Source organism: Engraulis encrasicolus, chromosome 16, assembly GCF_034702125.1.
Source record: "Engraulis encrasicolus isolate BLACKSEA-1 chromosome 16, IST_EnEncr_1.0, whole genome shotgun sequence".
Classification (NCBI taxonomy): domain Eukaryota; kingdom Metazoa; phylum Chordata; class Actinopteri; order Clupeiformes; family Engraulidae; genus Engraulis; species Engraulis encrasicolus.
In genome coordinates this window covers 2,727,833-2,860,332 of record NC_085872.1, presented here as the reverse complement: position 1 = coordinate 2,860,332, position 132,500 = coordinate 2,727,833, and the positions used below count along the sequence as shown (strand labels likewise).

Here is a 132,500-nt window from a genome sequence, read left to right as displayed (position 1 = left end):
AATACATAGCGTGTACTTTGATAACTGCTGCAATCCCTAAAGATGGGAGTGATGATTATAAGAAAAATCACAAGCAATTATTCATGAGGTATAGTTGTAACATTGTCAGACAACATCTCCAATCCAACCATTCAGAACACTGCCTGAAGCCTGAAGAAGAATTTAATTCCTGACTCTTCCTTTCTTATTTGAATCTTCAGCGCAGTACTTTGCCAGCACCATGGTGATTGTCGGGCTCTCTGTGGTTGTCACTGTGTTGGTGCTTCAATTTCACCATCATGACCCGCAGGCAGGAAAGATGCCAAAATGGGTATGTCCTAAACTTTGACTTCAGTGATTTTATGTTGACAGCTGCCTTGTTTGTGCCAGTGAATTTGTTGATTGTGTGTTGGGGTGTGTGACAGACTATTCATTTTCAAGTGAAGATTTTCTGTGCAAAATGACGTATCAACCACTTTTGACTTTTGCATTTTGTTTTTGGAAATCTTATCATCTATGTGTGAATTATTGCCATTCAAATATTTTGAGAACATACTTTATGATAATTTGTGTGTGTTGTTGTTTGTGTGTGTGTGTGTGTGTGTGTGTGTGTGTGTGTGTGTGTGTGTGTGTGTGTGTGTGTGCGTGTGCGTGTGCGCGCATGTGTGTGCTTGTGTGTGCATGTGTGTGCATGTGTGTGCATGTGTGTATGTCTTTTCAGGTACGAGTATTGTTATTGAATTGGTGTGCCTGGTTCCTGCGAATGAAGAAGCCTGGTGCCCCGCGTGGTGTTGCGGGTAGAGGAGGTGTGTTGAAGTGCACCCCCACTTCCCCTCCTCTACCCAGCGCCAGCAGCATCCCCATGGGGGCTGTCCCAGGTCAGCCAGCAGGCACAAACGGCCACATGCACCTCTACTTTGGGTACCATGCCATGGACGAGGCGGGCTGCCCGGCCAGCAGTGACTCAGGGGTCGTGTGTGGACCTGCTGGTGGATCCCCGCAAGAGGAACAGGAGACCCCCGACAACCTGGGCCAAAAATCTCATGAACTTCAGCGCATCCTTGAGGAGGTATATTTGGTTTGTAGTAGACATGTTTGATCCAAGATGAGAGTCAAGATGAGATCCAAGATGACATAAATAACATGAATTAAAACCATGAAAGTTAAAACCATTACTGCTTAACTTACAATGTAACACTCCACATATAATATGAATATCTTGGGGGTGCTGTGGAGCAGCCGCTGATGTCACCTTGGGGCTCAAACTCCCCCTTCACCTCATCATAAGCATCCCAACACCTCCTTGACCTCCTCATAAGCCTGCCAACAACCACCTTAGCATTAAAAAATGAAATGAACTAATGCACCCCATTTGCAATCATACAATTGAAATAATTATATGGTAACTTCTCAGTCTGTGAGGCCACCACAGTTCTCAATTTTCAAAACATTTCTTTCATAATTTGTTTAAGAATTTGACCAGCTTACCCACTATTTCTGTATTCATGTAAATCAGGGGTGCCTGGAGGGCTGTTTGCGGCCCTTGAGGCCGTTATATATATTATAATATATTATACACCTTCACATGAAATATAACATATTTTGAAAAAGAATCTTAGAAATTACATTTGCAATACAATTAAGTTATATTCAGGGGACGTACAGAAGGTGGGGTCTGTTTTAAAGGTGGAATATAGGCCCAAAGTGCAGGGGGAAATTCAGGTTTGTCTTCACAGTACGGCCCTCTGAGGACGTTTACGGCCCTCTGAGTAATTTGAAGTGGCCCCTCGAATGAAAAAAGTTCCCCACCCCTGCTGTAAATGAATTACACAAATTATACCCATTATAATAATAATAATAATAATAATAATAATAATAGTAGTATTTGTATAGCACTGTATCATACAAGGCATGCAACTCAAAGTGCTTAACAAATGGGAAAAAAAAACATCACACCTATAATGACTTTATCACTTAGTAGATCTCAATTATGTTTAAACTTCTATTATTTAGAATAAACTGTACAATTATTTAGTAAATCATTTGACCTGCCCACCATTTACAGTTGCCGTGGAATATTCAGACGTGAGACAGGCTTTCACTGAGTACAAAGAGTACTCTTCTTTTGTCAAAGTTGTTATGAAGGATTAGACATATGGTCAGAAAAGCAAGAAAAGAAAAGCATGGCACTTGTGCCCCCTCACTGGGGTCTCAATACGTTCACATATCAGTGGGGTGGCCTGCAGATGAGGTTGCCGGCAGGCCTATTCACTATTTGCTGAAAATACTCAACTACATCATAACAACATTGCTATGACTTTACTAAGAGCCTTAAGTAACAGACATAGCCATTACAATTTTGGTGACACTAACATTACAACATACGGTAGGCTCTGCGCTAAGGGGTTAACAACCTTGTATGTATGTGTTTACTTTTGCTGTGGTGTGTGGTGTACTAGGTGTCTTACATTGCCCACCGGTTCCGAGAGCAGGATGAGGGTGAGGTGGTGTGCAGTGAGTGGAAGTTTGCAGCCGCTGTGGTGGACCGCCTGTGCTTGGTGGCCTTCTCCCTCTTCTCCATCATCTGCACCTTCTCCATCCTCATGTCTGCACCAAACTTCATGGAGGCCGTCTCCAAGGACTTCACTTAACTCGGCCACATCCTATTTGTGCTCTGCATAATGTTTTTTTCTCATGTCTCACTGTGTGTGTGTGTATGTGCGTGTGTGTGTGTGTGTGTGTGTGTGTGTGTGTGTGTGTGTGTGTGTGTGTGTATGTGTGTGAGTGTGAGTGTGAGAGTTTGTGTTTGTGTTTCTCTCTCTCTCTCTCTCTCTCTCTCTCTCTCTCTCTCTCTCTCTCTCTCTCTCTCTCTCTCTCTCTCTCTCTCTCTCTGTGTTTGTGTGTGTGTACATGTGTCACAGGTAGAACAAACTACTGCTGCCTTTGAATGTGTGTCTGTTTTTTTGTCACACTGCCTCTTTCCTTATATGATGAAGTCAGTTTCGACATGTTTAGGTAAAACAGTGGAAGTGTTTTGAAGAGTAAGGGATTTTTGTTTAAATGGGTGTTTGGTTCTTAGTGCTTGAGTGAGCATGGTTGTCTTTGTTTCCTATACACAGTGGCTCTCTCCAGCACTCAGTGGACCATTGTTTATGTTCTTTTAAATGACTTATCATAACATTAACACATTAACATTAGAATAAGAGCCCACCTATAATGACTTTATCACTTAGATCTCAATTATGTTTAAACTTCTATTAATTAGAATAAACTGTACAATAATTTAGTAAATCATTTGACCTGCCCACCATTTACAGTTGGCGTGAGTTCTATTGGAGGAATTTTCAGACATTATACAGGCTTTCACTGACTACGAGTTAAGCAGGAAAGGACACACATTATGGAACTCATACTCCTATGAGATCCATTGTGAGCAGTTCTGTGAGACCTTTTTGCCCCAGCTGCTCACTCACTTTTAAGTCCAGGTTCTTTTACGACTGTTTCAGGGCAAGATGAAAAACAAATTCCTGATAATGGAGGCTTCAGTGTTCATCTTATATGGAGATATGTGCTGATGCATATATCAAATTGATGGAACTGTAACACACACACATTTTAAACATTACAAAAATTAACTATTTGTATACAAACATATGGTATAGATTTTATTCAAACATGATTTATTTTGATACAATGTATTTGGCCTTTCAAGGCACTAACATTTGTTTTGTTCAATTCAGCCAAGTAAAAAGTACCTTGTGTGGAAGGGCAGTGTAATTTTGTTTGCTATTATTAATGTTATCCAGCTCTTCTGCCTCTGCTTGTCCTCAGCTACACCGTAGGCTGAGTCAGTCACCACATCAGATATTTTAGTAGAAAAAATAAACTTCTACATGTATCCTACATTTAATCTCTGAAATGTCTGTTTAAAGGTCAATATATATGTGGTATTTCTAGTTTATTATTTCTAACCACCTGCAGTGTATGGAATTGAACAATTTTAAACAAATGCTGCAACAGAACTTTTGAAAGCTGAAACAAAACATTTGAAACCTGAAACTGCTGTAATCACAAACTCCAAGCATTTGTTTTTGCGAAAGTGAACTACAGTATTGCTTCTTAGTTAAGCTGTTGGTAAATGGAATAATCAAAATACATTTTTAAAATAAACATTTTCTTCTTTTGAAATGAAGTATCTGTTCTCTGTATGTATATTTACTGTACATCGAATCAAATACAGTACATGATGGAGGCTGTGATCACGTCGCCCAACACCAACAATGATTGGTTGATGTTGCAACTCAAAGGACGGCTGAACCTACAGTATGTATATAAAACATCCTATATGCTACTGGTCAAAGCTACAATCAATAAGACGTTATCTTCTGACTTATGTAGGTCTAATAACGATAAAACATCTTCGTCTTAAACCTGTTACATTGTGCAGATGGAACTGCTTGATTCTAATAGATTTCACACACTACTGTAGGTGGGCATGATTATACGCTCTGTAGTCAGAAGCATAACGTATGGATGCATGATATGAATGTATCAATAAAAAAGGGGTTCCACACGCTTCTGTTTTTACATCTGGTGCATCAACGGGAGGGAGGCAGGTAATCTTGAACGAAGAGAAGACACCGGAGCAGCTCAGATGGGATGCTTTTTCTTTTTAATTCAAGTGCACAACATGTTAGGGACTCTGATGAAGATGGCTTGCCATCGAGACGTTAGTCCCTAACATGTTGTGCACTTGAATTTAAAAAAAAGCATCCCATCTGAGCTGCTCCGGTGTCTTCTCTTTGTTCATGAATGTATCAATGTTTGAGTGTGTTTTGTGGACCTCTTCAGACCTGTTCAGAGGCTGAGGGGCGTGTGAGTGGGGCCCAGTAGAGCCTGGGAGGCTGGGAGCAGCGGAGGAGCTGATCTCTCCGGCACAGAAGACCACTCTTGACTTCAGCCAGACTGTTGAGGAGTCATGAGGCCACTGTTGCTCCATCCAGACTGCCAACTCCAGCCTGGACAACAGCACCCCCCAGAGGTGTGCCAGTGTAAAGCAGGAGCTGGAGGCAGTCCAGGGGTGTCAAACACATTTCGGTTCAGGGGCCACATTCATTCAATTTGATCTGAAGTATGCCGGACCAATAATTTAATTGAAAAATGTTGCAAATTGTTGCTTCATATTGAAATCTCATTGATAGTCAAACGACACAATTTATTTAATTAGTTACTTTGTTTTGGTATAGGCCTACTTTTTCTGCCAACCTGCCACGGCCCCTAGCATCCCCTCGCAGTCCCCGGCCCTAACTTTGAATACCACTGGGCTAGAGACTTACCAGAACATCTTTTGATTATTTTTCTTTACAAGTATTAAACCATTTGGCAGACCGCACCTGCCCCCTGGGCCTTAAGTTTGAAACCCCTGGCTATAGGCCCTTGTAAGTAAATGTAAATGTAAACATTTCAGTTCTAGGATCTATGGAACTAAAATCACATAGAATGTTATGGTAGTTTTCTGGTATGTTTTAACCTTGGGACAGTTCTTGGAGTGGCCGCAAACACATGGGTTATCTTCAAGTCTTTCACAAACACGCCACAGTTAATAACAAGAGCATAACTGGAAATATCCCACATATCCCAATTTCAACATAATAAAGAATTACTGGGTGAATAAGGTACATGACATGTTTTCTGAAGTGGCGAAAATCCTGAAATCTTGTAATAGCATTTGTAGGCCTATGCCTAAACAAATTCCTTACTGTCATCCTCTTTTCCTTTACCTACTTCAGTCAGTGGCACAAGTTTACAACGAATGAACCAGTCGCGTCACACTGTTACAGACAAGTCCTAGGCTTTCTTTCACGTTTTATTTTGTTTTACAAAGTATTTTGTTTTGTTTTATTTTATTCCATAAAAAAAACTAATGTATAGAGCAGAATGTTGTTTGGGAAATGGAAAAATGTGTTCATGGAATTACACAAAACCCTGCATTCAGATTTTGCAAACTGACCCCCTCCACCCATTGACCCTCGACCTTGGGTAGAATGGGTAGGGACTTGGGAGATGTAATATTAATGGCATTCATTGGCTGGTTTCCCATATCAACGCACATGGCCAAAGAGGACTAATAATAATATATTTTCTCGTGAAAGAGTTTATTGTTTTTCGACGTATGTTTCTTTCTACGACTTTAAGGACATTAACATCAGTAACAAATCATACAAATAGTTCGTAAATACACTGGTAAGTGACGTTATGGTACATGCAATTTAGCATCGCATCGGAGGCATCATACATTTGAGCTGATGTAGCATGGTAGCAGAGACTCTTCACTTGGTAGCAGTTCACTTGGACTTGTGTAAAATTCGTCAAGTCTCATCAGAAATCAAGCCAACCCTATAGATCTGTGTAGCAGTTAAGCATAGCTGCTAGTGCGTAATTCTGTAAGTTAAATACTTGCACACGTTTCCCCGAGTGTAAGAAAAAGTCAAACTGTAAACGCATGCTAGGAAAGACGACATAATCGACAGGAATAGGGCACTGCATTCTTTTAACATTAATCATTGATACTGTAATTCTGGAGCTGTGTAAACGACTACTATCTGCGACTATTTGGGAATTATTTCATATCAAGTTGCTACTATTTTGATTGAGCAAAAAACAAACTTTCCCAAAGTAAAGCACAGCCCTTGTCACGTAGGCTACTTGTTAGCCAAGGGCCATGTAAACAGTGTATGGAGATGGATAAGGCTTCTACTAACTAGCACGCTAATGTAACCAACCTGGCAAACTAAACATAATGTTCTTCGCTGAGGGGATTTTTCTTATCTTGCTCACTAGCAGACATTTAGATAATGCCTCTGACATACATAAGTGACATACACAAGTGGACAGAGCCATATAAAATATGGTGTTACAGTTGTTTAGAAGTAGGATAGGCTAGGCTACTGTTTGATAGCACAGTGGTAGGCATTGTTATTGCAGTGCACCAGAGATTTTTTTTAGGAATCTAAACTGTCTCTGAGTGCACGTGAATGATTTCTTCTTTGCCGTCCATGGCATGTGAATGGAGGGGGTGGAAGAGAACGGATCCTTCGGGGAAAAAAGTGCGCCAGACAGGGTTTATTATGGTCAGATTCTATAGGCCTACGGCTCTGATTATGGTTATTATAAGGGTGCACTGTGTAGGATGGTGACCAGAGTAGGTATTGCAATTAACTTATGCTTGTCATTGAAACAGTGCTGCCTATTGTCAAAATCTTTTCATGAATATGTACTAAATAATAAAATAATATTTACTAGTAGGACTATGTACAGTATGGTAAGTTGTCAAAATGTCAATTTCTGGAAATCCTAAATGGCAGACAATGGAGAAGATCCCCCTTTTCATGTATGGAAAGTCATTTTTTTCCGGTCATGGTGGTATTCATGAAGAAGGTGAAATTTCTGACTGGGAAGCATGAATTCTGGAAATAAACTACCAAAAATATTACACAGTGCACCTTTAAGTAGCTGCTTGCAGTTTTATGAAACAGAGCTGTTTAGACTGCCAGGGCCGCTGCTACACATAAGGAGAGTATGCAGAGTGCTTAGGGCACCAACCACTTTGCCCCCAAAATTGGGGCCTCTTAGATTGAGATTGACTAAAAAACGTCATGAAAAAATATTGAATTACATTACAAAACATATATTTATTAGTTAGTAGATTATTATTATTATTATTTAATTATGAGTGGGGGCTCCTGACCAGGTATGCTTAGGGCCTCCAAAACCTTAGTAGCGGCCCTGTCTAGCACTTTATTCCGATCTTTCACATAGTATTTCCTACAAGTGCTGAAGAACATGTTGCACTCAGACAGATAATGACGCACAGCCCGAAATGGATAGGATTAGATTTAAAATACAAATCCTAGTTCAAGACTTAAAACAATTTTAAACTGTTCAGTGACTGACTTGAACATGCAAATGATGCTTGATGATCAGTCTAGCTTTTGTTCAGTTTCGCCATCCCTAGTGCTTAACCTTGTGCCCAAAGTCAGACCCTGTAACATGTACAATGTCTGGGAGAGAAAAGTTGTGGTGATTAAAAAAAATGTGTGGTTATTATAAATGAGTTGTAGTGATTGGGTTCAGAAAATTATAATATTGCTCCATAAACATTGAAATACAAGGAACATCTCGTGCTGTTTTGCAGATAAGGTGCTGCACAGTTGTATGTGAGGAAACGTGCAAAATGGCAGAGCTGGTCTCTTATCAGCGTTCGTTTGAAAAACCTACATCTGCAAATCTGCCTGCATCACCGCTCAGGACTTATGGTAAGGATGGTGTTATTCGGATATATTCAGTTTAAGCCTATCGAAGCTGTTGTCTTACACAACTTTAGCTTGCCAGTTTGAGTGGATTCTTAGAATGGAGATACATTGTTTTTGAAAAGATTTAGAGGCGAGCTAGGAATGAACATTAGGGATGGCACAAACCGCACCGAAAACCGAAACCGTACAATTCACACACATACCGAACCGAACCGTGCAATCCGTGGCAAACCGCAATTCATGTACTGACCAGAAAAATATTTAAAACAGAGATTCTAGGAGTATCTTATCCAGTCTCTCTGATTAAAACATTAGCGTATGAGACCAATCAGAGGATGACACAATTAAAATCACACCATTTTCACATTATAAGCCTACACAAACCATATGTAGGATATTTAAGTTAGTGATAAGTCCAATTCTATTAGCCAATTGAAAGAGAGCATTTGGAACGCTCAGACAGCGCTCATCAGCTGACGACAGTTTAAATGCAAGCGCAGGTTAGCACAAGAGGCAGTTCTCAGACACATGCAGAAGGTCAAATTCAACTTTCGCATCATCACTTTATAACTGCAGTTATGTAAATATTGTTTAACATTCCCAGTGCACCATTTATCATGAACTAAAAAAAAGAACCGTAGAGAACCGAAAACCGTGACCTTGACACCGTGATATGAACCGAACCGTGAATTTTGTGAACCGTACCACCCCTAATGAACATTATTTATTAATTCATTAATCATTAGGTGGCTGACATTAGCAGTTGATGTAATGAGTATGGGCAGTGTTTCCCCTCTGAATTTCCCAGTGGGGTCAATGGGGTCTGTAGGAATATAGGGTGAATATGTCTAAATACTTAACCCCTTAAGATACCCCTGTTATAAATTAGCTGTTACCAGAATGGCAATGACAAAGTCGTAATGTAGTACTAAAGTACTAAAATACTATGGTAGTTTTTTCAGTGACTATTATAACGTTTCAGTGGCGAGACGGTGTGTGTTACAGCAGAAAGCTGTTGCCCGGGGGCTGTTTACGGCCTGTGAGGCAGTCTTATCTGGCCCCCGATAAAATTTTAATATTATACAGCAGAGATGTGGACTTGTGACTTGTGACTTGGACTGACTTGTGACTTGAGTCACAAATGACTCGACTTGAGACTTGACTTGCCAATATTAGGAATGACTTGTGACTTGACTCGACTTGTACGCTATTGACTCGAGACTTGACTTGACTTGACAGTTTTAGCTTGCAATGACTTGCAATAGCATTCCAAGTCAGAATTTTTTTTTTTTTGCATTTTTGTGTGAAAAAATACATGAAAGAAAGAAAAACTAAAAGATTTCCCTTAAACAGTACCAGTAGGCCTAGTATTTTTGTTTAGAACTCCTTACAAAAAATGTCCATGGTTTTACTGTAGTAACCATGGTCTTTCTAAGTACTCTGAACCATCCATAGTATCACTATGGCTTATCCATGTTTTTTTTAGTAACCATGAAAACCGTGGTTCCTGACTAACCATGGATCATGGTTATTCATGGTTTTCATGTTTTTTCAGCATGGTTTGTGTCCACGGTGTAACCATAGTCACAAACCATACTCGAAAAACATGGTTCATTGTGGGTTGCATGGTCACCAAAAAACATGAAAACTTGTTTGCAGCCCTGGTGTAATGGTTAGGGAGATGGACTGAAGATCACAAAGTTGCAGGTTTGAATCCCACCATTAAGCCCACCTCTCCCTACACCTCCATCCTTGACTGAAGTGCCCTTGAGCAAGGCACCTAACCCCACATTGCTCCAAGGACTGTCACCAATATGTGCGTTGGATAAAAGAAGCGGCAACTAAGTGTAATTTAATGAATAATTATAAACCGTGGTAAAATCATGGTTAGTTTTATAGTTAAACGTAGTCGAACCAAAAAAAAGGCCGAACCATACTAAAAAAAACCATGAAATCATGGTATACCACAGAGCATGGCAACCCGACCGAGGCCCGACGGGCCGGGTCGGAACCCGACGGGCCGGGCCGGACTCGGACAAAAAAAATAGAATATCTGTCGGACTCGGGTCGGACTCGGACTTGAAGCAAACAGACATTGTGAAAAGTGTAAGCAACCAGAGGAAACGTTTCAGTTCATGCAAACGGCAGTTTTGTGATTAAAAAATAAGTAATTGAATATGCATGAATGAAAATGTTGGTAGGCTACTCGTGCCACTGCCAGTGATTATTATTGGCTGTATGCACGCGCCACTTACCAGTGGCAACATGGACGCTCACTCCCAGTCGGCCGAGCAGGAATGCCGAGTCAACTTGCTTGACAACAAGCGCCAAATCAACAGTCTTTTGTTGTAGGCCTAGTGTAGGCCATGTTTTAGCATGCCTTCGATGCTGTCTTAAATGTTGAACATAAAATGACGAAGTTTGTCACTGCATTGCTCGCCAAGGATTAGCCTACATTTCCAGCATGGGGTACCAAGGAGCATAATATGGATTAAAGAAGACGCACACGCTACGTGGAGTTGCCTAAGGTAGGGGCAGAGAGGTTTCCTGTTACTATTTTGTCCGCTGTGACATTTCATGTCCTTCACGTAGGTTCTTAATTCTTGTCACTTTTACTGTACAGTTGTAACTATGCGCGTGCAACCTTTCCTGATTTTATATCGACCGCATGGACATCAGGGGAAATGACATTATCTTGGAGGGCCGAACAGGCTACTGTTCTTCGGGGTGAACTTATAGCCCATCCTTCTTAACGACAAGGAGTGGCATCTCCACGGGGTTGGCTGGGATTTATTTGCACTAACAGTAACGTAACAAATGCTTCCATAGCCGCGCTGACTGCATCCAAAACGTATTCGTTAGTTTTCGCCTTTCTTATCCTCTCACGCCCCTCCCATGCATTTGATCACCGCACCCAACATCTCTGGTCTAACCGAAAGAAACATAAGGTGCGCTGTCACATGTGTATGTGCGCGCGCATGTGTGTTTATACTTACTATGCGTGCATAACTAAATTAGGCTACTGCTAATTGCCTCATCCTAACGTCTTTGCCTATCCTGGCTATTTATCATGTGCTATGTTGAGTATGGAGGAGCCCACATAGAAAATCTTGCTTGCGCACAGGTTCTGTTGTTATTACAGTGGTCTCGGGCTTCGGACGGGTTCGGACACAAACATTTTAATTAGTCTCGGGCTCGGGTCGGGGTCGATCACTTTTCTGTCGGCTGAGGGCCGGGCTCGGACAGAAAACACCGGCCCGAGCCACACTCTAGTATACCATGGTCGATTTTCGTAAGGGACATGGCTGGCGAAGGGGGACATGCAAAGCAGTGTGGAGAGGTAATGACTTTATGACCAAGAGTAATTGTCAATATTGCACATAGAATTCAAGGTGACTTGTTAAGGACTTGGAAGAAATAAGACTTGGACTTGGACTTGACTTGGCTTTGGCACGACTTGGACTTGGACTTGACTTGGTCAAATGTGTCGTAACTTGTGACTTGACTTGGACTTGATTGGAAGGACTTGAGACTTACTTGCGACTTGCAAATTAGTGACTTGGTCCCATCTCTGTTATGCAGTTCCACATGAAATATGACATGTTTTGTAAAGCAATGTCAGAAACTACATTTGCAATAAAATTAAGTTATATTTCCAGGGGACCTAGTGAAGGTGGGGTAAGTTATGTTGTTGTAGGCCTAAATTGCAGGGATAAATCCTGGTTTGTGTTCTTACGGCCTTGGAGGACTTTCTTGGACATTTGAAGTGGCCCTTCGAATGAAAAAGGTTCCTCACCCATGGGCTACAGGAACAGTCCACCATGTTTCCAGACTGAACTATGCTCTACTCTAAACTGAGACGAGCTGATGTGTACCTCTTTCGTTTTTATGCGTGCCCACAGTCAGCCTGCAGTCAGTAGAGCATTGGAGTTGGAGTCAGTGGAGTTTGTTAGCATTTAGCGCTATATGAAAGGTGCAATAACACTTCTGGAGCACTTTGACAGCACATTGACATCTCAATATAGGGCCCATTTTTATTTGCATAGAAAATTGCCACATTTCTTTTTGTGCAACTACTCTTGGTAACTAGTCATGCAAATTTATTGAAAGAGGGAAAAGATTGGGCTGGCCTTTAGCACAGATCAGAACAAAAAACACTGTCTGGCACGGTGATCGTCTGCCCTGTAGATAAATTGAGATAAATTGTGGATAAATTGCCCTAATTGAGTCTCCTTGTCAAGTCTCTCTCCCGGTCAATGGTGAATGGTGCCCCAATTTTCTTAGGATTGGAAGGTAATCTTTGGCTGGCTGTATCCTGCACAAGTTGTTTTTTTTATTTCACTTGTTAGCTATACATTTTCAAGTGCTTGTATTTTACCATCAGACTTTTTTTTTTTTTGAATAATGTTTATTGAAGGAAATAGACGTTTTACAAGATTTCAATATACCACATATTCCTTCGTATTTTGTTTAAGTTTTATACATAAGGAACAACAAAACAATCCCAGCCAACCCCCCACCCCAAACAAAATGCAACTGGAAGAACACAAGGAGAGAGAGCGAGAGAGAGAGAGAGAGAGAGAGAGAAAGAGAGAGAGAGAGAGAGAGAGAGAGAGAGAGCAAAAAGAGCCAGCTAACTAAAATAAGGTATAGAGGTAGGACAGTGAAAAGACTGTGACAATGAGAAAAAGAGAATAAGGAGAGCTCAGGAGCTAGGAGTCAGTGGCCTGCGTTTCTGACCATTTATCAAGTAGTGGCTGCCAGGTTTTAGAGAATGCTCTTTCCCTGCCTGTGTTGCTGTAGTGCAACCGTTCTAAATGCAACACACTACCCAAATCTCTAAGCCATTGTTGGAACTGAGGTTACCATCAGACTTAGATGTTTCTTTACAGTCATAGGTAAGTGAAGAGTTTTAGAAACAGTTCAATCATGCTTTGTCAACACTCTTCACACCGTTTCAAAGGAAATTCTTCTTTTCACTGATGTTTTAGAGAGCCTTTTCAAGTCGGTTTAATTGTCAATTTCTTTACATGCACTGGTTATACAAAGAATTTGAAATTACGTTTCTTACTTTCCCACGCAGACGATGAGTGCGTTTTAATATGCGACCTTGCCTCCTCCACTTGCGCTTGTCTCCTCGTCCCGCCTCCTGGCCCCTCCTCCGTGGAGAAAATGATAAAGTTTCCCAGCTGTCAGCCTAGCCACAACAACTTTTGAGGGACTGTTTTTCATTCACCATCCCAATTGCAAATGAGATTTTGCAAGATATTGAATAATAATGCTGTTGTCAGTGATGTCATCATGACGAGAAGCAAGTGGAGGAGGCAAGGTTGCATATTGCAACGCACTCATAGACATAACTTACTTTAGGTATGGACATAGACAGTATAGACAGGGTGCGATTTGTAGAGGGGGATGGAGGGGATTGTCCCCCCTTCTGGTTTTTTATAATCACTACTTTTTGTATATAATTTTACAAAACAGTTTAATGAAATTCCATCGATATTGCTTAAAATCTGAAACAACCCCTCCTTCCGGTTTTTCGACAAATCGCACCCAGATTATAGACATCATTGACAGTACACATACAGACTAACTGATGCCAATTTCAATGACACAGATTGATCTCCTTTTTGGAGTGCAGTGTTATGTCCCATACTCTATGTCCATACTTATTATGAAATATCATATTGTAAAGTTAGCAAGCTTTCTGCCCCAGGTCCCACACCACCTCGCGCTGTGCCTGTGGTTGAGGAACTGACGCCTACTCTGATGCAGCACAATCAGCAGCAGCTCAAGCAGCTCCTGTCAAAGTGCAGGAATGGAGTGTGGCTGTCCAAGATTCCTGAGCTTTACCTAAAAGCTTTTAAGGAGGACATGCATCCTGCTGCTGTGAAGGACTTGGTAAATTGGACGGACATCTGCTGTGTAAGATAAATCCTTTTTTGTCTTGTAGAAAAGATGAGAGTGTAACTGATTTGAACAGACATGGAGTCTAATTTCTCAATGGTGTGACTAAACTAAAAACTCAAAGACTCCTTTGCATTGTATATTTTCCATGGACTGAAGGGTAACATAACTTTGAAAGGGTGTGTCGCAGTTTTGCGAAATGGGTTGGGTTTCTTAAATCATCAGGGTGGATGTAAATGTAATTTGCCACAGTCTTGTGTAGCTCGGGGGCCGTATGGGCGGGATAAATGGTTGTCTGTCTGTCAGAATGCCTCTGCACTCAACGCCACACAATAGGATGGTGCAAACAACCAATCACAGTGAATCCCCATACAACAGGGATGGGCAACTTTCATGATTTTCATCGCCACTTTCGGAGGGCCACATAACCACGGACCTGACTGCAATTTGCAGAGTTCGAAATGCAGTTGGTTGCTCACTGACTGCCGATATTGTTGGGAAGGAATAGGAGTGTTTTCTATTGCCCAACAGTGTAATTACAACAGATGAATTTAGTAGTGGTTTAAAATAATCTTGTCATTATCATTTTTTAAGTTATGTTTTATCTAAGGGCCACACTGAGTGAGGAGGAGGGCCACATGTGGCCCCAGGGCCTCCAGCTGCCCATCCCTGCCATACAACCAACTAGGGTGTGGTAGAGATTGAGGCTACCTAGCTGTTACATTTCCAAATTCTCCTGTGTTCATTGCATTGTTGATTTCCAGCATCAGATTCCCAGTCCCTCCAGCCCAGACCCAGCAAGATCGCATACAGACGGCTGTTTGCACACATAACCCACCCAGGCTCAGTCGCACAGATGGCCGCCATATTTCATAGAAAATTTTGTAACTCCTGTCGAAGCAAACCACACGCCCATTTGATTGGTTATCAGACCATCTAATTTGTATGATGTTCTGTCGTCACTAGGTAGCCCGGCCTGGGATCCGCTCCTCACGATTTGATTGCCCAGGTCTTATGTCGATTTTCAGCCTTGCTAAACAACCACAGGTTTCTAGACTGTCCCCGGGAGCAAATTTAATTTGCGGCCACTAGGGGTGTCTAGATTTCTAGGCCGAGAAGGACTTTCTTTCCTCAAGCAATTTGCTTATTAAACTCCTCCTAATGATTTGGACTGAACTGACACACATGCGTACACACACCTTTCTTCTGCACACTTTCTTCGACCGGCCATTTCATCACATGGGTCATGAAAGTGTTTGTACTGTAGGATGTTTATGACAAATATATATCCTTGTATATAATAAAATATAATTATTTATCATCACTATGCAGTATCATCAAAACCATTTGGTTTTTATAACTTGTAACAAACCAAACCGTTTGAAAATTGATTAAGATTTGAGGGAGTTACGGTCGTCTCTACCAACACAATGTAAGGGGTGAAGGCAGCTGTCTGAGGTAAGATCGCCGCCATGTGCGGATGGATGAGACATCTAGTTTTATATGGTATATAGATCTATGGTAGCACATAACATTTGTAAGGCCGATTCCTAATGCAGATATAGTTTATTGTGTATTATTGTACTGGCAGAACACTCTGAGTTGTGGTTAACTTCCTTTGCAATGCATATCATTGACCTCACATGAATTCAATGTTTTCCAAAGGTTGAGAAGCCTGGAACGAGTCAGATAGTGGATCGACTTGTGTACCCCGCCATAAACATGCCTGTAAAGCCAGTTTCTGTGGTCCCTCCACATCCACTCGGCATCAGCCCTCAAAAATCAACACCCGCCTCAACACAAACCAGTCCCATCCCTCCCATAACCAAGCCTTGTGCACCACAAACCAGTCCCATCCCTCCCCTAACCAAGCCTTGTGCACCACAAGCCAGGCCCTGCGCAACACAAACCAGTCCTATGGCTCCCCTAACCAAGTCTTGTGCACCACAAGCCAGTACCCGCCCAACACAAACCAGTCCCATCCCTCCCCTTACCAAGCCTCGTGCACCACAAGCCAGTACCCGCCCAACACAAACCAGTCCCATCCCTCCCCTTACCAAGCCTCGTGCACCACAAACCAGTCCTATGCCTCCCCAAACCAGGCCTCACACACCACCAACCAGTCCCATCCCTCCCCAAACCAGCACACCACAACCCAAGCCCTGTCCACCTCTAAGGAAACCCTTGACCCCTAGTCAAAAGGCTCCACCCCTGCCCACTCCTCCTCATAGCCCGGTGATCATAAGTGCAGATGACAAGCAGAAGCTGCGGGTTTTGCTAGAGAAACATAGTGGTGGATTGTGGGCTGACTCGCTACCTACACTCTTTCAGGTTGGTCATTCTTTGCACAAGTTTTTTTTCAGCCATATGCATTTCGGTTGTTGTAAGTAATGATTGCCACTACTGTAAATAAAAGCCATTAATGAGCTAAACATGCAAGATGGCTTCTAGCTTAATTCACTGCCTAACTTAAGTTGTCTCCACTTTTTAAATTTTCATTCCAGAAAACCTTTGAGAGTACACTACCATCACAAGTGATGGAAGACCTGTCTGTCCTGAGTGACTCCTGCGTCGTTGAGTACCCAACTCCCACTAAGGATAAGGCTATCCTGTACCCCATCGCTATAATGGAAGATGACACTCCCCAGACGCCTGTGGTCCTCCCCCACCAGCGCATTGCAACCCCACTGGCACCCCCTTTGTCCCCTCCTGATGAGGACAACTTGTCAGTGCTGGTTGTAGAGGCCCTCTCTACAAACAGTCTAGTGATCAGGTAATGCCAGCAACACTCATTTATTTCATCCATTCTTCCTCTGCTCCACCGAAGGGATATAGTTATTATAGGAGAAATCCAATGTAAAATGGCTTAAAGTGTTAAAACATGATGCTGAGGGCTAACTCTGGCCACATACTTCAACTCCATACGTGCCCTGCATTCAGAATTCCAAGCGCTAGTCAGAATTTCAAGAGCAAGTTAAAATGTGGCTTCTTTTGCGATGGGTCGGCACCGAACCAGCCATTGTAATAAATCTCTACTTTCCACCCATTTAAGGCGCTCAAAGTTGCTTAAAACTTCATTCTGTAAAGACGCGGGGTTGTTGACATGTAAAACAAGGCATAGAGAACTTTGGTAGTGTACTGTTTAGAAACAAGGTCATTCTTACAGTTGCAACCTGGTAAGGGAGAGAAACGGCAGTAGTCATTGAGGCATGATGGACTTCTCCCTTTTTACAGGTACAATGATGGATTGTTTCAAGCATGATTGCACAATATCCATGACCAATTAGTGCACACACTGGAGCTAGCTGATAGGCAAACTTTTGAAATCATGTGCCCGAGATGTCATCAGGACCTGCAGCTTACCCTAGTACACTTAGCTTTTTTAATAACATTGACATCTTCAGAAACAAAGAAAAGATTATCTTCTGTGTAATCATTCTGTGATGGTGTAGTCTTGAACTCGCATGGAAAGACTTCAACTCATTAATGAGGGTGTTACTCACGCATTCAACTGAAGGGGACTTGAGTATTTAAAAAAATGTCATATTACATATTTGAAAGATTTCTGCAGGTTGTAACCAACAGTTCTTTGACAGGCTTCTTCTCTATTCTACTTTCTCTGGTCCGGTGTCCTAAGGGGGCGCGTCCCTCTCCTTCTTTTTCTGTGGCGTTTAAAGGGGGATTCATACTTGTCGTGACTGGCGCTACCCTCCTTCATACTTCACTCGCGACCTCACTCGCGACCTCACTCGCGCCGTCACGTGACCCAAAATGACGTCACACGCCATGGCGCGAGCTGCCGTGGCGCGACGTCGTGCACCCCACATTTTTTGTAACTTGTCGTGCGCCACCAGCGACCACGCAGGTAGGCAGACAAAGCAGGAGTTGCTACTGTAGGCTACTACAGAATGGATCCTGCATCATTTTGAGGATAATAAAATGTCCTAGAGAGTTATTTTATCTTCTCTCTTAAATGTTGTTCAGTGAAACAATTGTTTAATTTGTTCAGAAGCACGTTGTGTTTGGCGATCTATTTATAAATTCTGCCGCCAGAACAATGCTCTCACATGATCTTAGAATGATCTGGCAATGTAGGCTACAACAAAAAATATATGTTTCAATGTGGTAAGTCACAAGTCAGACGTTCAGTAGCCCTACAGCAGCCGTGTTTGGCTTTCTATTTTATACATCCGTAGAACTCACGCTGCGAGTTGCGAAAGATACTGCCGTTTCTCTCATGAACAGCAGAGGGCACTTCCGACAATGCGAGCGAAAGCCGCTTTTGAAGTATGAATAGTCTGTCGCAAGTGATGACGTCATTAATGGTTCTCGCGCCACACGCGCCAAAGTGCGCACGTGAAGTATGCAGAGCCCTTTAGGGTGGCTTGTTCTGGCGTATAATACTGCCATCTACAGTGCTAAGGGAACTCCATTCAACCTCAGCCTCTGCTGGTCTCCCAGAAAAAACTCACATGGATCCTGGAACAGGAGACTCCTGAGTCGTCCCTACCTTATCAATCGTTTGTGATTGGACATCTGCAATAAGGATGCTGAACAGAAGGGGCCTTTCAGCCCTGCACTTCAATCGTATCAATGCACCATCTTTCCCCACCTCTTCTACTTTTTTTTTCTTTTTCTGGAGGCGCATTCATGCGTCTATGGAAACCTGTTGCGCTGTGAAGTGAAGTCTGTACAGGCCATGTTGGTTCAGTTGATAAAACTCTGTGAGATGACTGATATCCTGTTGAGTACTGTGGGATAAGTAATTAGATCATTACTTGTTTTTTGTATTTTTTACAATTTTTTGTAAGATTGAAAAGCAAATGCAGACTTTAAGCGGAGCAGCCAAGGAGGCAGCCAAACAATTCTGCAGCGCCATGGCAACCAAAAAAACCCCAAAAATGTATAACTGAATGTTCTTTGTGAACATTGCAGGTATGTTGGTCCTGGTTACTCTGAGGCTTTGGCAGACATGGAAGACTCCATGAAGAAGTTCTATGATGACAAGCTACAGAGTGGGGCTCCCTGTGTGCTCCTCCCCAAGAATCTGTATGCTGTGCTAAAAGAGGAAGGTGGGGTGCTGCGGGCCCAGTTGTGTGAGGTTATGGACAAGAATGTAAAGGTAAGACAATAAAAGATCCAGTTTCTTAATCCGTTGCCAATAGTTGTTCTTAATGAGTGTAATGTACTCTATTTGCTTTGCTTATGAATTTGTCTAATGGTGGTTGGTGTCTTTCCCAGGTGTATTTTGTGGATTATGGATTCAGTGGTGTGGTGGGCAAAGCCAAAGTTAAACGACTCGATGAGCAGTTTCTCCGCCTCCCCTTCCAGATCTCCACCTGCAAGCTTGCTGGTAGGTTCCTTCTGTATTTGACAGTACCCTCTTATAGCCCCACATCAATGTTGTAATTCAGTATTTGCTATTTATTTACTGATACTTTTTATAACATGGTCCAACCAAGCCACTTAAGAAAATAACTTTGCATTGTTTCATACAGCGTATAGCCCTCTTTTAGACGGACCACTTAATGCGACTGCAGTTAGGATGACACATGCCAGGTGTTAAACTGGAAGATTAAACCCAAAGAAAACTGTGTATACTAATTGTTGTTCTGTTTGCTGTACTTATGTAATTACCGGTATTACCTCCGCCAAGTACAGTAGGTTATGTTTTCGGTTGCGTTGGTTTGTCTATTTGTTTGTCTGCCTGTCTGCCTGTCTGTCTGTCTGCCTGTCTGTCAGCAGGATAACAAAAAAAAAATGAACGGATTTGGATGAAACTTAGTGGAGTTGTTGGAAATGACTAACGGAACAAGTGATTCAATTTTGGTGGTTATCCGGATCACGATCTGGAACCAGGATTTAAAAAAAAAGATTCCTCTGCATTGCGGGATAGGATGAATTCCAGTTTCTAACTCCACAAAAACATGGCAGAAAGACTTGAAAAAATTAGGGTGTAACATAGTCAAATGTTCTATCACACAGCTTACTTTGCGGAGGTCTGCAGTCTCTGAGTGCATTTCTAGTTGTTTAATGAAAATCACTTGCAGTATAGTCAGATAGATCACATTGGTTTTACCATCTTCATTGACTGCACTAATGTTACTAATAATTCATTGTATGTCTTTCAGGTCTGAGTGACTTCCATACAAAATCAGCTGTTCTGAAGGTCTTGGAGTCAAAGGCCTGTAGCCATATCCTCTCGGCTGAAGTGGTTGAGAGGGGTGAAGTTCCAGTGGTGGTTCTGTACAACACGTCTCAGGCAGGACACGTCAACATCAACGCCATGTGTCTGCAGGCTCTGCAGGACACTTCCCTGTCCAACCCTCTAACGGTTAGATTTTTTTGAGTTCCTTGAAATGGCCCCTAGAATATAGTCCAGTTAGTGGGAAATAAAAGAAAATGTGAAGTAGGTTAGAACATTTTATTGCTAATTTAGGTGGCATAGTTTAAGAATGTGACTGGTGCAGGTGCACCCTTGAGCATTTTTTCATCGCATCACGTTTCAATGACATCATAAGCCATGCTGATGGAAAACCAGCTGAATTTCCTTATATGCAAACACATCATGTTTTGTATCCAATTACACTTGTGTCGTACTCAGCAACAAGTAATATAATGATATATTAATGAAATATGATTTAGTAATTTCATAATAATATAATGTATTACAATATTGTTTAATAATGTGATCTATTTAAAATTATTAGATTAATTTTTCTAATCTAGATTAATCTCACTGTAATTATGAAATTAATCTAGATTAATCTAGATTAATCTATATCAAAATGGCTCATTCAGAATAGGCACGCTAGCGAAATAATGACGGAAAAAAAACCTAGGGGGTTTCTTAAGATGGCGCATTAGACCAGAGCTCATCTCTTTTTTCCAAAATGCATCTCATCATCAAAAAAATGGTTGATATTTGGTGATGAAAAAAATATCACTGCAATATTTGAAAAGTGTTTCGAATATGTTAGGAAGCATTTACCGTTATAATATACTGACATTTCAAAATGAACAGTGCTATAAATTGTAGAGGCAAATACAGATAAATCTATCAAACATTTAGACTATTTAAACAAAATGACCTCAACAATTCAGCATTTCTAATGGGCAGAGAGAGAGAGAGAGAGAGAGAGAGAGAGAGAGAGAGAGAGAATGAATCTGCCACTGACTGTTAAAAAGGGCAGCGGCTCCTTTAGAGAGGGAGGAGCTGCGCAGCAGGTAGGCTACAGCAAAGTCAGAGCCAGGCTACTAGATTTCTAGAGCTAGTTCTAGACCCTAAAGCACTGGCCCACATCGATTTGGCCTAAACCTGACAGTTGTTCTCTGCGTTAGAATGCCAGCGGAGTTACAACTCCAAATGAATTCAGTTTGCAAAAAAAAAAGTCAAGCGCGACAACCGCGAGGTTGGCTATATCAAGCGCAAAACCGCGAGGTGTATTACCGTCTGACATGAGTCGCAAATGCGCGATCATAACACAAACATTCAGCGAGAGTAGATATTGACAGTTTCAGTTTGACAATCTTCAAAATGTATATCACACGGAATGTTTTGCAATTATGGTACAGGCAAGATCTCTGGAACAGGACTGTTGTTTGTGTTCCATGCAATGCGTGAGGAAATGTAGGCTATGTACACAATATGGTACACAATAATGTCTGCTTCACCTCAAACAATAACGTCTCTCTACCACTTATGAAAAAGCACTAAAACAACACCTACCACGGCAGAGAGATTCATGTTTACAGCATGCAAACACTGTTCATATTTAGTAGGTCTGCTGCTGAGCAACAGGTGGAGAGGCGAAGCGACTGGAGGGCAGTCTGAAAGCGTCTGTCAATCGAACGCTATGGTGATGCGCATCCCCAAACCCCAAATCCATATTTTGAGAATAGATTAACGTGCGATATTTTCTTTGTCGCGCGATAAGAGTCTCACATTATCGCAGCAGTTTAACGCCGATAACGGCCCACCACTAAAAATTATATAAATGGCCAGTAAATGACTGCTTTTTTGGGCAGTCATGGGTGAGCGGTTAGGGCGTCAGACTTGCATCCCAGAGGTTGCCGGTTCAACTCCCGACCCGCCAGGTTGGTGGGGGGAGTAATCAACCAGTGCTCTCCCCCATCCTCCTCCATGACTGAGGTACCCTGAGCATGGTACCGTCCCACCGCACTGCTCCCCATGGGGCGCCACTGAGGGCTGCCCCCTTGCACGGGTGAGGCATAAATGCAATTTCGTTGTGTGCAGTGTTCACTTGTGTGCTGTGGAGTGCTGTGTCACAATGACAATGGGAGTTGGAGTTTCCCAATGGGCTTTCACCTTCACTTTTCACTTTTCAGTAAAATACTTCAATGTAATGCATTCTTGAGCTTTCTTAAAAAAAAATGCCCTTTGCTCTTATAATCACCTAATGACATATTTTTGCAGCATCAGTTAGGTTTGGAAAAATACCATGGCATGTTTCAAAGGCAAGAATCAAAGCTCTCAATGGATGAAAACGGCACGTTCCTGTGTGCCTTCTTTGTCGTTTGCTTGATTCTGTGTTGTAGGTATAGCTTCAAATGTAACAGTAACAATAGGTACAGGGCTTAGCTGTTTGACCTACAGCCAAGGCCAATGTTTGCTTTCTTTCACCCCTTTTTACTTGAAGCACTTAAATGATATTACCAATAGACAGTATACTTCTACCCTACTTAACGCTTACGTAGCCCCTTAATGCGCGCCGTACCTCCAGTGGCACGCTGTAATAGTCATTCAAATGTAACTACCATAGCACTACAATACTATGACACAACACAGGCCCTTTAGTAATGCACCACGACTTGGTCATTACCATACTGGTTACAACAAATTTATAGAGCCGCGTCTTAAGGGGTTAAGGCTCCAGTAGACTGATATTTACATTTGTAATTTTGTTGAACAAGAACATGTCTTCATTATTTGTGTGTCACAGGTGAATAGCGTTTACTTGAATGTGGCAGTGACACGAGTGTGCCCAGATGGAACGCTTTTTTGCCAGGTTCCTTGCTGTGGTCTTTCCAGACTTAAATGTCTTTCCGAGAAGATTGAGTCCAAGGTATCCAAGGTAAAACTAAGTTTTTTTCTTCTAATGACCCAGAATCAAATTTACAGTTAAAATTATTTTAGGCCTCCATGAAGTTAGACATCACTCTTGGTTTCTCCATGAAAAATTGCCATCAACAACATGTTTTCGTTATTCTGGACCAAATACAAGGTAATCTTATTCACCCATGACCCGGGTTCGATTCCCGGCCCGGGTCCTTTGCCGACCCCTCCCCGTCTCTCTCACAATTCGCTTCCTGTCCACCTCTCACACTGTCCTATCAAATTAAGTCGATAGAGTGTCCATACTATTTATACCAGCTAGAACTGAAGGAATGGGGCAAAATCTCTCAGGGAACCTGTGTCTACTAGGTAAGTAATTATTACATAGTTTGTCAGTTGTGGCTTAGAAAGGGTAGACTATTGACTGTTGATGACGTGGGGGTAATCATTCTTCAAATGCCATTTTAACCCCTTTTTTGTTTAGACTCAGTGTTATAACAGCCTAATTAAACTCATTGTACATTGACTGTTTTTCTAGAATACCAGAAACTTGTTGGTAAAGGTAATTTCCTCTGAGAAATCAAGAGAAAGGTCTAATCTCACGAGGGGGGCTAATGATTTTGACCTGGACTGTAAGGCATATGAAATGGTCTAGTAGACGTATTGCTGGTTGACTACTGTTTTCAAGTTTCTGTCTGTTGGGGTACCCACAATTATTTATGTGTATTTATGTTTTAGGAAAGCACAGAGTTGCGAGTCACAAAGCCGTTCCAGGGGAAGATCTGTCTGGCATGCTTTGAAGGAAAATGGTCTCGGGTGGAGGTAAAAGAACATGGCTCCTTTGCAATGCTCGGTTTTTTTATTAATCAGAAAATGTACATGCACATTAATAGTGTCACATACCAGTCCTAAATATAAAAAATAGAACTATCGGGTCCATTGACTCAACAAGCTGTGAAGTCACCAGTGATTATCGTTCCACCAATGTTGAAATGCAACTAGAGGCAGTTGAGTTTTCCATTTCAACTCCCCAGCAGCCCATTCTATAGGCTACACAGAGAGCAAGAGGCTAAAAACAGACAAGATATTGGATATCATATGAGTCAAGAAATGAATGAATGAAATGAAATATGATATTCAGCCAATACCGTATATTAATATTATAATGACTGGCTATATAATAACTTAAATCATATGTTCTATTATGAAACAATTGGGTTCTATTAAATTATGTAGTTGTTTCTTACTGGATGAGAGATGTTGTTCAATGAGAATAGGCCAGAACATCCCAACTCATAGAACGATTGGGCTTTTTAGTTTTTACAGCTTGTAATAAATCCTTCCATGATAAAACATTCTTGTGCATTGATACCATTGTTACCATTGACATTGCATTAAGACTATTTAGTACCACGGTAATCAATACACTCCCTCATTCTGAAGAAAAGGGTCTTAAAATCAGCCTGGATTATTGAATTCTGAACATACCACAACCACAAGAAAGTACATTTTACATTTTCTGTCCGAAACTTTTTGGTATGTGCCCATGAGCTGTTGACTGTGTTTTCCTCAAAATAAGACATGAGAAGTCCTCAAAATCACTGTTATAGAAAAACATATTTTTGTTATAGTGCGATCACAGAAGGTGGCTTGACACAGATTGCCTTCAACAATGTTCCGGTGCATTAACTCTAATTCAACTCAATTTTGATTTAGAATTGCACAGTTATATGAATTCAATAAAATCACTGTAAGAGCTTTTTATTCATGGGACACTGACTAAGAATAAAGGTTGAAAATTAACATGAATATCCTTTATACTTAAATTTAGGTTACCAAAACACACAGTGCATGTATGGTGGACATTCGGTTTGTCGATTTGGGTCATGAAGCCTCAGTGAAGGTGACAGAGCTTCGAGAGATCCCTCCTGTGCTCTTGCCCGAGGCCATCGTCATTCCCTTCCAGGTCAGTCAAAAGCATGGGAACTCAATTCATGTGCCATATACTGTAGATGCCTCTCAGACCCCTCCCTGTGGTAGAGACAAGTATTGCACAGAGAAATATTTTCAACTCCATTTACTGGTTCCTGAAATAAGTTCTGTAGAATTGCACTCAGATTTGTAAGCCGTCATAAAATCACAGTAACATGTGGGTGTCAGACTAACATTGTTTCCTTCTCAATGGATTTTCCTGTCAACTCTTGTTTAAAGGCCTTGCGGTGTGCCTTGGAGGAGCTGACTGACCAGCCTGCATGGACTGCTGAATGCTACCTGTGGCTCTGCCATAATGTTGTCAACATGGCTGACTGTAGTATGAAGGTACATGCAGATGACATCATACAGTAGTAATTAATTTGTCCGTTCATGGCGAAAAGCGCATATGGATTTGCACCTGGGAATTTATTTTATTTTTCTCTTCCAGATAACAAAGATGGCCAAAAACAAGCCTGTGCACATCTACTTGTATTCCTCCAAAGGCTGCCATGAGTTGCGTGACAGCATTAACCACCAGCTGCTGAACTTTGCCAGAGGCGACGATATCGCCCTGCAGTTAAAGCGCTCTGCCAGCCGACTGGCTTCTGGAGATGCTACACCTCTCCCTGTTGCCATGGAGAACTCCGCCTTACCCCTGATGCTACCCCTCCCAAACGTGGGCCAGACAGCTGATGTTTTTGTGCCCGTGGCCTGCCACCCTGGACACTTTGTGGTCCAGCTGCGTGAGGACCTCTCCAATTTGACCACAATGATGGGCGAGATGGTTGCGCACTACAAAAGTGTTCAGTCTGATGAGGCAGTCACTGTGGAGAAGAACCTGATATGTGCTGCCATGGTGGAAATGGGGTAAGTTGAGTTCCTCTCACATACACATACTGTACATTTTATACAAAAATACTGCACTCAATTAAACTGTGAGTTTGCAAACCCTGAGACTAATTTGCAAGTCCTATACGTTTTCCAAGACCAGTCTTCTCTTATACTTTTGTGCAAATGTTTGTGCGTATTCTAATTGCATATGTGTAGCTCTATAGAGTTTGAACCATCACAGTTTTCACAGATTTGACTGCCATGGAAATAATGCAACCATTTTGTGCATCCGCAGCTGGTACCGTGTGCTAATCAAGGGTGTGCTAACCCAAGAACTGGTTCGTGTCTATGAGCTGGATTATGGAAGCCACCACCTGGTGTCCAGCAAACATCTCCGACCTCTCGTTGACAAGTTCAGACAGCTTCCTTTCCAGGCCATCATTGCTGAGCTGGCAGGTAGGAGTGTTATGATTTCAGATAAGTGGCTTTGAATTTTGAAATGGGTATTTTGCCTTGTTTTGTTATTTATATATTGTAAAACATTATTGGCCATGGCTGAGGGGTAGGGGTTTGCCAGGGGTTTGGAGTTTTTCAGCTGTTGAGAAAATAAAAACCACCAACCTCTGTGCCTGTGCAAACACATGAACAGAGGGCCATTTGAAAAGTTGGTCTCTACATGGTATCATATGAACATGCTGCATCACATGTGCACACCAGCTAGGACCCACAACCAGAGCCATACAACTCTATAATATATCAATCGTGAACACCGTCAGACATTGACTTCTCTGCACTAAATTAACGTTTAGAATTGTATGAGAATAGCAGTCATAGGCTACATTGGGATTTTATTCTCCAATGTAAAACTTTGCACTGCACACACCCATGCCATCAGGAAGAGGCCCTCTCGCAGTGTCACAGTATGAAAATTTAGGCCTACAGTATAAAGAAATACTATGGAACTTTTTCATACTCATGAAATGGCTTGGAACTCAAGGTTTTGCTTGACTGGCCCGTTATGGCAAAAATTGAAATATTTCCATCTCTATCTGGTGGCCCTAGCCCGAAGCAGCACTTGCAGTTTTGTTTGTTCAGCTCTGGAAGTCTCGCGCGACACAGGAGCAGAATGAGACTCATTCCCTTTTGTTGACTAACTAAAACGGGCAGTTAGCTGATTGTAAAATATCGTACTGGCATAACCAGCGAAAATAACCAATTGGACCGCAGATAAACGATGAGCTAACTGAGATGAAAGGGGGGTTTGGACAGGCAAATAATCACTTGTGTGAACATTGGAGAAGCTCCTTCAACATGGAGAGAGCTGAACGCCAAAAGAGCAAAGATGTGGATTTTATTGTACAAGTCACTGGGATTTATGCATTAGCATTCTCAAAGCCCACGCCATCTATACCTTGTTGAGTTTACAAAGCTACATATAAATGTATACGAATTGAAATCCGATGAAAAAATATGTTGCCGATCAAAAGGAGACAAAACGTGAACTCTAGCCTGCTTATCTTGCTATTGCCTAGGCTTTGGATAAATGTCCACTTTGACTTTCAACACCCCAAGATGAAAGGCGGCTTGTCTCATCGACGTCAAACTCTTTGAACTCTTTATTAGGCTACTGTTACATCAAAATGCGATGTAGGGGGTAGATTACAGACGACATGGAGGAGGTCCCATGCCAGCGCATTGAAGCTAGAGTAGCTGCCCGGCTGCGCAGCAGAAAATCTGTTCCCGTGGACACAATTTGTAACTAGGATACTTCACTATCCCTAAAGCGACCGACTGGGGTCATTTATGACCCCAGGCACATATTTTCATACACCATTCCAGCAATTTTCATCAGAAAAACATGTCCTTCTAGGAGTTTGTCAATACATATGTTGTGCATGTTGTGAATGTGCATTTTTGTGAGATTTGGGCCATCTATGTAGGATTTATAATCAAAACACCTCTGGGGTCATTTATGACCCCGAGAGGATGCATGAGATACTCAACATTATAATGTCCATTGTTGTTGTAATTTTCAAACTCTGTTTTTTATGTTGTGTCTTTGGGCAGGCCATGGTCAGCAGACCTAAAATATTTACAATATAAACATTTATAGTATTAAAATATAATATATTATATAAATAAATAGGGCACCCCTGCGATAGCCAACGAAGCATATTGTGAGGGCACCCAGGTAGCATTTCCTCTGTTATTGCTCCATATTTGTTGATATCATGGCACAGTGGTCCTACACACATGATGAGAATATGAAATGGAAGTCATCCTGATGAACAAAGAGAGAGGAAACAAGTCATCAGTGTAGAAATCAATGGCGTTTTTAGAATTTTCCTTATTTTATGGCTATACAAAGGCTGAAGCATCAGTTGAATCATTTCTTTGCTCTAATATATGTGGAAGACACCTTTTCACAGCTACAATGTCCATAAAACGTTTCAGAGAAATTTTGAGTGTGCATAAGGTTATAGGTTTGAGACATGGTTTTGTCTATGTAAATTACCATATTCTCTGATCTTGTGATTTCATGAACCCAGAAATGTTGAGTACCCTAAAGTTTTCTTGCAGAAATGTCATCTATGGGCCTAATGGATAGAATTTAGCTTGGTTTCTCAAAGTTTCACTATGAGCAATTTCCATAATTAGCATAAATATACTGTATTATTATGGTGAGACTACTACAAGTGAATAGGCTAAAAAAATTAAATGATAGATATCACCATGAAACTTTCTCAGTTGATTACTGATGATGAGAGAAGAAAAAAATGTATTGGATGTTTTTTGTATTTTGATGATTACATATGCAAATGAGGGCATACATTATATTTAGCATATACGTATGTAAGTTTGACTATTTTTAGCAAAACAATAAAATGTTGAAATTCACATTTTTTTGCTTTAGATGAGGGACAAGTATGTGCAAGATGTAAATAAATTTGAATGAACCCCAAAAAATAATTGATATAGTGGTATTTCTATATAAACTCCTTGGGGTCATAAATGACCCCGCTCGGTCAGATTAGTCGCAAGAACAGGCCGGTCGCTTGAGGGCTATATATTCAGCTCCAACTTTATTCTTTGCTTCTATGAATCCATACTCTATAAAACTTTCTTGGTACCACCTCTTTGACTTTTTCTTTTTGACACATTACTCTGCTGTCTCTCCTACCTGTGGCGTAGCCATCTTTCCCTCAGTAAGTAGCTAGGCCGCAGCGCACGCACGAGAGGGAGTCACATGATACACTCTGTTTCCTGTGAAAACTCATTTTAGTTATCATTTTATTCCTCAATTTGTCTACGTTCAAAAAGAGAATAAATGTTAACTTAAATGTTGTTGCTTCTATGCATATATATATTCAATGCTTTGTCATTTAAAGCTTTGTTCACATGAGCTATATATGGTATTAAAATTAAACCCCTTAAAATCAAGAGGGCTTTGCGACCCTCTGTTGATTTTTGGCGACCCATAGGTTGGGAACCATTGGTGTAGAGAATAGAGATTTCACGATTGACTGTCATTATACGTCCCACTTGATAGACAAGCAGACAACATCATCATAATTTATGAACACAAGGAGAAGACAATGTTCAGCAACACTATTCTGATTGGCCAAAAAAATAATAGTAGCCTAATAATAAATAAATAGATGTGGCATCATTTTATGCCTTTGTAATGTCGTCTACCTAGACTGCCTCATCAGTAGCCTAAAATGTCAAATGTCTGGAAGTTAGTGTGCAAAAATATGAGCTCAGTCCAATATTGGGGATAATGCGGCAGATGATGAGGGCAAACAACTCATCTTGTCGAATTGGGCCCATTTAATTGCAAACATGGCTTTTCACCAGGAGAGGGCCCTGTTACTGAAACTTCAAGTACTAACCCAATTTTTGAAACAATGTGCCTAAATGGTTCAGAGCTTCAACAAAACTTAATTTGTCCATCACTACATTATATCATCAAGAAGTGCAAATGTTATGTTAATCTACAGAACTAATGGATAATTGTAATAATTTATCAACATGTATGTTGCTCATTCAGAAAATGTCTTCTTTTTCATAAATGTGTTCTAAGTACATAAACTAATATTTACGGTTTCACCCGTTTGTGTATGGAAAGTAACATTTAAAGTTATAACAAATACTTACATACTGATGGTGATAGTAAATAATGATAGTAATTATTGTAAATAACTGAAGTAATTGTGTGTTCTTTGCTGTTAATAGTTTTGTTTTCCTTTATCCTTCTCTTAATCTTAGATGTGAAGCTGCCCTCGTGGTCCGAGGATGTAGTCATGATGTTCCGTCACCACGTGGAGAGGAGGACACTGACTGCGCTGATGAAGTCAGTACAAGATGCTCCTGTGCCATGGGAGAGGAAGATAACCGTCCACCTGAGGGAGAACTCGGTGGACCGAGGAGATTTTTGGGTGCACAATGTTATGATCGACCTTGTCAGTGAGCTCGGCAAAGCAGAATGAATGTGATCTAATTCACCTCAGGGCAGCTGACAGGAGTACAAAAAGGCCATTTGGCAAAAAAGCAAATTATGTTCATGCTTCTGTTACATTGATATGTTTTTGTTTGTTCCATAATGGTCAATTGAAATGTCAGTACCTCAGTATCGTGACTAAAACTAATGCATGAAGGTTAAAACCATTCTAAGACCTTGCCTTGATGTGGCTGAATTGTTCAGGTTGCTAAGAGCACTAAAAAGCCTTTCCTGAAATGGCAAATTATGTTAATATTTCTGTTGCGTTGATATATTTTTGTTTGTTCTATATGGTCAATTGAAATGTCAATATCGCAGTACTGTGACATGAATAAAATTAATTAATGAAGGTTAAAACAATTGTGTGATCTTTTCATATTTAATATCTTGGACAGAGCACAAGTTGTCACAAGGAATCAAATGGCCTTTTAAAACAAGATCAGATTTATGCATGTTTGAAATGGATGTCACTCCCTGGTGGTACTACAACAAGATTGGTTACAACAGTGGTTGCCCTGTTTTCGTGCTAAGCCAAAAGGACATCAGTGTTCTTTCAGTTTGTGGTTGAAATGTTCTTGTTGCAAAAAAAAAAATCCCAAATATGTTACATGCATGTTTTTGTATTGGCTTCGTGGTTGCATGTTGCCTATGTAGGCCCCTACGTGTGATAGTGACATCACTTGACTGACATGACTTGTAGGGGGAGTAGGCTCCTCCGCTGGTTGGGGGTACTTACCGATGCTGATACAACTTTACCGACTTGTAGAACTGCGTGTCCATGGGAGGGACCTTCGAACTAGAGCAAGTCCTCTTTTGAAGATTGCGTTTGTTAAGTGTTCGTGTTTAGAAGTTTAGTGGAGCTTCTTGAGCAAAACCATCTTAATTCTGTGCCAAGAAAGGTAGTTGTTACATGAAGCGCTACATTTGTGTGGCCTGCCGGCAACGAAAAGGAACCATATCTGGTCAAACTATTCAGCTGTCACTAAGCGGGACCACGCTATAAATAGCTTGGAACAAGCAGCGCTGCTGGTAAGTGACTCCAGTTAAACCTTTGTCCGCAGCTAACAGCGGCATATTGATAGAACTATGGAAATAACAGTCAATGTCACGCGACTGCAAAAGCATCAAAGAAGGTGAAAATGCAACAGCTTAAGTCGGACAAGTGAACAACTGCTTGGCTTTTTGTGCTTAAGTCAGGAAATCACATACCCTCTGTAGTCACCGACAGGGAAACATGCATGTCTTTGATTCTTGTTAATGCATTACATTATGAATCTTTACGAAAGTTAAGTGTAATAGGCCCTACACCTGATATTCTACACTTCAAGTAGGCTTTAAAGAAATGTAGGCCTATATACATTTTCCAGTGGGCCTATCATATGCATAAATAAATAAGAGCGTAATGCCCCTTCTTCGGTCGAGGGGCCGTGAACGTTTTTTTCTCTTTTTTTTTGTCTAACCATTTCCAAAATTAGGCTCTAGGGTCTCAGTAGATCCATGTGATTTACATTTGATACAACAAATAATTATAGGCTATAGCAGAACGTAGAGTTTGGTTTCAGATTTGGAACAGTTGTCCCAGAGCTCATTGTGGGGAACAAGTCCTTGAACTTGGCATAGGGCCTACACAAATGTCTCAAAACACATTTCAAGACATGAGATGCAGACCTCATCTCACCACCACTACCTTCTGCCTATAGGTTTTCCCACTAGGTGGTCTGGGCAGTCTGCTGCTGCCGGTGTTGTGCCAGAGGGGGATTGGTTGCCATTTAGTCCTGACTGGCCCTCCACTAGGCTACTACAGCCATGGCATTGAGGAAACAGATGGAAAAGTATCGGGATGTGGATGAAGATGAGCTGCTGAAAAAACTATCAGAAGAAGAGTTGCAAAGGCTAGAAGATGAGTTGGAGGAGCTTGATCCTGATGTGAGTCTCATGACCTACATGTGTTGTCATTTCTCACACTGGTTTCATATGATATGCATATGATATGCATCGTGGGTAAATGCTCCCTGTTGTTGATGCCATTTTTCTAACAAGATTTGTTTTGGTAAGGGTTGCATATGTTAAGAATATATTTTTCCCCTTTCTGTCTTTTACTTTGAGTTCTTTGTGTGTGCATGGACTGTGTTAATGCCAGGTCATATCTATTGTAAACCTCTATCTGAGTCTGCATTCTAGGCCTACTGGTATTCTTAGGAGCACTTATAGACTCAAATAGTGATGAAGACTTTACAGGAGAACGGTTTTATTTTTAGATTGTTTAACATATACCGTCCTCATGTTTTTGTAATCATACTTGCTTCATTGGTTGTAATGTGCTATCAGGGTCATTTCAGAGAGTTGACCGCATTAGCCTACTGTATTTCAAACAATGTCGCCTATTGGTGAGTTTCCTTTTATCACGACCATTGGTGACAGTGTAACCTATTTCTATAGCAATAGTAACGTAAGAATGTGGTTTATTTGAAGGAGTGAGGTCATTTTTGTGTTTTTTCGTGGTGAGTGAGGGATAACTTCTCTGTTTCTCTGCTTCAGAATGCTTTATTGCCTGCTGGCTACAGACAGAAGGACCAGACCAAGAAAGCTCCTACTGGAAACTTCGAGAGAGATAGTTTATTGGCTCATTTGGAGAAGCAAGCCAAAGAACATCCAGACAGGGAGGACCTAGTTCCCTATACTGGGGAAAAGAGAGGTGAGCCTGTTCAGAAGCTGTCACCATTATCTTGGCAAGATGAAAGCACGTCATGAAATCTATCTTCACGTGAACGTAAAGTACCATGTTTACATGTTGAAGAGAAAATATTTCTGTATTCCGCATCTTTACAGGCAGCTATGTTTCAGGAGCCAGTGGAGTCTGTCCTTTTTATGCTCCTCAGTCTTTTAACTTCTCTCCTCTGTGTGTACTCCATTACCTCACTCTCAGTGTTGCCAGATTGGGCGGTTATCCTGCTTGGGAAAGTCGTCTGCGGGTAAAAATTCAAAAAAATCAGCCATTGGGTTTTTCAGCCATTTTATGCCCATCGAAATCAATACAGTTAAAATTGGGCGGAATTTAGCGCCTCCAGGCGGTTTTTGAGCACCGTTTGGGCGGGAGTTGATCAGACACATCTGGCAACACTGCTCACTCTGTTCCGATCTCTCACACACTCCGTGGTCATCTGCATAATCCACACAGCCATGGAAGTGCGACTGCATTGCAGGATTTTCAGAATGCCACAAATGTCTGTCTGTAACACTAGAAGACCTTCAGTCCATTTGTCCTGCTGGCTGGCTGAATCACTGTGGACCCCAGGCCCCAACACACGCACGTACGCACACACACACACACACACACACACACACACACACACACACACACACACACACACACACACACACACACACACACACACACACACACACACAGATGGGAGGGGCCAACTCCCCACCCCTTTGCTGCTATGGTCCATAGGGCTGACCCTTCTCTATAGTGACTGGACTGCCAAATAAAGGGATATGGATTGTTGATTCTGATTCTTTGGGGGAAAGGTATTGGCTTCACAATTCAACACAGTCATAGAGTGGTTTAATATGTAATTTGTGGTCCATGAGCATTCACCTGTTTTACCACATTACACAATCACATATTTACTCTGACGCCGCCTATGTTATTTTGATTTTTAAAAATTTGCTGGAGAGTAATTAACGGGTGTTGTGCCTCCCACAGGTAAAGCTTGGGTGCCTAAAAAGAAGGTGGTAGATCCCATCCTGGATGACGTGACACTGGAGCCAGAACTGGAGGAAGCTTTGGCAAACGCCACTGATGCTGAACTGTGTGACATAGCTGGTAGGAGATTTTCATACACAACTGAAGTTCAGAGTGCATGACCTTTCAGTTAATATCTGAATGTATTCTGTACACACATGGGGATAAAAAAAACACTATGTTGTGTTTTGTTGAATAATGACTTGAGTAACAAGTCATCATCTTCACAGACAAGAAAATTCAGATTTTACCCCAACAGTGCCCTAACTTCAACAGTATTCATTCATTAGGCTAAGGTGAGCTGAGCTGAACAGTTACAGTTATTAATTAGTATAGCAGATACAGCTGTTATATTGAAAAGTGTTAGCCTGATTATCATCGACTTTCAACAAGAGATGCACCGGATCATGATTTTTAGCATCCTGCCGGATACCGGATCCACTGCTTAAGATCCTGCCGGATCCGGAACCGGATACCGGATCCTACGAAAGGGTTGAAACACATAGCCTACTCACACATGTGGGCCCTTTTTATCACGTTGGCTCAAACTATTTTGACTGAAAAGCCTCAGCTACCGGATCCTGGATCCTGGAACCGGATCCGGATCCTGTGAAAAACCCTATTATCCTGCCGGATCCGGAACCGGATCTTGGATCCGGTGCATCTCTACTTTTAACTCTCTTCGAGACTTGGTCTGACCTAGAGCATAACAATGAACTTTTCTCAAACAGCATTGTTGACCCACCTCCCTTGAATAGCTACTGGTTGATTGGTTCCTGATAAAGGGGGTGGAGTTCCCGATTTTTTTGGGAGATCAGAAAAGATATTTACATTGCTCTTGGCTTGACTAGAAGCAACACCAAAGGTGTTGTGCCTCCCACCAAAGGTGTTGCTTCCCTAGGAGGACATGGCCTGGATTGAAAAGTGTAGCACTCTTTCCTCTTTCATCTCATCAGTGAGGGCAAGCAGAGTTTCACTTCACGGGCCCACACACGATCTCTCCTGTTTTCTTGCCATTTCCTGAATATACCCATAATTGCTTCAGTGTTCTTGTATTGATCCTTCAGCTGCGACAACTGTCTCATTCTTGTTTCCTTTGCTGTATGTGTTGCGTCTTCTGTACAGTGCATTCAAACCCAGCATTGAACCCACAACTTCACAACAAGTCTGTGGTTGGTATTGGTAGTACATCTGTCTGCCCTACCAGTTGCTTACCACATACACGTAACTCTTTTGGATAACATGATCCGAATGAATGATAAAGTTCACAGACAGTTACACAGTCTAACGCATAGTAGTGGTGATCTGTTGCACTTGGGAATATTGACTTTTTTGCGGGTATTGAACAGATTTTAATAGCAGTAATGGAATAGGTAACTTAATACAGATATGCACAAACCAGCAGCAATGTTTCAGTCTTGGGTTGCAGGAAGTGAAGTAAAGTCACTATCATGATGGGTTTAGAGTTGTAATGGGCATTAAGAAGAAGCTGTTCTGCATTTGGTCAGTCTCGCACTGATAGGCCTTCATCTTCTTGGGGAGGTAGCATATTAGGTGCTGATCTGGGTGAAGGGAGCTTTTTTTGATTGTGCTGACTGTCGTGAGACAAATGGAGGTGGTGACTAAATTCAGTGGGCAGCAAAGCACTTTGACTTGCTCCCTGAAAAGACCTAGATTGTATTGTGGACTGGATCCATGATTGGATAGGAAGCCAGTGTAGTTGATGGAGGATACAGTACATGTAGCTGTGATGTGATAGCGGGGTCTGGTGTGTGTGAGTAGTCTTGCTGCTGAATTCTGTATATTGTAGATCAGGGATGTCAAACATACGGCCCGCGGGCCGCATCCGGCCCGCCAGAGGGTTCCATCCGGCCCGGATGTAAAAAAAAAAAAAAACATTTTTTTTTTCAATGAAATAACCGAAATGCGCAATTACGCCCCTCGGGGCAAAATCGAGACCTGCATGACATTAACCCAATGGTCCCTCTGTTATACTGTATATATGTAGTAAAGTGCACATCACACTTCTATTATAAATGGTGAATTTGTACTGTAACAGGCATTTGATAAAGCTCATATATTATAGAGATAAAATGTTAATACTTCTTATTCGTATTGTATTGGTATTGGTTGTAATTAAATAATAAATATAATTGGATTTGTATTGGTTCCTATTAAGCTGAAACTGGAAACGGGATGTTAGAATGAGTGAAAATGTAGGGAATTACATCTAAGAAATACACATTTTTTGGGGGGAAAACCCCCAGACCCCCTGTCAAAATGAACTGTCCCATTTTTAATTCATTCACGGTTGGCAATGAAGGAATGAAGTCAAGGACATTTTGCATAGGATTATCAGTATTGCATTGCTTTCTAAATATTCAACACACTTAAAACGTGAACACTACTCCTCTGCTTTACATTTTTTTTGCGATGATGTTACTAATGCGGCCCGCTTGAGGTCCACATGGGTTGTATGCGGCCCCCGGACCAAAATGAGTTTGACACCCCTGTTGTAGATGGTTCATCAACTTTAATAGTCTTCTGGAGGTTATGAAAGCGTGAATGAGGGTCTCAGGCTGCAGAGGTAGGAGTAAGTGAGAGGCAGAGTGTGGAGATGGGTTTGAAATAGCAGTGGGGAAATAGCAGTTTTGGTGATGTGCTTTATATGTAATTTAAAGGAGAGGGAAGAATGGATAATAACACCAAGATTTAAAAATCGTTCAGAGAAAGAGGTAAAATAGCCTGGAAAGGAGAACTGTGAGTGATTCACATATTTGAGTAGTGATGGGGTGGCGGTAACAATGGCTTCGGTTTTGTCGTGATTGGGTTTCAGAAAGTTGTGGGTCATCCTATTACTAATATAATCAAGGCAGGCTGTTCCAGGCTGACCTTCAGCTCTGTAAATGTTTGACCTGGTAGTTTTCTATAGTAAAATCATGGTTGACCTTATTATGTGTGATCTGGAGATATTTCCCATTGTGTACTTACACTTCAAGGGTGCCAATACTGCTGTAGGTACAGTATGTTGCTTCTGCAGTGTACATAACACTTCAGACGAAAATAAAACTTTCATACTAAGGCTGTATTTTGTTTTATGGTGAATTCAGGTAAATTGGGCCACTTTGGGCCATTCACGTATATGAAAAAAAAGTGGTCCAATTTACCTGAATTCACTATACATGAAATAAGATAATGGTGTAACAATGAAAGATCAAATGATCCATCACAATAACCCTTTCCACACTGACTATTCCAATCTGTGTATGTCTATGTGTATGTGTATGTGTATTGGGGGGTGCTTATGTGTTTATCTTTTCAGTGCACCTTTTCCTCTCGTGTGCCCTTCATATCCTTCCATCAACTCAACTCTTTCCATCCTCCTCATCCCTCTTGGTCTCCCAGAGTGGTCAGCCAGTGTTTAACACACGCAGGAGCCAGCGGGCATGTACCATCACTCTGCTGTAATTAACATTTACTCTGAAATGCCTTCAGGCACATACTGACATAGGTGTTAGTTAGTGCAAGCTCTCAAGGTTTTGTCAGATGAACACAAGAAGAAAATGTGCCTATCAAACAACGATGCCAAGCAAGTTCTCTTTTGAAGCGAAATAGGTATAAATGACTATCGGTTTCAATAGAAAATATGTCACCGAATGCAACCTATAGCTGCTTCTAGCTCATGGAAGGTACCCATTGGTGTTTGGAATGGTCCATTGGTGTTCCGCTGACATTATAATAGTCTTGTAGACTTGATCTTTGTTTCTCAAGGATGTTTTATAAATTAGGGCACCCATTGGCACTCTTGTGTTTCTTTGACAAAATGGCGAGAATCCTCAGTTTTCTCACATGATTTGGCTGTGAATTTGTGCTGCAATGTGTGTGAAAAAACGGTTTGTTGCTCTGCAAGCATGGACTGTGACCTGATCTTGCCCAGGCTGTTTGACCCTTTTCTTAATTTATGTTCGTTTCTTCATTATGACTCATTAAAAAGCAGAAACAAATTTACGAAAAAGTGTGTAATCAAAGAGGGTAGAAAACTGTGTGTTTGAAAGTTAAGTAGGCTAGGCCTTAGACTTTCAGTGTCTAGTTCTTGTGCACTTTCGGCATATTCTGATATTGCCCAGGGATCTTGAACTGTAAAATTATAAATAAAAAAACGTACCTTCTGTGCTTAACTGCTCACTTTAACTGTTGATCCTTTGGTGTGTGAAGTATTACATTTACTGATTAGTGTTTTGATGAGCTATTAAATGATATGACTGATTTCAGTTGATTTAATGCTATGACCTATGGTTTGCATAGTCTTGTCTGGACAAATAACGAGCTCAGAAATTATATGAGATAAATTCTAAAATCTTTCAGTACATTATTCCAATGTAAAATCTTTCGAAAACCTTTGTGTTTCATGACATGACAAACTCACAGAATTCACACGAGGGAGTGGGAAACAACATTCACAAAATACACAAATGCACATTCACACACATGCGTACAAACACAGACAGAGAGGGAATCCTATGTAGAAACACACAGTTCACTCCAGAGGGCCTTGGCGTTAAACAGAGTTTTGTCCCAAAATAATTTGCGTAGTAAAACAGGATAATTGCTGTGTATGAGAAACATTTGTACTTAAAGTACAACTTTATTTGTACTACTTGAGGTACTATTCAGAGCCTTCCATTACTGTCTTTTGCATGCTTGACTAGCCGAAACTCTGGGGTAATGTCTTGCATGCGTTAAATTGCTTTGTAATATTAACATGGTGCATGTGATGCGTGTAAAAAAATAGCAAAACAGTAGTTGAAATGTATGACTCTATTCTGCCATAAACAATGTATTTATGTTGGCATGTGCTCCACTGTTGATAAATACAGATGCATTGAAATGTGTATATTTGTGAATGGTGACTGATTTGCAAGTTTACCATGTGACATCTTGCTTCTCAAGTGGTTGGTTTTGTGTGGAATGTTTGCGCACCTTTCAAGTTTTACAGTATTTTTTTACTCTGTATCAGATGTTCCAATCAAAAACATGAGTATGTTCTGTCCATTTCTTGACACTGTGCACTTTTTACCCATAATTTTCTGGCTTTCCTATACAATCAGTCTGATTCTCAACCTCCACTGGTCTTTCTATAGTTTTCTTCTATAATTTCTCTCTCTCTCTCTCTCTCTCTCTCTCTCTCTCTCTCTCTCTCTCTCTCTCTCTCTCTCTCATATACACACACACACACACCTGCAGGCACTACCTAGTTCTCTTATTTACAGTGCTGCTCATAAGTTTACACACCCTGGGAGACTCTACTACACTTTTGCAAAGAATATGTATGCTAATGCAAAACCAGTTTTGCCACTCATGGTTGGTGATTGGCTGAAGCCCTTAATTAGCAAACCTGTGTTTACTTTTTCAAAAGTATAATGACAACACCACCCAAAACAACTACCCAAATGTCCCTGACCAAATGCTTACATACTGTAGTTTTGATGCTGTGTACTGCCCCCTTTAACACCAACGATGGCTTGAAACCTTTTTTGTTAGTTGTGGATACAATTCTTCATTTCCTCAGATGGCAAAACTGGCCATTCTTCTTGGCAAAATGTCTCTGATTCCTCTAATATCTTTGAGTGTCTTGCCTGAACTGCACATTTGAGGTCTCACCCGAGTGACTATTGTTATATTGAGGTCAGGAGAGTGATTTGGATTATTGTCATGTTGGAATGTCCAAGCAATGCCCCATGTGCAGCTTCAAGAGTAATGAGTGCAAAGTTTCCCCAAAAATGTAAAGGAGCTAATGCCTTCATCTTTCCATTAATATGGACCAAACATCAAGTGCATTTGTGGCTTATACATCCCCATAACATCAGCAATCCAACACCATGTTCCACAGAAGGGATGGTTTAACTTCTATAAAAGGGTTAGTTAACTGTTCTCAAAATTAAGTGTTAAAGGGCAAGTGTCTGCAATAAAGTAGCGTGGTACTCACCAATTTGTAATTTTGTAGCTGTCTCCGTTATGTGGCTTATTTGGATTTTGTCTCAACCGACTTTAGAATGGCCATGTCCATATCTGTTCTTAAAACCACCCTAAACATTTGTGGACATAGACATTTTTACACATAAAATACACAAGAAAACAGAAGATGGTTATTTGTAATGGCCATTCAGACCCATTTGTGTCAAGTTGAATGCGTGTTATCAGCTCAAATTACTAGGGTATGTAAACTTTTGATCAAGCTCATTTGGGTAGTTTCTATTATTATTATTTCAAAAGACTAAACACAGTTGTTTGATAATAATGGCTTCATCCAAACAATAACCATGCGTTATGGAACAAGTTTTGCATCATCATTCACATTATCTGATGTGAAATGACCACATAACTATGAAACATTATACCAGGGTACGATATGTACACTTCTGAACAGCACTGCATATCCATTTTAATCCCTTTATGTTTTTATTCTCTCTCTCCGCAGCCATTCTGGGAATGCATAAGCTGATGAGTAATCAGCAGTACTATGATTCCCTGGGCAGCAGCAATATCGTCAACAAACAGGGTCTAAACAGTGAGTTCTTTATGGATTACCGCAATCATGTATACTTTGTCATCCAATTATTTACACTGTAAATCATCTCTTTATGTGCATTGTTCTTGGTATTGCATTAACTCATTGCCTCTCTGGGTACACTACAAACAGACATAGCACAAAGTCACCATAAGCCAGTTACAAACTATTTGTAAATAAGCAGAACATACTGAAGCACACTTTCAATGAGAAAGTGAATCAAAATTCTTTAGTTAGTATAGATTATACTGCTTGCTAGTGATAAAAAGATTAATCGTTTGTCAAATATACTCATTAAGTCCATGGAAAAACAAGAAATCAGGTTACTTTGACTAGCAAGTATGGATTGTTCCCTACTGTCCAATGTCAGAGCTCAGGCACCATGGCTTTTGAAAAATAGATGTAGTTTTGCTTAGGCCAGAACATCACTCACTTCACAGGACCCCAACAGAACATGTGCTTGTGTGTGGTCTGTGTTTTATTATACAGGTGTTATTCAGTGTGCCCAATATAAGCCAGTTCCTGATGAGCAACCAAATGACACTGATGTTGAAGAAACACTTGAAAGGATTCAGCGCAATGACCCTGATCTCATAGAGGTCAACCTGAACAATATTAAGGTATTTTTTTAGGTCGTAATCCATAATGTTGCTGATAATATTTTTTCCATGTTAAAAAGATGGACTCGTAAGACACACAGTCACTCATTTGAGTTTTTAATCAATGTTGGTCCTGAGGGTTGATATATTAGTAATTTTATGTCTTTTGTATGCTTGCTTCTTCTCTTCTGTATTGTTGTGCTGATGCAAACTATTTATTCCAGAACATTCCTGTTCCGGTACTGAAGGCCTATGCAGAGGCGCTAGCAGAGAACAGTGTTGTGGAACGCTTTAGCATCGTGGGAACTAGAAGTAATGATCCTGTGGCTAATGTAAGTTCCGGTCCATCTGGACAAAAATGTAGATCAATGTATAAGTAGATCTTTCAGTTAATTTGAATTAATTAAACTTTTTTTCTGTGTGTATATTTGATCTACTGTGCTGGTTAATTAATGTGTGTCCGTAACAGTTAATTGTAAAAATATTCGTTACAATGTTTTCCTTGTTCATCACCTGCTATTGTGCTTTTGCTATTGACCCTTCACTTAAAAACTTTTGAATTTAACAAAGCATTTGGGTGTCGAATACAATGCATGAACACTTAGAAAGAACATTACTCAAATGGGCTGTCAGCCTGTTGCAACAGAAGGAGAGAAGGCTGATGTTTTGCATACTTCACAGGCCTTGGCAGAGATGTTGAAAGTGAACACCACTCTGAAGAGTCTGAATGTGGAGTCCAACTTCATCACAGGGGCTGGCATCCTGGCGCTCGTTGCATCTCTGCAGTCAAACACTACGTTACTGGAACTCAAGATCGACAATCAGGTGCTGAGCCCATATGAAAAGCTTACATTGTGTCTCCATATTTTGTGTTTTAGATAGTGAACTAAAGGTGTGTGTTGAACATATTTCGTCCTTCAGAGTCAGCCATTGGGCAATAAGGTGGAGATGGAGATCGCAAGTATGCTTGAGAAGAACACCACACTATTGAAGTTTGGCTACCATTTCACCCAGCAAGGACCACGACTCCGTGGATCGAATGCTATGATGAGCAACAACGATCTGGGTCAGTGTGATGCTTCATGCACATCTCCACAACATCCCTCTCGCCCTCAGAAAATTTACTAATTGAATGGGCTCAACATTCCCTTTAGATTGTCGCAAATATTGACAAAGGAGTGTGTGTTTTTGCTGAAGTGAATTTGTGATTGTTAATGTCTTTTTTTCTAGTCTATAGATGTATTTTTTCCGTGTGTAGAAGATTGTTTTTTTTATCACAGCGTTACATTTAGCAGACACTTTTTATCCAAAGCGACTTACAAAGAGGACACATCACACCTGATTGCTGCTGTTGTGTTGCAGCACGAGTGATCCGTTCAGATTCGGATGGTTCCTTTACCCTAACCTTGTCTGTACCAGAGCTGGAGAAGGCCTTTGGTAAAAAATTCAAGAGCAAGAGCAAGAGCAAGTAAAGAGAAGAAGTTTACATTCTGACTTAAATCTCTATGCTCTGTCCCTGTTCTTCCTGATCCTCAAGCCAACCTTCTCTTCTCAATGAATCATCATCTTTTGCAAAGCTTTTGTCACCGTCCGCTGCCAAGAAGGGGCTACATGGCATTTTTCTCTTTTTGTGATTCTTGCGTCTTCCTTTATTCTGTTGTCTGCTACAAGAAAGGCATTTCAATGTATTTCCTACCTTTTTGCATGTGACTACAGGCATGTTTCTGTCTGGCTGCTCACTCCATAGTCCTGTCTGAATTGTAGCCTATCTTCTCTCTGTCTTTGTGTCGGAGTGCACTTGTTAAATGCATATAGCAAATGTGTATGCATGTGTTAGATCTAAACAATATATGTCCTATTTCTACACTATATTCCCGTTTGGCTCCTAACAGTATACCCTTTTCGTGTTCTGTCTTTATTACAAAATTAGCTGTACACACAAACCGGTACAGTGGTGTAATTTATTAGTTTGAATCATAATACACTGTATTTGGAAATGGACTTTCTGCACATAGTGTTCTAACCTCTTTCTCCCTCTTCGTTACAGTAAGAAAGAGAAGGTTTGAAGGAGGCCCCATGTTCCCCAAATGTCGGACAAATGTATAAAATCACTGCCCTCAGGTGGGACCCCTGCACAGCCGACACCCCCAGCAGTCCTCCTCTCTACATGCTGTTTATCTTCTTGGCTTGTACTGTTCTCTTCTTTGCAATCATTCTGTTTCAGGTTGTGCCCGGGATTAATAATTCTCTCTCACCGATAGACGCGTTTCAATACTGAGGTGGCATTACATGCTAGTGATATAGACGGTAAGATTTGAGACTAACTGTTGCTGAGGGCATACTTTGGCATCTACAAATGTTTGGTCACATCTGCAGTACAATGTCTTAACTACTTACCAAACACTCTGTGAATCACTGTTAAACCAGGTGTCCTATGCGTGGCATAGCCCAGAAAAAAAGCAATTCCTATTGACAATTCTTATGTTTCTAAGTAAAGATCCAAGCTCGAAGTGGGTTTCTCCTGCAATGTCACCTCATTTGTGTTTAGCTGGGGCTGAGTGTGAGCAGAGAGTCCTGGGTCAGACTAGCTGTGCTGGAGAAGAGAGCTAGTTTGTGCTAGTCAACCTCTGCACTACCTCCAGAGCCCTGCTATTAACAACCACATTGGCGGTCACAGACTTGGACATGAGTAAAAACCAAAAAAGGACATTACGTCTGCTTCATTGGGCTAGTGTGTTAATTGCACTTCAGTCTTTAACTTCCTCTGCTCCAGTAGACTAGTAGATGTAACATTGCTGTGGGTGTTGATTGGTGTAGAAGGGGGGGAAAGGGTAGCTTTATAGACTAAGTGTGTGTTTTTTGATGCATTTGTATAGTTGCAATCATTTATATTTTAACACATGTACTGTAATTAAAATTCTGGTCAGTTTTTGAAACATTTTATTTTGCACTGAAAAAGCAAAGGGAAATTTTCTGGCACTGACAAGTAGGAAGTTGTTGCAACACATTATTTATTTGTCTATTTATTCTGGAACACATAACAAGGGTAAGAGAACCATAAATGCTCCTGTGCCTGTTGTGTCATTAGTTGTTCTTTTTGTGCTGAGAAGGTGTATTTCCAGCTTGAATGCCCTGTCTAGTACCCCTGTTCAACATGTTCTCTTTGAAAACAGTGAGGTTATAAAAGAGAGTGCATCAGAAAATGCATCGTCACTCATGCATTGTTACACTGAATCATTCAGTTGTTTTCCAGGGAGGTAAGAGGCTCCTTGAGATATGTAGGTCAGGCGGTTGGCCAAACTGGGCCTTTAGCTGCCCCCATTTCCCAGAGGGCTGTCCAGCTGCTAGCCCTATTTGGAGATGGGCTGGAGCTCTGGGGCAGCACCAGTTTAGCATCTAGCATTGGTGATGGACTTCAGGGACAGTCATGTTTCTTCTATCAAAACCAAATACTCCTTCAATTGTTGTCTTGATTTTGTTGATACAAGAATAAACCTGTTTATTTGCATGATCAAATGATTGTCTTTGTCATGCTGAGATTCTGGTCTATACAGGACATTTCACAAGGGTTATGTTTTTTTTATCCATCCTAAACAGAGATGTGAAAAAGATATATTTTTTTAAAATCTGTAGTTTTATAATTCCATAATTAAATTAAAAATGCCCTCTTCTTGTCATTGTTTAAGGAAAAGACCTGGAAAATGTTATGATTTAAGATAGTCATATGTCTAAGTTGGTTAAATGTACTTCTTTTTGACAATTTTACTACTGGCCTCTATTTCAGTATATACAGTAGAAGCCACTGATTTGGTACCATGTGTCCTTGACTATATGTCACAAGATCCCTGCACAATAACAGCCTTGGATGGCCCATGGAGCAAGTGGCTACTACTTAATGTGGGAAAGGATGGAGGACTGTCCTATAACCTATAAACAAAACGCTAAGAACATGTTAGAGTAAATGCACAGATCCAGTAGTTAAGTGTTATTAAACGTTTTATTTTCTTTCACAAGCCAGGCATACAGGATTATCCTTTTATTGCTCATAACATTCAATTACCAGTTTAAATATATAATTGTTAGAAACTGCGTATTCATTGTCACTTTTGGTTTATACAAAGTGTTTTGCAAAAAAAAAGAAAGAAAAAAAAGACTTGCACCCATCAATACCCATCATCTTGTTTGGTGTAATATTTTATGTGGATGTTCAGCAGCCTTGCCATTTAGTTTGGTGTTTGTCAATCTTTTTTTTTTTTCAAATGAATTTTGGCATTCTTGCAAGTCTTTTGAGTTAACGTTCTTTTAAAATGGAATGAGGCTACGTTAAGTCTGAAGCCTACCAAAAAACTGAATTGTGAATTGCCATATTGTTAAATACAATTGCACACAATATGGATGAAAATTATTGCCGTGTACAACTTTTTTTTTGCTAATAACGTGAAATTTTAAAGCTTCTACACATTCACAATGATGCTTACAGTACCATGCAGATTTTTTTTCCTTTTTCAATTATATTTTTTTATGAATAAAATCAAATCAGTAGAAAACTGTGCGGTGGACCGCATGTTAAGTTACATGGTATTTTAAACCATAACAATGCAAAAAAGAAAAGCAAAAACATGTTGGTTATGATATTGAGACTTCTCTCGAAGATACAATTATGGCTTTTATTCTGAGATTTCCCCTTTGATCTGTATGGATACCGTTAGAAAACATAAATATTGTTCCTTTGTGAGTATATACAGACTGTTCTTTAGTGGATGACTCGTATGTATCAGTGCGCTACGTTCTCTGAAGATAGAAAGTGCACATTTGGTTGCAGGTTGAAAACATCTAAAGCTTAATGTCAGTATGGTGAAAAGTTATCTGAACCTGAGCCCTTAATTTCTTCCTCCATACATTTCAAGCTTGCAGGTTTAGCCACTCACTATGTCAGTAAAGTGATTACTAAGAGTGTTTGTTGACTAATGCAGGCATACAGCAGGCCTTCAGGTTCCAAGTTACTCCAGGCTCTCAACTAATGGGGTGATCAGACGGAATAAACAAACTCTAAAATGGCATGCTCAGCATCTTGAGTCATTCTGAAGATGAATGTCTCATCTTGAAGCCAACAACAACCTCAAGGTTTGGTTATCATACCGGGACAAAGACTATGTTTTGCCAGCGTGTTTGGTAACTTGTGCCACTCGCAAATACAAGTGGTAGACATATTGGTGTTTCGTTCTACAGCCGAGCGCCTGTTCTGCTGCTTGTGGCATGAGTGTACTGTAGAGCTGGCAGGAGCACTGATGTGGTGGTGAGGCTTGAAGGGCAGGGCAGAGCAGGTGCAGGTGACTGGTCGTGGGATTGGCTACTTCTTCAGCATGTCCTGCAGTGGTCCAGGAAGGTACTTCATCACCGTCTCCATGATGCCCTCCTCTTCCTCATCTCCGTCTCCACAGCCTGCCGGTACAGCCTTCTTGGCACGAGTCATGGAGCCCTCAGCCTCCTGCTCAGCTGCTGCCGCCGCCTCAGCCTCCACTACCTCTCGCTTCTTGAGACCATACTGTATGTACATGAGAGCACACACACAGACATGCAAATATAATGACATAAGCATAAGCAAGCAAGGTACTCGCTAGCAGGAAAAGAATCCCACTCTCACGTGTGTGTGTGTGTGTTGTTGGGTATAGTGCAATTAACTATTTTAAAGGTTCACTGTGTAGGATGGTGGCCAGAGTAGGTATTGCATTGAAACGGTGTGGTCTACAGCCACGTTTGATCTTTTCATGAATATTTACTCAATAAGGAACAAATATTTACTAGTAGGTGCACTCAGACAAAAATATCTTGTAAAGTTAAAGGCACTTGCTAACAGGAAAAGAACCGCACTAACACATGCATGTTTGTTGGGTATAGCACAATATAGAAGCACTTGGAGCAAACCTCCACCAAGGCCATGGGGTCACTGACGCCATAACATCTACATGCTGTGGAATCCTATGCCAAGTCTGTCTGCCTTGTTTTGAGGAGTCAGTAATTACTGCGAAAACCTTGGTAGGACAATAGGCCTTATTTTCCCAGCCATGGACTCTATGTGCAATTCAACCATTATTCTGAGCACTTTCCCTTGGATATTTCAAGGTGGGCAAATGTTTTAAGTTTAGTCAACCTTTATAAACATTTATATAAGCAAATAGGCTAATGAATCATAAACATCACCTTATAATGATATTATAAGTGAATAATGCATGAAAACCAGTCATTTTGGAAAACGGGGGCCATTTTGAATAATGGACAACAATTGAGATGGTCCCATGTTTTAATCTCTTCCCATAGGCCTTCTGGTCTGTAATCCACAGAGAAAACTTCGGTAGGATGAAAGGAGTAATTTCTCCACTTGGTGACCTGTCTACTAGGCCTACATATACTATACTATACTATACTATACTATACTATACTATACTATACTATACTATACTACATATACTATACTATACATATACTATACTAAACTGTATGTTTAAGTCCTGTGCTCCCCATACTTCCACAGTATGTATGTAGTACTGATGTCAGATGATTAACAGTGGTCATCAGATAACCTTTGAAAAGTTATTGAAATAGGTAGTAGCACAGTAATTGTCCTATACTACAAGGACTTGTGTAGAGGAAAGTGAGTATTTGTCACCTTATCTCTGATCCCCTGCCGCACTTTCTCCCTCTCCTGCTCCATCTTGTTGTATTTCTCCTTCCTCTCTTCCTCCTGTTGCCTCAGTGCTTCTTGCCTCTCTTCTTCTTTCTCCTTCTCAGCTTCAGGATCCTTGTCTTCTTCCTTCTCCCCACCAACCAAATTGCCCAAATCTTTTCCGGCCCCTACAAAGAAAAAAAATAATTTGTTCATAACATACATCATGTATCAGTTAATCAGTCATACAACGAGAAATGTCTTCATCACTTACCCTATATAGCTTACTGTATATGTATACTAGTGGCAATAAATACTTGATCCTTTGCTGATTTTGTTGGTTTCCTCACTAATAAAGACACGATCAGATCAGACGATTTTTAGTGGTCATTGTATTCTAACATGGAGAGGGAAAATATCAAAGTCTTTAACGAATATTAATATTATTTATATATAATATAACATATTAATTGATTTGTATTTCATTGTGGGAAATCATTATTTGTCCCATCCAGCCAAGGCAAAGCCATTATTTGGGGTTTGCGAGAAGGACGCGAGAGAGACGTGGAAGGGCTGGCAAAGGACCCGGGCCGGAATCGAACCCGGGTCAGCCGTGTAGCAGACGAGTGCCCTACTGCTAGCACCACGGTAGGGCCAATGTAGGCCTACTTCTTCTTGAGCCTCTCCTTTGTTGCCTTAGCTGTATGTTTTGGATTATTGTTCTGTTGGGAGACCCATGAATGGAGGAGGTTTGGCGCTCACTATTTTATTGCACGTGTCTCCCTTTTGTTGTTGTGTAGTTGTCCTGTGCTGAGGCCAAACAAACACCCTCACACCATACTGATACCACCTCCGTGCATGACGGTAGTGATGCTGTTCTTGGGATTATAGGCACCATTTCTCTTCCTACAAACACAGTGAGTTGAGTTACTGCAAAACAACTTGATGTTGGTTCCATGTGACTACAGCACCTAACAATTATATTCTAAACCTGTCTGATGTTCATTGGGGAACCACAGGCAGGCCTTCAAAGATTCCTTCTCAAGCAAGGGTACCATATGTGCACTGTGGGATTTAGTGAACAGTTGTCTCCTTAATAACCAGGTTCCTGTATGTGGTTTTATAGCCCATTTCAGTCTTTTTCAGGCCTTAAATATTGTCCCATGACATCCTTTGATGACTCTTTGGTCTTTCCCATGTTGGCGAGTTTGGAGTCTGATTGATTGACTGATTCTACTTATTCTAAATGTTTTTAATGCCTGTGACTATTTACATGTGTCTTTAATTGCGTAACTGGTCTATGGCACCAGAATTCTTTGTGACCAAATTCGTATTTCCCTCAGTGAAATACAAATTAGTTCATATATATTCTTTTCAATTATTTTCTGGATTTTCTTTTTGATACTCTGTCTCTCCATGTTAGACTACACCTATCATTAAAATTGTAGAATGAGCATGTCTTTATTAGCAGGCAGAAACTAAAAAAACACTCAAGTATGGCATATAATGTTTATAGGCCTATATTTGTTAATTGTATGTACATTACATTACATTGCATTTGGCAGACGCTTTATAACCAAAGCGACTTTCAAAAAAGGACATAATCAAGTCAACATCACAAGCAAATACAAAGTGCAACAAGTGCAGTTGCAAAGAGGGGTTGGTTGTTTTTTTTGTTTTTGTTTTTTATAATAAAGAGTACACACACACAACACACACACAAACTAAACTAAACATAATGTCAAGAGTCTACCCTGGGGCTAGGCCAGCTCAAGCATTAGTCTAGTAGATACTCTCGAAAGAGGAAGGTCTTTACTTGTTTCTTGAAGGCTGCAAGAGATGTGCTTAGTCTTGCTGTCTCTGGGAGACCGTTCCACCACTTGAGCACAACAACAGAGAACAGTCTTGACTGGGAGTACCTTATTATGTACACTTATTCAAAGTGAGTAGTTGAGGCCCCGACAAATGGTAGAACGTTCTTGATATAGGCCTAGGCCTCATTATGTCCTGGCAGTTCAGACAAAGAAATAATAACATCTGAAAACAAACTTCTGGATCTTCCAGATGCACTGCATTATGGCAATTCTAAAAAAGACCCTGCATACCTGTGTTGACTGCTGTTTTTTTATTTTTGAACCCATGAGAGTTGAAGTGGGCTGTGGTGTATGTAGGGATATTTTGATACACATGGGTAACTGATGCCAACTAGCAGAGTTTGCCATTGGTAGACCTCCCTCCCGAAGGCTCATAAAGATACCGTATTATGAAAATGTTGCACCTAGGTTTGTGCACCCTAGGTTTATCTCTTGTTGAGCTTTTGAAGCGGCAGCTTTGTTTTAACATTATGTTAAACTATAGGGAAATAGAAACATTTCAGGTGTGAAATCATTTTAATAGGTCTAACAGGTCAATTTTACGTGGATTTAAATTAAAAAAGCATAAATATGGACACCCTAAAGCATGTATTTCAATAATATGAAATAGAGCTCATCTTTGCTGATCTAATGAACTGTGGATACTTGCTATAGAAGCTGACGAGTCCCAGAACACCTCCCGTTCAGTCAGGTCACTTGTCTGCCTTAGAGAGCCTGTTTCAAATCAATGAATACATTTTCAACTAGAACTGCACTCAGAGAGTACAGACCTCCGCCAAGTGTATCGTACTGTGTCTCCCATTGCCGGACCGTTGTAGTTGACGAGATCGCACGTTCGATCCCCGAGGGGGGTGAACAGGTGCAAGATGACCTCCGTCACAGTGGTGCCGCTGACCCGGGATGGGAGTGAGGTTTAAGGGGGAGAGTGTAACGGAGGCTAACTAGCACAGAGTTGGCGTGGAATGTTGGTAAACCTCCCTCCGATAGCCTCATAATGTCTCGTGCCGTTGGGCCGAGAGACTAGTCTCTTGGCCCAGCGGTATCGTACTGTGTCTCCCATTGCCGGACCGTAGTAGTTGACGAGATCGCACGTTCGATCCCCGAGTGAACAGGTGCAAGATGACCTCCGTCACACAAGGAAGCTGTTTGATAAAACATTTGACTATGTTACACCCTATTTTTTCACGTCTTTCTGCCTTGTTTTCGTGGAATTAGAAACTGGAATGTCAAAATTCGCCCTATCCCACAATGGTTAAGAATCTTTTTAAAAATGTTGGACCCGGATCATGATTCGGATCACAACCAAAATTTAACTACTTTTTCCTTTTGCCATTTCCAACAACTCCACAAAGTTTAATCCAAATCCGTTAATAACTTTTTGAGTTATCCTTCTGACAGACAAGGACACAAACAAGCAGACAGACAGACAGACAAACCAAAGCGACCGAAAACATTACCTCGTTGGCCCTGAACTTTAATAAGGTTTATAGTACCTATGCTAGCCACACGGACCCGTAACAGGATGTACCTTCAGCCAGATTTCATAGAATTTAGTGTGCTTATTTGCCATGCACTCTTCCCATTTGTCATGGTCAAACAATTGTATCTCAGTCTCATCTGACCACAGTATGGTTTCTCAGAATGGTTTTAGCGTGTCCAGAAGTGCTACAACATTTTTCTGATGAATAGAACCATCCAATCAGATTTTGCCTTGTGAAAAGTATACGCTGAAGGAACCATGTAAAAGGCTTCACTATCAGCAGCTGTTCTTGTAGTTCTATGGAGGTGCTCTGTAGCTTGCCTGTTACCATTCTTAGCATCCTTCACTCATGCCTTTTTAACAATTTTCCTTTCACAAGGACCATTCCCATGGCTTGCCATGTTTTCCATTCCTATGGATTTCCATTTACAGTATGGCTGTGGAGAAACATTGTCCAAAACTTCCAGATAACTTTATATATCTTTCTCGTTATTCATAATAATGAATAATAATGAGTAGCCTATCTTATTTTGAAATCAGTGAAGAGTTGTTCAGAGGCCCCTATATGGTCACTCTCCAAGACAGAGCATCAGACAAGCTTATCTGCTAAAATATATGATAAATAACATTTTATGACCCACTGCTGTGTCTGTCTTTGTTACTGAAGGCCTTACAAAGTCATTAAAATTGTTTGTGATGCAATTGGATGTCTATAAATCTATATAACCTTTTTGAAAAAAAGCAAGTGCCCAAAAGTCCCCATTTTTAAATTGTTATAATGTAGCTATTTATATATCTACTTTAAAGGGACACTGTGCAGGAAATGGTCAAAAAAGGTACTGCAACTATGCTGCTCATTGAAACTGGGCTGCTTATTGCCAAATTTGCTTTTTACATGAAAGTTTACTAAGTAATAAACAAATATTTTCTAGTATGCAGAAAATACTAGCAGCTAAAAATGACTATTTATGGAAATTCAAAATGGCGGACCATGGAGAAGATCCCCCTTTTCATGTATGAAAAGAGCAATTTTCCCAGTCATAATGAATGCTTAGAATTTAACGGTGGTGGTAAGTATTCATGAAAATGGTAACATTAGTGAATGGGCAGCATGAATTCTGGACTAAAAATAAAAAACTAAAAATCTCACACAGTGTCCCTTTAAAAATTATGGTCTGGAATACAGTCACATGTCAGTATAATATCTGTAGTAAAACAATGGTACCAGCCCCAAGTGGCAAACTGCAAGGGGACCTCGGTAACACATGGATGGTGCTTAGGAGATTGAAATAGCCGTGCCTTACTGCAAAAGAAAAGAAAAGACTGGGGGCTAGTACTCATAGTAACCACAAGTCAAATCCACTTGACTTCTACTGATGAAAGTTCTCCTAAGTCCCTAAATGGTAGGCAATAATACATTCTTCCACTTAATACATATATACCCAGTCATTAAGATCATGTGTTTCTTAAATGTTCACAAGAAATGGTCTAAAGAAAAATGAAAAGAAATTTTGGCCAATCAGGCCAGTCAGTCTAGCTCAAAAAAAGGCCAAACCATGGGACGAAATGCAATAGTAATGGTTCCTATTTTTGAGTGATCCTTATTAAGAATCAACCCATTGATATTTAGTGGAACATCCTTTTTTTTCAAGGTCGAAGTGGGAGATTTCCCATTCATTTTTCCATACAGTGACATTAGAAGGTACTAGGTGAATAGGGTAACATTTTAAACTGTGACACATTGAAACTATGACATTTCAAATTTTCACAGTTGGTAACCCACATTCAGGCAAATATTTTTTGTATTGCAAGTTGTCTGAAATATAATGATTGAATATGCAAACGAGGTCATATGTAGGCCTACTGAAATGTGATAAAATCTGTGGTAACAGACCAAACATAAAACAAATTGCAATAGTAATGGTTTATACAGTCCCTTCAGTTCCTCTGCATCACATATTAAAAATCTACCTTTATCAATTTAGTGGAACATACACTGTACTTTTTCCAAGGTCAAATCGGATTTAACCCACTCAAGGGCAAAATGCATTGGAAATCTGCTATTGACCTTTAAACAAGTATGTTCACTAAAGTGATGAAGGTAGATTTTTCATATGTGATGAAGGGTTGATTAACTATCAATAAAAAGTGTCAATCATTACTTTCGCAATTAGTTTTTTTTAGCCCGTTGTTGCATATTTTTATCACATAGTAGATGTGATCTCATTTGCATATTTAGTCATCATATTTCAGACAACTTATGAACCTTTGTCTGTGTTTGAATAAAACAATGTGAAAGTTTCTGTGATGATATCTCATAGTTTAAAACTTTACCCCATTCACCAAGTATCTCCTATATTGTCTCCCTATGGAAATCTCCAAATTTGACCTTGAAAAAAGTACGTTCCACTGAATATCAATGTCATTTAGATATACTTAGGGATTACAAAAAACTTGAAATGCTTACTATTGCAATTTGTCCCGTGTGAAACGCTAGATTGACTGACCTAAAATGGGTGCTTTCTCAGCTGTTTCTTTGTGCATCCCCGACCCGGCAGGTTGGTGGGGAGAGTAATTCACCAGTGCTCTCCCCCATCCTCCTCCAAGACTGAGGTAACCTGAGCATGGTAGCCTACCGTCCTGCCGCACTGCTCCCATGGGGCATCATTGGGGGCTGCCTCCTTGCACGGTTGAGGCATAAATGCAATTCCGTTGTGTGTAGTGTGCACTTGTGTGCTATGGAGTGCCACAATGACAATGGGAGTTGGAGTTTCCCAAGTGGGCTTTCTTCCATTCATAACAATCTCTTTCCCATTGAGATGGCAGGCACTGACACAACTAACCACAAACAAAATGTGCATGCTTTATCTAACAAAATCACTTTATACTATCAAGCTCAAGCACCAACACCAATCTTATCAGTGATGAAACACAAATGAAAGTCTACAACCAGGGCCGCTGACAGCTTTGGCTAGGCCCAGGACAAAGTCATGTGAAAGGGCCCCCCATCCAATACATTCAGGGCCCGGGACAACTGACCCCTTTGTCCCCCCGTGTCGGTGTGCCTGTCTACAACACTCCTATCCATCTGAGCAGCCCTGGGCCGCTACCTCTCACCACTGCAGTCTCCTCTGCCTGGGCTGCGTGCCAGAAATGACATCAGCTCTTTCACTTTCCACATGCTCAGCACACTCTTGCACAGAGGTGTAAACACAGGAAGGACCATCAGCTTTAATATTTTTACATCACAAACATAGAAAGGCTTCTGTCCTTTGTGAAATGACAGAGCTTGTCATTTTGGAATTTAGTCATGTACAGTTACAGCTGTAGATGGCATAGGCCAGATCAGTTTTGTACAGCTATAGGTTACACCACAATATGCAATGTTAAGTCCATTGTAGTTGATCAGAGTGGTTTAACAAACGGAAAATCCTTGCTAGGCAAATATTTTGCGATTTTGTGTGCATCTTTTGAATGTTTTGAATGTGCACATCTCAACTGGTCAAAGACCGATTGGACAGACTATGCAATGGTCTACCTACAGCTGCATGCAAGTATTAAGAGTGGTACGGTGCCATCAGGCCTACCTAAAAGCCAAAATGTAGATTGGAATACTTACCTCCTAATGCAGCTTTCATGACAAAATTCATTGTGACAGATTGTAATGGTCCTTTTCTCAGAAAAGAGGGTAGGCCTATCTCATTCGGGTTGATTTGATGAAATCACAGTGTTGTCAGACCTGTTAAAGAAATGCATACAAAGATATTTTGTGATACCAGCCAAACTGAACAAGGCCTTAATGTAGAAGACCCTACTAAGTTGTTGTACGCAGGCCCACATTTTCATGTCAAACATGGACTACACAGAAGCAGTACCGACTCTATTCTTCAATGGGCCTACATCCATCAAAAATGAAATTATGAGTCTGACATGTAACGAGCACATGTAGTGTGTACTTTTGTACTTTTGACTTTTGTACTGCCAACTTCCATTCTCCCTCTTTGGAAAAAAAACAGATGGCGTAAGCTATATTTCTTTGACAACATGCACGGCAGTGTGAGAATGATAACAGCGCACATTGCTGTTTGGTCAAAAAATTACAATTTCATTTTTACCTAACTGCAAAGACTGATGGACTGCAGCAGCCCACAAAGCACTTTACAACAAGCATATACCCTTCCTCAACCATTATAAATAATCGAAAACAGTTTAGCATCTCGCTGGTAGCCTGCAGCCTAAATGTGGACATACTTGAGATACAATTTCCCTACGCTTTGTTGCACGACAGAAAACGGGCGCAAATGTTAGAAAATAATAACCTAATTATCAGAGGACCGACTTCAGCACCAACAGGACTGGACAGTTCCCCATGCAATCTGATGGATAAGCACGTTCGAGAGAGGTTCCCCGTCCTTGTCGAATAACTTGGGACTGTAGGCTATCCTACCTGTTCTTGTGAATCCCCAAGTTTGCTTTGTCCTTTGAGTCAATATATGAGCACCCACGGGTAAATTTATAATTTCACTGTGATGACCATCCCGTTCGTTTCCAAGGAGTAAGTAGCATATGCTTCTGCTAGGAGAGTGCTAGAGACAGGAACTGCAGTCACTGATGGCGATGTTCACTGCGCGCATCACAGACTGCGCTTTAAAACGTCCCACGTCCCGGTAGCAAAACGCAAAGCACTGATCACGAGCCTATTCCTTTAAGTCCACAGAGCTTCATGTCAATTCTGGTTATCAAAAATCAATCAACTTAACTGGCGATATGTCCGGGCAGATTATTGGAAATATTCTGATCCACAGTGTTTTCGACTCTGAGAGACAGCCGTAGGCTACTTTCACCCTCTGCTGCCTGCTTGTTGTGACTGCCAAGTGGTTTGCGCAGCGCGTTGGAACAGCTGAGTCAGCGTCCGTCAAGTAGCTTCAGCACCGGAGAACAAAATTTTCTGTATTTCAGCAGTGGTTTGTCCGATAGGCTCACCTCACGACTCACCTCGATATGTCGGCGGGAAATGATAATACAACTGTTAGAGAACCATGCAACTATGCACACTGAATATTATCCTATAGGAAATCCCAGAGAATCTGGAAGCTAATTATTGACGCTTAATAAGTCAATTTGGTTACAGCAAGAAGGGGTGGGGCTTTGAGTAGGCCTATAAGGAAGTTACAAAGTCGGGTCACGTATAGTCCTATGCAATGCAGCATCATTTAACACTTTGAGGGGTTACTGGAGGCCAAGACAAACTAACAAAAGTGACAGAACAGATGTAGACCCAGGCCTACTCAGTCCTTTTAAATGGCATTATGCCTATGTGTATTTTCTAACTTTCATAAATAATTCTGGTTTCAAAGGCCATCAGGTTTGCCCATTGTTGCAACAAGGTATGGTTGCAACATTCTTTCTCCTAAGATACGAAAGGTGCTATACTCACACTAAAGATGGGGCATCAATCTGAGCATGTACAATGTAAGTATTCACTCTAGCTACCCGTTTGGAGAAAGAATGTGAAGTTGCAAACATTCCCTGTTGCAACTCCTGGCCTCCCTTAATTCTGAACCTTAGCTTGCAACTGTTTCCACGGTTGCATTATACAGCAATAATAGTGTTTATGGGAAATATAGCTTAAATGTTGTTTCAATATCCATTAGGAGATTTGTTCTTAAGTTTTAGTGCTTTTCCATTTCACAAGGGATTATGCATAAGAGTGTATATTCATAACACATGTTACTTTCAGAGATGTGACTAGGAATCTGGCACTGGAAAGTCTGATGCTGCTTGTCCATCAATTCTCTGCTCACCTCAGGAGGGTCTAAATCCTATACTGCAATGCGCAAAGGTTTACCCTTGGGGAAGAGCTGCCTCTCAGCCATTGTAATTGTAATGCTAAAAGCCTACCTGATGCTGTTATGCTCCACTCAACCCTAAGTAATCAAAGTTAAAAAAAAAGGCCTGGTTTGGGTAGCTGCCAACCTGCAAACACCTACGCATGCAATGACATTCTAGGAAATGGCCGTCATGTGCAGACACAGCACATCGGGCCAACTCTGACAGTGCCTATATGCTTAAGCTAGGAATAAGTTATGAATGGGAGGACTCGGGACATTGAGTGTGAAATGTGTTATCATCAAAGGCATTGACAAGAGAAGTTCTGAAGTGATCCAGTAGTCAAATATCTGTGTGCATGCATGGGTAGCCTAAGAACGGGGCATGAATGAAAGTGAAATGTGCTAGGACATAATGAGGTTCTACTTTAACTATTCACAGATTAGAAAACACAGTTGAAATTATATGAATCTATGTCGTTGAGTGAATCCATGCAACTTGCCATAGTTGTCTGAAACAACTGTTGTATTTCATTTATTTTTCCCATCTCTACTATGTTTATACCTTGACTACGTCACATCTCTGAAATCCCACGTTCCTGATTGGTTCAGCTGCCTGGCAATTTGGGGGCTGGGCTAATCTAAACATCGACTCAGATCTTCGAGTAGCTTTGCGAAGCTGAGGGGAAACACATGGATCTGTCGAGAGCCATGATAGGCCTAGCGTATAGCTTAACCCTTTAGCGCATAACCTTACTGTCACCAAAATTGTAATGTCTATGTCTTAATCAGTTTCTTAAGACTGTCGGCACTGTCATAGTAATGTTGTTATGATGTAGTTGAGTATTTTCAGTATAGCCTAGTGAATAGACCTGCCGGTGACCCCATCTGCAGTAAAAGGCTACTCTAGCAAAGATCCACGAAGAGGCAGTGTTCAGATAATAAACTGACACACACAAATGCCTTTCCATACAGAGATGCAACCAATCAGGCCATTGTTTCCTAATACATACAATAGGCCTATATGAGAAATGATCATTTTCCATTGCTGTCAGATCTCATGGCCAAAGGAACATCCCCAAAAAGGCAGATGGGCCAGGATGATTGGAAGTGAGGTTCTATCAGAGACCGTCTATTATGAATTATATATATTAGAATTAAAAGAGGCCCTGCCGTGGCCAACCGGTAGGGCACTCGTCTGCCATGCGACTGACCCGGGTTCGATTCCTGGCTCAGGTAATTTGCTGACCCCTCCCAATCTCTCTCCCCATTGGCTTCCTGTCCACCTCTCAAACTGTCCTGTCAAATAAGGTCGTAAAATAAAAAATAAAAGAATCTTTGGTTCTTTATTCGGCCTTATGCCGTATGGGGGTCCCATGCAGGGAAACACAGAAGGCAGACATTTCAGCCTTCACTTTACCAAAGCAGAATTCATTTCATTTTATTTGAATCTTTTTATCTGGGCAATTTATTTGAAAATAGGCGTACAAAAAGTTAAGCAAAAAAGTGGACAACACTTTTTTTTAACAGCATTGCTCAGCATTATGGTCTATTTGATGATGACAGTGTAAGGGCAGAATGTGCCAGAGACTAGAGAGGAGGGCAATGCACAATGACTGGACTCGGTCCAGCTGTTTCCACCCACTCCATGCGAGCTAGCTGCCCAGCAATGAACCAGAGAACCCGTCCTCTGACTGACTACACAACCAATATTTCACTCCTGCACAATGAATAATGTTTTAGCAGCCTATTTGGGTACTGTATTGGCTTTGCTGGCATCAATTTGGAAAATATATTTTGTAGCCTATTGTCTCTTGTGATACAAAGATACATGGATAAAATAATAGTTTATTGGTTACATACATAGAACCACTTGCATGAAGCATGCAGTGAGATGAACTGGCCTATGCAAAAAGAGTGCTGAAGAGGGGATTGGTGAAGAGAGGGTAGGATGGATGGTTGGCAACTTCTAAACGCTTTAGGAAATTATAATTCGAAAGGTCTTGATGAAAGCAGTTTTTGCCAGTCTTTCTTTCCATGGTTAGGATGTGAATTGATAATTGTATGGGCTCTGACATGTATTGTAGCCACATTTAATGATAAAGAATGCTTGCAATCTCTTTAAGAACTGTTACTATGTATTACATTAATTATCTCTTCTTATTAGATCAAGTCATTAGATTTATTTAGTTTCAGACATGTGAAATGAAATGGGCTAGGTACAGACAATTGTAGCCTGGCATGAGTGTTTAATATGATATGACAGGTTAGTTCGAGTTGCTGAAAGCTGCACTTGTTTCCTACCCCTATCAGAAACACTCATAAGTGAAAATGAAGTGAAGCATGTTCATTTCCTTGAAAGAAATAAAAAAAACCCTGGTTGCGATATCAGATCTTTACTGGTGTTCTTTACTAGAAATTCCCCCACTAAAGTGCAAGACCCATCTTCTCCACTGCTGCCACACGTGACACTGAATGAAAAATGAATGATAACGAGTTGCTCACATCTACTCCCCGTATGCACCACATTTTATAGCAGACTTTAACAAAGCTATAGAAACACTTTAAACTGTTTGCGTGATCTGTGTTCTCGCTATGTTCGCGCGCATACGCACGTGGTTGTGTGATGGGGTTGTAAAGTAGTGTGGTCTGTCATGAAAATAACCCAGTAGCCTGTTGTGGATAGAGTAGACTATGTGATACGGTAGTAAAAAAAGTGACATGGGGAAACTGAAGTAACCTACTCTTATTACAATCATTCCATGCGTCAATCGTGGCGACCCAAGGAGGAGCGCGCCCTCTCCAACGCCGTCTTTCTTCCGTAGTGCCCTCTGCATTTCCCGAGCAGTATCAGCAGCCGCGCACTTATGCAACCCACTTCGAATAGAATGAATCCGCAATGCAGCAAGGCTGCACCGCTGTAACTGCATTTGGCACAGATTTTCAGCAAAAAGAAAAGGACAGCTCAGTGCAGAAAGGGGGAGGTGGGGCTCTTGCTCTGAGTTAAACACTTGTGGGGCACCATGATACATTTTTACATGTTTTTTTTTTCTTTCTTTAAGAAATATAAACAAACATGCTTAAGCCTACTGCTGTTGAAAAGCGAATGGGTGCCAGTGTCTGACAGTATGTTGTTTAGGGTGTGGGGGTATAGGCCTACTTGAATAGCCTAATAGTTGTGGACCAACTTAAAATCACAATACAGACGGAATGAGATGGGATCGAATGAAGAAGGTGTAAAATCAAAGGGCATGAAAAAAAAATATTTCAATGACTTCCATTGCTGTATGCGAGTAGGTTGGCTATAGTCTGGCTACCCGAACTCATACCCACTTATTTGCCTCCAAGCCTAACGGCGGCACTATTGTTTTCATACTATCTTGCTGATGTTTGGCAACCTTTAAATCCCAGTTGGCCAGCTTTGTTCATGTCAGGTGTTTTGTTGTGGGCGTTAGATGCAGACTATGCAGACTACATGCTGGATGTAACCCCGAGACCGTTGATGGGGATGGCTCTGTGTTTCTCTGTCCTAGCCCTGCTGATTGCCGTCAGCGCATCTAATTGCGGTGCTGTCCAGGACATTGCTGGAGGTAGGTAAATAAACGCTTCTAGGCACCAATAGTCTATTGCAAAACATCTCGACAACAGGCATTGCGTGTTTGACGAACATCATCTATAACTTCTGTGTTTAAGATAATGCAAACCCGGACTGGCAGCACCCTTTTGGGACTAGGTGGGATTCCCATACTACAAATGCCACAGATGTAACCTACGACCTCCTCTATGGTGCTGTGACCGTAATCTTCTATGGAAGCAACTTTGTTCCGGTGAAGAGAATTGGCAGTGGAGATGGTAGGTCATGCAGTCATGTATACACTCTCGAATAACAGCCCCTTAAAAGCTTTAACACTTTATTAACAATTATGAATGAACTGATTATTAATAACGCATTTACAAATGTTTGTAAATGAGTAAGAGCCAACCTACCGCTGCACAGCAGTGAGAATCTCCTCATACAGGATGAGTTTGATATGTTTTTGCCTGATACCTAGTGGTTTCATTTCTTTTGCTGCTTGGAGGACAAACCTCCAGGACTGTCACAGCTGTAGGCCAATGCTGTGTTAACATAGTATTTCTTACTCATTTAAAACATGTGTGAATGTTTAATTGATATTAGTTAATTATTTACAAGGTGATCATTTATTACTTTTTTTAAGACTTATTTTAAAGTGCTAACATGTATTCAAATAGAAAAACAAACGACAGATAGAATCCAGGTACAATTTAACCTTTGTTTTTTTTTCCAGTCAATGCCACTGGCATGCCCATTGTGACTACAAGCAGTGTAAGCCTTGGGCTTCTTGTATGGGCCTCTTTCAACCTGCTAATGGGCTGGGCGAGCACCCGGTGTGTCTGTATATACCAGCCTGTGTGCCCCCTCAGATACTGCCTTGCCAATTGCTTGGCCGTCCGTCTGTAAAGGTAATTCCCCACACCACATTTGGGACACAATTATGAAGCAGGTCTATGTCTAGTATAGCTGAAGCATACATTATTAATCATCACTGGTATTGTTCTTCTCTGGTTTAATGTCAGACTTTATCCGCTTCTAACAGATGCATGTGGCAAAGACGAACAAAGACACCTTCGTGATGTCAGAGCAACACAGTAAGGTCACGTTATGTATGGAATTAGCTGTAGCTGGTAGACCTGTTCTGTCAGATTATGTTATATCCTTATTTCCCCTTTTTGTGACTTCAAACTTGAATAATTTTTACAGACAAAATATCGTTCAGTTTCCATCTACCTGGCTATTCTCTTCCCCAACATGTTATCCATAAAATTGGTTGGGGTATAAATGAAATAACATTTTTTTCATATAGGCCTAATTATTCACCAGTTTTAGTAAAAACCACCCTGTTAAAGTTGTTGGATGAAAGGGTATTAAAAATAGAAAGTAAAACGTTTGGAAAGTAATTCTGGTTTGTTTTAGAAAACAATGTATGTAGAAGTAAGTTGTGTATTTTAGGCCTGCTAGTTTGATTACAGTTGTTTGTGATTCTGTATTGGTACTGATATTTAAATAAAGTTCTTACATTTTCAACTAGTGTTCATGATTTTATTTCCATGACAAATTATGTACCATGTTTTTTTTTTCAGATTCAGTTAGACAGTAGATATGTAGTTTTAAAAAATCTAGTTTTAACTAGAATGATGTCAGATGGAAAGTAGCCTATACAGTAAATGGCAAATGTAAGGTAGCCTACTTAGTGTGTTTGCAACATTGCCTCACACTATTCGATTTAAAAGAGTGTGTGTGTGTGCATGTGTGTGCGTGTGTGTGTGTGAGTGAGCGTGCGTGCGTGCGTGCGTGCGTGTGAGTGTGTGTGTGTGTGTGTGTGTGTGTGTGTGTGTGTGTGTGTGTGTGTGTGTGTGTGTGTGTGTGTGTGTGTGTGTGTGTGTTTGTGTGTGCGCACATGTGTGTGTGTTTAATGGCCACCATATTCTTGCCTTTTGCTCAGAATAGAGAAAAGGAAAGTCAAGGATGAGTTGTTTAGTGCCTGCTGCTCGTGCTACTGGGATATGTTGCCAAGGAGAGGGCTCTCTCTTGCAAGGAGAGGAAATCCCTCGGGTCTGCACAAATGCTCCCAGATCACTGGGGGAGGATGAGCCAATAGAGTGGGCTTCCTCAACTGGGCTGATTCCTAAGGGCTTTGTCAGTGAAAAGGCTGAAGAGCTGAATGTCTGGTGACGTAGGAACACTTTGTTTTGTTGTAGTAACTGTGTGTGTGCGTACGTGCATACGTGTGTGTGTGTGTGTGCCAACAGTTAGGCAAGATATTCAGGGGTACTGGCCAACTGCAAGAGATGAGCTGCCTTTTGATGATATCGCAGGATAAACCTAAGAGGCACTATAACCACAGATGCACCTTTCCAGCAATTCAGTTCTGCAGAAAAGTCCTTTATAGTGATTTTGATGCACCCAATACACACACACACACACACACACACGGCTCTAGGTTCAGTCTGACGGAGGTGTTCCTGGTTTACTAACGTTCCATGCCACACTCTGCTAGTTGGCCTCCATTACATCAGCTGGGGCCCCAAGTGAAAAGTGAAAAGAGTAAACATTTGAAAGAAATTTGCCACTACTGTAGCAAAGTGTGAGCTGTTATTCACCATCCAGGGGCTTGGGGTCCCAAACGGCTGCCTGCCAGGCCTGGTGACAAGATGCACCTCTGCGTGCGTGCACGTGCACACACACACACACACACACACACACACACACACACACACACACACACACACACACACACACACACACACACACACACACACACACACACACACACACACTTGGAGAATTGGTACTTAAATCAGAATGCTGAAAGTAACAACCATTATCAAACTTGTTGCTGCAATTTCTGAATTAAAGTGGAAGGTTTGATGATCAACTACCAACATCACAACATTTAAATTAAACCCTTGTTTTGATTATTATGGTTTCACACTACAATGACCATATCTGTATTGTAATGGCCCGTGTCATTTCATATCTGTCCGTAAAAGCTCAATAGGATTTTGATCAGGGTTGATGGACACTCCAAAGACTTTCACCCAGTCTGGCGGTAGCCTATGCCTGTCCATTTGGAATATCCAGTTGTGGCCAAGATTAAACTTCATGCAGATATTTTTCTGTCCATATTTATTTCCACATAAGCCTACTGTTCTTCTATCTATTTTGTGAGGTGCACCAGGTCCTCCCGAAGCAAAACAACACCATAACAATGTTACTCCCACGCAATGTTTCAAAATTGACATGGTACGCCCTGTCTTCATTTTAGTAGGAGAGGAGGTTATGGGATGAGGCACTCATGCTGTTTGGACGCGCTGTGGCCGGAGGAGGGCGCCCGTTATTTGATGTTGGAAGGGACAGTTTGCTGAAACCCAACTCATCATATGACCATTTAGCAATGGACGCTCTAAGGACCGCGAGAATATCCAGCATGTGCCGTAATAGAAAGGAAGGAAATCGGGAGAGAAACAAAATGCGAACCAATTTGTGAGGTTTTCTGGTGCATTATGGCGCCCACACTTCTGCAGAAACTCTTCAGCAAGAAAGTCGGCAGCAGCATCAGTAATGACTGCGATGGTAGATTGGAACAACGGTAAGACCAGCGGGTGTTCCCCCATTATCTCAGATACAGTTGTGCATGCCGCCTCAGGTGTGTGTAGTGTGTTGTGGTGATGTGATGTCAGATGAAGCTATGTGGCCGAGTTGAAAATAATTGGAATAGTTTTAGGTGTGATTATAACGCGCCAGCTGCAGTGTCGGAAAAGCGTACCCAAACTGTCCACTTCATCCAAGCGCAAGTTGCCAAAATCTACGTCGTGCCGCTTTACTCTGGCATTAGCCGAATAAGATAGGCTTACAGTTTTAGTTATATTTTGATGCTGATGCCTTGGCACAAGCGGCCGACAAATCTGGACACTGCCGTGTTTGTATTTTCGTTGGCAGTGGCACTGACCAGTCCAGAGGTTTATTCTGAATCACAAGAGTGAACGACTGCTCTGTGGCCGATCTGTTGCTGAATAGACTGCGCACTACGCACGAAACGAGTGTGCGTTGCTGCACGTTCTCCTCACAAATCAATGCAGTGTGGTCATTGCGTAACACTCTTTATCATCCAGCGTTATACTGCCACCGGTTCTCACACTGATCCTGTAGCCTAGCCTATAGGCTACCAGCTGTGTAGACAAATTGTTTTATAAGCCTATTGGACGGTTGAGTCAACGAGGCCTGTAAGTTGCAGCGCAAAGTAGCCTACCTTTATATGACCATGAAAGTTGGCGCTTGGCACTGAACAGGGATGTGACTGGAGGGGCTTGTGTTTGCAGTGCTACAATCACACGAAAGTGCTCCTAATTAATCGTAGGCTATTACAGCCATTTAGGCCTTGTGGGCACATAGGCCCAGTCGCGAAGTACAAAGACATGGGCCTACATTCCCCATTATAATCACTTTTTTATGCTGTTCAAAAACGATTGGCTTGGCCTACAATTAGGGGATGAAGGAATAGAATATCATCATCATCATCATCATCGTCATCATCATCATTATTATTATTGTTATTATTATCATTGTTGTTGTTGTCAACAATAATGTATTAGGCTATTACTGTTCGCTGTGTTTCATCAAGATACACAGGCCAAACACATAACCTAGTAGACATTTTTTGTTCTGGGCAATCAATCATATTTGTTGTAATATGTCTAAATCAATTATGTTCACTAAGTTACTCATCAAATACAAAGGGATGTGTGTTTGCAGGTAGGATTACAGTACGTGTTTATTTATTTATTTGCTCATTCATTTATTTGAGCATGTGAACAGTATGCTGAGGTGAGCAACTTTGGCAAGTCTGAGAGTCCTATGACAGGCAGATTACATGATTTATGTGTGAGTGAGTGAGTGCACTAGCGAGAGTGGTGGTTGGGGAGGGGGGGGGGGTTCTAGGGTGTGTGATAGTCATGTGAGTGTGTGTGATGATGAGGGAGCTGCCATTACGCTGTCATCAGGTCAAATAGCAGCCCTCCTGCCCTGTGCTCCCTCCCCCTCCCTCTCCCCTCCTGCTCACATAAGCTGGAGGAAAGCCTGCGCCTTTTTGTAGAGAGGCAGTCGTGTCAGTTGGTTAGGTACATTGACTAACCATGTACGTAGGATATTTCTAAGGCACTGTCTCGACTATGAAGATTAAAAGTGGTAGGAAGCTTGGCACCTTGTATGTCCACTATGCAGAGGATTTTACACCCAGCAGGTAAAGAGAGAGAGAGAGAGAGAGAGAGAGAGAGAGAGAGAGAGAGAGAGAGAGAGAGAGAGAGAGAGAGAGAGAGAGAGAGAGAGTCTGTTTGTCTGTCTCTGCCTTTTGGTATATGATGCATTTGTGCATCAAATTGATTAATTGACTCATCGGGCTCATTGTTTTTAGTATAATTCTGTATGCAGCCTCCCTCCCCGGAGTCTCCTGTCCATCTGAAAGCCTTCTGTTTGAGACAGATCCTCTGAATTCCTCGGAGTTCAGTAATGGAAAATTGTATCAAATTGTTGAATTGCAGTATTCAGTGACAACACTCTCCAAAGAAAAAGAAGTTTGGAGCACGACAGGACATTAATTAGAGCCATCTAAGTGGAATCCTTAAACGTTTAGCCTCATAGAGTCATGAGTTGCACACACAGGTAGGCTACCATATGTTATGGAGACTTTCGTGGTGCTGTTTAATTTGGGGTAGGAAGTAAGGGAAAATTGATATAGTAAAATTGAAATAGTAATTTGGAAAATATTTTCTTTCTTAATTAATTCAGTATGCATAATAATAACACAAAGCAGGAATGTAAACATATATGGAGGTCACCTGATTTCATGCCGTCAAATGATTGGACAGGGCTTTGTGCTGCATCCTTGACAGATGATGCATTTTACCGTTTTTTTTCCAATTACATGGTATAATTTATATCTAGCTATTTTTAAGCCAAGGTCTGATTTTATTTTGAGACATTTTGCAAGAACACCTCTGATTGAAATTGTTGACCCCAAAAATGTTAAAAGTATTATGCGATTAATCATAAACTTTATTTTCAATTGAATCACAGTCATGTTGCAGTTTCTGTGTGCTGTTCCTTCTTCCCCTCTCCTCTACCCACTTTATTACCCCCCCCCACCCACTCTGATTAGAAGGACAGAGAGTCTACAGGATGCTGGACTGTATTGTCTAGTGCTTTAAGCCCAACTTTTGTGTTTGTCTGTTTGAGTGTGGACTTTGTGTCTGTTAGTGCCAACTCTGGGCATGTGTAGTGATTGTGTAGTGGCAGTACCAGTCCAAAGAAGTGTCTCTCTCTCACACACACACCCCCTCACACACATTCTCTGTCTGTCTGTCTCTCTCTCTGTGTCTCTGTCTCTGTCTTTGTCTCTCTCTCTCTCTCTCTCTCTCTCTCTCTCTCTCTCTCTCTCTCTCTCTCTCTCTCACACACTCACTCTCACACTCACACTCACACTCACACACACACACACACGCGCAACACAGTCCCAGTGTGAGAGGATAAAGAGGGCTTTTGCAGAGGGTTGTGTGCTTGATTGTGGGTGTGTGTGTGAGTGAAGTGCGGGTGTGTGACAGGGTGGGGGCCGGTTGGTGGCGGGGATGACGGCGTGAGTGTGGGAGTCAGTATAAAGAGAGACTGTGCATAGCAACATGTATTGTTTTGCAGCTGGAACAGAAAGGGCAAGGAAGGAGCATTGGGCGATTCCATACTGGAAGCATCTCCTGATTTTCCAAATCACAGGGATATAAACATACCCATGAGAAACATTCACATTCGCAGGGAATACCGGATAATTAATACATATTTTATACCCACATGTATACACACATGACTGGATGAGCTCATGGAATGGCAAAATGGAGGGACATTTGGGTGAAGCATCGAGTCCCTGGAACCTGCAGGACATTTGAGGGTGCTGGAGAATGCGTAACCGATGGATACATCACCTTTTATCTGTGCACTTCAGTCAGGATGCAGCTGCAGTCATCGCATATGGCTGTCTGTTTACATGTTTGTCAGGCTTGGCCGATGTACCCTTCACAGATCTCTCACAACTGTTAGGATGGAATCCTGAGTGGCAGAGAGTTTCTTTGTAGAATGGAGAGCAGGTATGTTAGGATACATATGACTCTAAATGTGTGTATACATGTCTGGTGCAATGCACTTTTTAACATACCTTTTTTGTCCCTAGATTATATTCCACAGGTTTTGGATGAAATACCTGCACCAGCATAGTTTCCACATACCGGTATTTGAAGTAATTGGCACGTTGTTGGAAACCTGTGGTCTGATGTCTTTCTTTTCCTGTCTTTGTATATTTTGTTTAGTTGGGCCTTGGCTGAATTTGAGTTGGCCCAGATCAGACTAATTGTGTATCAGGACTGTGAACGGCGTGGGCGACAAGTGCTGTTTGACTCAAAAGCCATCAGAAAACTGGATGCTGTCAGACCAGTAAGTTACACACACACACACACACACACACACACACACACACACACACACACACACACACACACACACACACACACACACACACACACACACACACACACACACACACACACACAGCTGTGTGCAACTTAATATATTTTCCTTCTCAAAGTCCATGTATATCTTTCTGTCCTGCTTCGGAATGTCCTAAGAGCAATTGCAGTTGTATTACGTGTATGCGTTCAGCTTTCTGTTTGTACTGTACGTGTGCACATTTGTGTGTAAATGTGTGTGCGTGTGTGTTTCGGGGGGCGTCACATGCCCTGTAATCTTGCCTGCTTGTATCCCATGACAGGTGTGACTGATCAGCTGGGCAGGGGGAAGTAGGTCAGTGGGTTTAACACCCCTGTGTGTGTGTGTGAGTGTGTGTGTGTGAGTGTTATGACAATGAAGAGCGCTCTTGATTTAAAAGTTTTAATCCTGCAGCAAATTATCAAGGACTGTTGTCTCACACTGTTGGTGTCTCTCTTTTCCTATTGCCTCTCTTTCTGTTTCTCTCCCTCTATGCCTCTGTCTCAGAAGAACAGAGGTTGTGTTTCTGTTCTGTCAACTGGGTTTGCAGTCACATGAGCTGGTCTGTTTATTCAGCTCTCTCACTCTCTCACTCTCACTCTCTCTCACTCTCTCTCTCTCTCTCTCTCTCTCTCTCTCTCTCTCTCTCTCTCTCTCTCTCTCTCTCTCTCTCTCTCTCTCTCTCTCTCTCTCTCTCTCTCTGTTTTCCAGAGCTGCAGTAGGGCTTTACCATCAACTATGTTAGCTCTGTGTGTACAGACAGCTCTGTGTGCTTCACACAGACACAAATGCAGTTGGATGTAATATCATTTAATATAATATAATCATTGCTAACGAGATATGATGACGCTGTGTTCTGTAACCAAGGCACAATTTTGCCACTTTAAAATGTGACCCGTGGTTTGTTATCAAAACCTAGTTTAGAGTTCCTGCTGAGAGATGACATGGTGCCTTTGAGGACAAATGGAACTGTGTTATCTAGGGTATGTCTTTGAATGTTATGTTTTAGTTGCCTGATTATCATCGACTTTCGAATCCCGTACTGAGATGTTGGTTTGACCAAGAAGATAATGAATAGCGTTTCCCAAACGTTTTGTTTAACCCGCCACCACCGGTTTGCTACTGGTAAAAGCCAAAAAGTCTGTGTCAAAGTTTAAACCAAACATTTTCTTAGTCCCAATAGAACGCCTCTGCATAACCTACGTCACTGCCTTGAACATGCCTCTAGCCAGGGCCGTTGTAGCTGCTCAAAGTTGATTGCTTCCCAACAAAGTGGGTGGATTTCCCGATTTCTCTGGAGCTCAGAAGCGATATTTGTATTGCTCCTGGCCTGACTAGGAGGACTAATGTTTTAGATGTCTGTCTGTTTTCTTGTATAGCACAACACAGAAGAGACGGTCAAGAGATCGAGTGCACCATGTGATACTAGTCACCAGACAGGCCCAAAAGACATTCCTCCCACCTACCAGGTGAACATTGCACCGCTTTTTGAAATCCAATGAACTGCTGTCATAATTCTAAGGGCTAACTATTTTGTCACAACTCATGTGACCGCTGTGTCAATTCTTTCTCATTTTCTGTGGTATACGTTATACGTATACTGTACATGTATACGGTAAATTAGTTTATAGAAGTAACTACTTCACATCCAGACTTGAATAGTAATTTTACGGTAGACTGATTAACAACTATAAAGAATAAGAGACTATGAAATACCAGAGGAGAAATGTTAACACTTTCCCTTGACGTGAAACGCCAATGCAGCCACTAAGCAAGTGTAGTTGTGCAGGCCTCTTCTCCAAATCTCAGTGTAGTTGGTCTGTACACTCACAAGTACAATATGCAAGCCTTTGAGCTCTCTACTTGCAAATCAACTGTCTTATCTTAAGACAAGGACATCAGTGATGTTTAAGGCTCATCATAAACAGTAGACAGTGTACCCGAAAGTGGCAACTGAAAGTCATAAAAAACAGTACCAACTAGCGTCAATGACAGACACAGGCCTTAAAGTCACTTTATTAACCAACTTAGTGCAGAGCCTTTGTTATAACCTTACTCTCACCAAAATTGTAATGGCTATGTCTTAATTGAACTTAAGGCTCACAGCAATGTCATAGCAATGTTGTTTTAATGTAGTTGAGTATTTTCAACAAATATTGAATAGGCCATCTGCATTCAGACGCTACGGGTCATTTTCAAGTCACTTCGTAAAAAAGATATTAAAAAATGTGAAAAATTACTTTCTTTGGTAAAACGGCTAATTCAGTTGTTACTCATCTTATTCAGTTGGTAGTCATTTTGTTATTTGTGATAAAAATATATTTATTTCTCCCTCTCTCTCTCTCTCTCTCTCTCTCTCTCTCTCTCTCTCTCTCTCTCTCTCTCTCTCTCTCTCTCTCTCTCTCTCTCTCTCTCTCTCTCTCTCTCTCTCTCTCTCTCTCTCTCACAAACACACACGTCTTGCAGTACACCAGGCCAGCGTCAGATGTGAACATGCTGGGCGAGATGATGTTTGGTTCTGTTGCCATGAGTTATAAAGGCTCAACTCTCAAAATTCATCACATCAGGTAAGCTGAGGAATTTATACATTACTAAAATCTACTCCTGTCAACAACTTCTCATGGATAAGTCTGTACAAGTTGTTCTCAGAATGGAGCACCAATCATTGTATTTGTAACCGCAGCATTATCAGAATGATAATGATGGAGTTTTCCCAACATACCATCTTCAGTGCACCATGAAGATGTTATGAATTATTAGCATAGTCACTGGAAATAAATGGAACCAATAGCACCAAGCCACAAGTTATCACTGGCCGAGATGAAATGGCCATTTTGCCAGGTTGTCTAAATGCACTAACCAGGCTGCCGCCACCTAATGCCTCCGCACAATTCCATTTCGTGAAAGAATCTGACTATGCGGAGGACATGCTGATGAAGCATATAGCCCACTTATCCATCAGCAATTTGCAACTTAAAATGACACTTAGTTTGTGTCTTTATGCCTGTATTTGTGATGTAGGCAAAAAGTGTAGTACTATGTTTTGTGCTGCCTATAGATCATTACTTTCTACATGTTTATGTCACGGTGTCTATTGCAATTTACTATAAAATTAAGAAATTCTTGCTCTGTTGTGTTTTAGGTCTCCTCCTCAACTGATGGTCAGTAAAGTTTTCTCTGCCCGTGTAGGCGGCAGCAATTCAGGGAGCACAAGCACGTAAGTGGCCATCCCTTTTTGGCAGGACTATTTGGCCCTTCATTTCATGTGTTTGAAAACTCCAGTGTTGATATTTTGTTTTCTCTCCAGCTTGCAAGATAGCCTAGATTCAATCAGCCAGACATGTCCAAGTTATAGCAGCAGTATTGGTAAGCGCATTCCCATATTTTGTGGTCATATACTACATTTAGAAGTTTTCATTTTACTCGAAAGTTCACCACAATTTATTTAACCATGGTAATGAAATGCATATTATGTTATGACCATTGTCAGATTGCTCTTCCATGCTGTTTTCTTCTTATTGGAAGAAGTTGGATGTGCCTCACTGACAGGCTTCCTCGCCCTCTCTCTCAGCCCACAGCATGCCAGTCGACATGCCAGGTCGGGGGCGCAGTGAAGATGGAGACAGCGGCATTGTACACTCTGGTATATTCACGTCTACACACATACAGTGCATAGATGCAAATATTGTGAACATATCCCTGTACTGCACATGCATTGTGCAAATTCAACATTATGTACATTTATACATGCATCATGCAACTCTCAAATATACATGTATTTACCAATGTAAACACACAGGAGTGCATGCAGCTCTCTAGTTCCAATTGGTGATCTGAATTGATTGGTATGAAGGCTTCTTAATATGGGTACATGTGTGTGTACATAGTTTGTGTGTGTGTACTCGTTATTTACTCTTTAATTTAAAAAAAAAAAAAAAAAAAAAACCTAACCCCTCTGCAACTGCACTTGTTGTTCTGTATATCTCCTGTGCACATTGTATTTGCTTGTGATGTTGGCTTGAATATGTCCTCTTTTGAAAGTCGCTTTGGTTATAAAGTGTCTGCCAAATGCAATATAATGTAATGTAATGTAATGTGTACCTGTGCATCTCCTCTATTGCAGCCTCCCTCAGTAGTCTGTTGGCCACACCCCTCCCTTCACCTGGCTCGTCCACCAGCAGTGGCAGTAGTTACCAACGGCGATGGCTGCGTAGTCAGGCAACTAGTCTTCAGCATGGACCTGTGCCACGTTGGTGCGTGTTTGTTTGTTTATTTGTTTGTGTGTCTTTCAGTTTCTTTCAGTGTATGTTTGAATAATACACTTTTTTTCTCTACGCATTTCACTTTCACTTTCCTTCCATACTCAACTCGTAAGTGTGTGTGTGTGTGTGTGTGTGTGTGTGTGTGTGTGTGTGTGTGTGTGTGTGTGTGTGTGTGTGTGTGTGTGTGTGTGTGTGTGTGTGTGTCTTCTCAGGAGTACAGAAGAGATGTTCAACCTTTCAGATGACAGCTGTGGTTCTAACCCTGCTTTGGTGCGTCGGAAAAAAATCGCTGTGAGCATCATTTTCAGCTTACCAGAGAAAGAGGAAGAAAACAAGGCTTTCCAGGACTTCTTCTTTTCACACTTCCCACTGTTTGAATCACACATGAACAAGCTCAAGACCGCCATTGAGAGGGTAGGAAGAGTGTGCTTGGTTTCATGCTGTATTGTTGAATCTGTCTAGTAGCTAAAGTAGCAGGCCATGAAAAATGTTAGCTGAGTGGTTTCTCCAATCATGTGCAAGACTTTTTCATTCAACCACACCTTCCGATATAACTAATCGTGTGTGTGTGTGTGTGTGTGTGTGTGTGTGTGTGTGTGTGTGTGTGTGTGTGTGTGTGTGTGTGTGTGTGTGTGTGTGTGTGTGTGTGTGTGTGTGTGTGTGTGTGTGTGTGTGTGTGTGTGTGTGTGTGTGTGTGTGTGTTTGCATTCATGTGTGTGCATATCTGTGCATGACTGTATCTGTGGGTGTTGTGTGCTTCTTCACTAGGCTATGATCCTATGCCGAAGGATTGCAGAATCTTCCCAGCGAGTACAAGTGTACCTGTGTCGTGTTATGGACGCATTAGGAGACTTCAGGTACTAATTGTTTTGCATCTGAGAGAATCCTTTTTCAAAGCTGTTTGTTTGTTCTTTTTCTCACATCAGTATTTTTCTTCCATATGGATGTTTTGCTTCCTCGTCCTGTACAGGATGACTATCTGGAACCTCTACATGGCCCCGCGCATTAGCGAACCTGTTTGGCTGACCATGGTGTCTCAGAGCACCGAGCGAAGTGCACTTTGTCAGCGTTTCCTTAAGGAGATGAGCCTGCTGATGGATCACAGCGGCAAAAGCCAGTCAGTTATTTTCAGCTTTGGTAGAGAATCACACACCCACAATAGAATTCACACAGACAGATAAAGTATAAACATGCTGTAATAGGTTATTCATTTTCTTCATTACCATTGTTATTGTATATATGTTATTGTTTTTCTTCCTTTTGCTTGTCAATGACTTTCTTCCACACACACAGCAAATGAAACATTATAATTGCATTGGATCAAACAATTATATTAGATCAGGATAAGATTTCAGATGCAAATGGAGCATGTGAATATATAAACAATGAAAAAACTAAATGTAAAAATAGATACATTATTTAAAAAACAGTATTGTCTATTGGGCTTCTACAGAATTCAGTTAGACCTTATTTAAAAACAGTGTAGCATTCTACATTAATAACCTCTTGCATTGTATATTATCAGGGCTCTAAATTAACACCAGCCAGTTGGCCAAATGCTGGTGAAATTTCAGTTTGGCTGGTAGAAAAGACCACCTACTTACAACTACTAGCCATTTTGGCTGGTGGTGAAAAAGGTTAATTTAAAGCCAAAGTTAATTTAATATAATATTATCGTCTTTAATCTTGTGTTTAATTTGTGTTTGTATTGTTTATAGGTTTCTCTCTGCTCTACTAACTGCTGTTCTCACGTATCACCTTGCTTGGGTTCCAACTGTAATGCCCAGCAAGCATCTGCCAATCAAACCCATCTATGAGAAACGCTCTTCGCACTCATTGGATCAGCTTGCCAAATCTCACCCATACAACCCATTATGGGCACAGCTAGGTAAAAAACCCTTGATGCACTAAAATAATCACACATGGTCCTTGTACTTAGTACCTTGTACTAGGGACACAGCATTGCTACCCTCTGGTGGCTCAATTGGTAAGTACAGGTTTAGTCTGTGGTGCTACTGGGCAGTGGTTTGGAGCCAGAGGCGTAAGTGGCATTTGACCAACTTTACAGGAGAGCCAAAACAAATTTTTGACCACTATTTAATCAACTATATTTATTAACCTTTAACCACAACATCATAGCCATGAACATACTTAAATGAGGCAGTCATGAATTAAAAATATGATGTCATATTGACATACTGAACATATTCTAAAATCTTGAAAATTGCTAAAAATACTGAAAAATATGGCCAAAAATGCACGATACGCCTTTTGGGCACCAAACATTTTGAATGTTAAGAGAGAGAAAAGGACGTATCTGTTCATTTTTGGACAAAAACAATGTGATGAATAAGTCATGATTTCTTCCTTTTACTTCAAATACTGTATACAACAAAGACATTCTGATGTGTCAGTACCACCACTTCTCAATTTAGTGTAAATACAATGTACCCTGGCCAATTCCATCCTATACAAGTACACAATTCAATGCTCACCCCTGTTTTCGCATCCATTTAGTGCTCCAATCTCATTTATCACTTCACATTCATGTTTTTAATTTCAAACACGTGAACAGTGTAACATTTACTGTACCTTCAGTTCAATATCAATTCTATAGTTTGTATGCACTTCACTTTAGCATAGGCCTTCTGAGCCTATCTAAGCCATAGGTGTGAATGGAGATACGCCCTTTTGCCTCCAACACCGATGGCCACTCCTGTGTTAGGTCTTTGTTGTTTTGTTCTTTTAGTCAATATAGGTTGAGTTCTGATATGTCTTTTGGTACAGTTAGATAGAGCTCATCAAGACCTTTAATTTGATATATAGAACTATTTTTTTGTCAAAAATGCCACTTACTCCCCTCTGGCTCTAAGCCCTCGTAATGTAACTGTGACTGGAGAATCAGGATTTTGTTATTTTGCAAATAATTAACTGATTGGAAATGGTTGTTATGCACATACACAGGTAGTATGCATGCATTGTATTGTGCAAATATTTATTACCGAATAGCAAACTCCCCTTAACGTGACTACTTTTTGGTAATATATTATGTGCTTAGCAGTTAATTGACGAAAATAATATTTGGTTTGATGTTAATGTGGGGAACATAACTCCTAATGCTTGTTTACTCTCTTGACAGCAACGGTATATGTGATATTTAAATACTACTCTCTAAAAAATGTAATCATATTCATTAGCATTTGTGTTTATGAGAGTTGTGTGTGTTTCAGGTGACCTCTACGGTGCGCTGGGATGCCCTGTACGCGTGTGTCGCACAGTAGTGGTGGGTCGGCGGAGAGAGCTGGTGCAGAGGGTACTCTATGTCCTGTCTTACTTCATCCGATGCTCCGATCTCCAGGAGAGCGATGGCAGACCGCATGACATTATTAGTCCAAGCCCTTGCACCAACCAGGAGGGCCACACAGAAAATACTGCAGCATCATCAGAGGTGCCAGAGGATACCTCCAGCCCTGACCAGTCTAGTGATCCCGCAACAAGTCAGACTGTCCATGTCTCAGACCAGAACAAACTGCTCGCCTCTCTAGCGGAGGACCTGGATCCCACCTCGTTCTCTGAAAGGACCAATGACAGCCTCTTATCACTTAGCACTCAGGACTCCGAAACAGGTCTTGATTGTTTGGGTGCTTGCCCTGACCCTGTTGGCACGGAGACGGAAGAAGTTGATTCATCCAATCAGAGTCCTTTGCTCCATCGGGCTCACTTCCTCATCGGTTCTTCTCAGGACCAAGAGGAGGAGTCGCCTTTCAAAGGTCACACTGCTGCTGCTTCTGCTTCTGCACCTCTTGGTTTGGATAAGAAGTGGTCACTCCGAGGGTTGATGGACATGCGACAAAACGAGAGTTTGGATTCTGCACTTGGGGATAGCGATGCTGAGGAGACGCCAGCACAGCAACCGTGTGTGTCGCCAGAACAGCATCATGAGCTGCCTTTACCCAGGTAACTAACCTTTGCAAATGCGGATTTGTTTTTCTTTCAGGGATTGTTAAACAAATGTCATGAAGACACTTTGCAAGCCGTAGCAGGACCGTATTAAGACACTGTGGTGCCTCCGGGCACTACACCTTGCAGGTCCCCCCTTTATGAACAGCATTTATGAAGTTTGTGTCATGTGGGGCCCCCTAACTGGCTGTAAATGGTTGGTGCCTCTGGGCACTGTGCCACTGGCCCTTATGGATAATCCAGCCCTGGCCTTAGAAGAATACACTGTCCTTATATGGCCATAGACTCATTTCTGTATAGTGTTATGCACTACTTGTCCTTCAATGTTGCCTGTCATGAAAGAGCTGACTGGTTGTATTATGACTGGCTTGTCCTTGACCAGAATGAGTCGTTTGGGTTTGCTGATGTTACCTACAGTAGATCACGGTTGTCATAAGCTGTGCTTAACGTTCATGTATCATAATGAAAAATTAAAACGGTGTATGACATTAAACATTACTCTAAAGAGAGAGTCCAGACTGAAAAGTGTAAATGTAATTACAAAAATAGCAATAACAAATAAAACAATTCAAATAATAATAGGAATTGGAAATAAAGTGATACTTGTGTAAGGTGGAAGAGTGAGTTAGTGAAAAGCAACAGTAAGAGGTTTCAGTCTGTTTTTTAAAATGTTTTTTAATGTGATATCGTTTTTATGTGTAGAGGAACGCTGTTTCACAAAGTCTTACTGCATGTAATGTAATAACAGCTAAAAGCTGACTCTCCTTGTTTTGTGAGGACAGTAGGCTAAACCGGCCTGTGCTGTTCTCCAGCTCAAAAACCTTTGGTTGGACAGTACTTTTGATCATTAGGGCCCGAATACCAAAGGTCCGTAGGACCCTATAGTTTTTCTGATGTTTCTTATGTTAATGTTTTTATATATTAATTTTAATGTTTCTTTTTGTTCTTGTTCATACACTTTTGGGGCATTTTGAGGTGGTTGGCATGAGTCAAACCTGGATTAGGTTTTGCACCAGGGTAAGGTTGGGTGTCAGCTACGACTCTATAGCGCCCCCTAACACATAAAGGCTTGGGGCTGGCATATACAGTAGTAGAAGCTACGGACCTACAGAGCTATGAGGGGGGTGTATCTCAAGACAAGCAAAAACACATTCTCTCTACACTTCTCTCTACATTTAAAGTCTTTCAAGTGTTTAATTGTGTGTGTGTGTGTGTGTGTGCGTGTGTGTGTACGTGTACGTGTACGTGTGTGTGCGTGTGTGTGTGTGTGTGTTTTTTCTTCTTCTGGTAGTTGTGAGATGAATGTAAAGCCCAGTGTGAACCACTTTGGCCGCTCATTATTAGGAGGCTACTGCCCCCAGTACATGCCAGACTTTGTCCTTCATGGAATCTCTAGCGATCAGCGCCTCAAGCAGTGCCTGATGGCCGACCTGGAGCACACTGTGCTGGTAAGGACCCACACCTGCTACTCCACCACCACATGGCACATAGCACACAAGTGATCCGGTCATATAGTGGCGTGCATTGTCACTGCCCTTGCGATTGGATTGGATTGGATTACGATTTGAGAGGTAACGGATTGGAATCGATTCAATCCAATTATATGATGCATTGCAATGCATTACATTTCTATAGAAAGCAAGCCAAATTTTTCATCAGTCATGACGCAAACATATTATTGGCTGTTGTGTGTATCAGTCCTGCAGTTTGCAATGCTTTGAAGTGCTTTAATTTAACTTAAAGTTCATGTGCTCCATAAATGCCCACGGAGGTAATTGAAACTTGAATGCCGCATTGATTATGGCATTTGCCGAATTCGATTATTGAATTGTCCTGACCCGCATTGCAATGCATTGCCAACTCAATTATTGTTGACACCACTAGTTTTTTTATACAAGATTTTGTTAGATTTGTAAAGTAAGTTTTTTTAAATGCACATATCTTTCCTATGGGCGTCCCTGCTTTCAAGTACATAAACAATCTCCATAAACAGGCATGATCTTGTTTAAACCTGTTTTTATGACGTGTATGTGTGTTTGTCACCACAGCACCCGGCACTAGACGAACCAGTGGCAGAGGCTGTGTGTATTGTGGCAGACACAGACAGGTTGTGTGTGCAGTTGTGTACAAGCCAACGTCGCGTGTTTGAGACGGGACGCCTGGGAAGAGACGTCCTCGTGTCTGGATTAGTATGCAACATTCTTACATCAGTTCTACAGCTACAGAAACTCAACCTGAGTGCTGAGTTTGTGAGTACATAAATGTAGTTACGCCAATGTAGTTACATAAGCAATTCAAATATTAATTGTTGTTTTTTAAATAGTTTTTTTGTTTTATGTTGTGATTTCAGGGCTCTAAATTAACATTTTTCATCATCAGCCAAAATGGCTAGTAGATCTTAATCTTACTAGCCAAACACACACTTACTAATGGGTAAAACTGGCTACTAAGTTTTCTTTTCAACCAGCCAAACTGAAATTTCACCAGCATTTGGCCGGTTGGCTGGTGTTAATTTAGAGCCCTGGTTGTGAACACATCAAGTGCATTAACATGCAAAATGCATTTGTTTTCATCTGGGTGCGTGTCCATGTTACAGTGTGTGATGCACCTTGAAGATCGTTTACAAGAAGTGTACTTTAAAAGCTGCACTCTAGCAGAGTATCTGAGGGGCCAGACCAGAGTGCATGTCAGGGAGCTGGGACTGGCTTTGGGGTAAGAACACCGACCTGTTCATCAACGCTCTCTTTTACATGGTAAAAGACCTTCGTTATATGGAGTGAAAATGGTTAATTGGAGAGTATGATTGCTGGCGATGCCTCAGGATATTTGTGCACTCCCTATCATACCACTGTCCATATTCTACATGGTATACATGATGTGCCATCATTAATGTTCATTGGCAGATAAAGACATTTGTTGGTTTGTAATGTTGTTAATGTTCTGTTTGTAACTGTTTTATGATGGGTCTTTTTTCTGGGTACCTACTGGGTCTTGCTCTTTTGGATCTCCATGGATTTCCAACAGGATTGAGTCGAGTGATCTCCCCTTGCTTGCAGCCGTGGCCAGCACACACTCGCCTTATGTGGCTCAGATTCTGCTCTGAACCAGCAAACCAATCAGGACCCTACGCTAAGGACCTAAACAGAATGTGCGTGCGTGCGTGCGTGCGTGCGTGCGTGCGTGTGTGTGTGTGTTTGTATGTGTGTGTGTGTGTGTGTGTGTGTGTGTGTGTGTGTGTGTGTGTGTGTGTGTGAGTGAGACAGTGAGAAAAAGGAAGTGTGTATGGGTACGTGCCGGTGCTTGTGTGCACGCACATGTGCAGGTGTGGTGGTGTGTACATTTGACACGTCAAGAAAATGGGCCGACATCTTCTGGCTGGAATACACACACACACACACACACACACACACACACACACACATGCTCCCAAACGATAGTTTAGGTCTTGTTTACTGATGTAATTTTTTTCTTGTTTTTGTACTTTTCGTTGAAGGGATGGGCATGTTTTATTGCTCGTCTTAAAGGGACAAAAAGTTTGTTTACATGAACTTTGCTGGGACGTGTGGTAATCAATGTTCTGGAGATGTAAAATGTGTGTGCGCGTGTACGCGTGTGTGTGCATGTGCGTGCATGTGCGTGCGTGTGCGTGCGTGTTGTCTACTTAGTCAGTATTGAAACGCTACTAATGCACACAAATGCATTGTAATTGTTGTACAGACATTTTTACATACAGTTGATCTCTAAAACTGAAATAACACTTCTTAAACAGATTTGCCACAGTAATGAAAGCTAATATTATTAAAACAATGACAAGTTTTCATTCTGGTGAAATTTGTTTTTATAACATTTTTTGTACTTTATACATGAATTTCTACCTCAACTGTTGTCTCTGATATGTTTTAGAGTTATATGACCACTTACTGTGTCTCAAGGCACCGTGATGGAGACCAATGAGTATCACTCATCATCAGTGAAGATACTCAAGTCTTTCTGTGTTGTGAAATATGATTTTACGATACCACATGAATCATTAATTGGTTGATTGTGAAAGATCATTCCTTGTTTTTGTCTCATAGAGGGAATCTGACTTATGGTTTTACATAAACCCCTCTGATGCTTTTGATAGATGGATCTCAACTACAGCAGGAAGCACAGTTCTCAGTGAATCATGAAATTTGTACAGTTGTGTTTATCTTATTTTTTGATTAAATGGACATCAATGTTGTCATTGTATTGAGATTGAGATTTGTTGTTGAATAAACTTGATACCACTGGCAGTAACCTTAAAGTTCATTGACGTGTGTGTGTGTGTGTGTGTGTGTGTGTGTGTGTGTGTGTGTGTGTGTGTGTGTGTGTGTGTGTGTGTGTGTGTGTCTGTCTGTCTGTCTGTCTGTCTGTCTGTCTGTCTGTCTGTAAGATTATTTATGAAGGGACATGTACAATCATTTAGCATGAAAGAACATGTAGGCTAAATACACCAGAATTCGTCATCTGCAGTCCTTGTTATGTTATACTGGAAAGAAAAATGAATGAGAAGATATACATATATATGTATACATATATACAGTGGCTTCAAAAAGTCTACACACCCCTCTTCAAATGTCAGGTTTTTGTGATGTAAAAAAATGACCGAAAGACAAATTAATTCACAGCTTTTTCCACCTTCAATCTAAACTATTAACCTGTACAATGCAATTGAGAAACAAGCATAAAGCTTTAAATGGAAACAATAGAAAATAAAAAACTTCAATTAACATGGTTGCATAAATATACACACCCTTAAATTAATACTTAGTTGTAGCACCTTTGGCTTGTCTGGGCCATTCCAAAACCTCAATATTATTCTGGTGAAGCCATTCTTTTTGTAGACTTAGGCGTGTGCTTGGAGAAATTGACGTTCTGAAAGATTAGTTCCTCTGCATCTTCACCTTTCTACCAGGGGGCCGAAGGTTTTGTGCCACTACCACGGCCCCTGTGGAAATTTTCATAATTCTCTCCTCCATAATGAAGGTCCCATTTACAACTGAAGAAAAACAGCACAAAAGAACAATGCTGCCATCACCATACTTCATGTTAGGTATGGTGTTATTGGGGTGATGTTTTGTGCCAAATATACCCTTTGGAATTATGACCAAGTTCAATCTCTTGGTGGAGTGAATCTAGCAAAAAATACTTCTGTAATCTCCCAAATGCATGTGAGAAGATATGTTATGGTCAGGTGAAACCGAGGTCGAACATTTTGGACATAATTCCAAGAGGTATGTTTGGCACAAAAACAACACTACATTGCCAAGGTAACGCCATGCATAAAGTGAAGCATGGTGGTGGCAGCATCATGCTATGTGACTGTTGTCCTTCTGCTGTAACTGGGGCTTAAGTCAGGGAGGCAGGAATTATGAACAGTTCCACAGGGGCCATTGTAGTGGCACAAAACCTTCTGCCCCCTGTTAGAAAGGTGATGATGCAGATGAACTTAATCATTCAGAACGACAATTACCTCAGACACATGCCAAAAATCAACAAAAAAATGGCTTCATTAGAATAAGATTGAGGTTTTGGAATGGCCCAGACAGAGTTCAGACCTGTATGACACGGAACATCTGTTGGGCGATCTGAGAAGGACTGTGCAGATGAGATGCATTCGCAATCTGTCAGATTTGGAGTGCTTTTGCAAAGATAAGTGGAAAAAATTGTTACATCAACGTTTGCCATGCTGATAGAGTCTTACTAAAAAAAAGACTGAGTACTGTAATCGAAGGAAAGGTGCTGCAACAAGGTATTAGTTCAAGGGTGTGCATATTTATGCAACCATGCTAATTCAAGTTTTTTATTTTCTATTCTTTCCCTTTAAAGCTTTGGGTTTGTTTTTCAACTGCATTGTGCAGGATAATAGTTTAGATTTAAGTGGGAAAAGTTGTGAAATTATTTGTCTTTCAGTCATTTTTCTACATGACAAAAACCTGGAATTTGAACAGGGGTGTGTAGACTTTTGGGAGGCACTGTATATATAGTCTTTATAGACAGGGTAAACAAAAAGAAAAAAACATGTACAATTCAACAAAAAATAGACCAACATGTAATGCCATATGAGAATCAAAATAATGATCATGATATAAGTTAACACAAGATAACCAACAGACGTACAGAACAAGAGGTTGATGTTTCTGTAAGTGTGTGCTCATACTTTCTGTCGGTCTGGTGTTCCATGTGTGCAGCTGGGTAAGAGAAGGGTGTGTGCGCGCTCGCGCGCTTATGTGTGCATTTAAGTGGCGATTAAGAAAAAAAAAAACGTAGGCCTAACCAAAATGCAACAAAGTATATCCTTTGTTAGAAATGTGGAATGTTCTCATGTCCCCTAGTTGGTTTCAATCTATTCGCACCTTTCCGGCACGGGTCACCAAAAGGGGGAGACAGAGGGCTGAGTAGGCCTACTTGGCTCATAGTTTGGCCTTTGTTATTTCAGTAGTTCTCCTCCCTCTCTTTCCGTTTCATGAATCACCTCGCCCCTCCCGATAGTCACCATGGACGCGTTAAGGGGGTAGCCTGTGTGGATTACCAAACTAAGTTATCGGGACACTTTTGCGACTGATCCACATTTACGGGCAGTTGCCACTGTTCACAGTTTCAAAACTGTTATGAGTAAGCCTGGTTCTGGCTGAAAAACAAATTATGCCCTCCAATGGATTGTCGTCACGCCGTGGATTTTGTTTCCAATACCTCAGCAGCTTGGACTTGCAATACTGTAGGACGATGGGAGTACTAGCCTGTTAGCCAGCTAACAAGGCAGAACAGCTACGAAGAGAATTTACTGATTTTGTTACATTGTATCATCTTGGAGTTCCAAGTTCTTTGAAGCGCCTCGCGAACTGGACTACTTGTAAACTTTCGACGGAGAGCAGAGTTGTGGAAAGCCCTTACATTTCTACTATCGCGGAAAGTGGGAGTCAATCCAGACCGTGGTCGCGAAAGTGGCCTGGAAATCTGTCGGGAATTTGAGTTCGCAAATGAAAGTGGGGAAGTTTAAAAGACGGAGTAACGTCTCGAGGGACGTTTTTCATATTCAAGTCTGTCTCTAAGTCCAATCATTTTTGAGTAATACCATGGCATCTTTTGTGGACAATAGTTTTCGCCATGCAGTAATGAAAATCCCACCGGAGAGGACGCAACAGGTAAAGAATAAACTTAATTTTACGAACAACCCCTCATATTAGGCTAGGCTATTAAGTAGCACCATGATGTTTATTCCTCAACTCGTGTGTGTGTGTGTGTGTGTGTGTGTGTGTGTGTGTGTAGTATATTTACAACAACAACAACAACAATAATAATATATCTTTCTATTGTATATCTATCTATCTCTATATAAAGTATATATAAATATATGTAAATAAATATAAATACTGTATGTGAGAGGCCTTTATACATGTTGTTAATCTATGCATCTGAATACTGAAACATGGAGCAGCCACATTGACCCTTTTAGTAATGGTAACTTTGTAGCCTATGCAGTGTCTGACCGCTTTACCCCAATTTACTCTTTACTGTGTAGCCTAGTTTTGCGTCATTACTAGTTTGGTAGTGTACAATTCCAGCTGCCCATATCCCATCTTTGACTTGTGTTGTGGTGATTAGGCGTTTTAAGTGACAATAACAATGACTCGTCATTATTTAAAAAAAAAAAAACTGAAGCACAACAAACGTACTCTGCAATTGATCACTGTGCCCTCTGACAGAAGGTTACAATCTGCTGTGCCCCTCCATCATGTATTGCCCATTGACTTGAGCGCAGGTGTGTGAGATGAGGTTTAGTGAGCTACTCAAACTCATTGCATGCCATTGCCCTCCAAACGTTTTTTAGGTTCACAAATTTGTTTTGTTTTGCAATTTTGTTGAACGTTGGATCTGCAGTGTCATTAGGTGGAAATCTTCATCTCATAGTTGATTGTACATGGCATGCCATTCGTTATCAAGGGCACCAAGGGTGTAGACTACTTAACAGGCTTGCATAGCTTGATGAAAGTGAATATGGGTCTGGTTGTTCTGTTATCAAGAGGTATTTTAAACCATGGCATTCATAGACATGAACCTTTTACCAGGAGCGTAGCAACACATTTTGGACCCTATGTACAATCAGCTCCAATGCCCCCCCAGCCACATGTTTTCATAAATCGGACTGTGTGTGTGCCCCCTATAGCCTATACATGGGCCCCTGGTGACTCAGTCACACTTGACCCCCTGGACGAAACCGCCTTTTACCTCAACATAGTCCTGTCACTATTTGTCTTTCAAAGGACATGTTGCACAGCTGTTCACCAAAAAGTCTGATATCAGGGATTTCAAACATTCAGTTTGATTCCATTAGGGTACAATATTACAGCTCAGGAGATCTACTTTAACTGTTAAATAGCATCTGTGTCAGGTTAGTGTAAAATTTGAATTGTGCAGTGCTGCAAGTGAAGGAACAAAATCAGACGGTGGAATGATGTACCTGGTGCTATACAATCAAGCTCTTGTTTGGTCCCCACCACGTTATCGCCATGATCTTTTTCTATTTTACACAGACATGCCTGGCAGGATGCATGTTGTTTATGACTGCAGACGTAATGAGTGCAGCTCAGTGAGAACGGAAACCCACACAAAGGCTTAGAACAGCTTTGAGAGAGAGAGGGAGAGAGAGAGAGAGAGAGAGAGAGAGAGAGAGAGAGAGAGAGAGAGAGAGAGAGAGAGAGAGAGAGAGAGAGAGAGAGAGAGAGTTTTGCATTGTGCTGTGTATTTTTGTGCACTAGCCAGTTGAGAGGATTTCCGTCAGACTCCTGGCCTGGCGTGGCTATCACTGGGAGAGCAACAGGAAGGTGCTAGGGAAGGAGATGTTCTGAAGATATGGAGGTGGAGGCCTGGTCAGGAAGACTTCCAAGAGAATTCACCCTAGTCACATGCAGATTTTCTTAAAGGATAACTGCCAATTTCGACATGCAGTTGTAATGCTCACACTACCCTGGAGTCCGGACTTGTCTGTACCTGAGATTTTTTTTTTCTTCAGCCTTTTCCGAGATCCTGGTCATTGTATTGGGGGCAGGCTTTGTTTACATTTAAAAAAAAAAAAAACATTTTGATTTATTCCCAGTAACATCCAAGAGGTTATGCAACATCTGCAGACAACTCACAAACAGCGATAATACTTGGAGTAGGCCTATGTTAAAAAAAGTTTTTAATGTAAACAAAGTCTGCCCCTAATAGAATAGCTCAGATCTCGGAAAGGGCTGAGTCGAAAAATGCAGCATCACCACCGGGTACTGACAAGTCAAGGGTAGCGTGAGCAATACAACACAACAGCATATTGAAATTGGCAGAAGTTATCCTTTAATTTAAAAAAAAGTCACAAGTCTTTTGGATGTATTTAAGGAAATGCTGAAGCAGACAAACCAGAGACACCCCCGATACCACAGGCAGCCATGGGTAGAAGGGGAGGGCTGTGGCCAGAGGGGCCTCTGAGAAAGTGTGCTGAGAGAGAGACTGCGTGAGGACATGAAAGTGCTGCGGGGACAGAAGTGTCATGAAACCCATCTTACATTCGTTCTTGTTTAGTCTACTTCAAAGGATAAACTTTGGCAGATAAATGGTTAGATCATTTAGAAATGCTCTGAGGTGTTTGCAACACGTTGGTGCCTCTGCTTCCCAACTGCTGTTCAAATATGTCTCGCTTCTTAATATAGCCTTGAGCAGTAGTCATGTGGGTCTTTTCATATGTCTTCCATACCCTTTGTCTCTCTGATTATTCCTTTCGCTTTCTCTATCTTCCTTTTAAATTTGATAACACTGCATTTTGCATTTTGTCTTCTCTGTTATTTTCAATGTCACATTGGAGCACAACCAATTGACTATCTCTCTCTCTCTCTCTCTCTCTCTCTCTCTCTCTCTCTCTCTCTCTCTCTCTCTCTCTCTCTCTCTCTCTCTCTCTCTCTCTCACTGAGTCAGTGCATGTAGGAGATTGTCCTTGTATTTTTCTCTGACTTATGTAAAAAAGGAACCAGCGCTGTCTTAAGACAAGGGCATGTTTACTGTTACCTGAATGGTAATGAACAAGTCATAATGCGTTACTGAAGACACTGTAGAGTTGCATTAGTAGTACTATGGCTGTCTTGTCTTGGCGATTTTTAGTACACCATTCTACTGGTGGCACAGAATGTGTTAGGAGGTTACGCAGTCATTATTGACAGAGGTTTATCACAAGTTGACATATCTACGTGTATATCCACAGTTGCCAAATTCGGGGGGCACGGACCTTTTTGACCCCCCCAAAGATTGGTGGAGGGGCAAAAACACCCCATTAAAAATGAAAATGTTGATTGTTGTCTTCTATTTGCTTGTGCACACACTTCAGTCAGTACAACATTATACAATTGTAATAATAATACATTTTATTTTAAGCACCTTTCAAGATACCCAAGGGTCACTTTACATTAAAACAGAGAAATAACAGTAGAAAAAAGTAATGAAAAAGCATCAATGAATTTATGCATCAGAACTAAAAATAGGAGAATGTTTAAAATATAAAATATAATAAAATAGTTAATCAAGAATAAAGTAGAATATATAGAATGAAATGATGTTAAAGTAATAATTAAAGGAAGTGGAGGTACATGTCAGTGGTGTGATGAATATGCTATAGTGAAGAGGTGCGTCTTCAGCTTGGATGTAAAAGCGGAAAGTGTAGAACCTTGACGAATTGACAGCGGGAGTGCGTTCCATAGCTTTGGACCAACAACACTGAATGCCCTGTCGCCCATGTTGCACAGGTATGTGGAGGGGGTGGTAAGGAGGAGTGTCAGTGGAGCGTAGTGTGCGAGTGGGATTGTATGGGGTGAGGATTCAAAGATTCAAGGATTCAAGGATATTTATTTGTCATGTACATAGAGACACTTTCGTGTCACTTGTAATGAAATGCATGGCCGTTGCAAAACAAGTGTGCAGAAGAAGGGTGAAGAAGAAATAAAATAAAAAATAAAAATAAAAGGTGTGTGTGTGTGTGTGTGTGTGTGTGTGTGTGTGTGTGTGTGTGTGTGTGTGTGTTCAATCAAAGTAATTAGGAGGAATTCAGTAAGCAAATGGCATGAGGAAAAAAGCTCTTTCTCAGTCTCTCAGTTCTAGCTCTGTGACAGCACAGTCGCCTTCCAGATCTCAGTTTTTTAAATAGTCCATATCCTGGGTGTGACTGGTCTTTGAGAAGACTTGTGATGTAGGTGGGTGCAAGGTTGTGCTGGGCCTTGTAGACGAGGAGGAGAATTTTGAACTGGATTCATGATTGGATAGGAAGCCAGTGTTATTAATGAAGGATAGACCGTGTAATGTGATGCCAGGATCTGCTGTGTTTAGTATTTTGACCCCCTAATGCTGAGCTGAAGTTAGCGCCTTTGCCTCTTTCTGTATACTGTGGTTTGCATTGCATCTTCCCCTGCATTACACTTCAACATTTAGTTTCAGTTGTAAAAAAAAAGCAATAGCTAGCGGAACAGTGGTTTGGCCTCTATTTTCCATTGCTCAGCAAGAGTTGAATAAAGAACTACATGGCCTTTTTTTAGTTTCAATTCTGTGACTGCACCATATGTGTGAAATAGCTCAGAAATGATCTTGTCTCATGATAATAAATATGTGCAATTCATTAATATGATATATTATACAATAGTCATAGCTACTATTCATTTTCAATTATTGCAAGACTGTAAATGGACTTGTGACGTAATTACTCAAAATGACTGTATGCCACAGCAATATATAATCTGCATGATGCATGTTTTAACTGTAGAACAACAGCAATGTGCTGATTTTTTCACAACAAACTCTATTTGTCGGTCAGTTTTCCACATTTACCCCTGGGACACAATTCACTGACACTGGTCATATATCCGAAGACAAAATTTAAGCCCAAAAGATTTATAAATAGTTCCCTTTGTTTTATTTTATTTTATTTGTTTTCTACATCTTCAATAGTGAGGTTCACTTAGAGGTTAACTTTGTTGCTTTAAAAGGTGTAGACTCATTACGTAGTTACTGTTATAGATACTCTGTGGAGTGGAGGCACAACTAGATCAAATGGGTAGATATGGATCACCCGCAGGCATTTATTGATCAGTGGTCTGTACAGGGTGGCCTGGATACTGTGTACTGGACTGCTTTAAGTGTGTATGTGTGCCTGTGCATGTGCATGTGCATGCGCCTGCGCGTGTGTGAGAGAATGCGTGCCTGGGTGTAAGTGGGTGTGAATGTGTGTTTGTGTGACACGTGTGAGGAGAGGTGGGAAATTCAGGGGCCCATCTGCTGAACTGGCTGTCAGAGAGACAGATAGGGAGTGTTGGCAAACGTGTGTTGGCATTTTTTTTTTTAAATATCGGTTGTGTAGACGAAGACTCTGGTGTTGTACTGCACAGTGTAGAAACTTGCATCAGTTGCCATCAGGTAAACAGAAGTGACATGCAGTCTATTTATAGCATCTGTGTTTAAGAGCAAGTTGTCATCAGTTCAAAGGAATAGGCCTACAGTAGACCTATAGTCACATGCAAGAACCTCCCTTCAGTCCAGTGTGAAGCTACAGGCATTACTATGTGCTTTTGCATTGATCACTTAAGTCATCATTTTGTAAGCAGTTATCGGAATCGAGTATCAAAATGATGTTTCTATCAGGGTTCCTTCCCACTGATCATGGCATTCCTGGAATATCATTTACATTCATTAGAGGTGTTTCTAGCCATGGAAAGAAATGGAATTTGACGTTATTTTCATGTATAGTCAAGGACTATCATGGAATTGTGTTAACAACAGTACAGTAGCAAAATCCACAGTGTCTCCTTGTATCTCCCTAAAATGTGCAAGGTTAAAAGCGCAAAATCTTCAAGAAGCGTTTCAGTACTGGCCAATGTGCCCAGTAAATGCAGATTCCAAGAGGGATGACTGACAATGGTAAATTGGAAATCCAGTTAATATGTTGGGCATCTGCTTGTCGTGGACATGTTGTTTTATGGTCAGGGAAAATCATGTCATCATGTGGGAACCCTGTATTATGTTTGATGAGTCTGGGGCCATTTTTATTGTTGTTAATTCTTGCTTTTCATAGTGTGTGATAGATCTGTTTAATGCATTAAAATATGATAATTTTGAATGAGCACTGCACTAACGCAAAGAAACAAGCTTGCATCCATTTGTTTGTTAAATGCGTCTGGGTAGAGGATAAAACGTCATCCTTGAGACTGACCGTTCATTCATGTGCTCTGGGAATTATGGTAATACCAAACGCCAACATGGGAAGGACACATGAACCCTTGTGATATTATCCACTGGAAAACATGTTGAAAAATGTTATACAAGTTTTTGAGACTGGATAATATCTACTTCTCTGAGCACATGAATGCACAATGAGTGTGCAGTATTTGGGCTACACTACACTAGATTGTGTCTTCGGACCTCTTTTGTTCAGTACAGGGCAGTACAGTCCAGTTTACACATGGTAAAGCCCCAGGACAGGTTGTCACCAAACTGAGAGAAATATTTACTTGTCAAAAAGTGATTAGGAACTATTAGGATCCAGGTTATGAAAAAATATCCAAGGCACTCTTCTTCTTGGTTAAAAAGCTTAATGTGTAGCTAGTTCATAGTGGAACTGTTTAAAATAGCCAACATGTTTCGGCCAACAATGGCCTTCATCAGGGCTTTAGGTTTTTAACCAAGAAGAAGAGTGCCTTGGATATTTAACCTGTATCCTTAGTAAAGTCCAACTTAACCAAAGAGCACCTTCGCAAAACAAATTGAACGCCGAAGCCCTCTGACCTTTCTTCTTTGTCTGATTGAACAATTATTCGGTTATACTTAAAGTGGTAGTTCGCTATTTTAGACATTAAGCCCTGTTTGTGTGACTTCTGGGGTGAAGTAGATATGTTCTCATCACAATTTTGACATTTGGTGCTGAACGGAGCATAGAGCTCTTCAGCGTTGACGTCAACTTGTATGCGGCGTTTGGACTACCGGTTCGATGGCGATTTTTTTACATTGCAAAACGCCATAGAGATTCAGGTTTGGCAAAAATATAAGTTGCACGGCAACAACGAACATTAGCGTATCCCCGCATCCCTTTCTCATTAGTGGAACGGATCGTATCATCATGTTGGTGTATTCACATGTTAAATCATGACGATTATAATTCAATATTGCTAACCCCTTTCTGATCATTAAAACTTCCGAACTACATACTTTCCTTTGGTTGCCATGGGTACAACCCTCCGCACGTACATGCCGTTAGATACAGGCGCCGCTTCTGTAGTCGCCAAAAGCTTCCGGGTTTAGCATATGGACGCAACATCGTATTTATGTCGAAGTTTGACACAAAATGATCAACCATGTCATACCTACAGCCTATTTTTAACACCCTCGACAGTTTGCGGGGGTTCGCTAAGCGCGTGCTTGCACTCGGAGCTTATTTGAAATTTACCCCTGTGGGTCATTCCATGTCAATTCACATGATTCCATAGAATCTCCCCACGTGACCCTCTCCGATTTACCCGATATCTCACATACAGGTACCTTTTGATGTCAATTGAAAGAATACCAAGTATTAGCACCCTACGTCCAACGGTTGCGGAGATGAAGCCCTCCAAAGTTGGGGTGCCATGCCCACTTTTCAATCCTGTGAATTGCCTACAAAATTTACAAGCAGATTTTGACACCTCTGGTTTTAGTTTGAAGGAAGATACAGGCCTAAAAATCACCATGGCCCCTCAATATGACCCTGTCTACCAGATGATGTACTTACAAATGGCATGCCTTGATTATTTTTGGCTATATTAAGCCTTAAAAACTGAATTTGTGAAACACGTGTTGAAGAGTCTTGCCATTTTGGGGTTCTAGATCTTGGAAACTATGTATGCTTTGGGAGTTATAATTGATCTTCCATCTTATTTGGGAACTGTACAGTGTATTCCAAAAAATGTAGGGCGCTCAGACTTTAACAGATAAAATAGGAGGGACTCAAAAACAGCATTGGGACAAAATGACCTTACGGTACCCTCTACTTCAGGCCTCAAATTAACCATGTGGGCACTTGATGACTGGAACGCCCTTTTAACCCCATGTGCAGTAGCACTGTATCAAACATTCAAGCTTGGAAAAACGTTGTTTTTCAAAGTTCTTCATATTAATCTTGGCCTTCAAAGTATATGTTTTTGTCTATGTCTTATCACAGTGTCTGTTTTGTCTGCTGCCATCTGCTGGTCTAAAAAAGTAACAACAGCGTAATGTAAGAAAACAAAAGGGGCTAGAAAATCTTGCCCATAATTAACCAATAAAGCACTGTAATTATTATACAGTATATTGATATGTACTAATTATGATTTTAACAAGCATGATGAATATTTATAGTTTAAATAATTTCCTAAGTGTGACTGCTTAATGCTCAATCATGATGCCAGTCCCAAGATGGCCTCACCCTGCACTACATTTCTACCAGGCATGGAGGTGGGGGTGTCCTGGTAGAAATGTAATCATGATTGAGCATTCTGCATAATGCTTGTTAAAATCATAATTAATATATAGCAATATACTGTAGAATTAAAGTGCTTTATTGGGAGCCTAGCGAGCTTAACCCCTAGGGGCGTCTAGATTTCTAGGCTACTTTATTGGTAAATTATGGGCAAAATTTTCCAGCCCCTTTTGTTTTCTTACATTACACTGTTGTTGCGTTTTTTGACCAGCAGATGGCAGCAGACAAAACAGACACTGTGACAAGACATAGACAAAAACATATACTTTGAAGGCCAAGATTAATATGAAGAACTATGAAAAACAAAGTTTTTCCAAGCTTGAATGTTTGATACAGTGCTACTCTACATGGGGTTAAAAGGGTGTTCCAGTCATCAAGTGCCCACATGGTTAATTTGAGGCCTGAAGTAAGGGGTACCGTAAGGTCATTTTGTCCCAAAGCTGTTTTTGAGTCCCTCCTATTCCATCATTAAAAGTCTGAGTACCCTACTTTTTTTTGGAATACACTGTACAGTTCCCAAATATGATGGAAAATCAATTATAACTCCCAAATCATACATAGTTTCCAAGATCTGGAGCCCCAAAATGGCAAGACTCTTCATCACGCTTTTCACAAATTCAGCTTTTAAGGCTTAATATAGCCAAAAATAATCAAGGCATGTTATTTGTAAGTACATCATCTGGTAGACAGGGTCATATTGACGGGCCATGGCGATTTTTAGGCCTGTATCTTGCTTCAAACTAAAACCAGAGGTGTCAAAATCTGCTTGTACATTTTGTATGCAATTCACAGGCTTGGAAGGTGGGCATGGCACCCCAACTTTGGAGGGCTTCATCTCCGCAACCATTAGACGTACCGTGCTAATACTTGGTATTCTTTCAATTGACATCAAAAGGTACCTGTATGTGAGATATCGGGTAAATCGGAGAGGGTCATGTGGGGAAGGCGTGTGAATTGACATGGAATGACCCCTATTCATTCTCAATGGAGGCCGGAAGCCGATACGAACCAGGAAGTCCTTAAATGCTAACATTAAAGACTACAATCTACTACATGCTTCCGCGTTACTGAAGAACTCTATTTGGGTATTCAAGACTGCAGCCCCCCCACCTTTACATTGACTCCAATGAAGCACTCAAGCAATCGATCATAAAATGGCATTAAACTTTTGTTTGCAGAGACATGAAACTCACCGAGTGGTCAGAGGTGGGCAGCGATACGTTGGCTCGAAAATCACCGCGAAATACGCTTCCAGAGAAGATATATTCATTATTGTCCGTCTTCATTGATTGTATTGGTTTGACTAGTATTACTCCACGCGACCGGAAATGGGGGTGCGTTTGTTTATGTTACTATCTATGGTTTGTATGCAAGCTGTAGTTTTTGCAGCCAGTCCCGCTCAAAGATAGCCGTTCTACCTCGCTCCTTGATGTCTACATAAACAACACACTATCGCTACCTACTGGCTGGATGTCTACTACTATTCAACGGCGTCTGGGGGAAAAATAGGTCCGCCAAATGCTAAACAACAGTTAGAAGGCATATTTCGCTGCAATTTTCGGGTCAATTTATCGCTGTCTACCACTGACCACACGGTGAGTTCCATGTCTTCTCAAACAAAAGTTTAATGCCATTTTATAATCGATTGCTTGAGTGCTCTATTGGAGTCAATGTAAAGGTGGGGGGGCTGCAGTCTTGGATACCCAAATGCTCCGTTCAGCACCAAATGTCAAAATTGTGATGAGAACATCTCTACTTCACCCCAGAAGTCACACAAACAGGGCTTAATGTCTAAAATAGCGAACTACCACTTTAATATTGTTGAAACGGTCTATCATGTTCTGTAGGCTATACGTATATTGTGAAATACATCAATATGGCTACAGCATAACTTAAGTTTTGACATATTCACAATTCACTAATCCTTTACACAACTTTACAAACAAGATCTCAGACAAAAGACCTACTCAGTTCCACAAATTTATTAACTAGGTCTATTTCATATTATGACACCAGAAAAATGTATTAGGGTAAAAAAAAGTTTGTGTCGAACCAAATCCGGCTACTTTGCCTTAGCAGTGTTTTATCAGAGTGCAAATGTTGTTGGTGATGCGTTGTCTGTGATCAGTTATTACTTAATGAATGGGTGCTATAAGTAAATTGCACCCCTTTAGAAAAGTGTTTTATTATATTGGTTTATGTTTTGTTTTGCTTTGCTTTTTTTTCTTTCGGTATTTTCATCTTTTTAACATATGATAGATCACATGGAAGGATAAACATTAGCTTACAGTTGTGACATAATTTTTATGGGTCCAATAGAAACAAGTTTATGGGCAAAACATGGGAAGGTGCATGTAGACACCGTTAAATTTTAATGCCATTAAAAACTGAAATTCTTGATTAAAAACTTGAAATTCCTGGAAAATTTCCCTGGAATTTTCAACAGGAAAAATTTGTGAAGTCATGGGAATGAACTGAAATGGTAATACAGTAGCTTACGGTACATTTAACATTTCTGGTTTCCCCATCAAGGTAGGATTGGAAGTTAGTTAATTCCACAGTGAATGTCTGCCTGTCTGCTGTGAATGGATTGAGTATAGGGGTGGGCGATATGACGATATTAAATCGTGAATCGTGATATTGAGTAAAAGATCGTCTCGAATCTGCCAAAGTGGAGAAATCGTATAGATCGTCTTGCAGTGAGGACGTTTATCATCAGCATCAGAGTGACGTTTTCTCACACGTGTTGTTGTCTTCACTTTATTCTTTACATTATTGTATTCCAATTGTACACTTTATGAGAGTATCATCAGTGTGTTAACATTTTATTGACTGCAAATTACAAATTGCAAGTATATGAAAGTTGTTTTTTGTTGTTTTTATTTTTTGGAATGAAGATCGTGATAAAAAATCGAAATCGAGATTTCATGTTAAAAAATCGTGATACAACATTTTTGCCATATCGCCCACCCCTAATTGAGTAGATTTTTTTTTTTTAACTCAAGGCAGAAAAATAATTTAGTTTTGCCATTTGCAATTAATAAAATGTAAACACACTGATGACACTCTAATAAAGAATAAAAATAATGTAAAGAATAAAAGTAAAGATATCAACACTAAGTAAGTAAACATCACTCTGATACTGATAGTAAACATCCTTACCGCAAGATGATCTATACTTTTTGTCCACTTTGGCAGATTGGAGACAATCTTGTATTCGATTTCACTATTCACAATTTAATATCGTCATATCTCCCACCCCTAATCTGTTGTACAAAAAATGCTTCAGAGGAAGAGAAATCATAGGGGATGGCATACAGTATAACAGACAAGCTATAGACCATATCCACGGAACTACACAAACATTTAGCTGTTGGTCCTGTAGTTTATCATCCCTCTTACATGTGTTTGGAACCAAGAAAAAAGCTCATTGAAAGGATGATGTACAAAAGGCTTTCCCGAGTGTTCATCACAGGAGGAGTTGTAAGAATGTGACATCCAGACATGCTAGAAACATTTTGGGGGATCATGTGCATTCCAATTTGCCTTCCTCTGAAGCTATTTCTACAACAGATCCAGAGCACTGAGGCCACATTTTTCAGCCAAATCAGGCCAGCCACATCATCCTGTCTCAAGCAGCATTACGCAGCTTTCAATTTTGCACTAGACTCGTCAGAGAAACATTGGCTTACCTAGAATCCACATGACTTAAAATGAAGTTTTCTGTCTAAAACCTTGGTGTAATGATGTGCAGTGATCTCACTTTCAATGCTCACATCAAAAACACATTTTTTGCCGTTTTACCAACATGTCTGACATTATAAAAATGTTTAGAGTTACAATGGGCAGCCATGGGTAAATGGTTAGGGCGCCAGACTTATAGCCAATGGTTGCCGGTTCGACTCCCAACCTGCCAGGTTGGTGGGGAGAGCAATTAAACAGTTCTCTCCCCCACCCTCCTTCATGACAGAGGTACCCTGAGCATAGTACAGTCCTGCCACACTGCTCCCTTGGGGCACACTTTTGTTGTGTGCAGTGAGCACTGCATACTGCTACTCCTAATGACAATGGGAGTTTCCCAGGTGGGCTTTCACTTCTGTCAGATAGTAAAACTAAGTTATATGAATCTAAATCTAATGTACTGACATTGTGACATGTCTACATTTGTGTAGGAAAAAACACATTGTTACTGTGAGCTTTTCATGTGAAAGAAAGTACAGTACAGAAGTGTATGATGAGATTTGAAAGAGGTTGCCTTAGACATTTTCTTTCTACTGTGCTTAATTTCATTACATCACTTGAACATGGATTAAATTGGGATATTAGGCCCATTTCAGAATGACATTTTAATGCAAACAACTGGTATTTTCTAAATAACACTTGAGAAATCATTCCAAAACTGGAAAAATGTTAGGGCATTGAAACAGAGGACTAAAACTTACTGCCCATGAAATTTCCTGTAAAGCTGCAATATGATGCAATATCCAAATTAATGACCTTGATGTTGAGATTTCAAGTTAAAAAAGAACTCATTGTTGCAGGAATGTGGAATTTCAAGACACATCATTATAAATTAGCTGTTACCAGAATGGCAATGACCAAGTCGTAGTGCCCTGTGTCATAGTAGTGTAGTACCATGGTTAACTTTTCAATGACTATTACATCGTGCCTCAGGGGGTACGGCGTGCAGTATGGGGCTGCATGGTTTTATAATGTTGCAAAATTTGACATGAAATGCACACACGACTATACTTTAAAGTTGTCTTATTATCTAGATTATGGGTCATTTCAAAGTTCAAAGTTCAAAGTACTTTATTTGCCATTTGTGCATAAACTAGTAGTCCAAGCACATAGGAACTCTTGTGCAGGCCCTCTGAGTCAATAAATAGAATTAAATAGAAAAATAGGAAGACAAAATGCATTAAAAAGTGATAAAAATCAAAGAGGTCAAAAGAATAATAAAAAAATTCATTTCACGTGAAATCAGACACTTTGGGACCCGACCGACACAGATTTCAATCATACTTGCTGTGCCTGTTTAGTATCAAGGTAGCACCCCAGAACTGCATTTGTGTGAATCTGACACCAATATTAAGGGAGAAACAGACTAGCAAAGGTTTACATATGAGGGTAGGACACTATGCATTCAGCCTTGATTATATCAGTCAGTGTAAGTCACAAAAAGATGTCTGTGGTGTTATTTGAAAGGTCTTTTCTGACTCTACAAATTACACAACAGCATGGAATACAACAACCCTTAGAATATGAATTATCATAAATTGACAAATTAAAAATTTAATATAAAAAAAAACGTATATTTTAATATGGCCGGTTCCTTGTCTAAACATGGCTTGCAATGTCATGAACAACACCTGAAATGCTGGTGTTTGGTTCTTTATTCATTTAAGAGATAATGGGACTAAAAATATGGCATCATACAAATCACCTATTAATAATATGGTAATGCCATAGTAATATCACATGACAGCATGTCTATCGGAATATGTGAAGTAGAGGTGGGCGGTGTACGGTTTAAAAACCGTGATCTCGGTTTACACTACACAAGGTTCTCTTTTTGATGAGAGACGGTTTTGTTGTTGTTGTTTATAGCCTACTACGTTATGTGCGTGAGCTTCATACTCCGTGTCACACTTCCAAAGATTCTTCTAATTTATAAGTCTCTGACACTTCATTTCAACTCTGCTAAGTCCACTGTTGTTGCTGTTCTACTAGGGAATGTCACCACAATGTAAGATGTTGATTGAACTAATAAAATAATTGGTTACGCGCTAGAGGCTAGTGAGAGTGAAACATGATGAACACACATGGCATGGATGAATCATGACAAACATTTCAATTCATTTAGCCTACCTTTGATCTCACAAAGTTAAATAAAAGGCAATTCTATGTGGTGCTATGTTAACAGGCTACAACAGTTATCTGATTCTTAACTGTATTTAATTACCATCCCAACTGTTGTGCGCGCTGCTGTTAAGACTGCTTATAAGCTAAAGTAGCCTAGCTTTCAAATGCAATCGGCAGACAAGATACCTACAGTGCTATATTTGTTTGAAATGATTTGGGGGCAAAATAGGAGCGAAACACATCGCAATATGACACAAACTACCGGACAAAATACCTTCTACGTTGGATTTGGACTTTAATTCAAAGACAATATGCACACAATGTCAAGTAAAATCCGTTTGTTTTCCGTGTCTGTCTTCAGTCTGTTTCGTTTCTGTCCCACTGTTGTTTACTCGCTAGTCCAGCGGCAGCGCAACACGCCGGATGTGTTGCCAGGTGTAGAACGACAAATAAGCAATTAGTGTTGCCAGGTGTAGAACGAAATAAGCTGTTTTGGGCCGTCTTGGAAAAAAGCCCAAAACAGCTGCTTATAATCATTTAACCCTTCTTCCTTGAAAAATCTATGGCACCCTGGTCAAGATTTTAGGTTATTTTTTATAAAATGCTGCATTTTCTCTAATTTGAGACTTTCTTGGATAGGGAAATATAAACTATAAATTATAGAAAATATTATTGAAATGAAAAAATGATAAAATATAAATGGAGATTAATTTAAATTCATGATTTTATCTCATTTTAACATTTAATTTGAGATCTTTTCTTCAGAAAGTCTAAGATTTGGGGGGAAATCGTTGCATATCAAAAAACCGTGCAGAAAACCGTGATATCAATTTTCATCAAGAAAACCGTGATGCTAATTTTTTCCAAAACCGCCCAGCCCTAATGTGAAGGATGGAGATGGCCCATGAGGATGCAGGAAGTTCAGTTTCACCTCTCCAGTGCTCGGCATACATCCCTCAACGCATGCTAGCCACTAGTTGCCATCATATAGAGCTACAACATACCATTTGATGCTTGAACATTTAGAAAATTCCTTTACTGAGCTTATTCTTTCAACCCTGCTTTCTCTGAATGCTCAAAATGGTCTAGCTTCCCACAAGAGTGCAGGGCCCACTGAGAAAATGCCCGTTATGCCAGATGGCCAGTCCAGTCCTGTCCCTGACACTACTCTATTACTACTTCATTACAACTCATTTAAACCTTTATGTCTCATTATCTCTTAAATGAATAAAGAACCAAAACACCCCATTTTCAGGTGTTGTTTATGACCTTACAGGCTATGTTTAGACAAGAAACCAGCCAAAACCAAGTTTTTTTGATATTCAATTTTAAATTTTTCATGGATATTTTGTTGTATTCCATGCTGTGTGTGTACTTTGTAGAGCCAGAAAAGAGCTTTCAAACAACACCTTAGACATCTTTTTGTGACTTACACTGACTGATATAATCAAGGCTGAATGTATAGTGTCCTACCCTATATTGGTGTCAGATTCACACAAATGCGGTTGTGGGTTGCTACCTTGCTACTAAACAGGCACAGCAAGTATGATTGAAATCTGTGTCGGTCAGGTCGCAAAGTGTCTGATTTCGCGTGAAATGCCCCATTATCAGCATAGTTACTAAAGCACTTAGGTCTTTTGGCCCCGGTGGCTAGGGCACAGACTGTTACGCCAGTGACCCCTGTTCCATTCCAGAAATTAAATAATTAGATAAGGATATACGACGTTTACAAAAGAAGTCAGGGGTGTAACATATTTCCTTGTCACAAGGAGTTATTACACAAATGAACAAAATGACTGGACAAAACAATGTCAAGTTCTAATTTTGCCTGTGTGCCGTTCCCTTTCAAACTTGTGTGACTGTTGTTGCCAGATATTAATATTTGGGTCCATTTGATAGTAAGTTGATTTTGTTTTTGTATTTTGACATTTTCTTATACTGTAAAACCAGCATTCAAAACACTGGTAAAAGTTTAGGTGAATTGGGCCTAACTAGCTATATCACTGCTAACAACATGCCTTAGATCCTCAAAACTCAGCACAAAGCAACAGCCTGTCATGTGTTAGATGGATAGATATGAACTTTATTTAACCCCAAGGGGAAATTTGTGTCCCGTGTTGCTCTGTTGATAAAATAGATTAAAAAGAGTAAAAGTATAAAATAACAAGTCCGACAGGCGGACAACAGATGCGTCCGTCTATGCCCGTTCTGAACCTTTTTTGCCCAAACGCCCCCTTGGCCTCCTCATAACCTGTCAAGGCAATTTATCAATAAGCCTACCATGTACTGTATAAGCCTGGATTTGAAAAAGTACCATAGGATTTCAACAGTGTTGGGCAATTTACTGAAAAACTGTAATGCATTGCTGATTACATGTTACTGTCTTTTCAAAATAATCCCTTACACTACATTTAGCAATGTGGGGACCTAAGGCGAATTTAGCTTAGGGGGGCCATCGGTCCATCCCATATCACATTTTTTTTTAACATAAAATCTCTATTTTTGTTAGGCTATTTTTTTTTTTAATCACGATTTTTTATTTAAAAAAATAAATAATTACAAACATAAAAAACAGGCAAACATTACAATGAATTACAATGAAACATTTCAATGAATAGGCTATTTGCAATTTTGCATAGGCCTACATTAAATAAACTAAAATGTGAAATTCTCTTTTCACTTTAATATGAGAGCAGTGATGTCCCCCCCCCCTCACTGAAGTGTTATTTCATGTGTGTGCATGATGCTGTCACCTATTTGAAGTGACGTTGATGTTGGATTTCATGGAATACTTTTAAATGCCGCTTTGGGAAGAAAACAGAGTAGGCGACAGGTGAACTGTATTTCTGTCAAAACAGTGGTTTGCAGGCGTTTGCGTTTTCACGTGGATATTGTCTTCGTGGACCGTAACAGACAAACCGTAAGTTCCATAAACTAATCAATGAGACATTGGCTACGTGTACATGATGTTTTTAAGTCCGATTTAATAAATGCGATTTAAATAGATCGGATTAAGAGTTATTTTGCAATGTGTATACATGGCACTTTCACTTAAATGCGATTAAACGTCTGGGGAAAATAAAGCATTGCGATTGGACTGAGGACGCACGTGCTGAGCGAGCCAAATAAGGCACGGGGGCGTGGTTCAATGCCACCGAGATGCAGGGGGCGTATTACAGAAAACTTCCTATCTTCAGTCGTCCTATCTTAACTTTTGACTTGAGATAAGATTTTTTCCAGTTTGGTATTACAGAAACAAATCCTAACTTAATTTAGGATTCTTATCTTATCTTTGGAAATCCTATCTTATCTTGAGTTAGGAATCCTAAAGTAGCGATCTAAACATCGACAATCTACATTTTATGTCTGTTACCTGACAACAAATGCACCGCTACCTAGCAACAGTAGTGCGACGCAAGCTAGAATACACAGATTTGACTGCTGCTGCATCTCGCGGTCTGCGTGATACCAAACCAGAGAGGAAGAGGACGTAAATATTTCGCTAAACTTTTTAAGCTCATTACTTTTAAATAACGCACTTATTAGTGACGTTCCACCGAACGGATTTATAATACAGCAACATCTGTGAGGACGAAATTAGGTCACTCTCGCTGCCTGCAACTTCAAGTTGACCAAATGCATTGTGGTTTCCCATTTTCCACATTTTCATCCCTATGCTTTGTTTTTTCCAAGCGAATGCACGCAAAACAGTTAAGACGTAATTTCATGAAATGTCTTTGTATGACCAGCGCATGTATAGGCTATAAATAAATGACAATTAGCCGACTTGGCTTGACCCATGGTCGGCTGTCATTGATAGGCCTATTGGACTTCACATCGAAGTCGGGTATATTTATCATCAACTCTGCACTTCACACATCGTTTGGGTCAGTCAATATAGCCTAATTTAATTAACATTTCATCCGTTCACAATTGCGTTGTTTTCCCGGATAGACTTCACTGTAACAGTCTGTTAGCTCTGGCTGAAACAGCAAGCAAGCTGAGCGTGGGAAATGGTGATAAACACCAGCTACATTTTGGCTAACAAATCAATGGATAACTGGAATTAGGACAGCTGGGTGGCTGTCCTAAAGTTAGGACCAATTATTTGGGATTTTTCGAAGTTAGGATGCTTCTGTAATACCCCTTTCTTAACTTAAGATAGGATGCGCAAAACAACTTAGGAAACGCTGTTCTGTAATACGCTTTTCCTAAATTCGGTCCTAAAGTGCCGTTGCCGCGGTAACTAGACAGATAAGATAAGATTTTCAAGATAGGAAGTTTCTGTAATACGCCCCCAGGTCATCTTCCCCACGAAAATCGTTGCCTCAGGCGGACTGAAATCACAACATTTCCCCCTTTCTCCCTGGATCATTTACAATGCTACATTGGCTACCCTGTTAGCATAGAAAAACGAGTGGTCAAATGGTAATGTGGAGTAACTTTGTTGTGCTTCATTACTTTGTGGGGCACTTTTACATCAATATATGGAAGCCACAACATTTATAGTCGCTTAGGGACTTTAAATTAAGCAAAACTTTCATGTGAAAATCAACAGGAAGTGCCGCCATGTTTTTCTCACTGGCAAAGAGCTTTTGGTTTGCACGCATGAGCTCCAGGCCAAAACTGAGCGACTGCCACCTTGTGGACACAAGAGGGAATCACAAGAGGGAATCACAATTCAGAAACCCATCACGGGAGGGCGGACGGACGGACGGACGGACGGACGGACACCAAAGCCTCTTATAGAGATGCGTGGGACGCATCTAAAAAATAAAAGTAGTTAAAAAATAAAAGATGGCTGTTTTATTCCGTACATAATCCTCTCCCTTCTCATATTGCCCAATCTGACAACCGTGATTGTAAAATTGGCATGTCTACAATCAGATCCTGTCTTTATCCTCAAGTGGGTGTTCAATAGATTCAATGTCAATGTAATGTGATGATGCAAAGCAGTGTTTCCCAGTAAAGGAATTTTTTAGGGTTTCCTTATTCTTTGTTTCCTTATTTTTTGATGAGATATCAGCACTTTTGAATCGTTGCCTGCCAGGAAGTTCTTCAGTAACACAATGAGGGTGTTATTAGAACAAAATATACTAAACACAAAATTATACAGTAAAATGACATCAATATTTATGAGCGCGGCCGGATGACGTTAACTTACGATGACTTTTATCTGTTGACAACTGACTGTGATCATAGTTAGTAGTTATTAGACAGCTGAGAACAGGCTTTGGCTTTTTTCCTTGTTCAATGCTAGCCCACTCTCACTCCCACACTGGTCTTTCAGTTATGTACTGAATGTCAACCAGCAAGACCCAAACCAACTTTGTTCACCAAAAAAACATTGGACACGCGCACGCGCACGCGCACACACACACACACACACACACACACACACACACACACACACACACACACACACACACACACACACACACACACACACACCCTAAAAGGAAATGGTTGGAATTTGTATCCAGATTTGTTTCAGTGTTGACACAGAGCAGATTCATCATTTACAGAATCCCTCACTCTGGCACACGGACACTAGGGTATTTCTCTGAAGAAGACAAACAAAACAGGAAAGAACAAATAACAGTGTCTGTCATGCGTCACCTCTTATGCCTTTCTATCAAAAAATATCTTTCCCCCTCTCTTGTTCAGCAATGTGGATGCACGTATGTTTAGCTCGCGGGTTCCCCTTGCCTTAGCCCTTAACCTTTCACCCTGTGCTTTAGGCTCGTGAGAGTCATCAGTCGCTTGCCTGTGTTTGTGACTCACCCGGAATTATCCAAGAGCAAGAATGTGAGGAATGCAGAGGGGGTTTGAGGGTGTGAGCCGGAACCGTGTGTGGGAGCGCGTGTGTGTCTGTGGCATGAACTCCGGGGAGGAAATGCCACAGTATAAGAATAAACAGGACTCTGACCACCAAAAGCCACCAATCAACAGTCCCCATACTCTTAAAAAGCCTACAATTGTTTAATTGGTGGATTTGAATTGGACTGAATGACAGTTACAGGAGCTGCCCATGAAATCGGCATTCTCAGTGAAATAGACCCTTCTGTTGGCAAAACTGCGCGCAAGGCTCGCTCGGCAGTGGGGTGGCGGGAATGGGAAGAATGGAATGTCCTGGTGGGGTGGCGCAAACTGACAGTAGTGATACTGCCACACAGACCGTTTACGAGGATAAGCTCCCCCCCTCCTCTGTTATTGACTGGAGAGGTGATTGTCCACTGGCTTGCCCACAAGAGGACTAATTATTTACACTCTGGTTACAAAAGGGGTGTCAGAATGTGTGACGGGGTTACTGGATACAAGAGGAGTGAGTTAGTTGAAAAAGACTGTACGCTGTGTTCATTTGTGCAGTGTTAAACATTGATTCTTGAGATTGCATAATGAATGTTTGAGGTGCTGAGGTGTCGATGAGCTCACACAGGTGCCATTGTGTGCGAGCGAGTGTGTGTGTGTATTTATCAGGTGTTAGCACAGGTGGAGATGATGTCATTCTACCCTGACTCCTGGCTGTGCGGTCTTTGAGCGTGCCAGGAAGCATCCATGTCCACCTAGTGGTTAAAACAAGGAAGCACAGGACAGATTTTTTACTGCTGAAGAAATCATGTGTAACCTTTCATCTCCACAGGATCTTCAGATCGTGTACTCATATCTGCATGGGATGGAAGCACTGTCAAATTTGAGAGAACATCAGCTCAGGTAACTGAACTGAACTGAACACACAACAGTTTGTCATTCATTCATAAATGTTCACATGCATATTTTTGTTTTTGCTCAATTATATCTATAATGGTCAATGGCCTTTTTTGGGTTCAGACGTCAGGTGGTACATGAACAGCTAATGCATTAAGTAGTAATTGGTAATTAATGTACTGCAACGAATATGCTTCTTAGATAATCCACTGAAAACAATGAAAAGTCATTTAATCCATACTATAGTGATTTTAGCTGTGGTGGCACCTCCCTGAATTGTGCTACAGTACTACTAAAATGTCACTGACCCATATACTTACTATTGTCCTTTTCTCTTAATTGCAGGTTAATGTGTGAGACAGTGAGATATGAGCAACATGAAGCTAATGAAGTTCTCTACTAGTGAGTGGCATATTGCACAACAGCAACTTACATCAGTGATTGCAGTTGATCTATACCACAGAATTAATGTGATGTTCTCAGGATCTACATATGTGTATTTATTTGCCAACCAAAACAGAAATAGTCACCAGTTGCCCAGACATGTGCAGACACTCACAGCAGTAGGTAGCCCACACTCCCGCCCTCTTCAGCTGAAGCAGTACATCAACCAGGGAGAGGGTTAGGCACAATAGCTTTACTCTGGGTTCGGATGTAATCCCTTGAAAGTGTCTTTGCATAAATCCCATCTGTGAATGTCCGGTGGATGAAACACAAAAAAACGATGCACAAGTTTATACTGACCCAGAAACAAGTCCTTCCTTCTCTGGTTTACCGACTGCAGAAAAGGGCCAGCATTATTGACACTATATATTTGTGTGATATAGTTGATATAGTTGTCATAGCACTGTAAAATCTTACAATGACTATGTATAGTTTGTTTTATTATCAGGTGCAAATCTGAATTTTCTTAATTTTTCTTTTTGATTGTCTCATTCAGTCCTGATGACATTGGAAGCTGTTGGTACATTTTACTCTCTGGCTCAGTCTTCATCAAAGAGTCCATGTTTCTTCCTCGCAGCAGGTGTGTGTGCATGCATGTTTTTGAAATTTTATATATATATATATATATATATATATATATATATATATATATATATGCATAAGAATACCTACATGTGGATGAGCTGTAAGGAAAGTACAGTACATAGTGAAATAATATTCTGTAACTCTCTCCCTCTCGCTTCTAACACCACACACACACACACACACACACACATACACACACACAGCTTTGGGAAGCGTTCTGCTGGCAGTGCAAGGAGAGGTTGTGAGTGCATCGTCTTGGAACCTTCGGAGATGTTGGTGGTGAGTATGTCTGTGTGTGTGTCTGTGTTTGAGTACGACTGATGACAAAACCTGGTCATGGCTTCTTCTGGTTACACTATCGCAGCAAATGATAGTGATTTTCTCTGCTCTTTTTATTTGTTTCCCATCTAAGGTGGACTATGTGGATGAGAGTGAAGTGTACTTCCAGCGCCAAGCGTCTCACCGGCAGTCACGTCGCAGATTCCGAAAAATCAATCAGAGTGGGGAACGAGAAACCATCATTGACACAGTTGAACATGAAGACTACTCGCCCAGCAGCAGCAAACCCCCTCTGCCTCAAACCTACCACACAGTGAGTCCAGTTTTGTTATTGCAAGACACACAGTGCGTCTATATTCACCTGGAGATATTCAAATCATTAGCTTACTCAGACTAAAGTTAAAAGTTTTAAAAGCCATAGTACTCGTAGTATACACCTTAGTTGAGGTGAAATCAAACTTCAATGGAGTTGGAGAAATCAGACTATGCTTGAGAGCTACATCTCACATATCACGTGAGCCAAAATGACTTCCTGCTGCAAGGACTAGTCACGTAAGCAAACTTCAGCTCAATGTTAAAGGGGTATGCCACTATTTTGGGGCTTAATACAGTTAAAATCGTTGGCTTGTGTTTATAAAGGTGGTAAAGTGTCTTATTTTTCGTGTTAAGCATTGTCTTGCTTTAAGACAAGTTAAAAGAGGGAGTATGTAGCTAAGCTAGTGAAAGTCAATGGATCACTGTAGCATGTAGCATGCTACACGGATGCATTGTTGACTTTCACTAGCTTAGCGACATGCTAAAATACTGGCATACCCCTTTAAGTTTTGAAATTATATTACTAAACCAAGGCAACCGGATGAAGTTATGGCATTCTTGTTTTATCAAGAGTGTTGTCAGAAGTGAACAACTACACGTATGAGGGCTTGTAGAGAAATATTTCCAAAGTCTCGAACGCGAGTGCAGTGTGGCGGCTGGTTACCATGGGTTACCATGGGCCCAGTTACATTGGATACAAATCTCCCTTGTGTAGTCTACCAGTTTTCCCGCTTTAGCATATTGATAGCAGCATAGTATTTATGTTGGCGTTTGACATCAAATGATCAAACCTGTCATCCCTACCATCTATCTTTAACATCCCCTATAGAATGAAGGGGTTCACCGATGGCATGTTTTCACTCACACCTTATTTGAGACTGGTCCACGAGACTCCATTCATTCTGCCATAGAGAGTCGGTCCTTGGGAACCATCATGGCGTGAAATGCTAACTAGAAAAACTTCATGCTTCTAGGTGGCTTGCAAACTCTATTGAAAGGAGAGGGGAGACAGATAGCACGTGTGCTTTTTTTACCAGCTGCGTGCAGCTAAGGGAAGTTAACTGCTGGCATCTCTGTTCATGTTTGCTGCTTTGCAATTTTCTGTAGTTAATGTGGTAAATAGGCGACACTTTTTGCTACAACTGTAGGCTGTGGTGGTGACATCCTTAATAAAATGTTGTGAACTTGTGAAGTGTGTTCTTGATGATATGTTTGATTATGTATTTTTCTTTGCTAATACATACGGTACCTTCTATTGTAAGGCTAACATGTACCCTAAAGGGCTCCCGCAGCAGAAACTTTTTCACAGCCTGTAGTCTAACACACCTCATTAAGTAATTTGAACTTGAACATCTTACAGTGCTTGTGTACCTGGTTTCTTAAAAGCTCCCATTTTGAGCTTAGATTAATTACTTCCAATAGTACTTGACTAAATTGTGCACAGAAACATAATTTTCATAGCCAAAGCATAATGTCAAAAATAGCATGTCATATTATAACACATCTCCATTTCGTTTTCATTTTCAGGAGAGCCCTAAACAACAGGTGAGGCCCACATTTCCTTCTACTGCGGTTAGTTAAGAGGCCCTTCATAGAATTCTAATCTGTAATGGAGACTTGCATTAGAAAAGTATTGCAGAAATGCAATGAGTTGTCTATTATGTATATTCTGTCTATTCATGTCTATTCATATTTTGATCTGTGCCTACACCCCTCTACCAATCACCAATACTTCACTCGCATGCATATCCATGGCAGGCATTATTTGAGTATATGGAGTCGTTAAAGTGATGAGATGATAGGGAGAGCGTGTGTGGTAGTAGGAGGGGTCTGATTGTTCAGTGATCAGTCCCTGTCCGGTCACAGTGGAGATGGGTTTGTAGGACAGTGGGCGTCACCCCAAGCCCCTAGCAACAACTGCCCCACCACCCGCTCTCTAATCCCTCTCGTACTCTGGGTTTGTATATGGGTGCGTGGGTGGTGCTGGTAGTGGAGTTGGGGGTGGGGGGGTGTGGGCCGTGTTTGGTTGTGTGTCTGGTGAAAAGAGCTGTCCCTGTCTGTGTGAGTTTTGTTCCAGTGGAGATTGACATGAGGCCACATGCCTGAGGCAGGAGAGATCGGCTTTGGCCGATAGTGTGCGAGAGGGAAAGTGTGTGTGACTGTGTTTTTGAAAGTGTGTCTGTCTGAGAGAGATAGAGAGAGCGCAATGATGGCTTAGTTCGGACAGGACTCTGATCTCTGTCACATAATGAAGCCGTTAGTTATTTCAGGGAGTTTGGGGGAAAGGAACCAAACAAAAATGGCTGTGAGTATATTTTCATGCATATACAGATATGGATATTTAGACGCATTGACGTGCGCACAGATTGAATTAAGTTCACATCTTAAAGTGAATGCAGTTATTTTTTACGTGTTTTATGTATGATTGCAATCAAATTTTAAACCACCCGCACAAGAATGAGATTTTTAGATTAGGCAGTTAAGTCTGTTCTAGTGAACACATCTGCATATAAATCAACACGTAAAGTGTTGTGTTGCAAAATGAGTTAATCGCCATTTCGTGACTTTTGTATTTTGTTATTGGAAATGACTGGTCAGACGTCCTTTCATCTATGTGTGAATTCCTACCATATACATATTTTAGGAACATACTTTTTTAACCCATATACAATGTGTTTTGGAATGCAAGGCAATACCCAATACAAAAATGTCGATTTCCCAAAATCTTCCAAAATTAAATGTTATTTTGCCACAAAGCTCTTCAAGTAATGTTTTAAATGTCATACGTTTTTACCTCTTGCAGCCATGTAGGAGTACCCAAAACCATTTGACTAGATTTGCCCACCAATTATGCCGTTATTGGATTCAAGGCAAGTTAGTAAGCAGGGTGAAAGATGCACAATTATGTGTGCGCCATAATTTTAATATGTTCAGTTTTTGCATTTCCAAGAGTTTTAGGTTCTGCATATTTTAATTTAAAAAAAATGTTTTTCATGCCATTATTTTGGCTGCATTTCATCCAAGAATTTAAAAGAGCATTGGCTCTCAGTGTAATACAACAACAACAACCATGTTAGGGATTGCAAGCATTGGTTTTGGATGCACCATTGGATTAAATGCAGTTGATAGTGTGTATGTCTGGGTATTTAGGCCAGTGGAAGTAGGGCAGTGCTTTAAACACACAAGCAGCATCAATTTTAATAATCTGTGAGGGTGACCTTTGAACCCGCGGATTGTAAATGGAGCAGGAGGTGTTTGTCCCTCGCTCTCCCTTACTGTGTGTGTGTGTGTGTGTGTGTGTGTGTGTGTGTGTGTGTGTGTGTGTGTGTGTGTGTGTGTGTGTGTGTGTGTGTGTGTGTGTGTGTGTGTGTGTGTGTGTGTGTGTGTGTGTGTGTGTGTGTGTGTGTGACAGATGTGCTTACAGATGTTCTGAAATAATTTTTCCAATGTCCTGATAAATCATCGGCTAGTCATTAAGCATCAATGCTGCCTGGTTCATTTGTAAATTCAGCCAGAGGTGATGCTATAGTCATCAATTTCCATGTGCGCTGGCCAGTTGTGTGTGTTCCAAACATTTCTCCGAGGTCCCAGATTAAATATCCTTGCGCCCCTCCCCCCGTGCATTGTGGTGTAATTTGTTCTCAGCTGGGGCAGATTAAGAGGGTTAATCTTTTGATCCAGTAGAGGCTGATGGGTGAAAAGGAAAGGAAAAACAGTCTTCAAGTGATCTGTCTAGTTTTCAATCTTGTTCTCTTTCTCTCTTTCTTTCTTTCTTTCTTTCTTTCTTTCTTTCTTTCTTTCTTTCTTTCTTTCTTTCTTTCTTTCTCTCTTTCTTTCTCTCTCTCTTTCTCTCTCTCTCTCTCTCTCTCTCTCTCTCTCTCTCTCTCTCTCTCTCTCTCTCTCTCTCTCTCTCTCCCTCACCACACACACCACATGCACACATAGACATTGCACATGGACGTGAATAAACCTGCTCTAGTTCAGTGGTTAATGTGGATGAGCAGCTAAGCCAAAATGCATGTGACTAAGTGTATGCATGGCATGCATGATCATATGCATGCATGGCTCTTGGCTTTGTGTAAATATCTCACCGTATTCGTTCTGCTCCAATCAGATCCCAGTGGATTTCTCTAAGCTCCACCTATCAGAGAGTCTCCACCCTCACCTGACCCGTTCCAGCCATTCGGCATGCAGTTTCACCAGCGAATCTGGCAGCAGCAGCCTGTCTGACATCTACCAGGTATAAACACTATTCACAGTTTTCATGGAAGACCAAAGGTATTCCTGCTCTCCTCTGTGGCATGGTGTGCGGCATGTTGATTGCAAAGCCTGATTTAAAGAACACGCATGCTAGGCAGTCCTTAGTTTATAAAACCATCTTACCAGCTAATAGGTTGGTACAACGCACACTTGTTGTTACATGTGGACTTTGTGGAATTTGAACAGTTTAATGTGTATTAAAGGGTCAAGTAGTGATTTTTTTTAAATTCACTGAGAATTTGTTACTTTGTTATTTGAACTTTTATGTTCCTTGGGCACAGTGTTGAAGGGCCAATGTGTTCCTTAGAATTATGCAGGATATAGAAAGGTCACTAAAGGATGTAATAGTAATCGGAAAGTTTGGGAATTTCAATTCAGGTTTGCTACAGTCTGTCCAGCCATCATCCCATAGTTTCATATGTGAATTGAGGAAACCCAGCTCAAAACTCATATTGATTGTTGTTTTGACTTTTTCACTGTACTTGGTTTATGATAAATCTTTGGTCAATCCTGGAGGAAGCTTTGCATTGTGACTGGTAGTGGATTCAAATATGTGAGATTTTCTTTGAACAACTCAACAATGTCTACATTTACATGCATATTTTCAGGACATTGGATACTTAATATCCTGATCAGATTTTGGATAGTGAAGTGCAGAACACACTTTCTGTTTGTGTATCCAACACCTTGTCCCTATCCCAATGTCTGGAAAATCTGGAAATGGTTAGGTGGAAGAAGCAGGGATTCGCTTTCTCATATAAACAACTCATTGTGGATAAGGAAGATTCTGACATCATGTGTTCACACAGAGTTGCCTGCATTTTTTTCTCCATGTTTTTCATAGCCTTGTTACGCACAAAAGAATGCATGAAACATTGAAACAAGAACAAATCAGGATGGTAGTGTTTAACTATATCAACATAACAGTATAAACCTGGTCCATGAAAACACATTTGAACAATGAATATACACCATCTTATCAAAAGTATTGGCTCACCTGCCTCGACTCACACATGAACTTAGCTGCCGTCCTATTCTTTACCCATAGGGTTCAATGTGATATTGGTCAACCTTTTGCGGCTCTTACAGCTTCAACTCATCTGGGAAGGCTGTCCACAAGGTTGAGGGGTGTTTTCATAGTTTTTTGACCATTCTTCCAAAAGTGCATTGGTTAGGTCACACACTGATGTTCGTCAAGAAGGTCTGGCTCTCAGTGGCGGCTTTAATTCATTTGAAACATTTGTGAAGAATCAGGATACCAAAACATGTTGCACAGTTCTAACCTGAACCCAATGATGTAATATAGCTGCAGAAGGTGGGCCGATATCATACACAATTTCAATGAACACACAAGTTGTGTCCAAAATGTTCATAGACATCTGTGAAGTTTACCACAGAAAAGGAATTTAGTTAATATAACTTAAATGTTTGCCTGGCAAACTCTTGGTGGGCATTTATGGGCTGCAGATCTGCGGATCCTTCTGTCCTAAAGTAGATTCAGGTTTTGACTGATAAGTAAAGCTTTGATGCTCTTCTAATACCATCAACCTTTGTGGTGTAAACCTTTTTTTCTCTTTGCCATTCCTTTTGTCTTTTCTCTTCCATGTGGTGTCGTTGCTTACTGCAGGGAATGAGAATGGGTTTGCTCCTTAAAGTGATACTGTTCCTTTTTTGGACATAAGCTCATATTACACCTCCCCTTGAGTTAAATAATTGTACTTCCTGCCGTTCTCTGAGTACGGCAGTTGAAATTTTACCTCCAAGCTAGCAGTTAACATTGAGTCCCATGAGACCAGCTAGAAAACTCAATTATTTCACTCAAGGGGAGGTGTAATATGAGCTTATTTCCAAAAATGGGACAGTATCACTTTAAAACATTGCTTTATATGCCAACTGTTTGATAGAAAACTGTGTAATGAGTCCTTAAACTCTTCTGAGACTGATTGAATCCTTGCTCAATTACTGAAATTTAGCTTTCCTCTGAGATGCTTATTGGGGTGTAAATATTTCTGCACCACACTAATTTGCCCCAAACTGAAAACACATAATATAAGCCGAATTATAGAAATGTAAATGATAATTTATAATAACGAAATATAATAATATGAAAATATTATAAAATACTTTTATGTTGTACGATCAACAGATATTGTAGTCAATGGATATTCCGGAGACCCTAGTTGTTCAAAATTTTACCATTTGAAATGAGTGTACTCGCTGTGCACTGTATACACACACACACACACACACACACACACACACACACACACACACACACACACACACACACACACGCATATGTTGTTTGCATACTTTTCATTGATAATTGCCGCATCCAAAACAAACCAGTCTGTTGTGTCATTGAAACACATTTGTTCTAATGACGGGCAAGATTCAGCATGCAGGCGGCTGGGTCAAAAGAGAGAGAGAGCGACAGGGGGTGGGGATGTTGATCCATGCTTTTGCATTGAAGTCTGCCAAGCAATCATAAATATCTTCCATCAAGCCTTTGTTTGACTATTCATAAATAAATACGGCTTTGGAATTGCACAAGGCCTGAATACTGAGCACCACAGTGGTAACAACATCACCACGGCAGTATTCAGTTATACTTCACTGTTGAATAACTCAGGGCAGATTCAGACTCTTCAGTTCTGTTTAATTTACTGAGATGTGTCACTTTGTCACCAGTCGACAGAGAGTGAATGTGGGGAGTTGGACCTAAGCGGGTTGCCAGAGACAGCTGTGGACTCTGATGAAGACGAGGAGGATGATGAAGAAGAAGATGTAAGTCGGTCAGCTGACCCTCTCATGAGCAGAGATGTGGTGCGAGACTGCCTGGAAAAAGACCCCATGGATCGCACAGATGATGACATCGGTAGGTCCCCAAATATTGTATATACAGTATAGTGTTTTCTATATTTGCTGTTGCACATTGCACATTTTCGTCTTAGGAAAGATTCGATTATTTTTTTGTGTGTTTGTTCTGTGAATTTCTGAATTACAGAGCAGTTACTGGAGTTCATGCAGCAGCTGCCAGCCTTTGCCAACTTGAGTGTGTGGGTGCGCAGAGAGCTGTGTGCTGTCATGGTGTTTGCGGTGGTGGAGCGTGCAGGAACAGTTGTTCTGAATCATGGTGAAGAGGTGAGTGTGTTCTCAGCAGTGTATAAAGTTGTATAGTTAAAGGGGGACTCTATTAGCCCACTGTCATTGATGTCTATAGACATCACTTGATAGTAACGCTCACTGCCAACATGTGTTACGTTTTTACATGGTCAGAGCCCTAATTTAGTTTTACAGCGCTCTGCAATAATGAAAAGTAACATTTTGAAAAGTATTTCAATAAGCACACAAGTTATTTCCAAAATGTGCATCGAGTAAATTTAATAAAACATCTGTTAATCTTACAGCAGAAGAGTAAGGTTAATAATATGATACCGTAGTACTTGTTACTGAAGAGGACGAGTAGGCTACAGTTAGACAGGAGCCTGAATATACCCTTGAATATTATGTTGTTATGTTATTATGATGATTTTCTTAATCTGTTTATCACAGTTGGACTCGTGGTCAGTGATTCTGAATGGGTCGGTGGAGATTCTATATCCTGACAGCCAGAGTGAGACTCTTTGCATGGGCAGCAGTTTTGGTGTGACCCCCTCCATGGAGAAAGAGCTCATGGTGGGGGTGATGAAAACCAAGGTGGACGACTGCCAGGTAAGTGAACAAACACCCTGTGTCTCCTCATGTTTCTACAGCATGTCATCCGAAAAAAAACATTGTGCATGTATTATTATTATAGTGTACTTAATTATATACCTTTTTGTTTAGTTTGTTTGCATAGCTCAGCAGGAATATTGCCACATTCTGAATCGCGTTGAGCTCAACACACAGCGTGTGGAAGAGGAGGGGGAAATCGTCATGGTGAAGGAACATCGAGACCTTGATAGGACGGGGACCCGAAAGGGACATATTGTGGTGAAGGTACAATCAGAAGGCCTTGTCATTTATTTCATGATCATGGTCCATGGAATAGTGTAGTCTGTGTTTATGGTCCCTCTCTCAATGTGTATGGCCCCCCTCTCTCAGGGCACATGTGAGCGCCTGATGCAGCATCTGGTGGAGGATCACTCGCTGGTGGACCCCACTTACATTGAGGACTTCCTGCTAACCTACCGGACCTTCTTGCCACGCCCTCTCAGCCTCGGCCACAGACTTCTGGAGTGGTTTAAAGAGCCGAGCTTACGAGACAAGGTACAAACACCTGCGCTGTGTACAAACACAAACACACGCACACACACACACACACACACACACACACACACACACACACACACACACACACACACACACACACACACACAGATGCGCAAATGTTAAACATTTGATCCCCTCTGTTTATACTTGACACGTGTTTCTCTGTATGGGTGTTCTGCAGGTCACCCGTGTGGTGCTCATGTGGGTCAACAATCACTTCAGTGACTTTGAGGAAGATGATGCCATGAGCAGCTTCCTGGAAGAGTTTCAAAGCTGTTTGGAAAGAGAAGTAAGGCCCATTTAGTTTCTCTCTCTCTCTCTCTCTCTCTCTCTCTCTGTCTCTCTCTCTCTCTCACACACACACACACACAAACACACAATGGAAAGGGGAAATAATTTGGAACTTCATAACAGGTTTTGCTTCTTATCTCTCTCTCTCTCTCTCTCTCTCTCTCTCTCTCTCTCTCTCAAATTCAAATTCAAATATGCGTTTGTCTTTGTCTCTCTCTCTCTCTCTCTCTCTCTCTCTCTCTCTCTCTCTCTCTCTCTCGCCCCCTCTCTCTCCCCCTCTCTCTCCCTCGGAGCAGAAGATGACGGGACACTTGCGTCTGTTGAACATTGCGTGTGCGGCCCAGGCGAAGCCTCGCGTCGTCTGTGTGTCCCGTGTCTCACGTGACTCGCCGCTTCCCTTCAGCTTGCTGGGCGGTGCAGAACGAGGGACGCGCCTCTTCATCAGCGCTGTGGAAGTGGGCAGCATTGCTGAGGAGGCAGGACTTAAACGAGGAGACCAGGTACGGGCAGAAGGTTTTGCAGCATGCTTTGCAGCATGCTTTAACTGCAGTGGTGTTTTGTTTTAAAAGACACACAAACTCCTTTCATTCTCCTTTCATTATCGTCTTCCTGATCATTTCTACCTGATTAAATCTTCTTTCTTTCTCTGTCTCCGTTTTCTCTCCCTTCCATTGGTTCCCCTGTTAGATTCTGGAGGTGAATGGTCAGAGTTTTGAGAACCTGCTGCTGTCCAAAGCCATGGAGATTCTTAAAGGCCAGTTACAGCTTACCATGAGTGTCAAGACCAACTTGCTCGGTATGCTACCTCCTCGTGTTCTCATGTATATTATAAGTAGACTTTTGCTATACGTTTGACAACTTCTTTTAGCTCGAAATGATAGCATGTCCATGGTTTGGGGACTTGCATATTGTAGGTTAGATCATACAGATTGATTAAAAGGGAGCTTATTCGTGTGTGTCTCATCTTTGCCTTTATTTGACCTGCATCTTGACCCTGCACCCAGTTTTAAATTTGGATATGCAAAAAATATTTGACTGTGAAACCTGTGGGTAATACTGCCATCTAGGGATAGGATTTAGCCACTGCAGTGCCAGGGGACATTTGGCAGGCACACAGCTTCACTCCCCCTCATCGGCCACAGCTTCTTTATATTTACACATTCCTCACGAAGGTCTTGACTCATAACACACATGTAAACATGCTCCGACCTGTCTTGAAGTTTCAACGGAATCCTTGGGGAAAAGATATTGGGTACATAAGCATGGCCTAATTGCTTATAAACAAATGTGAATGCTAGTATTAGCACCACTAGGGAAACATCACGGTCGATGAAGTCTAAGTTCTTGCTGTGTGTGTGGGTGTGTGTGTCTGTCTGTGTGTCTGTGTGTGTGTGTGTCTGTGTGTCTGTCTCCAGTGTTTAAGGAGTTGGTTTCCAGAGTGTTAGAAGAGAGGAGGAGTGGAGTGCCTCACCTTCCAAAGATTGGTGATGCACGGAAGAACCGCCTTTCCGTTCCTGACTTGGCTGTAACTCTCGGCGGCGGAGGTCATGAAAAAGTCAACAGAAAGGTGAAAGCTCACACAGTGGGTGGCCGAAACAAACTTCTCAAGATTCTGGACAAAACCCGAATCAGCATATTGCCACAGAAGCCATACAGGTACTCTCTTCTCTACTTATTAACTGGTATTGACACACATATACATTTGACACATAAACACGTACAGTCCCTGCTGCTTTGGATGGCTTACATTTGTGGTGTTTCTCTCAGCGTTGGCCAGTCGCAGGATGACAGCATGGTGGGCTTGAAGCAGTCCAAGCACACATCAGCCACTCTAACTGCCAGTGGAACCCTGTCACCAAGCAACCCTGACTTGCAGAACCAGCAGCTATCGGGTGAACAGACAAATTGCCAGTCAGGTGAGCCGCAGTGTTATTTTATGAAGACATACAGCTCCAGGCCTTTTTATTAGAATACCATGAAAAAGTTGATTTATTTCCATAATTCCATCAATAATGTTAAACTGTCATGGATTATAGATTCATGGCCCAGTTTTTTAACTATTCCAATCATTATTTTTTTTCTTTTTATATACGCTGGCCTTCCAGCTCAAAAAACCCATGAATTGGGGAATTCGCATTATTAGAATATTGTTATAAAATCAAATTTTTCTTCATCAAAATTCGGGTCACATTAAATCAGTTGAAATTTGGTACTTTCTACATAACATGCAATGGTCAATACTTGGTTAGGACATTCTCTGTCTTCATAATGGCCATGATGCGTTTAACATTGAAGTCAATGGCAAAAACAGTGCATGGGAGTTATGGAAGCCCAGATATCCTTGATGCTTTGCTGTCAGCTGTTCTTGTTTGTTGACCTGGTGCCCCACACTTCCCTCTACAATATACCCGAAGATTTCCATGCCACGTTTTGGTGTTAACTCACCAGTTTAATTCTAAATAACCAGAAATGAAACCCCATTGAAAATGAATGGGGTTTAATTTCTGTTGAGTTAGAATTAAACTGGTAAGTTAACACCAAAACGTGGCATGGAAATCTTCGGGTATATTGAAGAGGGAAGTGTGGGGCACCAGGTCAACAAACAAGAACAGCTGACAGCAAAGCATCAAGGATATCTGGGCTTCCATAACTCCCATGCACTGTTTTTGCCATTGACTTCAATGTTAAACGCATCATGGCCATTATGAAGACAGAGAATGTCCTAACCAGGTATTGACCATTGCATGTTATGTAGAAAGTACCAAATTTCAACTGATTTAATGTGACCGAATTTTGATGAAGAAAAATGTGATTTTATAACAATATTCTAATAATGCGAATTCCCCAATTCGTGGTTTTTTTGAGCTGGAAGGCCAACGTATATAAAAAGAAAAAAAATAATGATTGGAATAGTTAAAAAACTGAGCCATGAATCTACAATCCATGACAGTTTAACATTATTGATGGAATTATGGAAATAAATCAACTTTTTCATGGTATTCTAATAAAAAGGCCTGGAGCTGTATGCCATGCAATAGTGTTAAGCGGGATGGATTTTTAGCACACGCTACAATGTTGCATTTATCGTACCAGGTGAAAAATATCCAATTCAATAATGGCATGAACATGGCTGCACAAACCTGCCATAGTGCCTGCTGATCAGAAAGCTCTATTGTCTTGTTATATTGTACACATCATACATAATGTGTTATCATAGTAACAAACGCTACCTGCCACATTTTGAAAAATACATGGAGTTGTTAAGATATGATGATGTATTTTTAAACAAATACAAGAATATATAAATTAAATATGTTGCACTATATCAATATCACATGTGAAATAGCATATTGAAAATTGCAGATGAAAAGTTTGACAATAGATGCTGAGAAAGATGTCACCATCAGAGTTGTTAGGGGCCAAGCAGCGAAGCTGGCGAAGGCCCCTATAGAGTTAGTAGGTTTTCTTCATTATTATTATTATTATTATTATTCTCTAGTCACCATTCCTATCCCTCTGCAAGTCTATGGCAGCCCATAGAACCGTAGGCAGGAAAATGCTGTAAATTGGCACACACATTCGGGGCAGTCTCAGCATTACCCACAGCAATTTATAGGACCCCAGCCCCAACGCTCTAGCGCCACCAGCAGGTCAAAGTTGCAGGTACATTTCTGCTTGTAACTTTTGAACCGCTGGGCCAATTTTCATAAACTTGGTATCCCTGGAATCCTTGAGTCAAGACGAATCCAACGCACCATATGACGTCATTTTCCGCCATGATAGTTTTCCCGCCATTTTGAATTTTGTAAAATTCAATAAAAATGTTAATTTTCCCGCAATTTTTGACCAATTCGCCCAAAACTCGGTATATAGTATCTCTGGACTGAGCTGCACATGGGGTCTTCAGGAATATTGGATATCTTTTATCGTTTAGTCGTGAGAGCCAATCAAAATTGTCGTAAAAGTGGTGAAACAGGAAGTGAAGTCATATCTCAGCAACCGTTTGTTGAATTAGGCTGGGATTTTGTACACACATAGTAGTCCATCCCATGACCTACCACAAAAAAAATCGAATCCCCAGCTCAAGCTCTGTAGCGCCACCAGCAGGTCAAAATTTTAGCTACATTTTTGCCTGTATCTTTTGAACCCTACTCCCAATTTTCAAAATATTGGTACACAGGTTATCTTCACACCATGTTGCACCCAGGTATGGATTTTCGTAACGATTGAAAAAACTATCAGCTCACAGCAGCCATTCAAAATTGTGGAAAGAATGGAGGGATTTTTTCTCATCTCTCTGTCTCCTCTGCTCCCCTTGCGCAGGTTCACTGACACCATTCTCGGCAGGGGGTCAAGCCCCACTGCCCCAGCCCCTGCACACCACCCCCCACCCCCTCCTCACACACACACAGACAGACAGAGGGAGAGGGAGAGGGAGAGGGAGAGGGAGAGGGAGGGGGGAGAGGGAGAGGGAGAGGGAGAGGGAGAGGGAGAGGGAGAGGGAAGAAGGGAGGGAGGGAGGGAGAGGGAGGGGGGAGAGGAAAGAATTTTGAACACCTCTTGTCGTTTGCCGGTGACAGCCAATCAAAATTGTCATAAAGGTGGCAAAACAGGAAGTGAGGTCATATCTCAGCAACCGTTAGTCAATTTCTGTTAGGATTTTTTGCACACATTCTAGTCCATCCCATGACCTCCCACAAAAAAATCCAGACCCCAAGCTCTCTAGCGCCACCAACAGGTAGGTAACAGGAAGTGAGCTCATATCTCGGCAGCTCTTCAACGGATTCAAACTAAACTTGGTTTACGTGATCACACTCTCGTCCAAGGAATGCACACCAACATTGTCGAGATTTGGACCAAAGGGGGCGCTGCAGTTCCTTCTGTTGCCGTGGCGGCTCTGGCAAGTTTACTGCTTGGCCCCGCATTGCTGCTTGCAGCTATATTTACTGCTGATTTTGAAGTTAATGCAATTTGCATTTATTTGTGTGTCAAAGCAGATGGGATTTTGAATTCATCTGTTGCTGTGTCAGTACATGCTGTAGATAGCCCAGTTGATATAGAATATGTATTTGTTCCATGAGGAAGGGCAAATGTAACCTATTTAGGTCTCTTTTGCATTGTTTGCATACATACCTTTCAAACAGGATGTATTTGTGGTTTGAGTATGTACATACTGTATGGTGATGGTAGCTTCATGCTGTGTGGGAGGAGGGAATTGTGAACAGTTTCACTGTGGTAGTGGTAGTAGCACAAACCTTTTGGCCCCCTGTTAGAAAGGTGAAGATGCAGGAGAACTTAATCTTTCAGAGTGACAATTATCCTAATCACACGCTTAAATCAGCACAATAAGAATCCACAGAATAAGATTGAGGTTTTGGAATGGCACTGTAACTGCAGGGGATGGGTTGACCCCGCAGAAACCATACCATGAAACCACAACAATTTATAGCCACGATCATTTATAAGTGATGCAATTTAAGTAAGGAAAGGTTACATATTGAATTATATTTATCTTTTTATTTATATTCATATGTATTATTTCTAAAACATTACATGTGTGTATTTTTATACATGTGCCTGCAGAGCAAGACCAAGTACTGCGTGTGTTCAAAGCTGACCAGCAGAGCCGGTACCTGATGGTGACGAGAGAAAGCACTGCAAGAGAGGTGATCAACCATGCGATGAGAGAGTTTGGTCTGAGTGCACCTCCTGAGGCCTATTCACTGTGTGAGGTGACGGTCACACCCGAGGGTGTCACTAAGCAGCGGCGGCTTCCTGATCAACTCAATAAACTTGCTGATCGAATACAGCTTAGTTCCAGGTATAACATTATGGTCACATAGACAACTTTGATGTCTGTCTGTCTGTCTGTCTGTCTGTCTGTCTGTCTCTCTCTATCTCTCTCTCTCTCTCTCTCTCTCTCTCTCTCTCTCTCTCTCTCTCTCTCTCTGTGTCACTCACTCACTCACTCACTCACTCACTCACTCACTCACTCACTCACTCACTCACTCACTCACTCACTCACTCACTCACTCACTCACTCATTCACTTTTTTTCCTGTACACATTTTGAAGCTCTTTGTCTTTCTATTGCTCTTTTACAATTACCTGTCAGAAATTTCCACTCATTTTCTAATTGTTTCAATTTTGCCAAATTAAGCTATGGACTGCTAGTGACTTGACTCGTTTTTTGTTGTTGTTGTTGTCTGGGGCACAGGTATTACCTGAAGAGTAACACAGAGACAGAGACCCTGTGCTCTGATGTGGAGGCCCAAGAGCTACTGCGGGAGTCGCAGGTCTGTCTGCTGTCGCTGAGCTCCGTGGAGTTGGCCAATCAGCTGTCGGCTCGCAACTACTTGCTCTTCTCCAGCATTCATCCCGTGGACTACATCAAGGATCTCTTCAAGCTCCGCGCAGCTTCGGAGGAAATGGGCAACCTGCGGCAATTTGAGGATCTCATCAATCAGGAGACGTTTTGGGTCGCCTCGGAAGTAGTCAAAGAAGCCAACCAGCTGCGGCGGGCCAAGGTCATCAAGCAGCTTATCAAGGTCGCGGCACGATGTCGAGAGGTCAACAACTACAATTCCACTTTTAACATCATCAGGTATGAAATGACCAAAACGTTTGACTCTTTTACCCTGTGTACTGCTGCTGCTATTATTGTATTGTTTTTTTTTATTATTGTCCCTTTATTTGAAATGCTGAAGAGATTCAAGATCTTCAATGATTCTCTCTCTCTCTCTCTCTCTCTCTCTCTCTCTCTCTCTCTCTCTCTCTCTCTCTCTCTCTCTCTCTCTCTCTCTCTCTCTCTCTCTCTCTGTGTGCGTAGTGGGTTGAACCTAGCCCCTGTCTCTCGCATGAGGGGCACTTGGGAAAAGCTACCTGCGAAGTACGATAAGCTGCTGACAGAGCTACAGTGTGTGTTTGACCCCTCACGCAACATGGCTAAATACCGTAGCCTGCTCAACACGCCCACGCACACTCTCCAGCCGCCCATCATCCCTCTCTTCCCAGTAATCAAGAAGGATCTCACCTTCCTTCACGAAGGTACGACACCAAAAAATACAAAAGTCATTCTAGCTGTTCAAGTGACCTCAGACAGCAAATACCTTTCACTTTGTCATATTTTGTGACTTTAATCTTGTTTAAATGTGTACAGGGAACGACTCTAAGGTTGATGGCTTGGTGAATTTTGAGAAGCTGAGAATGATCGCCCGGGAGATCCGCCATGTTGGCCGCATGGCCACAGTGTATACAGATCCTGCTCTTCTGTACAGAACCAGGTAAGGCACAGAACATGCAAACTACATGGTACCCAGTAACACTGGGGACATATCCAAGCAAATGGAGCAACATTTTGGAAGCCAATATTAGATTGGCTCTTAGTTTGCATAAGATCGACTTCTGTCAACTTGTTTGTGCTGTGTCTCTTGCCTTGTCACAATGTGTGAAGGAAACATTGAATCATTTGCTTGCATTTGTCAACACTGTTAGACACCACTGTTACAACCAATCAAAAAGTGTCTAAAGCTATGCTGGCTGTCACACCTAAACCTCTGTACACTGCCTGTCCAAAAATGAAAGTGTGAAATTGATGGCTCATGCTCCCTGAACCATGTTTACACACCTTAAGCTCAATGAATCCTGGCATTGTCATCTTAGAATATGACATTTAAAAAAACCATTGATGGATTAACCTGGTAATTCACTATATTCAGTCACCTGACCTCATTCTTTGACCTAACATTATTCTCTGTTGCTGAACCTAGACTTGACATGTAAGTGATCACCACGGAATGTCTTGTATGACAATGCAGAATATTAGGGAAACAATGCCACAGTAAATGTGTGCCATACCCACAGCTAAAGATGGCCCAATAACATACTGTATTGGAGTGAGTAACCTTTTTGTGGCAACTTGTTTTGGCCAGGCAGGGTACATACCTGTGTACAGAGTTGATTGAGTGTGATAAACAGTATAAGAAATACAGAGGTGTAGTATTTGTCATGACACTCTGTGGTCGCTGTGCTCATATACTTTCTGTGGATGTCTGCTAAGTGTGCGTGTTTGTGTGTGTCTGTGTGTGTGTGCGTGCGTGCACACGTGTGCGTGTGTGCACACGTGTGCTTGCATGCGCACGTGTGTTTGTGCACGCGCGTCTCCGTGCATATGTTAGTGATGAATTCAATGTCCTTGTGGGTGTGAATGATTTGGGATGCAATAGGGCTATGTTCTGTCCATCGGTGTGCTGGGCTTTCCTGCCTAAGCTTTTGTCTTTCTACCATTCCCTCTGTTTTTCCTTCTGTCTATCTCTCTCTCTCTCTCTCTATTTCTTGCTCATACACATCTCATTTCCCTTCGTTCTTTTCCTGCTTTCCTACTTGGCTCTGTGTTTTAGGAAAAAGAAGTGGAGAAGTCTGGGGTGAGTTTGGAGATCGTGGCTTTATTCTTTCTGGGTTGGCCTACCTAGCTGAGCAAATGAAATGACCAGTGCATGCGCAGGCTAGAAACAGTAACTAACAAAGCTTCACTTGTGCCTGTTTGTTTGTGTGTGCCTATGTGTTTGTTGGGTGTCTGACATCCAATTAGTTTGCTTACAATGTATGTACATGTACAATGTACATGTTTGTTGTTGGCGCAGACTTCAGACTCACCCGGACTTAAATAACTCTCAACCTCTTGAGAGGTCCTTGGTGGTTCTGCTCCTACTTTCCTCTCTCACCGTATTACTACTCTTTCCTTTTCTTCTTCTTCTTCTTCTTCTTTCTTGACCCTTTCCATTCCAATTGTCTAACCAACCACTGTGTGCTTCTGTATCCAATCAGGTCCCTGAGCCAGACGGGCAGCTCCACAGTGCTGGACATGGCGCTGATGGGCCAGAAGAAGCGTGGTCGGCGCGGCTCCTTTCTTAGTGCCAAGCGTCTCTATGAAGAGGATCTGATGATCCGGCGTGTCCGCCAGTACCTCTCCACATTTGTCCATGTGGTCCAGAGTGATGAGGAGCTTCTCCATACACTCTCTCTTCAGTGTGAGCCTGCCTCACAACCTGGTGAGACACACACACGCACACGCACACGCACACGCACACGCACACACACACACACACACACACGCACACGCACACGCACACGCACACACACACACACACACACACACACACGCACTGTGTGGCATTTAAAAGGTTTAAATGGCTTTTCTCTGTCTTCCACAGTTTTAAAGAGTTTGGGAGAGAGACGGACCGTGGACTCTTCCCCAGCCACCCCCAGAAGCCCCACCCCTCAAACCTCTCACACGCATCTGTCCCGGAGAAAATCCTCTAATAAAGAGACATTTGGTAAGAGTGAAAACAAATGTAACTTGTGAGTGTGTGTGTGTGTTGCCCAGTCACAAATATGTTCCTTTTCATGAGTATTTCCCACCACCAGCTATTTCAAGCATTTTCAGTTTTACGTATTCATGCAGCATGTTGATCAATGTTACCAGGGCATACAGTACACATACAGGTACACTTCTCAGCTGTGATGAGTTTTAAGAAAGGAAGGGGAATCTCACACATTACATGTACTTTTTAAAAGTTATTTAAGTTTATGAATGATTTTGTGTTTTAAGGTGGCAAGTCCCCACAGTCGATAAAGAAGACGCTTAATCATTCTGAAGAAGGCCAAGCTCAACAAAAGAGGCAGACAGAGGACAGCCAGTCAAACGCTTCATCTCTGCTCTCCTCTCCTCCCGTTTCACCGCAAAGTACTCCACGTAGAGGTACAAACTCAAATATCACAGAAAGCACTTGGACATAAGCCCTTATACCTTAAGTTAGATTTTTCAAGCAATTTAAGATGCAACCGGGTGATTGTCCATCAGCAAAACCATTGTAAAAATGCATCAAAATGCCCCCTTGATACACTTGTGGTTTTCCATCATCATTGAAGCAAAAAAAATTGCAAGGTGCAAAATAATGGTCATCACAAATGTACATAGATAGAACACAAGGTGTTGTGTGTTCAACGTTTTCTCATGGCCAGCCTAAGGTGTCCCCGTGCTGGTACGAACTTCCTACGGTTTTCTCACTATCATCTAAGGGCTTTGTATACGACCCTGACTAAGATCACGGCTCTGGCTAAGATATTGTTTTGTCGCGACCTACAGGATGATTGGCACATTGTCTTGTCACCAGCAAGCAGCATTAACCACAAACACAGATGGTGGCGATCAGATAGAGCTATTCATCTCAATAGACCAGGGTAGTCAATGCAATATGTATTTGGTACTTATTTCTATCATACCAATTCTAGATCCCAACATACAGTATGAGCACTCAATATATGCCCTGTAGTTCGGCCCACCCTATTAGCCCAGCAAACTAGTTGTCTAGTAGTCTTGCACCACACCATCCGCCATAATCCAAAAGTTTTTGAAACCCATCTTTCATTCACAAAGCTCTGTGTTTAAGTAAACATTTTTCTGTTTGAATCTAAATAGTCATTGGGGAGAGCTTAGCACTGTGACTGTGATGGTCATTATGTGCTTGCCTGGTTATCACCAGACCTAATCACAAGTGAGATAAGGTCTGGAGACCGGCCAACTGTAAATCCCATAGGGGGGGGTGTGGTTTACTATGGACGATGGCTGTTTGTCGGGCGTTACGAATGTGTATCATTTGGCATACACAGCCATAGCCAATCGTGTCAGCTGTATGTATTCAAACAAACTGCAATCATTGTCTTTACACCCCTCCCCGCTCTCTGCCATGGCAAGGCCATGATTTTGTCCGTTTTCTGGGTATATACGTCATGCTGTCTCTCAGATCGGAACGATTGTGCGAAGCAGCCTGGGAGTTCCCAGGCTAATTATGTGCAGTTGGAAAGTTTGAATGCCAACCGTTAACTCCACTGCATCACTTGTTTCGTGCCAAACTTTACTTTTCATTTTGTAATCTGGCTTGTCAGGCAAACACCCTATATATAAATGAAAAGGACTAATGTGGAGAAATGTGATCTGTTTATTTATAGCCCATTCCTCAGGTTGAGGGCGTGCATATACAGTAGATCAGAGGTGGGGAACCTTTTTCAATCAAGAACAGACCCCACCTTATCTAGGTCCACTGAATATAACTTATTATAATATAACTTATTGACTCCTTTACAAAATAAAATATATCATGCTTAATAACAAATTATTTTTCATGTGAAGCTGCATAACATTAAAATTATATCGGGGGCCGGATAAAACGGCCTCAAGGGCTGCAGACGGCCCTCAAGACATAGGTTCCTGTCCCCTGGTATAGATGTTGTGCTCTATGCATTTCAGGTGTGTATACCACCTCAGATGTGGACCAGTACAGCCTCCTCAGCTCGTCCTCATGTGACCTGATGGATGATGTGCGAGGCCCCCACGCCCATGTCCACATCAACATGCCTGCACACACACAGTCAGCCAGCAACATACTTGCCACAGGAAGATCAGAGCCTGACCAAATAAGCCTGGGGTAGGCCTACAGACATGCACACATACACAAGTACATATATTTGACATTCATACTGTATATGAATACTGTTTTTATGCTTACTCTTACATGTTTGTCTCCTCTGGTCTTTTAGCTCCTACTCCCTCTCTCAGGATCAGTGTGATCGCGCCTCACTGGACGCTGCAGATAGTGGACGGGGCAGTTGGACGTCCTGCTCAAGTGGTTCCCATGACAACATCCAGAGCATCCCACAGAGGTGTTGGGACACGTTGTCTGAGGGAGCCGGGGCTGGCCGGGGCTACTGGGCCGCCCCCACTGGTTACTGGGGAGATGAACTGGAGGGGGAGACTGGAACAATAAAGCGCCGTGGCAACAAGCCCGTCATAGGTGAGATGTCTTGGAGACTACCATATGGTTAGGTAGCAATCGTCTTCTATTATCTTCTATCAAGATTATGTTATAAGTACTGCTAGGCCTGCTAGTTGCCCTTGCCAGCTTGTGTGCAATAGGAATCACTCTGCAAAAAATACTTGGGTCATCTTGAGATGAAATCCAATGACGGTGCATTTATGCAATGAAAATTATAGCCTTTACATGGGTTCTACATTTTTGTTTTCTCCTGACTGCATGAAACCAGCTCCGCACAACTCAACCTCTGATTGTTGGAAACCGTAGCTCACGTGGTTGGCTGCCAGTGTTTTGCCCCTTCTCAAACATCGTATTAATGAACAACAAAAAATCCATCTATAGGCAGACGTACATGCCCCCTAGTGGCAGCAAATGTAATTTACTGCTGCTGATGTGTGAGGATCGTATGACTTGTGGAAGTAATGCAAGCAGGGCCGGATTAATGCACGAATGATGCATCATATTTTCTATTAATCTGTGCACTTACACAGGACACAGAGAAGGGCGTTTCCGCGAGCCTCCGCCAACACCCCCTGGCTATACCCCTTTGGCTGAGGTGAGCTACAACCCCCCACCTGGGCGACGCCCTCCAGACTACAACGCCGCACTGCAGAGGTCTCGCCTCCTCAAGAGATCATGTGACTCTCCAGGGCCAATCAGTGCTCAGCAGGTCAGCCACACCCATCGGCCAGCAACACGCCCACCTCAGGGAAAAGAAGGTAAGTTAACACGCCACAGAAATAGTCAATAATGGCTTTTTTTTTTTAAAGTTACTACAAATATTCTAATGCCGTTGTCATCTTCTCTTCCCCTTCTCTTTCCCATCTGACTCCCATTTTCTCTACGCAGAGGGTGAGCAGGTGTCGGCGGTATGAGGGTCACTTCAAACCTGGCCTAACTGTAATATGTAGCAGAGGAGGACGACGGAAGGCGAGAAATGAGTTTTACTGTATTAAGTTGCAGTATGATGGAGTTACCACACCTCCCCAGCCTTCCCAATCTCACATCACTGAACCACAGACTTTCAGCCCTACTATCCCCGTGTCACCTTGGAAACAGTGTTATTACCAATTTTCAGCATGGCTACTGACAGGGTCAGACACAGGTTACACTGACACCGTGTGGAAGTGCGGTTTTGTGTGAATATGTCATGGTTTGTTGTGTTGCTGTGCATGGTAAAGCACAGCCCTTGTAATTTTGCAGTTAAATCTCATCTAAAATGGGACTGTGTTTGTGTATGCATGTGAGTGTGCGTGCGTGCGTGAGTGCGTGTGCGTGTGCGTGTGTGTGTGTGTGTGTGTGCGCACGCGCATTTGCGTGTGTGTGCGTGCAAGTGTGTGCACGTCTGTGTGGGAGACTGCTCCTGATCCCCCACTGGGAATGACATTGGTGTGAAGGAGATTTGTATGGTCTCTCAGTGCTCCTCACCGTGTAAAGAAAGTGTGAAAGCAAAAGATGGAGAAAATGGAAACGCTCTGGAGTGTTCCAAGACGGCTATAGCCGGAAGCAGACAGATAGCATTCATCATGGAAGCAAATCAGTATTACGCCAGCACAATATGAAAGACTTCTCTAGCCAAATTTAACATTCAGTCTTTTTGTACCATTACAAATACAAATGGTCAGTGTTCAGTATTTTTTACTTTGTTAAAAGAATATATATATATATATATTGTGTTTTGTCTTTAGGCAAAGACCATACAAATATTGCACACCTTTTGCTGGCATTTTTTCAATTGAACAGCAAGAACTATGAAATGTGTACTGATGGCTGTGTGTGCGTGCGTGTGCGTGTGCGTGTGCGTGTGCGTGTGCGTGTGCGTGTGCGTGTGCGTGTGCGTGTGTGTGTGTGTGTGTGTGTGTGTGTGTGTGCGCGCGCGCGTGCACATGCACACAATTAAGTGCAATGTGCATGATTTTAGGTGTTTGGGTGTTTTTAAATCCCTTTTCCTTGTATATCCCACAGCAGATGTGTGATTATATGTCTTTCACAAAGACAAACCCAGTGTTCTTTATCCCTGTGTGCATAAATTAAGGCAGGGTCCATATTTGTAAATAGTCATTATATTTTTTGTCAGAGATTATAGATCAAACAAGTGGTCATGTTAAATATTTCAGAATCCTCTGGGATAGAATAAATGTTATAGCAAACTTTGACTCCTTTGTTTACTGTGTGCGTGTGCATTTTAAAGCGCCGTTTTGTCTGCATTACCAAAAGATACCCACAGATGGTGTACTAGTGCAATGAGCGGCACTTTTATGCCTCGTGATATGTCTCATTTCTTTTTCAGTTTAACTGGCACAGTGTGCATCAGTGATGTGAGTGGTATCTTCAGTTATTTGCGAGATGTTTTAAAAAAATATTTTAGGAAATAAAATAAAAATCCAGAAGTCATTACTTGGCCTCAGTTCTGGACTGGGGGCCCTTTACCAAGGGAGCACACACCAAAGCTTCCAGTGTCCCACAGTGCAATTAAGGGACTCATCACTCATCAATTACCATCAATCTCATAACTGGAAGCTCTGCTTCACATTGACTGATGTCACAGATTGTGGTTATTTTTGCGTATGTGTGGATATAATTTCATTTATGAGATATGATTATTCAATTATTCAAACAATGTCAGGGTAATGTTGTATGACAGATTTCATAATCGGCCTAAATGATCAGACCAAAACTAGATGAATTTCAATTTGACATTGGTGTGATGGCACTGTGTAACAGAGGATGGCTAAAGAGAAGGGTTATTGAAGGATATTTATTTGTCATATACAGTACACAACTAGAAATGCACTCAAAAAAGTGCGGACCTCCGGCTAAGGAAGCTTCCTGTTTTGTTTTTGAGCAGTTAGAAACTGGAATACCAAAATTTGCCCCATCCGCAATGGAGAATAATCTTTTTTTTAAATCCTGGATCCGGCTCACCACCAAAATGTAATCAGTTGTTCCTTTTATTTCCAACAACTCCACAAAATTCCATCAAAATCCGTGTATAACTTTGAGCGGACAGACAAACAGACAGACAAAACAATGCAACAGAAAACATAACATCCTTGGCGGAGGTAAAAAAAAAAAACTCTTTCATGTTCCATGTAATGGCATGAGTGGCTGTGTGAATGTCTGTGAGTTCAGTCCAATCATTAGGAGGAGTTAAATAAGCAAATTGCACGAGGAAAGAAACTCCTCAGTCTCTCTATCCTTGCTGTATGATGGCACAGGTGTCTGTCAGATCTTAATTGTCTGATGAGTCCATATCCTTGGTGTAATAGGTCTTTAAGTATTGTATTGGCTCTGGATTTTACTCTGTTTGCATAAATGACCTTAATGGCAGGGAGAGGTGCAGGAATACAGTGTTCAGCAGAATTCCCTACACTTTGTAGTGCCTTGCCATCACACACTATAGCATTTCCATACTGTGGAAAAGGGTATAAAAAATGTGAGAAAGGTGTGATGTGGCTAATATAAAGGATTGTGCAATTTCAAGACAACCAAATTAAGATTTCTTTATGACTTTTTAAGTTTTTAGATCTCTTGTGGCCAATTTTCGCCAAAGGATGACAAAGTTGCCCAATAATTGGGCACATGCACATCTGATCTCTCATTACACAAATGTGCATTACCTGGAATTCTTAAACCCAAAAGGATGTCATGTTCATACAGGTTGGAGTTGGAATATATGTACAAAATAGACCAATGGTTCTCAATCTTTTTTGAACAAATGCTCCCTTGTGGCATCTTCATATGGATGGGCGTTCTATAGTCCAATCCAGTAATGTGCCTTAATTTGCAGAGAGGAGGAGCTTCTCAAGTAAAGTGTGTCTTGGGGTGCATCCTAAAGTCCCTACTACCTTCCTATGTAGAAGGCAAAAAATAAGCACCTGTAGTACATCCAGATACCGTAGTTAGCTTTCAACCAGGAGGCGAATGGTACCTGAATGACTTTCTATATCCGGTCATATTTGCAGTAGGTAAACGATGGTTACTTCGCTATCAAGGAAGTCCACAGTAGTTTGATGACAACTGTACAACCATTGGTCGTTAGTGCCATCAGAGGCAGCCCCTCAGCGACCGATCCGGTTCAAAGGTTAAGTAAAGAGCGGTGCTGTAGTGCGTCCGATGTGTTCGCTTCTGCAGAAGCTACTGGTCAGGGCGCAGAGTGGTCGCTACTGATAAGGGGGCATTGGTTACCACAGGAGCTGTAGCTCCTTAGAGGGTAGCCCAGCCAGAGAGACACCAGGGCAGGGGTATTCAAGTAAAAGAACTGAAGGCCAGTTTTTTCAATTCTTTCCATTAAAGGGGCCGAATATAAAATCTGCAAAATCTCAAGCAGCACAGTGTCCGAGGTTAAGGTGCGAAATAAGTGGATAGCTTTTCAGACAGAACAGATATTCGCTTCTCTATTTCTTAGTAGCCTTATAATGGTCTATTTATCAGACTGTTTTAGATATCACTCTTACTCACATGTGGATGCATGAGAGATTTTGCCAACATGAATTGTAAGTGATTGCAAATTATGCATGGCCCTAGATACTTCACATATTTGTTTAAATTTTGTTCAGAGTCAGATCTTGTGGGGGGCCAAAACCTTGTCATCCAAGGGTCACGGCTGGCCCCAGGGCCTCCATTTGAATGGGTCTGCGCTAGGGCCTTTTTCCCTCAACTTCAATGTCTTCAATGATTATTTTGGCCACCACCAGAGTCCAGAATCTTGACGTACACTTACAATCCCAAAAATAGTGAGGCAAATCCAATTTAAACCCTGACTGTCATGCTGTCAGAGCTGGCGGCAGAAGCGGGCTAACAGCTGGCCATTGCAGAGAGAGTGAGTGAGTAAATGAATGTGTATGTGAAAGAGAGAGATCGATCGAGAGTTTGTTTGAGAGAGTGTGTGCTTGAGTCAGGGAGAGAATGTCTATATATGTGTGTGAAAAAGTGAGTGTTTGAGACAGTGTGTTTGGCTCCCCATATGATCCTCCTACAGACACACAGGCAGGCAGACAAACATGGTCACTGCAATATGGCCAAACCCCCTATGTGCACTGTGGCTAGACTGCAGAGATACTTTAAAAAAAAAAATAAAAAAAAAAGACGTGCTGGTTCGAGGCATGACTTTTAGTTGATGGCTTGAGGGATGGAAAGTTTTCTGCCCAGATTGATTGTGGTTGTGATAGGGGAATATTTGGGCAGAAGGGTTTCAAGGCTTGAACCCTGGGAAATGTATTGTATTGTTGTGAAAGGCCATCACCTTGGTTTGTGCGTCGAATGCCTGATTTCCCTGTGTGTGGTCAGGTCACTCTTCACACTTCTTGTTGTGTGTGGTGGGATATGCAGTGGTTACATTTAAATGGTACATTCCATAATTTTCAAAATGTAAATGTAATAGGTAGGCCTATTATCACTTGGATATCTAGGTGCGGAACACCATAGCACAAGGATA

The 132,500-nt window shown here is 41.3% G+C and overlaps 6 protein-coding genes and 1 long non-coding RNA gene across 12 annotated transcripts in view; 6 read left to right on the top strand and 1 right to left on the bottom strand.

Annotated features, from left to right (window-relative positions):
* Positions 1–2,847, top strand: part of chrna8 (cholinergic receptor, nicotinic, alpha 8) — a 20,599-nt gene extending 17,752 nt beyond the window's left edge. For both annotated transcript variants that reach the window (XM_063220106.1, XM_063220105.1), the window contains 3 exons: positions 201–310; positions 701–1,048; positions 2,439–2,847. In XM_063220106.1, coding sequence (XP_063076176.1) covers positions 201–310; positions 701–1,048; positions 2,439–2,630 — 650 coding nt within the window. In that variant the 3' untranslated portion in view covers positions 2,631–2,847. The remainder of the gene's footprint in view (positions 1–200; positions 311–700; positions 1,049–2,438) is intronic.
* A 3,249-nt stretch (positions 2,848–6,096) lies between these two features.
* LOC134464932 (tudor domain-containing protein 7A-like) lies at positions 6,097–30,937 on the top strand. The gene is made up of 15 exons (XM_063218257.1): positions 6,097–6,222; positions 8,174–8,294; positions 14,011–14,219; positions 15,867–16,532; positions 16,706–16,974; positions 19,137–19,323; positions 19,443–19,554; positions 20,333–20,535; positions 23,165–23,296; positions 24,016–24,099; positions 25,109–25,243; positions 25,489–25,596; positions 25,700–26,118; positions 26,378–26,538; positions 30,352–30,937. Exons 2-15 carry the CDS (start codon positions 8,213–8,215, stop codon positions 30,570–30,572), a joined length of 2,988 nt encoding a protein of 995 aa, XP_063074327.1. The 5' UTR covers positions 6,097–6,222; positions 8,174–8,212; the 3' UTR covers positions 30,573–30,937.
* A 409-nt stretch (positions 30,938–31,346) lies between these two features.
* Positions 31,347–44,333, top strand: tmod1 (tropomodulin 1). 2 transcript variants are annotated; one of them, XM_063218258.1, is made up of 11 exons: positions 31,347–31,612; positions 32,284–32,509; positions 33,122–33,278; positions 34,293–34,412; positions 40,810–40,899; positions 41,389–41,519; positions 41,723–41,830; positions 42,180–42,323; positions 42,420–42,564; positions 42,861–42,966; positions 43,546–44,333. In XM_063218258.1, the coding sequence occupies exons 2-11, from the start codon at positions 32,390–32,392 to the stop codon at positions 43,562–43,564; spliced, it is 1,140 nt and encodes a 379-aa protein (XP_063074328.1). In that variant the 5' UTR covers positions 31,347–31,612; positions 32,284–32,389; the 3' UTR covers positions 43,565–44,333. The 2 variants fall into 2 exon arrangements, with proteins under 2 accessions (XP_063074328.1, XP_063074329.1); XM_063218259.1 differs by lacking the exon at positions 42,861–42,966 and having other exon boundaries at positions 31,351–31,612.
* A 288-nt stretch (positions 44,334–44,621) lies between these two features.
* Positions 44,622–56,637, bottom strand: LOC134464935 (complexin-1-like). 2 transcript variants are annotated; one of them, XM_063218261.1, is made up of 4 exons: positions 56,500–56,637; positions 55,136–55,255; positions 48,166–48,350; positions 44,622–47,043 (listed from the first exon to the last, which is right to left on the bottom strand). In XM_063218261.1, exons 2-4 carry the CDS (start codon positions 55,164–55,166, stop codon positions 46,849–46,851), a joined length of 411 nt encoding a protein of 136 aa, XP_063074331.1. In that variant the 5' UTR covers positions 55,167–55,255; positions 56,500–56,637; the 3' UTR covers positions 44,622–46,848. The 2 variants fall into 2 exon arrangements, with proteins under 2 accessions (XP_063074331.1, XP_063074330.1); XM_063218260.1 differs by lacking the exon at positions 56,500–56,637 and adding an exon at positions 55,964–56,408.
* Positions 56,638–60,840: 4,203 nt separating this feature from the next.
* LOC134466212 (uncharacterized) lies at positions 60,841–62,401 on the top strand. The gene is made up of 4 exons (XR_010038241.1): positions 60,841–60,934; positions 61,038–61,196; positions 61,652–61,826; positions 61,961–62,401. It is a non-coding gene; the product is annotated as an uncharacterized LOC134466212 (long non-coding RNA).
* Positions 62,402–64,331: 1,930 nt separating this feature from the next.
* Positions 64,332–79,829, top strand: fnip2 (folliculin interacting protein 2). 2 transcript variants are annotated; one of them, XM_063220103.1, is made up of 17 exons: positions 64,332–64,513; positions 68,274–68,397; positions 69,828–69,917; positions 70,915–71,015; positions 71,591–71,665; positions 71,756–71,814; positions 72,020–72,091; positions 72,572–72,701; positions 72,923–73,124; positions 73,479–73,567; positions 73,681–73,827; positions 74,429–74,598; positions 75,941–76,667; positions 77,962–78,118; positions 78,719–78,919; positions 79,267–79,382; positions 79,695–79,829. In XM_063220103.1, exons 1-17 carry the CDS (start codon positions 64,428–64,430, stop codon positions 79,771–79,773), a joined length of 2,625 nt encoding a protein of 874 aa, XP_063076173.1. In that variant the 5' UTR covers positions 64,332–64,427; the 3' UTR covers positions 79,774–79,829. The 2 variants fall into 2 exon arrangements, with proteins under 2 accessions (XP_063076173.1, XP_063076174.1); XM_063220104.1 differs by lacking the exon at positions 64,332–64,513 and adding an exon at positions 66,033–66,163.
* A 3,357-nt stretch (positions 79,830–83,186) lies between these two features.
* Positions 83,187–129,241, top strand: rapgef2a (Rap guanine nucleotide exchange factor 2a). 2 transcript variants are annotated; one of them, XM_063218255.1, is made up of 30 exons: positions 83,187–83,839; positions 104,699–104,769; positions 105,109–105,165; positions 105,704–105,787; positions 105,996–106,071; positions 106,205–106,384; positions 107,914–107,931; positions 110,501–110,626; positions 113,338–113,524; positions 113,654–113,790; positions 114,202–114,360; positions 114,475–114,627; positions 114,733–114,897; positions 115,082–115,189; positions 115,488–115,691; positions 115,879–115,987; positions 116,607–116,847; positions 116,959–117,107; positions 120,775–121,012; positions 121,408–121,794; positions 122,020–122,237; positions 122,350–122,473; positions 123,590–123,613; positions 124,017–124,240; positions 124,403–124,525; positions 124,801–124,950; positions 126,499–126,676; positions 126,789–127,042; positions 127,555–127,782; positions 127,913–129,241. In XM_063218255.1, exons 1-30 carry the CDS (start codon positions 83,771–83,773, stop codon positions 127,936–127,938), a joined length of 4,467 nt encoding a protein of 1,488 aa, XP_063074325.1. In that variant the 5' UTR covers positions 83,187–83,770; the 3' UTR covers positions 127,939–129,241. The 2 variants fall into 2 exon arrangements, with proteins under 2 accessions (XP_063074325.1, XP_063074326.1); XM_063218256.1 differs by lacking the exon at positions 123,590–123,613.
* Positions 129,242–132,500: the final 3,259 nt, after the last annotated feature.

Coding starts and splice junctions, on each gene's coding strand:
- LOC134464932 (XM_063218257.1), top strand. CDS start 8,213: ATGGCAGAGCTGGTCTCTTATCAGCGTTCGTTTGAAAAACCTACATCT. Junction 8,295..14,010: donor ATCACCGCTCAGGACTTATG/GTAAGGATGGTG, acceptor TTTCTGCCCCAG/GTCCCACACCACCTCGCGCT. Junction 19,555..20,332: donor CTCCACCTGCAAGCTTGCTG/GTAGGTTCCTTC, acceptor TATGTCTTTCAG/GTCTGAGTGACTTCCATACA.
- tmod1 (XM_063218258.1), top strand. CDS start 32,390: ATGGCATTGAGGAAACAGATGGAAAAGTATCGGGATGTGGATGAAGAT. Junction 42,324..42,419: donor AACTCAAGATCGACAATCAG/GTGCTGAGCCCA, acceptor TTCGTCCTTCAG/AGTCAGCCATTGGGCAATAA. Junction 42,565..42,860: donor GATGAGCAACAACGATCTGG/GTCAGTGTGATG, acceptor GTTGTGTTGCAG/CACGAGTGATCCGTTCAGAT.
- LOC134464935 (XM_063218261.1), bottom strand. CDS start 55,166: ATGAATTTTGTCATGAAAGCTGCATTAGGAG. Junction 48,351..55,135: donor CATGAAAGCTGCATTAGGAG/GTAAGTATTCCA, acceptor TTTTCTTTGTAG/GGGCCGGAAAAGATTTGGGC. Junction 47,044..48,165: donor GGCAGGGGATCAGAGATAAG/GTGACAAATACT, acceptor ATGTACATACAG/TATGGTCTCAAGAAGCGAGA.
- fnip2 (XM_063220103.1), top strand. CDS start 64,428: ATGGCGCCCACACTTCTGCAGAAACTCTTCAGCAAGAAAGTCGGCAGC. Junction 71,666..71,755: donor AATTCAGGGAGCACAAGCAC/GTAAGTGGCCAT, acceptor TTTTCTCTCCAG/CTTGCAAGATAGCCTAGATT. Junction 72,092..72,571: donor CAGCGGCATTGTACACTCTG/GTATATTCACGT, acceptor CCTCTATTGCAG/CCTCCCTCAGTAGTCTGTTG.
- rapgef2a (XM_063218255.1), top strand. CDS start 83,771: ATGGCATCTTTTGTGGACAATAGTTTTCGCCATGCAGTAATGAAAATC. Junction 104,770..105,108: donor TTGAGAGAACATCAGCTCAG/GTAACTGAACTG, acceptor TCTTAATTGCAG/GTTAATGTGTGAGACAGTGA. Junction 121,013..121,407: donor CGAATACAGCTTAGTTCCAG/GTATAACATTAT, acceptor TCTGGGGCACAG/GTATTACCTGAAGAGTAACA.